Below are 144,179 nucleotides of genomic sequence, written 5' to 3' on the forward strand. Positions count from 1 at the left end.
TGCTCCACCGCAGAACAAAGAGATTCAGCTGCTGGCTGAAAAGATTCGGGCTTTGGAGAGCTATGCCACTCCTGGGGTGGTCAACATGTCAAATATGGGGCTGGTTGAGGGGATTGTGATCCCACAGAAGTTTAAAGCGCCCGCATTTGACCGGTATAATGGGAGTTCCTGTCCTGAGACTCATCTACAGGCATTTGTCCGCAAGATCTCTGCATATACAATGGATCAGAAATTATGGATGTACTTTTTCCAGGACAGCCTGTCCGGAGGCTCACTGGAGTGGTATACCAAGCTGAAATCGGCAGATATTAAGAATTGGCAGGATCTTGGGGACGCTTTCTTTAAACAGTATCAGTTCAATGCTGATATGGCCCCGAGTCGTACCCAGCTGCAGGGTATGTCTTAGAAAAATAATGAGGGGTTTAAAGAATACGCCCAAAGATGGAGGGAGTTGGCTGCCAGAGTGCAACCTCCGCTTGTTGACAGGGAGATGTCTGATCTCTTTATGGGGACCCTGCAGGGGGCATATGCTGAGAGGATGGTTGGTTGTCCGGTGACCAACTTTTCCGATATAGTAGTGGCTGGAGAAAGAATAGAGAGCTGGCTGAAGCTCGGGAAGATTCAAGGAGGTAATGCTTCGTCGTCTGGGTCGAAGAAGCCTTTTGGGAATGGTCAGAGGAAGAAGGAGGGAGATACCAGTGCTGTCTACGCACAGAGGGGACCCAGTAGGGACCGTTACTTCCAGCATACTGCTGCGGTAACTATTCCTGCTGAGCAATCGCAACAGCAACAGCAGCAACCTCAACAACAGAGACAACCGTTTCAGCAAAGGCCTCAGAGGGCTGGTTACCAGGTGAGAGGGAGGATGAATGATAGGCAGTTTGATAGGCCTCCAGTGACTTATTCTTTCCTGCTGAAGAAATTGCAAGATTTGGGGTTAGTACAGTTGAGGACGCTGGCACCTTTGAGACCTGATCAAAGGCCAACTAATTATGATGAAAACGCCAAATGTGAATTCCATTCGGGTGCTCCCGGACACAATGTAGAGAACTGCAAAGCTTTTAAGCACGTAGTTCAAGACCTGGTGGATTCAAAAGCAATCAATTTCGCACCATCTCCCAATGTTAATGCTAATCCCATGCCCGCGCATGGTCAAAGGGGGTGAATGTTGTTTCTGAAGAGAGTAGGGTTGGGCTGTCAAGTGTGGACCAGTTGAAGACTCCTCTGGCTGAGGTCAAGAGACAACTGTTGTTGAATGGGGTCAACCCGGGCTGCGATATGGATTGTGCTGAGTGCCTTGTTGTTCAGAACGGGTGTTCATTGTTAAGGAAGACTGTCCAGGGTCTGATGGACGAGGGAAGTATTCTGGTTGAGAAAGCCGATAAGTGGAAAGGTGAGGTCTCCACCATAACAATATATTTTAATCCGGTGGATTTGTCAAATCTTGCTGAAGCGGCCCCAGTTACCATCACGGTACCTGGACCGATTCCATATGACAAAGATGATGCCGTGCCGTGGCATTATGGTGGGGAGGTCTACTGTAATGGCGAGAAGTTGGAAGACCAGACTGCAAGTGAAACCACTATTTCAAAGGTGGATAATGCCGGTACCAGCGGTTTCACTCGCAGTGGAAGACTGTTTGCACCAGATGCGTTGAGGAGAGAAGAAGGAGAAAAAGACAAAAAAAGAAAAGGCCGAGGCTTTAGCCAGGGCAAAAGGAAAAGCTGTGGTGAATGAGAGTACTCCTGTAGTGACACCGGCGCCGGTTGGGTTGGATGAAAAACTTGATGATGATGCAGAGGAATTCTTGAGGATCATCAAGAAGTCTGAGTACAAGTTGGTGGATCATCTGCAGCAGACTCCTTCCAAAATATCAATTATGTCATTGTTGTTGAGCTCTGAGGGGGACAAGGAGGCTTTGTTGAAAATATTGAAGAAGGCCTATGTTCCTCAAGAGATCACAATCAACCAGTTGGAGACGCTGGTGTCTAATGTTCATGCCAGCCATGGGTTGGGTTTCACAGACATGGACCTAACTGTGGATGGGAGGAATCATAACCGGGCGCTGCACATCACTATGGAGTGTAAAGGAGCCGTGCTTTCGCATGTGCTGGTTGACACTGGCTCCTCTTTGAATGTGTTACCAAAGAAGGCTCTGGCGAAGCTGAATTGTGATGGGCTGATTCTGACTCCGACAGATTTGATTGTGCGGGCGTTTGATGGGTCGAAGCGGGCCGTGTTCGGAGAGGTTGAGCTGCCAGTGAAGATAGGCCCGGAGGTGTTTAAGTCGATTTTTTATGTCATGGATATTCAGCCGGCATACAGTTGCTTGTTGGGTAGGCCATGGATTCATGCTGCTGGGGCAGTAACCTTGACTTTGCACCAGAAATTGAAGTATATCTGGGAGGGGCAAGTCGTCACTGTGTGCGGAGAAGAGGACATCTTTGTCAGCCACCTGTCCTCGTTCAAATATGTGGAAATGGACGACGAAATCTGGAAAACGCCTAGTCAAGCGTTTGAAACCGTTCAGGTGGAGAATGCTCTTTTTGCTAGAGAGGAAGAGAAACCGTCCATTTCTTCATACAAGCAGGCTGCTGAGGTGGTAAAGAATGGAGAGGCTCCTGGTTGGGGCAGAATGATGGATGTCCCTGCAAAGAAGGACCGCTTCGGAGTGGGGTACCAGCCTGGCAGAGGCTCATCAGGACAAGGCGGAGGACGTCGTACGTCAGTCACATTCACAAATGCCGGAATGCTGGATCCGGATCGCATCTGCATGATGGGTGATGACGCTGATAGCGACTGTGACATGGACCGGTGGATAAAGCCGTGCGCGCCAGGGATGGGAATCCAGAACTGGAAGGCTGAAAAGATCATCCGGGTCACTCTGCTGGAAGAGTAATATTTTTCCTGTTTTAGTCTTATTTGCATGAAAGCCATACGTGTTGCCCGACACGTAATGGTTCATTGTAAGGGCCACCTCATGTTTAAATTTGCAAATTCGCATCATTAATAAAAGGATGTTTTTCAGTTAAAAGCGGCGCTCCCTGTTTTTCATTTATTTTTGCAGTTTAAAAATAAAAACAAAATAAAAATGGCAATGTTTTCATTTTTCTTTTTAATTTGTCTCACACCGGTTCTAAAGCAATGCATGAATCAACATTCATGCAGATGCGATTCTTCTCCGGATCTCATTGATAACAATCCTGTTACACCCTCATATGACTTCGACAATCCAATCTATCTTGCTGAAGAAGAAGACGAAGAAGATTGTGAACTGCCAGGGGAATTAGCCAGGTTGTTGAAACAAGAGGAGAAGGTGATTCAGCCGCACGAAGAACAGATTGAGGTTGTGAATCTGGGTACCGACGAGGTCAAGAAAGAAGTGAAAATCGGGGCTGCTTTGGAGGAAAGTGTCAAGAGCAGATTGGTAGTGCTGTTGAAAGAGTATGTCGACATCTTTGCCTGGTCTTATCAAGATATGCCAGGGTTGGATACCGATATTGTTGTGCACAAGCTACCGTTGAGAGAAGATTGTCCTCCAGTGAAGCAGAAGTTGCGCAGAACTCGACCTGACATGGCAATGAAAATTAAAGAAGAAGTGCAGAAGCAGTGGGATGCTGGTTTCCTTGCTGTCACTAATTATCCGCCATGGGTTGCGAACATTGTGCCAGTCCCGAAGAAAGATGGTAAAGTGAGAATGTGTGTGGACTACCGAGATCTGAACAGAGCTAGTCCGAAAGATGATTTCCCATTACCTCACATTGATGTGTTGGTAGATAATACAGCTCAATTCTCGGTGTTTTCCTTCATGGATGGCTTTTCTGGCTATAATCAAATCAAAATGTCGCCAGATGATATGGAGAAAACAACGTTCATCACACCGTGGGGTACTTTTTGTTACAAGGTGATGCCATTCGGTCTCAAGAACGCCGGTGCTACTTATCAGAGAGCCATGGTGACTTTGTTTCATGATATGATTCATCATGAAATCGAATGCTATGTTGATGACATGATAGCAAAGTCCCAAACAGAAGAGGGGCATTTGGTAGATCTGGCCAAGTTGTTCGACCGGCTGAGACAGTTCAGACTGAGGTTGAATCCGAACAAGTGCACGTTCGGAGTGCGGTCCGGTAAATTGCTGGGGTTCATTGTAAGTGAGAAAGGAATCGAGGTTGATCCTGCAAAAGTAAAAGCGATAAGAGAAATGCCTGAACCGAGAACGGAGAAAGAGGTTCGTGGTTTCTTAGGTAGATTGAACTACATTTCACGGTTCATATCTCACCTAACAGCCACGTGTGAACCAATATTCAAGTTGTTGAGAAAAGATCAAACGGTCAGGTGGAATAATGATTGCCAAGCGGCATTTGAGAAAATAAAAGAATATTTGCAGGAGCCTCCGATTCTGATGCCTCCTGTGGAGGGAAGACCGTTAATTCTGTACCTGACAGTTCTCGAGGGGTCTATGGGGTGTGTATTGGGGCAACATGACGAGTCTGGTCGAAAAGAGCATGCCATATACTACCTTAGCAAAAAGTTTACCGACTGTGAAACAAGATATTCACTACTCGAGAAAACTTGCTGTGCTTTGGTCTGGGTTGCTCGCCGACTAAGGCAGTATATGCTGGTTCATACCACTTTATTGATATCCAAGATGGATCCAATCAAGTACATTTTTGAGAAGCCAGCATTGACCGGACGGGTTGCGAGGTGGCAAATGATTTTGACGGAATATGATATTCAGTATACCTCTCAAAAGGCGATAAAGGGGAGTGTATTGTCTGATTACCTCGCTCAACAACCTATTGATGATTATCAACCGATGAAGTTTGAATTCCCTGATGAGGACATCATGTTTCTCAAATCGAAAGATTGCGAGGAACCAATCACGGAGGAGGGGCCTGACCCTGAATCCGAATGGATTCTGATGTTTGATGGGGCCGTTAATGTGAATGGTAGCGGTGTTGGTGCTGTTTTGGTTACGCCGAAAGGATCCCATATTCCTTTTGCTGCCCGGCTAACATTTGAGTGCACCAACAACGTGGCTGAATATGAAGCTTGCATCTTGGGGATTGAAGAGGCGATTGATTTGAGAATCAAGAACCTTGTTATATATGGAGATTCAGCTTTGGTGATAAATCAGGTTAACGGAAAATGGTATACGCATCAATCTCATTTAGTACCATATCGGGATTATACGAGGAGATTGTTGACGTTTTTCACCAAGGTGAAGATGCATCATGTTCCCAGAGAAGAGAATCCTTTGGCAGATGCTTTGGCTACTCTGGCCGCCTTGATTAAGGTGCAGTGGTGGAATCAGTTCCCCAGTGTTGAAGTAGGTCGTCTGGATAGACCGGCTTATGTGTTTGCTGTTGATACAGCGTCTGATGATGAGAAGCCGTGGTATTATTGAAGGTGAGAAAAACAAGAAAGGGGGGTTTGAATTGTTTGGAAAAATAAGCGCTTTTCAAAATGAAAATCACACAAGGATTTTATACTGGTTCGCTTATAACACAAAGCTACTCCAATCCACCCGGCCAAGGTGATTTCGCCTTCAACAAGGACTTAATCCACTAATCTTGAAAGATTACAAACAACGCCTAAGAGAAAAATCTCTTAGTCCTCTCAAGTTTACAGACTACACTAAGTCACTTGAGGAAATCAACAAACAATAAATGAAAGATTTATGTAATCTAGAGTGCTTCTAAGAAAGCAAATATTACAGTATTAAGAACAAGAGTTTTTCACGTTATAAGCAAAAGCTTCGTGAAGATCTTAGAGAGAAGGAGTGTTTTTCTTGACTTGGTGTTTCAGTATAATTTTTCCTTGTATGTGTAGTGTTTGAAATGTTGATTTGCAATCCTTTATATAGATCAGTAAGGTAGTAGTTGAAACTGGTGGATATTGAGATGAAGTTACGCCATCACATAAATAGCTTCTGCAGGATGACTTTTTCTTCTTGAAATGACTACTTACCACAAGTAGTATTTACTTTATTGAGATTGGAGATTAACGTCTCTTTCTCAATTAGGAAATCCATTTGCAAATATTTTCTTGACTTAAACGTTACTCTTTCATGATTAGCAATTCCATGCTCAGAGTATTTGTGTATCTGGAGAATCTTGGAATCTTGCTTCTGATGTTTAATCTCTTGTGAGTTCTGATGGATTCTTCAGATAGTGCCAAGAGCTTCTGAGGTTAGACAAAACTTTGTTCAGAGTCAAAACTTCTAGAGCTTACTACTTGTCCAGATGCTTCTGATACTTTGATGTTTTGCTCAAAGTTAGAACTTCTTGACATTGTTTCCACTTCAGATGCTTCTGATCATTTGATATTTTGTATCTGATCTTGTTTTGTATCTGATGACATCATCAGATTCCTTCCTTCTTTCTTTAGAATCCTGCACACTTAGAAACTTTTCGTTAGGGTGCCATTTTTGGTTTCATCCTTTGTTATCATCAAAATCAAGGAATCTGTTGTAGAACAATTTTTGTTCTTACAATCTCCCCCTTTTTGATGATGACAAAACAACCTTAATTAGCAGATGAAACATGAATAATATTAGATCAGATAGACAGAAGCTCCCCCTGAGATAATGCTAGGGAGTTCAGAAGTTCTTACCAGAGTTTCTTAAGTACAGAGGTTTCTGAAACTTTCTGCAATTTCTTAAGTCCAAGTTAGATAATTTTTGTTTATAAAAAATGTTGCAGAATGCTTAAGGTTTTAGACAATATTTTCATCAGAGCTAATAATTACTTCTCCCCCTTTTTGTCAGAATCAAAAAGACATAGTAGAAAATAAGTAAAGAGAAAATAAATAAAGAGAAAAACTGGAATTCATAGATAGAAGCACAAAGGCAACAAGAAAAACATCAGAGTCAGAGAGATAGCAAAAACAAAGACAACAGGCAAGCAAAAAATAAATCCTAAGTGCCTAAGGGTTCGGAGGCGGAGGCATTCTCTGAAGCAGCATTGCAAGCATATTCTGGATGTTGTCGTTGACAGTATCTTGCTTGTCCATTCTGGCCCGGAGTTCATTCTGATCTTGCTTGAGTTCTTTCAGAGTCTGAAGAACCGTAGGAATCACAGAAGATGACTCCCCCAGAGTCAGAGCTTGCTGAGCTTCAGCTTCAGCAGCAGCTTGGGCTTCTGCATCCGCCAGAGCCTTAGCTTCAGCTTCCTTTTGCCTTAGGATTTCAACTTCCTTAGCAAGTCTTTCTTCTTCTATCCTTCTTGCTTCTTCTGCTTCTCTGGCAATTCTCTCTTCTTCCAGCCTTCTGGCTTCAGCCTCTCTGGCAAGTCTCTCCTGGAGTCTTGCCTCAGCATCTCTGATGTAGCCATTTCTGACTTGTTCAGAGATGCCCTTCAGTCTAAAGGCCTCAGATGTCATCCAGCCAATGACTCTGTTCCAGTGTGTCCTTACAGATTCAGGATCATCACTGATTTCAGAGTTAGAGACCAGAGAGTCGACCTTTTGAACTGAAGCCTCTGCAATCATCAAGATGGCTTCCTTAAGGGTAGGCTTAGAAAGTTCAGGTTCAGGTTCTGGTTCAGAGGTATGAGGTGGAGAGTTTGGAGGGCTGAGATTTAAGGTTTGAGGTGCAGATTCTGACTCAGGTTGAGGTTCAGATTCTGCTTCTGGTTGAAGTTCAGATGTTTGAGGTGAAGCATAAAGAGGGTTTAAATCTAAAGGTTCGGATTCTGGTTCTGGTTCAGCGGAGATGTTTGGTGGGTTGATATCAGAAGTGGGATGGTCAGAGGGTTGGTTTTCAGAAGGTATGGTGGTTGTTTGTTGTGGTGGAGGTGAAGTTGCTTCAGATTGTGGTTGTGTTTGTTGTGAAGCAAGTCTATGAGCATAAATAGTGGCTATGGTTGGGGAATCAGGATCAGAAAATTCTGGGTCAGATGAGAGGGAAACATATGGGGGTGATTCTGGTGCTGAGGATGATGAAGATGAAGTGCTTTGGTGGGTTTGTCTAGGTTCAGAGGGAGGTATGAATGTACGGGATATATTTAGAACTGGTGTAGGTTGGGAGGTTCTGGTGATTGAGGGTGAAATATCAGAGGTGGTATAAATAGGTTGTGAAGAGAGAGGGTTAGAGGAAGCCATTAGAGGATTAGAGGTTATAGGAGGAACAGACTTACCAGTAGAGATATTCAGAGGCGCTGAAGATTTGCTTCCAGAAGTTTCTCCGAGTCTGGCCTTCTTTGCCTGAGATGCTACCTTCTTTTCAGAAAGACCTCTCTTGTATCTGACGAAGTCTTCTTCAGAGTCCAGACAGTCATCGAGGCTGAAATCAGAGACGTCAACACCTTCTTCCAGCAGACGATGAAGATAGATAGCTACAGCGTCTCTGGGTTCATTCTTGAAGAATCTGGCAAGGCCATGAGGCATCTTCCTCTGATCTTTCAAGCTATCCCAGGATGTTTCCAGAGTTGGCCTGACTTGAATTTTCTTGATAATCCCCATACTCTTGAGGTTTCTGGCATTCAGAGGCTTCCCAACATCTATTGCCAGATCATCCATCAGCTTGGTCTTTTCCAGCTCGTCTACCAGTCCATGCTCAATGAAGACGTCAGATAGCAATCTTCCCAGAGGAATGTAGGATCTGGGCTTCATGTTGTTTCTGGTTTCTCTGACTGAATCTCTCAGATATCTGAAGAGGCGAGCAGGGAGACAGATCTTTATACCCTTCTGAATGCAGTACAGAATGCATTTCTGGTCTGCATTGATGTAATCAGAAGAGTTAGAGGCTGGACGATGGTGAATTGTTCCCAGAATAATCTTCAGCCACACTCTGAGGTTCTGGTGTAGCTCTTTGTTTTTAGAAGGGTTTCCTTCAACGTTGGGCTTGAAGATTGTTGGGTTGATGACTTCAGTGATGCACTTTGACCTAGGAGGAATGTTGTAAATCCTTTTTCCTCCACTTTGCTCCATGTTCAACAAGGAAGCAATAAACGCTTCAGTAATAACAATCTTCACCTCAGAACATATGAGACGATGAAGTTGTCATCTGCATCTGCATGTCTCCAGAACTCCTTGACGAGAAGTGGGTAAATGGGACCATAAAGTCTTTGGAAATAGTTTTCCCACCCTTGTTGACGAAGTTCTCCAGTTAGATCAACGCCATTTCTTCTTAGGTTGTCGAAATCAACAAGCGATTCGCACAACACATCCAAACCTTCAAAAGGGGTTGAAAGGTTGATATGGCGTTCACGGTCAAGAACGTGGGGTTCTTTGTAAACAGGAGTGACGGTGACGCCTGTAACCGTTGGAGTTTGAGTGTTTGAGGTTTGAGCGGTAGAACTTGATTCCATTTGTTGTGAAAAGTTAAACACTTCTTGTTGTTGAGCGTCCATGGTGAAAAAGAAGATGAAGATTGAAGAACTTACAGAGAATGCTTGAGAGAAGGGTTTAGGGTTTTAGAGTGAGTGAGAGTGATAAGTGTGAAATGTGAAAAAAGTGTTTATATACTCTAAGTAAAAACATGCAAAACGACACACATTCCAGCGTTAGCACAAAAATCAAAATAGCACGTTTGGGGGGAAAAATGATTACAGCTAATAAATGAATGTCTAATCCCAACAGTACGCACACTGCTCTAGGAGATTTCAACGTTCTGACCTTTGATTTCTTTTGACAGCTGTCTAGAAGTTCTAGGGTTAGACGTTTAGTGCTCCACGTGTTGATGTATCTGATCTTCAGGAATACCAAAGGATTGGTTTCTGAAGATTTCTAACTCAGATATCTTCTTAACTTGGTAGAAGTATCAGAGTCAGAGGCAGAAGTACATTTGTTTACATCAGAGTCACATTTTACATTTTCAGAGCCATACTTCATTCAGGACAATTTTTAATGTTCAGATGTTTTAAGATAAAAAGAAATCTATCTTCAGCTAGAGGCTTAGTAAAGATATCTGCCCATTGATGTTCTGTATCAATGAACTTCAATGTTACTATCCCTTTCTGAACATAGTCTCTGATAAAATGATGTTTTATTTCTATGTGTTTGGCTCTGGAATGTAGAATGGGATTCTTACTTAAACAAATAGCAGCAGTATTATCACAAAAAATAGGAATGTTACTCTAAAAGATTTGTAGATCTTCTAGCTGATGCTTCATCCAGAGCATCTGAGTTGTGCACAGTGATGCTGAGATGTATTCTGCTTCTGCAGTTGATAGAGCAATAGTTGACTGTCTTTTGCTAGCCCAGGAGATTAGATTGTTTCCCAGAAGCTGGCAATTCCCAGATGTGCTTTTTCGTTCTATTCTATCTCCTGCATAATCTGCATCACAATAACCCGAGAGTCTATACTCTGATGTTTTCTCATACATCAGGCCCAGGTTAGGAGTTCCTTTCAGATACTTAAGAATTCTCTTAACTGCTGTTAAATGAGATTCTCTAGGATCTGATTGGAATCTGGCACAAAGACAGACACTAAAGAGAATATCAGGACGAGTAGCAGTCAGATAGAGGAGAGAGCCTATCATACCTCGATAGAGCTTCTGACAAACCTTGTTGCTTACCTCTTCCTTTTCCAGAATGCAAGTTGGGTGCATGGGAGTTTTTGCAGAGTTGCATTCAGTCATGTCAAACTTTTTCAGAACGTCTTTAATATATTTACTTTGATGGACGTACGTGACTTCTGGAGTTTGATTAATTTGAATTCCCAGAAAGAACTTTAGTTCTTGCATTAAACTCATCTCAAATTCTGCCTGCATTAACTTAGAAAATTCTTGGCAAACAGAGATATTAGCAGAACCAAAAATAATATCATCAACATAAATCTGGCATATCATGAGATCATTATTAAGGTTTTTACAGAAGAGTGTAGAATCAACTTTCCCTCTGATAAAATTTTGTTCCAGAAGAAAATTGCTTAATCGTTCATACCAAGCTCTGGGAGCTTGTTTAAGTCCATATAAGGATTTCTTAAGTTTAAAAACATGTTCTGGAAAATTTGAATTTTCAAAACCTGGAGGTTGGTTGACATACACTTCTTCTGATATATAACCATTAAGGAATGCACTCTTGACATCCATTTGATATAATTTAATAGAATGATTAATAGCAAAAGATACAAGAAGACGAATAGATTCTAACCTCGCGACTGGAGCAAAGGTTTCATTATAGTCAATACCTTCTTGTTGACTATAACCTTGAGCTACCAGTCGAGCTTTGTTTCTGACAACTTCTCCTTTCTCGTTCAGCTTGTTTCTGAAAACCCATCTGGTTCCAATGACATGAGTGCCTCTGGGTTTAGGAACGAGATCCCAGACATCATTCTTTGAGAATTGATCCAATTCTTCTTGCATAGCTGCCACCCAGTCGTTATCCTGAAGTGCTTCATCACAAGACGTAGGCTCAATCAGAGACACTAGTCCCAGAGGAATATCTTCAGAGGTTCTGATGGTAGATCTGGTTCTGACAGGTTCGTCCTTGTTTCCCAGAATCAAATCTTCAGATACATTAATACGACTTTTGACTTTCTTTGGGATTTCTGGAGATTTTATTTCTTCAGAGTTCTGAGTGACAGTTGCTTCTGGAGTTTTATCAGACTCTACAAGAGTGATTTCCAAATCTGCAAACTTTTCAACTAGCTTTGACTTTTCAGGGTCAAGCTTATCATCAAATCTGACATGAATTGATTCTTCCACAATTTTGGTTTCTGTGTTGTATACTCTGTAGCCTTTAGAGCGTTCTGAGTATCCTAACATAATACCTTTCTGTGCTTTGGAATCAAACTTGTTCAGATGTTCTTTAGTATTTAATATAAAACAAGAGCATCCAAAAGGATGAAAATATGAGATGTTTAGTTTTCTTCCTTTACACAGTTCATAGGGAGTCTTTTCCAGAATAGGTCTTATAGAGATTCTATTCTGAATGTAACACGCTGTATTTACAGCTTCTGCCCAAAAGTGCTTTGCTACATTAGTTTCATTGATCATGGTTCTGGCCATCTCTTGGAGTGTCCTATTCTTCCTCTTAACAACTCCATTTTGTTGTGGAGTTCTAGGGCAGGAGAAATCATGGGATATTCCATTAGAATCAAATAATTCTTCAAAATCTTTGTTTTCAAATTCTCCACCATGATCACTTCTGACTCTAATAATTTTAGAGTCAAATTCTTTTTGCACTTTGGAACAGAAACTGGTGAATACAGAGTGAGACTCACTCTTGTGCTTTAGGAATTTTACCCATGTCCAGCGACTGTAATCATCAACAATGACTAGTCCATACTTCTTTCCATTAACTGATGCTGTTTTCACAGGACCAAATAAGTCAATGTGAAGAAGTTCCAGAGGCTTAGAGGTAGAAACAACATTTTTCTTTTTAAAAGATGTTTTTGAAAATTTTCCTTTCTGACAAGCTTCACACAGAGCATCTGAAGAAAACTTCAGTTTAGGTAGGCCTCTGACTAACTCGAGTTTAGTTAGCTGAGAAAGTTTCCTCATGCTAATGTGGCCCAAGCGTCTATGCCATACCCATTGCTCTTCGTGAACTGACATTAGACATTTAACATTTTGATCTTTTAAATCAGAAAGATTTATTTTGTAAATGTTGTTTTTCCTCTTGCCTGTGAAAAGGACAGAGCCATCGTTCTGATTAATGGCTTTACATGTTTTTTGATTGAAGATTACATCATAACCGTTATCACTTAATTGACTTATGGATAACAAGTTATGCATTAATCCTTCTACATAAAGAACATCAGATATAGAGGGAAGAGTACCATTACCAATAGTTCCGGAGCCACTGATCCTTCCTTTCTGATCTCCTCTGAAACCTACAAATCCAGCGTCTTTAAGTTCCAGACTTTGGAACATAGACTTTCTTCCCGTCATGTGTCGCGAGCATCCAGAGTCCAGGTACCATGACTGGTGTCTGAACTTTGCTGCATAGGATATCTGCAACATAGATAATCTTATCTTTCGGTACCCAGAATCTCTTGGGTCCTTTTAGATTAGTTTTCCCAGAGTTTCTTATAACTTTGGGTCTTCTAGCATTTTTAAATTTGTGTTCTTGTGTGTGTGTGTAGTGATATGAAAAAGGAGATTTAATTTGATCACTTGTAGAAGTTTTATCTTCCTTAGGATCATACCCAATTCCCCTTTTATTGTTCTGACTTACTCCATAAATCATGGATGCCATAATACTCTTATCTATCCCATTCTTCAGAAATTCTTGAAAGGCTTCTTCATATTTATAAATAATTTTATTTGAAGTTTGTGGTGCTTGAGACAACGCTTCTTCTAATTCTGAGCTTTTTGTTTTTGCTTCATCTCTTTCTAACATTAAAGATTTGATTGTATCTTCTTGTGATAGAATTGTTATCTCAAGTTCACTACACTCTTCAAATTTTGCTTTAAGACAGCCTTTAATATTTTTAAACTTTTGTTTTAATTTCTGGTAAGAGGTAAGAGTTTCTGACAAACATGATTCTAAGTCAGATCGAGAAAGTTCAGAAAATACCTCTTCAGATTCTTCATCTGAGCTGTTGGATGTGGTAGCCATAAGTGCTACGTTGGCCTGTTCATCAGAGTCAGATTCTGATGATCCAGATTCACTATCATCCCAGGTAGCCATCAGTCCTTTCTTTGTTCTGAAGGTGTTTTTCTTGAAGCTTTCTTTTCTAGGGTTGTCTTTCTTCAACTTGGGGCATTCATTTCTGTAATGACCTGTTTCTTTACATTCATAACAGGTAATATCTTTGTTAGCTTTACCTTTTGAAGTTGACTCTGATCGATCCCCTCTGGCTCTTGGTCTTCTGAAGTTGTTGTTCCTCTTTTTCCAGAGTTGCTTAACTCTTCTGGTTAGTAGGGACAACTCTTCTTCATCATCAGAGTCTTCAGGTTCAGAGTCGTCAGTATCTTCAGTTTCTGCCTGGAGAGCTTTGGTTCTGTCAGGTTTCCGTCTTTCAGATCTGGACTTTAGCGCTACGAACTTGTTCTTTTTCTGAGGCTCATCCTCCTCTAGTTCTATCTCATGGCTTATGAGAGAACTAACAAGTTCTTCAAGGCTAATATTGTTCAGATCCTTTGACAGCTTCAGAGCAGTAACCATAGGTCTCCATTTCTTTGGCAGACTTCTGACTATCTTCTTAACATGATCTGCAGTTGTGTATCCTTTGTCTAGCACTTTAAGACCTGCAATAAGAGTTTGAAATCTGGAAAACATAGCTTCTATAGCTTCATCATCTTCCATTTTGAAGGCTTCATATTTCTGGATAAGCGCCAGAGCCTTCGTCTCCTTGACTTGGGAGTTTCCTTCATGGGTCATCTTCAGAGAGTCAAGTATATCTTTGGCTGTCTCTCTGTTGGTGATTTTTTCATATTCGTTGTATGATATAGCATTTAGAAGTATTGTTCTGGCCTTGTGGTGATTTTTGAAGACACGTTTCTGATCTTCTGACATCTTACTTCTGGGAACTTCAGCTCCATTTAAGACTGGAGGTGTGTATCCATCTGTGACAATGTCCCAGAGGTCAGCATCATAACCCAGAAAGAAACTTTCGATTCTATCTTTCCAGTAGTCAAATTTCTCTCCATCAAAAACAGGAGGCTTGGCATTGTAAGAATCTCTTTCATTTGAGTGGGCCATTGTTTTTCTCGTACTGGATCTCTCTACACGGTTAAGTGTTTGATTAGAAAATCAATAACAGAGTCGGAGCTCTGATACCAATTGAAGGTGAGAAAAACAAGAAAGGGGGGTTTGAATTGTTTGGAAAAATAAGCGCTTTTCAAAATGAAAATCACACAAGGATTTTATACTGGTTCGCTTATAACACAAAGCTACTCCAGTCCACCCGGCCAAGGTGATTTCGCCTTCAACAAGGACTTAATCCACTAATCTTGAAAGATTACAAACAACGCCTAAGAGAAAAATCTCTTAGTCCTCTCAAGTTTACAGACTACACTAAGTCACTTGAGGAAATCAACAAACAATAAATGAAAGATTTATGTAATCTAGAGTGCTTCTAAGAAAGCAAATATTACAGTATTAAGAACAAGAGTTTTTCACGTTATAAGCAAAAGCTTCGTGAAGATCTTAGAGAGAAGGAGTGTTTTTCTTGACTTGGTGTTTCAGTATAATTTTTCCTTGTATGTGTAGTGTTTGAAATGTTGATTTGTAATCCTTTATATAGATCAGTAAGGTAGTAGTTGAAACTGGTGGATATTGAGATGAAGTTACGCCATCACATAAATAGCTTCTGCAGGATGACTTTTTCTTCTTGAAATGACTACTTACCACAAGTAGTATTTACTTTATTGAGATTGGAGATTAACGTCTCTTTCTCAATTAGGAAATCCATTTGCAAATCTTTTCTTGACTTAAACGTTACTCTTTCATGATTAGCAATTCCATGCTCAGAGTATTTGTGTATCTGGAGAATCTTGGAATCTTGCTTCTGATGTTTAATCTCTTGTGAGTTCTGATGGATTCTTCAGATAGTGCCAAGAGCTTCTGAGGTTAGACAAAACTTTGTTCAGAGTCAAAACTTCTAGAGCTTACTACTTGTCCAGATGCTTCTGATACTTTGATGTTTTGCTCAGAGTTAGAACTTCTTGACATTGTTTCCACTTCAGATGCTTCTGATCATTTGATATTTTGTATCTGATCTTGTTTTGTATCTGATGACATCATCAGATTCCTTCCTTCTTTCTTTAGAATCCTGCACACTTAGAAACTTTTCGTTAGGGTGCCATTTTTGGTTTCATCCTTTGTTATCATCAAAATCAAGGAATCTGTTGTAGAACAATTTTTGTTCTTACAATTATGATATCAAGCGCTATCTAGAGACTCAAGAGTATCCTGAGGGAGCATCTAAGAAGGACCGAAAGACTCTGCGGAGGTTGGCCATGGTGTTCTACCTGAATAAGGATGGGGTTTTGTACAAGAGGAATTTTGATTGGGTCTTGCTCAGATGTGATGATGATAAAGAAGCAAGCCAATTGATGAAAGAGGTACATGAAGGATCGTTCGGTACCCATGCCAGTGGGAATGCTATGGTAAAGAAGCTGCTGAGGGCAGGTTATTATTGGATGACAATGGAGGCCCAATGTTTCAACTTCGTGCGGAAGTGTCATAAATGCCAGATTTATGCTGATAAAGTGCACGTGCCTCCAAATCCGTTGAGTTTAATGTCGTCTCCATGGCCGTTTGCTATGTGGGGCATTGATATGATCGGAAAGATTGAGCCTACTGCTTCGAATGGGCACAGATTCATATTAGTGGCTATTGATTACTTCACCAAGTGGGTAGAAGCAGCCTCTTATACGAACGTGACGAAGCAGGTCGTCGCCAGGTTTCTCAAGAGAGACATCATTTGCAGATATGGGGTTCCCGAAAGAATCATTACTGATAATGGTTCTAATTTGAACAACAAGATGATGGCAGAGTTGTGCCGGGAATTCAAGATTGAGCATCACAATTCTTCTCCCTATCGTCCGAAGATGAATGGGGCGGTTGAGGCAGCCAACAAGAATATTAAGAAGATTGTGCAGAAAATGGTGGTAACCTATAAAGACTGGCATGAGATGTTGCAGTTTGCATTGCATGGGTATCGAACGTCGGTGCGCACATCTACTGGGGCAACTCCTTTCTCATTGGTATATGGAATGGAGGCAGTATTGCCTGTTGAAGTTCAAATTCCCTCTTTGAGAGTCCTGATGGACGTGAAGCTGCAAGAGGCTGAATGGGTAAGAACCCGGTATGAAGAGTTGAGCCTGATTGAGGAAAAGAGGCTAGCGGCCATTTGTCATGGGAAGTTATATCAGCAAAGGATGAAGCGTGCTTTTGACAAGAAGGTGCGACCTCAGGTATATCATGTGGGTGATATGGTGCTGAAAAGGATCCTTCCTCCTCAAAACGATCGTAGGGGCAAATGGACACCGAATTATGAAGGTCCATTCGTGGTCAAGAAGGTTTTCTCTGGTGGAGCCTTGTTGCTAACGACCATGGATGGCGAGGATTTTCCATCCCCTGTGAATGCGGACGCAGTTAAAAAATACTTCGTATAAATTGACCCGCTGGACGAAAAGAATAAAATAGTCCAGGCAAAAATGGGCATCCCGGCGAACCAAGAAAAAAAAACCGAAAGAAAAAGGTTCGGGCAAAAATTAGGGATAAAATGAAAAAAATGTACACCCGGCAAGTCGAAAACCTGAAAAGGCGACTTGGGCAAAAATGGGTATCCCGGTGGACTGAAAACCCGAAAGGGCGGTCCAGGCAAAAGAGGGATTGAAACGAACAACTGCGTCTAGCATGATCGTTTGCGCTTTGGTTAAAGCATCATGGATAATACCCGGTAGGGATCAATCAGAATCGTCTTGTTCAGAAGTCAGAAAGCACGGAGAGTCTGAGGACATATGGGGTGTAACCGAGTTGGAACTCGATGAGATTACGGGTTTCACATTGCCATTAGGATAGATTTTTCCTTTTGTGCGCAATTACCTCTTTTCAGGAATTGCTTCCTTTGTATTGCTCAATTTGAGCCACACATTTTTCAATCAATAAAATGCATATTCAGTCAAATAATTTTGTTTTTGTTTTTCATTACCGTTTTGATTGCAAAAACATCCAGATATTTTTGATAAAGAATCTTTGCATTTTAAGACATACAGGTCCCTTCCAATGCATGTTTATAGGATTGAAAGCTTGAAATCTTATTCGGAAGGTTGAGTGACCCAAGTGTTGAAATCTTGACACGCCTGGGGCACGGTTTTATCTAACGATCTGTTTTGCAGGTACTGTTAGATATTTTCACTCACTTGCAGGTTGTGGTGTGGAAGCTTCGACAGAAACAAATCCCCATGGAGTTCACTCAGGAACGAATGAATGAAAGAATGACGAGGAGACGTCGAGAAGTACGACGACCTTTGGAATTAATCAAGAAGACTCTTCAAAGTCTGAAAATTGAAAAGTCTGTATAGTCCCCAGGAGTTCGCTCTCCGTTGAGCGCGAAGCGATTGGGAGTACAAGATGATGGAGCAGAAAAGGTCCAGACGAGTCTGGGAATTCTCAAAAGTGGAAAGTCGGTACGAGATTGGGAGGTGGATACCATGGTTCGACAAGTCGACGGGTGTTCTGTACCAACTTTTCTCATTTCCCCAGCGAGGTCCCCAAGCAGAATTAGAGGACCAAATCCCCAGCAGATCCAAGGTCTACGGATCCCTTAGCCGAGTCGAGATGGTTATCCCCGGCAGGTTTAAAACGATGTTTCCGCGGCAGCCAGGCCTGAAGGTTGCTATTCCCCGAGTGGAGCGGGTTTCAATGAAATATATCTCCAGCAGTGTATCCTACATGTGGATTGGATGGGTCTTCCCCAGCGGATCCAAGGTCTGTGGTTCCCCTAGCAGAGTCAGGATGGTTATCCCCAGAAGGTGTCAGATCGATGTTTCCCCAGTCGCCAGGCCTGGAGGTTGCTGTTTCCCTAGCAGAGCTATTTGTGAGCACTTTCCTAGTGAGGTCGCCAGGTATCTGTGAGGGTTTCCCAAGGCAGATTCGGGATTGATATCCCCAGCAAATCGAAGATTGTTGTATCCCCACAGGGTGTTGGTGGTTCTTATCCCCGGCGATTCCCCAAGTGGATTGGGTTCAAAGGAGGCTTGTCCCTGGCAAGGGTTGCCTTTTCTCAGCAGCAGTGCTTATTACCCAGCAGGGTGGAGATCAGAGTATTGACGAGTTCCTCAGCAGAGTGTCTCGAGCTCCTCAGAAGAGTCCCTTGAGGGGGATACTTTTTTATACATTCATCATGTAGAATAAGCATAGCATGTTGCATAGAAAAATGATAAATCGCGTAGCATTTCCATAATTATGGAGCATTGCGCAGAAAAATTAATCATGCATCATTATTGCAAGCACAAGCTAGTCTCGAATCGTGGTTACTGTTTGAGAGGTGGTTTTATCCAAAGGTGAAGGTGTTACTCCGAGGAGTTTAGCCTCATGATTTGATCAAGGTATTCCCCAGTAGTGCGATACTGGAGGAATTTTTTCCGTCGGACAGAGATGGAAAGGTGATGCGATCAGCGCAGTTCAAGCCGTGGTTACCGCTTGAAATTTTTGTTTCGCCGGATGGTGAAGATGTTACTCTGAGGAGTTTAGCATCATGATGTCGGATCAGCAATGTTCTCCAGTAGTGCGATACTGGATGAGTTTTTTCCGTCGAACGGAGATGGAAATGAAATCCAAGGATGTTACGCGATCAGCGCGATTTTTGGGGTTCAACCGGAGAAAAGGAGGTGTTGAGGCATTTTCTGGGGTTCGTATGGAGATTGGAGTTGAAGATTATATCCGGGATGAGGTCCTCAGGATTATCTTTTGTTCATGTGTCACCTTAGACTTTGGCGGATGCCAATGGAAGTCGTTATGGGTGTCTTCGGATGAAGAGATGCACATGCTACCTTCCTTTGTGAAGGTGTACCCTCTGATATGTCTCCCTCAGAGTGGTTTGGTGTTATTTCCGTCGTTGCCAGCGGAATTTTCACAAGAAATGGGAGAACGGGGTTCAAATGGAAAAAGGGAAATGTTGAGGCATTTTCTGGAGATCGGGGTTCAAACGGAGAAAGGGAAGTGTTGAGGCATTTTCTGGAGATCGGGGTTCAAATGGAGAAAAGGAGACACGAGGTGTTTTCTGGAGATGGGGTTCATAATGACGATCACAAGTAATTGTCAGGCGACTGGGGTTCAAACTGGAGAATGGGGTTCATTATTTTGGCAAACAGGAGAACAGGGTTCAAATGCAGTGATCGGGGATCATTGGCGCAGAAGAAATTTCGGGGTTCAAGAAAATAAAAATAAAGAAAATTTCGGGGTTCGAGAAAAGCATAAAAAGAGGAAATAATAATCCCCAGTGGATGTGGCATTCAGGCCAGTTTCCGGTGTTCAGACCGAGGCGGTATTCAGACCGAAGTGGCGTTCAGGCCAGTTTCAATTCCGGTGTTCAGACCGACGTCAATGTTCTCATATTCCGATGCTCAGTATTCAGACTGGCGAGTGGTGTTCAGGCCATGGTTGTCCCTGCGTTACCATTTATTTTGGTATCCAGGTTGGTATTGCTGTTTCGGTATTCAGGTCGACTTTCTCCGTTCCAGACGGATTTTTGTTTTAAGACTGTTTCTTTGCCGATTCTGACAGGCATTGTTAATTATTTTCCCATCAGAGTGCAAATTGTTCGTCTGTTCTTGGTATTCAATCACTATTCACCCTGATCATCTGAAAGTCGAGGCTATTCATATCGACAGGTTCACAGTGGATTGAATAGGGGCAGCTGTAACACCTCAAAATTTGCCCTCCTCTCTTGGGACTAGCATAACATATTACATATCATTTTTAGGTCATTAGGCATTGCATATTGCATATCATGTGGTTACATTGTGCAAGTCATCCTCCTAAGTCTTGATCAGAAGATGAAGAGGTCATGGTGCAAGCTAGGGTTTCATTGGACTGGTCATTAATCATCTGAGGATGTGAAGGTCCAAATTAGGGTTTTTTTGATTCTCAAGGGGATTGGTCTACATCTTGGTTGAAATGATACATCATCATCATCATGGTCTTGATATCATCCAAGAGGTTCAAGGGTTTGATCAGTTGTCTTGAGATTAGGGTTTTGACCACTGGTCAACCCTAATCATCTGCATTGGGCCAATCAGAGCATGGCTAGGAGATGGGGTCTACAGTGAATATGGGGATCATAATATGATTTTATTGAGCTTATGGAGGCTAGGGTTTCATCCTTGAGCCATTTCATCAGAGGATTGGGGCTCAAATTGATCAGTGCATGGACAAATTCATCTATTAGTTGAAAAAGTCAACTGTGGTCAACTGTGCTTGATTTTATGGATTTGGAGGTGGGAGAGAGCTGGATACACTTCATTCATGTTGAAACAAGTTTCATTTGACATTTTAAAGCTCAAGAATGAAGAAAATAAAGTCAGACAAAAAAGTTGCCAAAAATAGAAAGTGACTTGTAATCGAAGTTTCCAAAAATGGAAAGTTTTTCACCATAAAATTACATGGCCAAAAAAGCTTCAAATGAAAATTTGTCCAACATGAAAGTTGTAGATCTTGATCTCACCTTTCCAAAAAGTCCAAGAACTTGAAATTCTCATGTATGGTTGGCAAGTTATGGTCCATTCATTTTCCAAAAATGCCTATAATTAAAGTGGCATAACTTTCACATGGAATGTCCAAATTGAGTGATCTTTTTATGAGAAAACCCCATTTCACATGTACTTTCATGGTGTATGATCAAAATTCATCAAAAATAGTCAAGACAAAAAGTCAATTTTCAAGTGGATTTAAGTGCATTTTTGGTGTGAGATAGTGAAATTGAGATTTACAAGGCCTATGGACATGAAACCAATTCCAACACACTTCAAATGCCAAATAGAAGTTGTGTGAGCTGTCATTTGCTATCATAGTGCATAATTTGGCAAGGTCATTTTTGGACTTTCATTGAAAATGCAATTATGCTAATCACTTGGTTTTGGTAATTGAGATTAAGCATTGGATTAGTGTGGGGTATAAATTGTTAAGCATAACAGAAATTGTTAATGACTTCACATTCACCAAGATCTGTAACCACTTTTCCCTCCATTTTCTCTCAAACTCTCCAAAATTTCATCAAGCATTTTTCAACATTTCATCATCAATTCTTCATCAAATTGAACGATTCTTCTTGGATTCATCTTCCACCAACCTTGAGGACCAACTGTTTTGCTGAATTGGTGCCAAAAACTCCAAGGATCGTGACTGTTCAAAGCAAGGTCATCAATGGCAAAGTGAGATTTCTTCCAATTGGAGCCTCCTTGAGCTAAGATAGCTTCTCCAATCATCTTCCTATACATCAATCTCCATCTGTTTTGGCAAATTACACCTTGAAACATCCAAATCGCGCACTGCCATAATCACAAGGTCAGTTTTCGAATTTCACCTTTGCTCAAATCATGATATGCGTTTTAAAGATCTTTCAATGTAGATTAACATGATGTGTTTAGTTTGTGAATTGGTTAACTATTGAGTGAGAAATCGTGTTTTGAAGTTTGATGTTCATAACTTGTTTTGTTCGATCCGTGCTGTATGTTGAGAGTTAGGAGAAATTATTTGCACATTCATAATCCTTGTTGAAGGACGGTCACAATGATATATGGATTGTCGCGTTTGGTTGATTTTTGTTCATGAGCAAAATCTGGAAAATGTGAAGTGTTCTTGTGAACAACACGATGAAAAAGCATGTTTGATCTTCTGATTGCCTTGCCTTGTTTCAAATGTTGTTTGGCGCCATCTCTGGCCAATCAGAGCGCTCCATGGCGTGTAAATGAAACGCCGTCGTTTTGATCAGGCGCTTTAATATTACAAAAATGCCATTGGCGTATTTAATTAATCATTATTTCTTATTTCTTTTTCTTATTTTATTTCATTTTGATACCTCAACTTGTAAAATTCATAACTCACTCATTTTTATCCAAATTGAGTGAGATTTTTTTCACCATGATCCTTGTGATGTGTAGAATTTAATCATGATTTTTGTGGCATTTTTGCATGTGTAGAAAATTAAAATGCCTAGGGTTGGATTGTATGTGTCACATTTGTGTGTGTTTTGCCATATCCTTCATGAAATGATGATGCTTGCAAATAAATTCATGAGATTTTTTGTGCTTGTTCTGGACATCTTGATGGTGATTTTCATGTAGAGTTTGTGATTTTTGGATACTTGGTGAAGGAGATATGATTTTTTGAATTGAGGTGTGACAATTTGTGTCACACCAAGCTAGGTCAACTTCATGATTTTATTTGAGATGCTTAGGGACCTTGGATTGAGCCAATTTTTTGCATGATTGAGCATTGATATGTCAAGATTACATGTGAATTTTGCTGGATTTATTGGTTGCATTTTCTAATTGATTGAATATTTTCTTCCCTGTGTGCTCGTTTGGTAACTTTGTGTGACACATGTTGGTATTTCATTGGTGAAATTCTCATATTGTATTGGATGAAGATGAAATTTGACATGTTGATTGTAGACACATTATAGGACATCATGGTTTTGATCCCATTCATTTCTTAATTGTTGTCACTGTTTTATGATTTATTGAAGATGATGCTTGTTTTGATGCCTTGTGTTGGCTTGTTTGGAATTGTCTGAACTTCTTGATTTTCATTGACCAACTTCCTTTTGTCCAATTGAGCTGAAAATTGACATGCTATGCCTTGAATGTGTCCTGTTTAGGTGTGAATTTTTGTGGAATTAATTGAATTGTTTTGGTATGCTTTTGATTGAGATAGTTCTGTTTGGACTTTTGGTGTTGCAAATGACCTAGTTTGTGATAAATTGTGCATGAAATGATTATGGTGGATGATATGAGCATGGGACCAATTGCATTTGCTTTTAATTTGTTTGAATGTGAATTTGGTTGATTTTCACTTGCTGTTTAGAATTTTTTATCCCCTTTGGACCCTAGGCTTGGCCTAGTGGTCTAGTTTCTCATGTTTGTTGTGGATTTTCAGGATGAAATGCACAATGCTTAAGGAGATGGCTTCAAGTCAATTTGAGTTGACTTATGAATTGTTTTTGACTAACATTGACTTTGTGTTGTAGGGTTTGATGCTTGAGTTTGAGCTCATGGCTTGCACTTATGTGCATTAACTTGTGTTGTCTGTACAAATTAACTGTTTGACTTTTGCTGTTTACTGTTGATTTGTCTGAGTACTGATGATACTTGATTGATTTCAGGTACATTAAGTTGCTTACAGTTCCTTGAGAACTTGCTTGCTGTTGCTTGGTTTTTAAACCAATTGAGGTAGAATTTCTATTCTCCATGTAGTCTGGAAGACCTGGCCTGTTACTTGGCCAGGCAAATGTCTGAAGTCCTCCTAAAGAGGCGATGTTTGTTCTTGTTTACTTTTTGTGCCAAGCAGGAAAAGTCCTTGATTAAGGCAATTGACGGATAAAAGAGATAAGCAATCTATCTCCCGTTATTCTGTTGAGTCGTCCCTCTGCTCACACCACTGTGTTGATGCATTGGGACACAAACCCAAGATCTTGTACTTTGTACAGTTGTGTCAGAGTCTTTGAGCGTAGAAGGGTTCCATCTTTCTGAACCCACGCTCATTTGTCTGAAGCTCTCCCTGGCCAGGGATAAGAGCTGTGAAGTCTAATCTTCACTCACCTTTCATCTGCTTCACCTTAGCCCCTCAATGGCAAGGTTAAGAGCGAACATTACCCTTGTACAGACGACTTGCTTCGGCAGTCAAACCCATTGTTTGAGCCCACTTGATTGGATATAGTGTGTGCTATGTGAATATTTGCTTGAAATGATTGTTTTGATTTGTTGATGCTTGCATGCTTGTTTTCCTGGATAGGATTAGCTTGTTGTTGTGCAAGTAGGTAGAAACCATAACATAGGGCAATGATGCATGATAACACTAGGCTCGAGTACAGCTCCCTGGTAGTGTGTCTCCCCTTTGTTTCTGGCTAGAATTTCTTTCCCTTTCAGGGGAACTACATCGCCCTGATCCTTGTTCCAGACGAGGTATGTAGGCAGGAGGTCGTGCGAGACCTCTCCGGGCACTTTTTTTTCTTTTTGTGTGTGTTGTTTGACAGTTGCTAGGCTCGAGTTCCCGACTCCTTAGCGACTTGTTGTTTGTTTGTTCTTGTTGTGTGCTTGGAAGCCGGTGTAAGTCCATCAAGTGGCATCTGGGTTCCAGTGTGTGTCTGTTTGGTTCGGAAGCTGACGTAATTCCATCGAGTGGTTGTCGGGTTCCATGTTTGCCATCTTTTGAGTGGGTTTTGTGTTGTTTGGCGTGCATGAGCCGAACTACAGTAGCTCTGATTCTCGTTCCAGACGAGATATGTAGGCATAGGATGCGATGTCCTAGCGAGCCCTCTTCCTCTTAACCCCACCTGCGTTCCTTGTGTGTGTGTGTGTGATGTTTTAGCAACCTTTTCTTTCTTTTAGAACGTGGATCCCGTCGAGTACGACGGACGTGAGGGGTGCTAATACCTTCCCCTTGCGTAACCGACTCCCTTACCCTTTCTCTTTGGTCGCAAGACCATGCTTTTTCCAGGTTTCTCTGAGCGTTTCCTTTCCCTATCTTGGGATAAATAACGTGCAGTGGCGGCTCTGTGTTGTTTTAGTTTTAGCCCGCCGGTTGTTTTTTCGCGGATGCGACACAATGGAACAGTGAAACGCATGCAGAACAAGAATCCCAGCAAGCCAAACACGTTCTGGGTTTTCAAAAATTAGGGTTTGTATGCTACAGTTCATCATCATCAATCGTGATGAACTTTTTTCCCAGAATTTGGAAACAAATACATCATTCAAATCAGCAAACAATGTACATCAACATTCCCACATTAATTTTCACTAAATCATGCTGAAACGAAAGAATCGAGCAAAATATCATCCACATATGAAACTTCATGACAACATAACTCTCAAAATACTTGATGAAATTTCATGATTTAAAGTTCAGTATGACCAGCAAGGCGAGATCTATCCAAAGCATGTCAACATTTTAAGAATAGTGTGATTCGAATTTTAACCTAACTTGAAGAACAGTGATGATTTGGTGGTTCTTTGGCTGCAACAAGCTGAAACAGATGCTTAGTGATGTTCCAGATGATGAATGGAAGAAGAATTTTAGCTCAACAATGCTGGGTTATGCTCAAATCGAAAACTGCCATGTGAGGTGCTTCTTCCAACAGTCCATGAAAACAGCTCTACAGTTGTAGATTGTTGCTTGCAAAAGGCTCAAAAATGATGGTGGATGATGGACCAAAGCTCAGGAACACGGGTCCTTTTGAGATTTTCAGAGAAAGGTTCAAGTGAGGAAAATGAGAGTTTTGGAGAAAATGAAGTTTTGATCTGTTTTGGCAAAGTGTGGCTAGGGTTTTCTATCAGAAAATGAGCAATATATACTCTGTTTAGTATTGCATAACCTTGGTTAGTTGAGTGGTAATCACATTAGCTCAAAATGAATTCTTTTGCCAATTAGTGAAATTCCACTTATGTTGTATGTGCATGTGCTACAGTGCGAAAATTGGGCTTAAACCATCTCCAAATGTCATGTTTAATCATTTGCAATTGGTAAAATATGTGGACAATGGTTAATTTGAAAGTTCATTTTTCACCCCTCTCTTTTAATTCAAACCACTTGAAAAAGGCCATCTTGATTGGTTGATTTTTGGTGAATTGTGATGAAGGATTTGGATAGAGCACATCAAATATGACTTGTAGCAAAAAAACCTCTCTCAATTTGGCAAAATGGTTTGGAAGATATGCCACTTTGAAGTTCAAAACTTTTTGAGAATGATTTGATCATAACTTGCCAACCATACATGAGAAATGAGTGTTCTTGGACTTTTTGGAAATAGGAGAACAAGATCTTCAACTTTCATGTTGGACACAAATTCATTTGAAGCTTGTATGATGATGTAAATTTGAGGAGAAGAACTTTCCATTTTTGGCAAATTCCAATTACAGGTCAACTTACTATTTTTGGAAATTTATTGTCTGACCTCAAATTCTTCAATGATGATGTTTGACATGTTATATGAGGCCTATATGGACATGAATGAGACCTTTCAAACCAATTCCCATCATCAAATCACTGATTAAATGCACAATTGACCACAGTTGACTTTGCTAGGGTTTTGGTTGACTGAACCATGTTCTAATGAATTCCAAACCCTAATCACTTGAGATCTTGATTCAAAATGATGTCACAACTCATATGAACTTTTGATGAATGATCATGGTGCCCAAATTCTTCAAGAATGGCCACCATCCATTGCTCAATGAATGATTTGACTGTTTGACCTAGTTTGCTTCATCTGCAAGTAACAAGGTTAGATGACAATATTTTTGTACTTTTGGTTAGTAAACATATGAAAAGAAATGATATACAAATGCAATACATGCTTGGTGATCAAGAACCACACTCACAAGATACCCACCCACTAGGAGGGAAGCAGAGGTGCACAAAGATCCTTGAGGCCATGATATGATATGATATGGGCCATGAGGGACCTTAGGGACAAAATTGGGGTCTTACAGATGCCCCTATTTAAGGTCATTCTAGCCGGAGAAGTGAAGTTTAGAAATCTTCATCTCGACGCGGTAGAATGGGCTTAAATAACAGTAATGAGACAAATTTTAGTCCCTAAGAGACCTCATGATGCAAATGTATGTATGCAAAAGACAAACTCTGTGGGGATACAGTTCACACAGAAGAAAAAGACGATCCATCGGAGTAATACACTCACCAGGAACAGAGACTCTAACAAGACTCTTGTTGAGGATAGTAAAAGAAAAAGAATGCGTGAGCAGGACACGACTTCAAGTTGGGGAAAGACAATACTGACACAACGTGAACAAGGCACGACTCTGATTAGGGAATAACAGAAATCAGACTGGAGACCCCACTGGGGAGTGAAGGACTCACACTGGGGAATAAAGAATTCCCAAAGGAAAATAAATCCATTGGAGAGACATAAGCTGACTCCTGAGGAGAAGCAAAAGGAAACTCCACTGGGGAAACACCAAAGAAATGAGGTGTTACCGGTATAAAGGTAACAAACTCAGGAAGAATAAATATCTAAGACCGGTATAAGGGTGAGAGATATCAATCAACCAAACATCTGAGAAAGACCGGGAAAAGGTACATAAACTCAGGAAAATCTGACTCCGCAGGGGACCGAGGTCATAATAGGGAGCAGAAAGGAAGGAACACCAGGGATACCGAGGTATATAATAGGTGACCGACCGAAATGTGAATTGGTATATGTGCCCATACACTCATCATCCAAAAGGAGGGCTTGAAGAAGCAAATCGACTTACAGGATGTACATTCGAATCCACAACGGGAGAACGAACCTTAATCAACTGGGGACACAAACCCAAAGAGTGCATGAGATATAATATCCATTACCGGCAGACCGTGGATAAGAATACTCGCATGAGATATATTATCTATTACCGTCAGAACGTAGATAATAAACTCGCATTGTAAGAAACACCAGAGATACCGAGGTATATAATAGGTGACCTACCGAAAACGTGAATTGGTATATATGCCAACACACTCATCATCCAGAACAGAAACTGGTTAAAGGTTGGATACTCGATTCTACAAAGAATACGAATCTTGCTCGACTGGGGAAGATCAACAAAGGACTCCAACCAAAGAGCGCATGAGATATACTATTCATTACCGGCAGACCGTGAATAATATACTCGAAAAGAAAAGACACCAGAGATACCGAAGTATATAATAGGTGACTAACCAAAAAGAGAGACAATCGATACCAAGCATCCGGGTAAACGAAAGACAACTCAAAGGGATAAATTGCAAGCATCCGGCAATTATCCATCAACAAAGAAAATTCGACTCCGCGAAGGGAAATAACGAATCTTACTCGACCAGGGAAACACAGAAGGCTTCGACTGAAGAGTGCATGAGATATATTATTCATTACCGTCAGAACGTGAATAACATACTCGCATGGAAGATTATCCACAACCGGTATAAGGGTTAATAAAGGATAAATCAACCGAAAGGAAAGGCATCGGGATACCAAACTAGGTATATAATGATGACCAATCAAAGGGGACAACAACATTACCAACACAAGGGTAAATGAAAGAAGACCCGCTGGGGATAAATTGCAAGCATCCGGCAATTATCCAACTATACCACAAGGCACAAACTCCAATTGGGGAGAAAGAAATAACATCTGGGATTTATAACTACCGAATACGGGGTAGAAGACCACAAACTCAACTGGGGATAGAAATAACCACAGTGAGACACCAACTCTGTTAGGGATAAAACCACAACAACAGAAATCCTCTTACAATCAGGACGAACCACAAAAGTTACTTCTGATAGGGGAAAAGAGGTAGGACTTACATCTACCGAATACGGGGTAATAGCCATGCTCTGGTGGAGAAAACCATGAATTAGGGTTTACATCTACCGAATACGGGGTAGAAGACCAACAACTCTGCGTGGGGATAGAACAAATCACAAATCCGCACGGGAAACCAAAATAGGGCTAATAACAAACCACAAACTGCTGGAGAGCAGGAAAATAGGGTTTACAACTACCGACTACTAGGTAGAAAACCAAAACTCTTGCCGCGGAATAAAGGTATATAACCACCAATTCCATCAAAAGGGCAAGGAAAATAGGACTTACAACTACCGGTATGAGGGTAGAGGCCCGAAAACTCCGCTGGGGAACAAACCCACTGGGAAGCACAAGACATCTGACAAATAGCCAATTCGGGAATAATCCGAAAAGACGGACTGAATCAAGACACGTCCTAATGAGGATGTAACTCAAATAGGAAAATCCATCCCAATATATATGTTGGGAGGAAACGGAAGAAACCGTCATCCACGAGGATATATCTCAGTGGAGAACTGTAGAAGGAACGACCAACACTTTCTGCTTATGGGGCTGACTCTATATGGAGAGATTTTAACCCCCGACATCTGCTAAGGGAGGATCTATAAAGAGATCTATATCACCCGTTGCAGGAGACACAACAATCAAAAGATATATGGCAAACAATGCAACATGAATATCTGAATGTTTATGAATATGCATGAATGTGCGTGATTTATGTTTGATGAATGCTGACAAAACAGACATATCTAACACAACATGTCCAGGAAACAAACGCCCGGTATTATACTTCCAGGGGAAAACCAACTGGAGAGCCAATCTGCTGGAGATCTCTATGCTATAAAGCAAAGATCTGCGGGTACTGCAAGGAAGCAGGGGATCGGAAATATCAGGAAACATCAAATCTCCGAGTGATGGATCAGCAAAGAACCCAATCAGGGTACAGAAAGTCACAACGGGCAAGACAGCCACCAAGACGAATCCGTCGGGGAACAAGAGAAATCCCAAGGTATTTGCAGAGGATCTCAGCATTAACTGAGAAACAAAGAGCTTTGCAACTCCAAACAAACTCCGTTGGGGAACAACCCACTGAGGGAGAATGATCACACAAGTAGATTCTGGCAACAAACCACTCTACTCGGGGAGAATATACATAGCCAACTGATCACACAAGTAGATTCTGCCACATAAGCCACTCTACTGGGGATCAAGAGAGATTTCAATAGGCGAAACTGCCACAACAACCGCTCTGCAGACTAAGCTGGGAAAGAATGGATGAAAATACTGGGATATCAACCCAATCAACCATTGAGTAGGAAAATAAATCCTGCTCTGCTGAGGAAAACAAACACTCTGATAGAGAGAAAACAGTAATTCTACTGGCAACTTCGTCGGGGAAAAGGGTAGAGTACTGGGTCTCAAACCACTGACTTACCGAGTCTTTCAAAAGGAAAGCGACCGTGCTGAGGAAACAGACAAATCCGCTGACAACTGTACTGGGGAGAGTGACAACAACTCTGCTAGCGACTGTGCTGAGGAGACAAATAAAGTCTGGGGAGGTCGACCCACTGGAGAAAGTGACGGGGCACCAAGATGACAAACCATCAACCGCCGAATCTTCCACAAGAAAAGCATCCATGCTGGGGAAGACTGCTGCTGGAGAAAACGAAGTCTTCAACAACACTCTGCTTGCGACTATACTGGGGAACAACCCCACCAGCAACTCTGTTTGAGGAACAACCCCAACAAAGATCTGAAGAAAGAAGATACAACCAAACCAGGAATATGAACAAATGTCTTACCTGCTGGATATCATGCCACCCTCGGGAGAGCACTAAGATATTCTTAAGTATCCTTTCAACCTTGTGAATGTTCACTTTGTTTAAAATAACATTTTTTGAAAAATTTATTTGTTTAAAACAATGACATTTTATCAATTTAAAACATGCAAAACATTTGTTGAATTGAAACAAATAAGAGTGCAAATAATTGGATAAAAAGCTCGAACTGATTTGATGGAATGGTAGCCTGCAAATGGCAAGACTCCATAGATCTGTACAAATTTGAAATCAGTGATATATATTAGAAGAGGGCTACATTGAACATAATGATCCTTTCTCTACCAATTTGAATCTCGATGTATTCGAAGCTTCAGTTGACGATGAATCGAGGATCTTCTGACGAAATGGCGACTGGTGAAACAGAAAGTCTTGTCAGGATGCAGTTACTTGCCAAATCCCTAATTTTTGCCTAGATTGCCCCAGAGTGAGGTACTCAATCTAGCGGGATGCAAATATTCTCTTTTTTTCAAGTCTCTAATTTTTGCCTGGATTACCCTTGCGGGTTCTCCACCGAGACGCTCATTTTTTACCTAAGCCGCCCTTTCGGGTTTTCAACTTAGCGAGCTATTCTGTTTTTCTTTTGCATATACTTTTTCTAGGCAAAGTATTTCTTGACTGCATCTGAATTCACAGGACGAGTGAAATCCTCCCCATCCATTGTTGTAAGCATCAAAGCTCCGCCTGAAAAGGCTCTCTTAACAACATATGGACCCTCGTAGTTTGGAGTCCACTTGCCTCTGGAATCGGGCGCGAAAGACAAAACTTTCTTGAGCACGAGGTCACCTTCTCGAAACACACGAGGCTTGACCTTCTTATCGAATGCTTTCTTCATCCTCTGCTGATATAACTGACCATGACACATGGCAGTTAAACGCTTCTCTTCAATCAAATTCAATTGGTCATAACGACTCTGAATCCACTCAGCATCAGTCAACTTGGCTTCCATCAAGACTCGCATTGATGGGATCTCCACCTCTATTGGGAGAACAGCTTCCATGCCATAAACAAGAGAGAAAGGGGTTGCCCCTGTTGAAGTGCGTACAGACGTATGATATCCATGCAAAGCAAATGGCAGCATCTCATGCCAATCTTTGTACGTGACAGTCATCTTCTGGATGATCCTCTTGATATTCTTATTAGCAGCTTCAACAGCCCCATTCATCTTAGGTCTGTAGGGAGAGGAATTATGGTGTGCAATCTTGAATTCAGCGCACAGCTCATCCATCATCTTATTATTCAAATTAGATCCATTGACAGTAATGATCCTTTCTGGCACACCATAACGGCAAATCAGCTGATTCTTGATAAACTTCACAACCACCTGTCTGGTTACATTCGCGTACGAAGCGGCTTCAACCCATTTGGTGAAGTAATCAATTGCTACGAGAATAAACCTGTGTCCGTTGGACGCTTTCGGCTCAATCATGCCGATCATGTCAATTCCCCACATAGACAAAGGCCATGGTGATGAAATCACATTCAGAAGTGTCGGAGGAATATGAATCTTGTCCGCATATATTTGACACTTGTGACATTTCTTCACATATTTGCAACAGTCAGACTCCATTGTCAGCCAATAGTAGCCTGCTCTCAACATCTTCTTAGCCATGGCATGTCCATTGGAATGAGTACCAAATGAACCCTCATGGACCTCAGTCATCAACAGGTTTGCTTCGTGTCTATCCACGCATCTGAGCAAAACCATATCAAAATTTCTCTTATATAGCACTTCACCACTGAGGTAGAAACTGCCTGACAACCTTCTCAAAGTTTTCCTATCTTTCACAGATGCCCCAGGCGGGTAGACCTGGTTCTGGAGGAAATTCTTGATATCAAAGTACCAAGGCTTGTCATCTTTTACTTCTTCGATTGCAAATATGTGAGCTGGTTTGTCCAAGCGCATCACAGTAATATTGGGGACATCATTCCACCATCTGACCATAATCATGGAAGCAAGCGTAGCAAGAGCATCCGCCATCCGGTTATCCTCTCGAGAAATATCACTACGCCAAATAAGGGAAAAGAGGGCGCTTATTTTGGCCTATAACAGCGCTTTTAAGCGCCCTCTAATCTGGCGCTGGCATAGGTAAAGACAGCGCTTTATTTTCCTGGAGAAAGCGCTGTCTAAAGTGGCCACATTATAGTGCGCTTTAAGAAAAAAGCGCCCTCTGGAGTGGTCCATAAAGGGACACCTTAGAGGGCGCTTTCTGGAAAAAGCGCCCTCTAAAGTTGTCAATGTAAAGTGTTTAGAGGGCGCTTTCAGGAAAAAGCGCCCTCTAAAGTTGTCAATGTAAAGTGTTTAGAGGGCGCTTTCTGGACAAAGCGCCCTCTAAAGTTGTCAATGTAAAGTGTTTAGAGGGTGCTTTCAGGAAAAAGCGCCCTCTAAAGTTGTCAATGTAAAGTGTTTAGAGGGCGCTTTCTGGACAAAGCGCCCTCTAAAGTGTTAGTTATTTTAAAAAAAGTTGTTTGAAAAACAGTGGATATTTAATTGGTAACCTGTTCGCATGCTGCAAAAGTGTAAAATTCATATTGATTTCATCCTTTAATCCAATGTTATACACCATTAATCCATTGATATATACAACATGAATCCATTTATATACAACATTAATCCTCCATATATACAACATTAATATATGATTCTTTGATCAACAATATACAACAACATATTCATGATTTAGTAAAATTACAACAACAATATACAACATATATACAACAACAGCATACAACAACAACATTCCATACATATATGTACAACAATATACAACCTAGCTATATGATTCTTTGATCAACAATGAATTGACACAATTCATCCTTGATTTCATCCAAATTTGCTCTTGAGTAAGTTTTGTATTCCTCAAAGTACTACAATTAAGAGAATAAAACATATTCATGATTTAGTAACAAATTAGATGAAATATTCGATAATATTAAAATAAACCCTAAGTTATTATTCCATACCATTTTTGGGATGTCTATACGATTCAACGCAATGATGTCTCTCATAAATCTCAATACAAAAAATCCGCAATCGACCGAATTATTTTGCTGAGGACACTACACAGAAAAACAAACAATATATATATAGTTAATTTCTTACAAACACTATTATAAGCAAAAAAACAAACACTATTATAAGCAAAAATAAGATACTTAATATATACCTGAACTCTGATCCAGGTAATGTCCTTCCTATTGCGGTATTTCTTTTTCAATCTAAATTTTATTATTGCCCTAACAAAATAAAAACGTATATTGAGATCAATCTGACAGACATAATTAAATATACAAATACACACGAATATTTAGGGGAATTTCACTTACGCGTCAACCGTCTTCTTCATATTCGGATATTTATTCCAATCACCCGATAAAGAATCGAGATAATACACTATTAGTCTCGAAAGATCCATAGCAACCAACACCCAGTGACCACTGTAAAATAAAACAAAAATTTAGATGAATGAAAATTTTCTACGTAAAAGATATACATAGATTAGAATGAAATTATTAGAAAGAAAATCTAACCCGTGGCCAGAATTAAACGGTAAAAAATACAAACTGGGTGTAGTATTATCGTCGGCCGCCATGAATCTATCGACTAGATCATTCTTTACGGATGTTGGATTATTCGTTATTAACGTTGCATTGATACGGGAAGCAGCAATAAAATTGAAACGGTTACACAATTCAGTTCCCCGCATCAATGTTACATACATATACCTTAAATAGAAACATAATAAACATTAGACTACTCATTGAAATGTGTAAATAAATTGTTCAACTAAGTAAATTATAGATTGATCGGAGTACCATATGTATGTATGAATGACAACGATGCCCAATTCGGTGTGTTCAAAAAGTTGTTGGAAGTCCTCCTTTCCAATTATTTCGAAATGAGCAGCTCCGAAAACACCTTCATCAAAATTTATAGTACGAATGGCCCCATGCATAATATCGGACTCCTCCACCATTTTCTCAAGACGCATCATAATTTGAGATTTTGTCCCGGACGTCGTTGGAATATCCTTAGCAGCGGTTTTCAACTCTCGATCGGGAACCTAAAAATTCATATAAAATAAATCATGACTTTTTGTGATGCAACAGAATCGTTGCGTATATAATTCAATGGGTATATATATTTGTACCTCTTTTTGAGATGCAACCGACTCGATGCGTCTTGAAATCCCTTTACCAACTTTATGTGTGGGTCTTGTAGGAGTCTAACATTACAATATAATTGATTAAATATCATAATTGTAGCTGAATTGAAATGTGAATACTAAATATTCATAATCATTTAGAACATATATACCTCGGCATCAGGGAAAATTAGATCTGACGGCCAACCAACAAAGGATCCGACTGCATCTCGCATCAACGTTGTCTCTGAAACAACGTCAGGTAATGGTAGACGGGCGTCCGTATCTAATACGAGGTCAACCGAAACTTTCATAAATCCCACCGGGAGGGGATTATGGTGAAGTAATTCACCCGAAGTATTGTGCACTTTTCCCTTGCCAACCATGCGATAAGTTGGTGACGATAGATACAGCTGACAAGGTGAAATGCCCTAAACCAATAATAAATGTTATTGTTAACTTGTATATGTGTCAAGTAAAAAAGTGCTATTTTAATTTCATAATAACATATATAATTACCTCGGGAAATTTCGGTTGATAATTGATACTAGCTCGGTCACTAGTATCTTTTGCCTCGGAAGCGCACCTTTCCTCTCTATACCTTGCATTCTCGTTTTGCAGTTGGAGTACTTGTGCCCTTAACTCCGCCAAGGTCTCCATCACCTCTTTGTTGGTAGGATTTTTTGTTTTTGTTTTTTTATAAAATGACGACGGAGTCACACCAAAACCCTTACCCCTCACACGACCGGAATACTCAGGAACATTTAGTACTCGACTAAGTACGCTCCTGCAATCCTGGACCTCGGTTGAAGGTACGGTTTGGGATAAAGTCTCCTGAAATATTATTAGAGGAGATTAAAAATGAATTATATGTCTAACAAAATTTTCGATATAATTAAAGAAATAATGTTACATATACTTACACATTCGTCATAAACATTTTGGACCGCTTCAACGACAGCCCCATCCTTCCCAACCCGAGCAGCCTTCCATAATACGTGCTCCGGAAGAGATGTTGCGTCACTTTTCTCCTCGGCTAGCTACACATTGAATTAGATTATAAGATCATCAATTATAACATATTGTGACAATGTATAAGCTCATAGCATTTGAATATACTCACAATTCTTTGTTGTAACCGTGCATAACCCGTACGCCCTTTTTTGTACGGATACGCGGGTTTTGATGCCCTTTTCCTATTTTTGTCGCTTACTTCCTGGATAAAAAAGTTTAAGGCATATTAGAACCAAGTAACTTAACAATTGTATAATACCATAATTAATAGACATTACATGGAATTTTTCGTTTCTTCGTTTGGCGACAAAGTTATCCCATTCATCGGCTAAAATAATCTCGGCATACTTCATTGGCCGTTCTCCTTCAACAAATTTTCCTTCCTCATCCTTGAGAAATTTGTTGCACAAAAAGGATCGAAATCCTCTGAGTCTTTTTCCGGCCAATTGAATACAATATTTTTGCCGGCTTTCATCGATGTGAAAGGATCTCTAAAAAACATACAAATGGAGTGTGTTATTATAAAGTAATATTATAACAATATATGGTTAACAAATAGTCAACAAAAAAAACATATAACAATATATGGTAAGTACCTGTATCTCCGACCATATTTTTTCCTTGCCAACCTTCAAGTCCGGACTTCTCCAATTATCACATGTAATCGGAATATGTTGGCGAACAAGGAAACCAATGTAACTTGCCAACATTGAACCGTTAGGCTCAATTAGTTGGTCTTCAGCACTCCAATGTACTTCAAATTTTACACCCTTGTCTCTTGCACGAATGATTGACTTCATAACTGTCAATCCTCGTTTGATTTCTTTTTCAACATTATTACGTGATTCATTCGCGGCATGGGTATCGTCTTGGTTAGCCATTTTATCTGTAATATAGAAATGATTCAATAAGACCCAAGTAAGACAATGATTCAATACGTGAACACATTCATATACCTTCCATTTCTCTCATGTTACAACAATCTAAACTCTTTTTTTTTTATCATTATTGAATACAAACTCACACACACCTACTGCATGCAAAAGACCAATGCAAACTTATGGTGTTTGGAACATGAACAAACTTGCATCCATAATCATCAAACTTCCAAGCACAAGCTCAAACATACTTCAAATATATCAGTTTTCAATCAGAAATAAAAAACTCAGTTTGCCCTAAACAACATTAATCAACATAATGCACAAAATGAAAAACTAAGTTTAGAAAATGCCCTAATCAAACACATGAAGAAAGTGAACGGTAACGATGGAGAAGAGAAATACCTTAAAGGTGACGGTAACGATGGAGAAGAAAGTGAACAGTGACGGTGGAAGAGGATAACGCAGTGAACGTGAACGGTGAGGGAGGGAGAACGAACGGCGACGATGACGGTGAGGGAGGGAGAACGAACGGAGGACGAGAGTAATCGCAGTAGAGAGTAATCGTAGTTGAGAGAAAACCCAGTTACGTAAACGAAATAGCTTATAGAGAGGGAAAATAAAGAGACATGCAGTATATGTTATAATTTTAATGTTTACTAAAGGGGACCTTAGAGGGCGCTTTTTTAAAAAAAGCGCCCTCTAAAGGGGGCCTAAGAGGGCGCTTCTGAAAGCGCTCTCTAAGGCTTTCCAAAAGCGCCTTCTAAACTGGAAATGTACATGGACTTAGAGAGCGCTTTTTCAAAAGCGCCCTCTAAGGGTAACCTTAGAGGACGCTTTCACAAAAGCGCCCTCTATTGTTGTCTCTCCATTTTTTTTTGGCTTCTCTTTAGAGGGCGCTTTGTTACAAAAGCGCCCTCTAAAGGGGGCCTATGAGGGCGCTTCTAAAAGCGCTCTCTAAGGCTTTCCAAAAGCGCCTTATAAACTGGAAATGTACATGGACATAGAGAGCGCTTTTTTAGAAGCGCCCTCTAAGGTTACCCTTAGAGGGCGCTTTCAATAAAGCGTCCTCTATTGGTGTCCCTCCATTTCCTCATTATTTTTTCGCTTCACTTTAGAGTGCGCTTTGTTACAAAAGCGCCCTCTAAAGTGCGCTGTCTATTCTAGTAGTATGCTCCTTATTTTTTCTCTTCACTTTAGAGTGCGCTTTTGTAATAAAGCGCCCTCTAAGGGGCGCTGTCTATTCCAGTTTTTGGCGTAGTGTATGATAAAATTCAACTTCTGTGAAGAATGTTGAAATTCTCCTTGCGTAATCTCTGTACGGGATGAGACCTGGCTGATTCGTCTCCCATTCACCCTTGATCTGATTAACAACCAAGGCCGAGTCACCATAGACATAAAGATATTTGATTCTCAAGTCAATGCATTCTTCAAGTCCCATAATACAGGCTTCATACTCCGCCATATTATTCGTGCATTTGAAAGTTAGCCTTGCTGTAAACGGGATGTGTGAACCTTGAGGAGTAATGACCACTGCCCCAACTCCATTCCCATATTGATTAACAGCGCCATCAAACACCATTGTCCATCTGGAACCAGGTTCCGGACCTTCATCAAGTGTAGGCTCATCACAATCTTTCATCTTCAAATACAGAATTTCCTCATCAGGGAAGTCATACTGAACAGACTGATGATCTTCAATCGGCTGGTGCGCTAAATGGTCAGCCAAGATACTACCTTTGATAGCTTTCTGAGCTCGATACTCAATATCATACTCAGACAACAACATCTGCCAACGGGCAATCCTCCCAGTTAAAGCAGGCTTCTCGAAGATATACTTAATCGGATCCATTCTGGATATCAACCAAGTTGTATGATTTATCATGTACTGGCGCAAACGCTTGGCAGCCCAAGCCAAAGCACAACACGTCTTCTCAAGCATAGAGTACCGAGACTCACAATCAGTAAACTTCTTACTGAGGTAGTATATAGCAAACTCCTTCTTCCCTGATTCATCTTGTTGACCGAGTACACAACCCATCGAGTCTTCAAGAACTGTCAAGTACATAATCAGAGGTCTTCCTTCCACAGGCGGAGACAAGATCGGAGGTTCAGACAAATACTCTTTGATACTGTCGAAAGCTTTCTGGCAATCCTCGGTCCAATCATGAGACTGATCTTTCCAAAGGAGCTTGAATATTGGCACACATGTGGCATTCATGTGGGATATAAATCTGGAAATGTAGTTCAAGCGGCCAAGAAAACCTCGGACTTGCTTCTCAGTTTTGGGTGCACGCATCTCTTGTATTGCTTTGACCTTTGCAGGATCAACTTCAATACCTCTTTCACTTACCACAAAACCCAACAACTTGCCGGAACGGACTCCAAATGTACATTTGTTCGGATTCAAACGAAGTTTAAACTTACTCAGACGCTGAAAAAGCTTCAACAAATGCTCAATATGCTCAACTTCCATTCGGGACTTAGCAATCATATCATCAACATAGACCTCTATCTCCTTGTGCATCATATCATGAAACAAGGTAGTCATAGCTCGTTGATACGTGGCTCCGGCGTTCTTCAAACCGAAGGGCATCACTCGATAACAGAATGTTCCCCAAGGTGTGATGAATGTTGTCTTCTCCATATCCTCTGGTGCCATCTTGATTTGATTATATCCGGAAAATCCGTCCATAAAGGAAAAGACTTTGAATTTAGCTGTATTGTCTACCAACATGTCAATGTGTGGTAGGGGAAAATCATCTTTTGGACTAGCTTTATTCAAATCTCTATAATCAACGCACATACGGACTTTTCCGTCCTTCTTAGGAACAGGCACAATATTGGCCACCCATTAAGGATATGTAGAAGTCACCAGAAACCCCGCATCAATTTGCTTCTGAACTTCCTCTTTGATCTTCACTGCCATATCTGGATGAGTTCTTCTGAGCTTCTGCTTCACAGGCACGCACTCAGGCTTCAAAGGCAGGAAATGTTGCACAATATCTGTATCTAAACCCGGCATATCTTCATAGGACCAAGCAAAGATATCTGAATATTCTCGTAGCAAACTGGTCAAATCTTCCTTGACAGACCCTTCAAGAGGTGCCCCAATCTTCACCAGACGAACACAATCCTCAGACCCCAGGTTGACTGTTTCCAAGTCTTCGAGATGCGGCTGAATGATCTTCTCTTCGTGCTCAAGGAGACGGGTAATCTCATCAGGAATCCCTTCAACGTCATCTTCCTCTGCCTCAAATACAGGGAATTCAAAATTGGGAGATGGTGTTGGATCATTATGTTCAATGGGTTATAGGATCAACCTGCATAATGATTTTGGTTAAGGAAAAACTTTAGAATTTAAACAAACAAACCATTATGCAGATGAAAAAAGATTGCTTTTATTCTTGTTTTTATGGGTTTTTTGTGATCACTGATTTCATGCAAAAAGCAAAAAGTGAAAACAAAAGGAAAAACAAATGTTTAACAATGCATTAATTAAATGAAAACATCATTGTATATATGCTTTGCCAACAATGTCATCACTTCTCCTTTTGGCATGGGAGAAGGGTTTAAAACAAAGTGAACAATTACTCTGATCTATGGATGACTGTAGGAACATCTACAGCGACCCAATTGTGGCAGACACCACCAGGAATAACGAAATTGTTCACGTCTTCTGCGTCCTCTTCCAAGATAGCAGCAGCTTCCTCTTCTTCAGGTTGATCAGCATGGATGAATCCTCCACTCGTGAACAAACCTTGCTCATTACATGCCCCCAGAACCGTAGCCAATGCCAGCCCGGGATCTATTGTCTTCAAGTTCAATCACCTTCCCTAAACCAGCAACTGCACCACACTCAATGGCCAGCTTAGCATCACGGTAGGAAGTGAATGAAGGAGACTTCTTCTCGATTGGTTCATCAATAGATAAAGCTTGGAATGGCGTTCCAAATTCATCCTCAGCGTCAATGTACGAGAAAGAAGACAGATGGCTAACCAGGAGAGCCTTTTCTCCCCCTACTACGACCAATTTCTTATTTTTAACAAATTTCAACTTCTGGTGTAGGGTGGATGTCACGGCGCCAGCCTCGTGAATCCATGGTCTGCCTAAGAGACAACTATAAGATGGGTGGATATCCATTACTTGGAAGGTAACCTGGAAATCACTTGGTCCTATTTTGATTGGGAGGTCAACCTCCCCAATCACGGTCTTACGCGACCCATCAAATGCTTTTACAACAACCCCACTCTGCCTCATAGGAGGACCTTGATATGACAAACGAGAGAGTGTGGTCTTTGGCAATACATTTAAAGAAGATCCAGTGTCCACTAGCACATTGGACATTGCATCAGATTTGCAATTCATGGAGATATGTAAAGCCATGTTGTGGTCTCTTCCCTCCTCAGGGAGATCAGCGTCACAAAAGCTCAAAGTGTTGCAAGCGGTAATGTTTGCAACAATACTATCAAACTGCTCAATGGTGACGTCGTGATCCACATATGCCAGATCCAAGACTTTCTGCAGAGCCTCCCTATGGGGTTCTGAATTCAGCAGCAGAGAAAGAATAAAAATCTTGGATGGCGTTTGTAGAAGCTGGTCTACAATGTTGTACTCACTCTTTCTGATGAGCTTAGCATCTCATCAGATTCTTCATCTACAATGCCACTTGGGCCAACCGAAGAAACAAGAGTTTTTTGCACGGAGGAGGATGGTTTGGCGACATCAAGTGCCGGATTCTGAATTTTAACAGTTGTCCCCACAGGACGTTCAGCAGATTCAGAAGCAACAACCTTAGGAGGCGCAGAAAATACACGACCACTTCGGGTCAACCCACTTACATCAGCGACAGTGGTTACGGAAGTGGAAGGTAAAGGCACTTCTACCCCATCTTGCACAGCAACAGGGTTGTATCGGAATGGCACAGCTCGGTCAGAGGAATAGGGCACAGGGCCTGCAGGCTTAATGACCAAGGAAGGGGAAGCCTTCGGCTTGTTGCTATTGTAACGAATAACAACAGGCTCGGGTAACTTGAACACTGGTGAAATCACATTCACTTCAGGCTCGTCTCTATCAACATTGCGATTCTGCAGAATCTCAATGGTACCCTCATCCAACAGATTTTGGAGTTCTCGGCGGACCTGATTGCAACCCAAGCAGTTAACCGAGCAGACGCGACACTTGTCGTGGTTATGCTCCAAGTAGCTGTGCTGACACAGCAAACGATGTAATTCGACCAACGACTGCCTGATGTGGCTTATATATCTGACCTTGTACTTCCCAAGGCATTCCTGAATCATATTGACAGATTTCCCATGCGCAGGCAATGGGTTCTTGGTGACATTCGGACCTGAATCTTCAAAGCTCAAAATTCCACTTCTCATAAGGTCTTGAACCTTAGTCTTGAGTGGGTAGCAGTTCTCAACGTTATGACCCGGAGCACCGGAATGGTAGACACAATGTTGGTCTGGTTTATACCACCATTGTGGATTTGCAGGAATGGCAGGAGGATCCCTGGGAGAAACCAATTTCCTTTCCAACAAGGAAGGATAAAGCTCTGCATATGTCATAGGAATTGGATCGAAGCTGATCTTCTTCCTATCATAATTCAAGTTGGCTTGATTGGTTGTACTTCCACGAGGCTGGTAAGCCTGTTGCTGTGGACGTTGTTGTTGCTGATACTGTGGCTGTTGATATTGTTGCTGATGCTGATATTGATGATGTTGCTGAGCATTGTCTTTAAAGACAGGTGCTATATGAGCCACCTGGTGTTGATGACCGGCACGACGTGCAGGCTTCCTCTGAACAGAGGGTCTTCTATGCTTGGGCTGGGATTGCACAGCATGTGCTTCCCCTTCGTTCCTCTTAAACGCCCCATATCGTTTAGAAGAAGAGCTCTCATCTTTCGCCAATCATCCTTCACGGACACCTTCTTCGAGACGCATCCCCATGTTCACCATCTCGGTGAAATCAGAGGGAGCGCTTGCTACCATCTGCTCATAATAGAATGAGCCAAGAGTCTTCAAGAAAATCTTGGTCATTTCTTTCTCCTTAAGCGGTGGAGTGATCTGAGCTGCCAGCTCTCGCCACCTCTGGGCGTACTCCTTGAACGTTTCCTTGTCCTTCTGCGACATGGACCTGAGTTGATCTCGGTCAGGCGCCATATCGACGTTGTACTTATATTGCTTGACGAAAGCTTCGCCAAGGTCATTGAAGGATCTGATATTGGCACTGTCCAAGCTCATGTACCATCTGAGCGCAGCACCGGACAAGTTGTCCTGGAAATAATGAATCAACATCTGATCATTATTCGTCTGGGTGGACATCTTCCTGGCGTACATGACCAGGTGAGCGAGTGGACAGGTGTTCCCTTTGTATTTTTCAAAGTCAGGTACTTTGAATTTAATCGGTATCTTCACACCGGGAACAAGGCAGAGCTCGGCAGCAGACTTGCCAAACAAATCTTTACCTCGAAGGGTCCTCAACTCCTTTCTCAGCTCAAGGAATTGGTCGTTCATGGCGTCCATCTTTTCATGAACATCCGTGCCCTCAGACGGCTCGGAGTGATAGATGGTGTCGTCTACCCTTGGCATGGTATGCACGACAGGAGGAGCGGCGACAGGGACCGGGCTAGATGCCGGCATGTGAGCAAAGGTTGGAGCGGGGAGATCCGGCATAAAACCTGGAGGCATTCCCCAAGGGAAACCGGGTGGCATAGCATTGGGCGCATGAGCACTGACTGGCACAGTCGAAGTGGAGACCTCTGAAATGACTGTCCTTTGGGCAGGAGTTGCAGGAGGTGGAGTAGGTTGATTTTGAGCAGCGAGGAGTTACTCCATCAAAGCGCCAAGTCTGGCGACCTCTTCTTTCAATTCTCTATTCTCTTGTTCTAGTTGCTCCATGACTCTTGTAGAATTGACTCGCGTATAATACCGGTGAGTCAGCTTGTCTTCAAAATAAATGAAGAACAGAGTTAGGACAAGAAGACCAGAAACAAAGGGTACCTGCTTATGCAAAAATGATGCATCAAATGCTTGTGCAGATGCTTTGTTTATTTTCAAGGAACCCTTAGGGTATTATTTGCAATATTTTGAATAGTTAAAGCATTTTAATTTCTCAAGGAAATATTTCATTCAATATATTGAGACAAAGAAGTACAACATTTTTAAACATTACAAAGAGAAAAGGCAAATAACATCCTATGGATCCCTAGAAGCTCGGGATGCTGGAAGATGAGAAGTACACAACTTCTTGATCTCTCTCTCATAGGACGCTTCCATGTCTGCTTTCTCCTTTGCAAGTTGATCATACTTCCTCTTCCAGAATTTGGAAGACTGAGGAAGCAGAGAAGTCCAAGTGTCGTTCGGATCATCGATCACTCGGTGCTCGAGGAATTCAATCATAGCGTCCTTCTCCTTGAGTTGCTGAAGCAATTCTTCTCTTTCACGGATCCAAGCACGTGAAAGGTCCTCTTCTCTCAACTCCTCTACACGTTGGGTAGGGAGGGTTGAAGGCCCAGCCACATCCAACGGTGTAGGTCTCGGATAATCGTACGGCATCAAGTACACAGCAGCCCTCTGTCTGACCCAAGAGGTGTATGGCTCCAAAGCAATGCAGTTCTTTGGACCCAACTCATTCCTACTCTTTTTGTGAATACTGCGCCAAGCACGGACAAATCTGGCTTTCAGGTCTTGGGGATCTTTACCCTCCTGAAAGAATACACCTTCTAACAGAATGTTATGGGGTTTATCCTTTAGGGGGAACCCAAGCTGACGTCGTGCAAGAATGGGATTGTAGCTGATCCCACCACATGTGCCAAGAAGAGGCACATTAGGGAATTCACCACAATAGTCAATGATCTGGACGGTATCGTACACGCGATCATACCAGGTGATATCATCATTGGTGAGAGACATAAGTCTCTGAGACCACCGTAGACATCCCTTGTTCTCCTTGAAAGCAACTGTCTGCGGCAAGTGCGAAATAAACCACTTGTACAGCAGGGGTAGACAGCAGACAATAGCTCCTCCACCTTTTGCATTCCTCAGATGCAAAGAGACATAGGCATCGCCCAACAAAGTCGGAACGGGATTAAGAACTGAGAAGATCCTAATGGCGTTCATGTCCACGAACTTGTCGAAGTTGGGAAACAGCACTAATCCATAGATGAGCAGCACAAACAGAGCCTCAAAGGCATCCTCACTCATGGCCTTCCCATAAAAGGTAGCTTGGGCAATGAGGAACTCGGAAGGAAAACCCTGAATTCCGCCTTTGGTAGTTAGATTAGCTCTAATCAGATCCTCATCTATGTGCAACAAGCTGGCAATCTCTCGAGCGGTCGGAATACTCTCTAGGCCACTGAACGACACTTGATCCAGAATCGGGATCCCAATGAGATGAGAGTACTCCTCCAAGGTGGGCAACAGCTGGAAGTCCGGAAATAAGAAGCAGTGATACAGCGGATCATAAAACTGGGCTAGAGTACTCATCAACCCTTCATCCACCTGGGTAGTCAGCAGAGGTAGAAGCTTCCCATAGCGAGCTTTGAAACTCAAGGGATCTAATATGTAACACCCTTCTAAAATACCCCAAATATTTAATTAAAACAACAAATATATATCAGAGTAGATATGCAATTAAGGATGTCACACAATCACTTCACACCATTCACCATGATAACTGTCATGCTCTTTATTTAATCAAAATAAACATTGCATAATTCGCAGCGGATAGAAATCAAATCAATCATGCAAAACATGTAACACAGTACATGTAAACTGGTTCAACAACCAACAATAAAACAATTAAAACATCCCGTCCCGATGTTACATCTACCAGAGCATGACCCACTAAGGAACTACACTAGACTCCAAGTACTAGCTCCTACTCAATCACTGCTCGTTACCTGAAAAATAGTTGTAAGGGTGAGTTCCTCAATCGATATAATAAGCATTATAAAATATCATGTAATGCTAAGTAATTTAACACATTCATTTACCCTAATCATATCACACATTCAGTAACGGCAACATCAACTCATACTCATAATCATACTCAACTCATACTCACATTCAACACAACCACAAAACACACGTATAATATTGGAATACATCCATTCATATTATACGCCATACATACATTATGCAATGAGACTCCATGCATGCGGTACCGACTATTCGTGAACATATAGTTCAACCTCACCGATCAAATCCAGATACGGCTACCAAGCTCACTAGTCCCACTCATTTGAGACCTAGTGACTCACTCACTAATTCCTCACCATGGGAATTAGCTACCACCCCAAGGGCTATGCTATGCACGCTAATCACCTAGCATGCAAACATCAACAACCATCAACAATAATTCACTCACTAATTCCTCACCATGGGAATTAGCTACCACCATAAAGGCCACAATATGCAAGCTAAATCACTTAGTCATGCAACATCAACAACCATCCACAATGGACATATGCTCACACTCTAAGCCATAAACAGTCCATTCACCATTGCATACATAATAGATACATTCATAGCATTATGCATACAATCATACATCATTAACATATTCATCACATAATCATATCATGTCATGTCACATAATCAATCACAGTATTAGCACACTCTACTAATACCCCTACTGCTCAAAACAACGGGAAATGATCCCTATTACATCATACGCCAATATAGGCCAAACATCAATTAGGTACACATTATTCAAATATTAATTTTTCACTTTTCCAACAGTGTTAACCGGTTAACGCCCTGGGTTAACCGGTTAACGCAGACAGAACACGCTTTCTGGCAAAACTCAACAGTGTTAACCGGTTAACGCAAGCAAAACAGCAATATTTCATAATTCATAACAGTGTTAACCGGTTAACACCCTGGGTTAACCGGTTAACGCAAGACAGAAAGTTGTTCCTGCGCTAACACAAAGCAGAATGCAGAATTCTCCGCATTTTCCGCCGTTGGAGGACTTCCGGACCTCCGATTCCAATTCCGTAAAAAGCTACGCTTTCGGAAAATCACTACCCATCCAATTACAGATTCAATTTCAGTTTTAACACAACTTATCCATCACAATTTTCAACATTCATCATCCCAATTAGGGTCAAATCAATGGCTTATTACTACCCATCACATGTTAACCCATAATACCCATTAAACGACGATAAACCCCCCTTAACTGAGTTAATTCGGCGATCCTTTAGCTTCAAGCTCTTCTCTTCTTCTACCTTCTTCCTCTTGCTCTGCCTCTTTCTCCACTTTTCAGCCGCTTCTCTGTTTTCACGTGAAAACCTTCTTTACCAAAAATGAGACTCTTTTTACTTATTTCCAACTTATATACCAACTCCAAATTATATTATTCCAATAATAATAATAATCCAATAATTCCAATTATTTAATTAAATTAATAAATATAATATTAACTTAAATTAAATAATTATCTTATTTTTATCGGGGTGTTACAACTCTCCCCCACTAAAAGAGTTTTCGTCCTCGAAAACATACCTCAAGCGAATAACTCCGGATAAGACTCCTTCATCTGACTCTCAAGTTCCCAAGTCACATTGCCACCTGCTGGTCCTCCCCAAGCTACCTTTACCAAAGCAATCTCTTTACCCCGCAACTGCTTCAACTCTCGATCCTCGATCCTCATAGGTGATGTTTCAACAGTCAGGTTATCTCTCACCTGTACATCATCTACTTGGACTACATGCGACGGATCAGGAATGTATCTCCTCAACTGAGACACATGAAAAACCTCATGCAAATTCGTAAGTGACGGCGGTAAAGCGATACGATAGGCTACCTCCCCTATCCTCTCCAAAATCTGATAAGGACCAATAAATCGAGGTGTCAACTTCTTCGACTTCAAAGCTCGACCAACACCAGTTATCGGAGTAACACGAAGAAACACATGATCTCCCTCTTGAAACTCAAGTGACTTCCTCTTCTTGTCGTGATAACTCTTCTGACGACTCTGAGCAATCCTCATCTTCTCCTGAATCATCTTAATCTTTTCCGTAGTTTGTTGAACGATCTCCGGTCCAACCACAGCACTCTCACCGGACTCATACCAACATAAAGGTGTCCGACATCTCCTACCATACAAAGCTTCAAACGGTGCCATACCAATGCTCGAATGAAAACTATTGTTGTAGGTAAACTCAATCAAAGGTAAATAACAATCCCAAGCACCTTCCTTTTCCAAAACACAAGCCCTCAAAAGATCCTCCAGTGACTGAGTCGTCCTCTCAGTCTGACCATCAGTCTGCGGATGATATGCAGAACTCAATCTCAGCTTAGTTCCCAAAGCCCTCTGCAAACCTTCCCAGAACTTCGATGTAAATCTAGGATCTCTGTCCGAAACAATACTCGACGGAATACCATGCAAACTTACAATTTTCTCAATATACAATTCAGCTAATTTCTCTAATGGATAATCCATTCTGATCGGAATGAAATGAGCCGATTTTGTCAATCTGTCAACAATCACCCAAATAGCTTCAAAATTCTTAATCGTCCTTGGTAAACCAGAAACAAAATCCATACTGATACTATCCCACTTCCACTCTGGAATAGCCAACGGTTGCATTAGCCCAGACGGCTTCTGATGCTCAATCTTTGACTTCTGACAAGTCAAACAAGAATAAACAAAACTAGCAATTTCTCTTTTCATTCCCGGCCACCAAAATAACTTTTTCAAATCATGATACATCTTCGTAGCTCCAGGATGAATACTCAGGCCACTACGATGTCCTTCCTCAAGAATACTCTTCTTAAGTTCGGTAACATCCGGAATACACACCCGATTACCAAATTTCAAAACACCATACTCATCAACTCTGAATTCACCACCTTGACCTTGATTCACTAGAGTCAACTTATCAACCAAAAGCACATCGGATTTCTGACCCTCTCTAATCTCATCCAGAATACCACTCGTTAACTTCAACATTCCCAATTTAACACTATTGTGAGTACTCTCACACACCAAACTCAAGTCTCTAAACTGCTCAATTAAATCCAATTCCCTAACCATTAACATAGACATATGCAATGATTTCCGACTCAATGCATCAGCCACTACGTTTGCTTTACCCGGATGGTAATTCAAACCAAAGTCATAATCCTTCAGAAACTCTAACCATCTCCTCTGTCTCATATTCAGCTCTTTCTGATCAAACAAATACTTTAAACTTTTATGGTCACTGAAAACTTCAAATCTTGACCCGTACAAGTAATGCCTCCATAACTTCAGAACAAATACCACAGCTGCCAACTCTAAATGGTGTGTCGGGTAGTTCCTCTCATGAACCTTCAGTTGTCTCGAAGCATAAGCTACAACCTGCTTATTCTGCATCAACACACCACCCAAACCCAACAATGAAGCATCACAGAAAACCTCAAATGGTTCCATCGGACTCGGTAATATCAGAATAGGAGCAGTAGTTAACCTCCTCTTTAACTCTTGGAAACCTTCTTCACATTTCGAGTCCCAAACAAACGCTTGCCCCTTTCTAGTCAACATCGTCAACGGTAACGCCAACTTAGAAAATCCCTCAATAAACTTCCTATAGTAACCAGCCAAACCAAGGAAACTTCGAATCTCAACAACAGACTTCGGAGCTTCCCACTTAGATACCGCTTCTATCTTAGAAGGATCAACAGCAACACCACCTCTTGAAATCGCATGACCAAGAAAACTAACCTCTTCTAACCAAAATTCACATTTAGAGAGTTTAGCAAATAACTTCTTTTCTCGTAGAACTCCTAAAACCACTCTCAAATGTTCAGCATGCTCTTCTTCAGATTTCGAATACACCAAAATATCGTCAATAAATACCACAACAAACTTGTCTAGGTACGGATGGAAAATCCTATTCATATACTCCATAAATACTCCAGGCGCATTAGTCACACCAAAAGGCATTACAGAATACTCATAATGTCCATACCTTGTTCTGAAAGCAGTCTTCTGAATATCCTCAGTTTTCACACGTATCTGATGATACCCAGATCTCAAATCTATTTTGCTGAACACACTCGCACCAACCAACTGATCCATCAAATCATCAATCCTCGGCAAAGGATACCGATTCTTGATCGTCACTTTATTCAGTTGTCTGTAGTCCACGCACAACCTCATAGTACCTTCTTTCTTCTTAACCAATAACACTGGTGCACCCCACGGTGACACACTCGGACGAATAAATTTCTTATCCAATAGATCTTCCAGCTGACTCTTCAATTCAGTTAACTCAACAGCAGACATACGGTACGGAGCCATCGATAACGGCCTAGTACCAGGTACCAAATCAATCGAGAACTCAACTTCACGCTCTGGCGGTAATTCATTCACTTCTTCCGGAAACACATCAGGAAAATCACACACCACGGCTAGATCGCAAATCACCAGTTTATCTTTAGCCTCCAAAGTCGCTAACAGCATAAACAACTCTGCCCCATCTGCTACTTCCTCATTCACCTGCCTTGCTGATAGAAACAAATCCTTTCCTTCCTCAATCTCAGGAAAGATCACAGTCTTATCAAAACAGTTGATATAAACTCGGTTAGACACCAACCAGTTCATACCCAGAATAACATCAATCTGCACTAGTGGAAGACACACTAGGTCCATCCCAAAGTCTCTACCAAAAATACTCAAAGGACAATTTAAACAAACTGAAGTAGTAGTCACTGAACCCTTCGCAGGAGTATCAATCACCATACTACCATGCATCTCAGATATCTCTAACTTAAGTTTCATAGCACAATCCAAAGATATAAAGGAATGAGTAGCACCGGTGTCAATAATAGCTACAAGAGGAAAGCCATTAATATAACACGTACCTCGGATCAAACGATCATCTGCAGAAGTCTCAGAACCCGATAAAGCAAAGACCTTGCCTCCCGACTGGTTCTCTTTCTTCGGCTTAGTACACTGTGGACTGATATGACCCACCTCTCCACAGTTAAAACAAGTCACAGTCTTCAACCGGCACTCTGCAGCCAAGTGACCACCTTTTCCACACTTGAAACACTTCTTCTCATTACTGGTACATTCATGGATACGATGTCCAGCCTGACCACATCTGAAACACTTAGCAGGGGCACTGGAGTCTCCCCCACTAGGTCTCTTCATCCCACTCTGTCTCTGGAAACCTTTGCCAGCTGCATACGGTTTTCCACGATCATTCTGATTCTTGCCTTTCCTATCAACCCTCTGTTGATAGCTCTCCGCTCTGGCCTTGGTATCCTGTTCAAAAATCCTGCAACAGTCAACCAAGTCAGAAAACACTCTGATCCGCTGATATCCAATAGCCTGCTTGATCTCGGGGCGTAACCCGTTCTCAAACTTCACACATTTTGAAAATTCTCCAGCAGCCTCATTATAGGGAGTGTAATACTTTGACAACTCTGTGAACTTAGCAGCATACTCAGTAACAGACTGGTTACCCTGCTTCAATTCTAAGAATTCTATCTCTTTCTTTCCTCTGACATCCTCTGGAAAGTACTTCCTCAGGAATCTCTCTCTGAACACAGCCCAAGTGATCTCAGTACTCCCAGCAGCTTCCAATTCAGTGCGGGTAGCAACCCACCAATCATCTGCTTCCTCTGACAGCATATGCGTACCGAACCTGACCTTCTGGTTATCGGCACACTCAGTCACTCGGAAGATCCTCTCGATCTCCTTCAACCACTTCTGAGCGCCATCTGGATTGTATGCTCCTTTGAACATTGGAGGATTGTTCTTCTGGAACTCACTCAGTTGACGAGCAGCTCCCATTCCCACAACATTCGGGTTCCCTCCAAGTACTCCAGCTAGCATACCCAGAGCCTCAACAATCGCAGCATCGTCTCTACCTCTTCCAGCCATCTCAATTCTGAAAACCCAACAAGCTAAAACAATAAGTACTGATAGGGTTACACAACACCTATCCCGTACAGGGGAAACAGAATAATTACGACTCGACTCGACCGACTATGCTCTGATACCACTAATGTAACACCCTTCTAAAATACCCCAAATATTTAATTAAAACAACAAATATATATCAGAGTAGATATGCAATTAAGGGTGTCACACAATCACTTCACACCATTCACCATGATAACTGTCATGCTCTTTATTTAATCAAAATAAACATTGCATAATTCGCAGCGGATAGAAATCAAATCAATCATGCAAAACATGTAACACATTACATGTAAACTGGTTCAACAACCAACAATAAAACAATTAAAACATCCCGTCCCGATGTTACATCTACCAGAGCATGACCCACTAAGGAACTACACTAGACTCCAAGTACTAGCTCCTACTCAATCACTGCTCGTTACATGAAAAATAGTTGTAAGGGTGAGTTCCTCAATCGATATAATAAGCATTATAAAATATCATGTAATGCTAAGTAATTTAACACATTCATTTACCCTAATCATATCACACATTCAGTAACGGCAACATCAACTCATACTCATAATCATACTCAACTCATACTCATATACAACACAACCACAAAACACACGTATAATATTGGAATACATCCATTCATATTATACGCCATACATACATTATGCAATGAGACTCCATGCATGCGGTACCGACTATTCGTGAACATATAGTTCAACCTCACCGATCAAATCCAGATACGGCTACCAAGCTCACTAGTCCCACTCATTTGAGACCTAGTGACTCACTCACTAATTCCTCACCATGGGAATTAGCTACCACCCCAAGGGCTATGCTATGCACGCTAATCACCTAGCATGCAAACATCAACAACCATCAACAATAATTCACTCACTAATTCCTCACCATGGGAATTAGCTACCACCATAAAGGCCACAATATGCAAGCTAAATCACTTAGTCATGCAACATCAACAACCATCCACAATGGACATATGCTCACACTCTAAGCCATAAACAGTCCATTCACCATTGCATACATAATAGATACATTCACAGCATTATGCATACAATCATACATCATTAACATATTCATCACATAATCATATCATGTCATGTCACATAATCAATCACAGTATTAGCACACTCTACTAGTACCCCTACTGCTCAAAACAACGGGAAATGATCCCTATTACATCATACGCCAATATAGGCCAAACATCAATTAGGTACACATTATTCAAATATTAATTTTTCACTTTTCCAACAGTGTTAACCGGTTAACGCCCTGGGTTAACCGGTTAACGCAGACAGAACACGCTTTCTGGAAAAACTCAACAGTGTTAACCGGTTAACGCCCTGGGTTAACCGGTTAACGCAAGCAAAACAGCAATATTTCATAATTCATAACAGTGTTAACCGGTTAACACCCTGGGTTAACCGGTTAACGCAAGACAGAAAGTTGTTCCTGCGCTAACACAAAGCAGAATGCAGAATTCTCCGCATTTTCCGCCGTTGGAGGACTTCCGGACCTCCGATTCCAATTCCGTAAAAAGCTACGCTTTCGGAAAATCACTACCCATCCAATTACAGATTCAATTTCAGTTTTAACACAACTTATCCATCACAATTTTCAACATTCATCATCCCAATTAGGGTCAAATCAATGGCTTATTACTACCCATCACATGTTAACCCATAATACCCATTAAACGACGATAAACCCCCCTTAACTGAGTTAATTCGGCGATCCTTTAGCTTCAAGCTCTTCTCTTCTTCTACCTTCTTCCTCTTGCTCTGCCTCTTTCTCCACTTTTCAGCCGCTTCTCTGTTTTCACGTGAAAACCTTCTTTACCAAAAATGAGACTCTTTTTACTTATTTCCAACTTATATACCAACTCCAAATTATATTATTCCAATAATAATAATAATCCAATAATTCCAATTATTTAATTAAATTAATAAATATAATATTAACTTAAATTAAATAATTATCTTATTTTTATCGGGGTGTTACATAATACATACGATGTCAGATTCCTTAACTCTTTTACATCGGGCTGTCTAAAGCTGTACTTCTTTGTATGCCTTTTTGGTCTTTCCATGTCTGAAAATTTTGCAAACAAACCCTTTTAAGTTCCTTGAAAATTTTCTTTTTCTGATGACATGAATGCGGATGAATGCGTGAATGCATGAATGCAACAATCACACTCAAGGATCAAGCAAGTCACACCAAACAAAGGTCATGGGAAAGCTCTATGTATCCCTAATATCAATCATCCATTTTGGTGGATTTAGGTTTTCACCTTATCAACACCCAAGTTCCATTGATATTAACGGTACATGAACCGGCTCGAACATCCTTAATATCAACCATCCGTTTTGGTGGATTTAGGTTTTACACCTGATCAACATCCAGGTTCCATTGATATTAAGGTTGTCTGAACGACTCAACCACGAATCACGGGTTTGTTGAGAGTCACGAGCATGGAGTCTTGGTTAAGAACCACCCAAAGGGAGTGTACTAGGGTTTAAACCTGCCAGACATGTTCTACCAGAGGTTCCCATAATCATCGTTCCATCTTTCGAATATTATTGGAGGAACGAATACTCGTATTCCAAAAATATTCTCAAGAGAAACTCTTATGAGTGTAGTATCGCGTAACAATCGCATCAGAACTTACATCTGAACGACCTCCGCACTACGTCCTAAAAATAGGCCAAGATGGGTTTGGTAAACTAAGGTCCTTGGCTTCTGCGGCACATGATTGGAGGAATAATGCCTAACCACAAATAACTTGTGTGACATTATTAGTCCAACATGACCTCCACCAAGTGAATGGACTCGCAAGTCAACTGGCTAAGGAATACTCCACACCAGTCAACAAGACTATGCCATTCTCCTATCCTAGAGTGCACTCAAGTTCGGGTATAGAACTCATCTCACAGATCACCAAAGCAAACAGCAATTGTATATCAAGCAATTCAAACATTACAATCAATACAGTTATCCCAAATTGTACAAAAATGTGTCATATAACAAATAACAATATATCACAACAAGGGTGAAAAGTAGGCAATACCACCAAGGAAATCTTTCCCCGGCAGAGTCGCCACTTTTCTGTAGCGGTGTATTCGCCGCTATATGATCTATTGATTAAATCATAAGCAAAGCATACAATGAATCGAGTCGCCACCGCACTTTTATTTATCCAAAGGACTGGCTAAAAAGCGAACAAAAGCCTAAGAAGTTTTACGCGTAGAAAACTAATAAAAAGATCAGAGAGTCTGGGTAAGGGGTAAATTACGCAATGGGAAGGTGTTAGGCACCCACTACGTCCTAGGTACTCCTAGGGAGCCCTTTTCACACTTGTTGTATAAAAATTATTATTTGTTATGACATAAGTATTGTGCAAACATGATTGGGATGATGAGAAAAGAATATACAGTTTTTATTGTTTTTGTGTTCGAACGGATGAACCCGTTGCCTACGTACCTTCCATCAAAGGTAAGGATCAAAACGCCGTAGTTCGGCTAAAAGATTTCCAAAAGTTAGTGTATTCAATTTTAAACACAAGCCTTAAGGTCTTACGTTATCCACGGGAGAAAACTCAACCTTATACAAACAACAAGTCCACCATGTGAGAATAACTTCAACTTGCTAGTGAGGGGTTAACCCTATAATAAGCAAGGAAGACTTACAATTCAATCAACTAAGGACAATTAGGTGAGATTAACATCAACCAACTAGGATAAATCAAACCTATGGCTAATGTATGAAAACTTAACAAGAGTGGACAAAGCCACAAAACCATTGAATGGGTGAAGTTAATTGATTTGGAGTATTCATGAAAGTAGTGTCAAAGTAAGATTAAGATTGATTCAAAAGAAGTATTATGAAATGGAGTTTGAAAAAGTCAAGGACTTGGGTCCAGGTTTTTAATTTGAAAGTATGAAGATGTTTGCACAATATTTATCTCAAGTTTTGAAAGCAATGTGTGAAAAGGTTTAGGACAAGATGGGATGAATGGATGAAGATGGATTGTAAAACTTCCTAGAAGGTTCACCTCTTGAAATCATATAGAAGATGACTCAAGTGTGTCCTTTGGAATAGGCAATGAGTAATAACACAAAAGCAAACAAAAGAAGAAAGTCAACAAAAGCGGATACCGGATGCCAATCACTGGACTTATACCAATCTCCTAAAACAAAACTGGATATCAGAGGCCACTCTATGGACGTATACCAATCTCCTCAACAAAGAAATAAAAAGTGGATATCGGATGCCAATCTATCTGGGCTTATACCAATCTCCAACAAACAAAGCAACACTTGGATGTCATATGCCAATTTATCTGGGCTTACTCTAACCACCAACATATGATCATAGGAAAACAAATGCCAAATTACACGGACTTATAATTGCATCCTCACATACAACAAACAAATGCATCAAGCAAAGAGAGGATGAGTGGCCAATGAGATGGTCTTATACTCACTTTCATATCATAGGAACAATGGCCAATGAATGGTCTTACAATTGTCCTCAATGGGCAAACAACAAAGATATGTCACAAAGACAAATGAAATGATCATGCACTAATGAGCAATTAATGATGATAAATGCATCAAGCATACAAGCAAACATGTGTATATGAAATAATCAAATCAATCAAAGTCATTCAGCACACACTATAACCAAACAATTAGGCTCATACAAAAGGGTTAGGCATTGAAGCCAACTGGAATAGGGTTAATGGTGCTCTTAACCTTGACATTGAGAGCCAAGGTGAAGAAGATGAGAGGATATGAGGGGTGTGCCTCATTGCTCTTATCCCTGGTCAGGGAGAGCATTTGAATATCAGAAGGTGTGGGAGTTCAGAAAGTAGGAACTCTCTCCACAGATTATTGACTCGATAGATCTTGGGCTTTTACTCACTATGCATCAACACAAGTAGTGTGAGCAAGGTGAGTGACTCACAGAATAGTATGAGATAGGTTACATATCTCTTGGGTTCTACCAATTGCCTTATTAAAAGGACTTTTCCTGCTTGGGACAAAAGTAAACAAGCAAAAACATCGCCTCTTAAGGAGGACTTCAGACAGTTGCCTGGCCAAGTAACAGGCCAGGTCTTCCAGACTACATGAAGATAAGAGATTCTACCTCAATGCAAATGCTATCAAGCAAAGCAAAGCAAGTTCTTAAAAGAACTGAGCAACTAATGGTACCTGAAACCAGTCAAACAAGATCAGTATACAATTCAAATTCAAAACCAATATAAGATAAGGATCAACAGTCAACACAATCACTCAATTGTGCAATGCACAAAGCTCAAAGCATGTGAGCTAAGCGTCCTACAAAACAAACAAGTTATTTCATGATAATCAAATAAACTCAAACAACTTGCATAACTTTCCTTAAGGCATTTGCTTCTTAACCTGAAAAGGCAAACTTAAACATAAGCAACAAGACCACTAGGACAAGCCTAGGGTCAAAAAGAGATAAGAAAACCAAAACAGCAAGTGAAAGCCAACCAAAATCAAGTTCAAACAATTAAGAAACAAACCCAAGTGGTTTCATGTTCATATCATTCATCATTATCATTTCACAAGCAAATTAGGTCAAAGCATGTCATATAGAACCTCAAAGAAGTCAACAGCATGATTCAACTCAAATCCAATCACAAACATTTCAATAAATTCTCAAATAAATCATGATCAAACATCAACTATAACATGATAAGCATACCAAATTTCAGCTCATTTGGATCAAAGGAAGTAGGTCAATGAAAACCAGAAAGTCAAAGCAAGTTCAAGCAAGCTCAAAGAAGTCAACCAAACAATGCACCAACTTGAATTAATCATAAAACAGTGACAACATATGAGAAATGAATGGGATCAAAACCATGACAAACTTTAAGATGTCTACAAATCACATGTCAAATTTCAAGTTCATCCAATTAAGCATGAGGATTTCACAAATCAAATGAGAACATGTGTCACAACAGTCAACAATTTGGCCAAACAGGGGAGAAATTACCAATCAAATAGGAAATGCCATCAATAATTCCAGAAAAATTCACATGTAAACTAGACATCCACAAGTATCTTCATGCAAAAATCCAGACCATTTTGAGTTCAATAAGCATGGTAATTAAAATCATGAAGTTGGACATGCATGGTGTGACACAAATTGTCACACCCCTATTCAAAAAATCATATCTCCACAACCAGCAAGGATAAAATTACAAACTCTACACCAAAATCACCATGAACATGTCTAGTTTAAGCACAAAAAATTTGAGAAGCATTGGATAAAGTATCATCATTTCACAAGCAATTTGGCGAGACATACACAAAATGGACAACATGAACAAACCCTAGCACATTTTTAAATCCACACAAGCAAAAAATCTGTAAAAATCATCATAAAAAACTAGAGATCAAGAGGAGCATTTTGCAAAAAATCCTATCAAATTTGGATAAATATTGAAGCACTTGTGAATTTTTGAAGATTGCCATACAAAAATGAAATAAATATGCAAAATGAAATGATTTAATAAAATAAATAAAACCGGCAGTGGCAAAACCGTAATAAACTGGTCCCTTAAGTGAAACGATGCGTTTCACTTAGGGATGTGTCACGTGATGATTGGCGCATGGCAATGGAACAGTGAAACGCATGCAGAACAAGAATCCCAACAAGCCAAACACGTTCTGGGTTTTCAAAAATTAGGGTTTGTATGCTACAGTTCATCATCATCAATCGTGATGAACTTTTTTCCCAGAATTTGGAAACAAATACATCATTCAAATCAGCAAACAATGTACATCAACATTCCCACATTAATTTTCACTAAATCATGCTGAAACGAAAGAATCGAGCAAAATATCATCCACATATGAAACTTCATGACAACATAACTCTCAAAATACTTGATGAAATTTCATGATTTAAAGTTCAGTATGACCAGCAAGGCGAGATCTATCCAAAGCGTGTCAACATTTTAAGAATAGTGTGATTCGAATTTTTACCTAGCTTGAAGAATAGTGATGATTTGGTGGTTCTTTGGCTGCAACAAGCTGAAACAGATGCTTAGTGATGTTCCAGATGATGAATGGAAGAAGAATTTTAGCTCAACAATGCTGGGTTATGCTCAAATCGAAAACTGCCATGTGAGGTGCTTCTTCCAACAGTCCATGAAAACAGCTCTACACTTGTAGATTGTTGCTTGCAAAAGGCTCAAAAATGATGGTGGATGATGGACCAAAGCTCAGGAACACGGGTCCTTTTGAGATTTTCAGAGAAAGGTTCAAGTGAGGAAAATGAGAGTTTTGGAGAAAATGAAGTTTTGATCTGTTTTGGCAAAGTGTGGCTAGGGTTTTCTATCAGAAAATGAGCAATATATACTCTGTTTAGTATTGCATAACCTTGGTTAGTTGAGTGGTAATCACATTAGCTCAAAATGAATTCTTTTGCCAATTAGTGAAATTCCACTTATGTTGCATGTGCATGTGCTACAGTGCGAAAATTGGGCTTAAACCATCTCCAAATGCCATTTTTAATCATTTGCAATTGGTAAAATATGTGGACAATGGTTAATTTGAAAGTTCATTTTTCACCCCTCTCTTTTAATTCAAACCACTTGAAAAAGGCCATTTTGATTGGTTGATTTTTGGTGAATTGTGATGAAGGATTTGGATAGAGCACATCAAATATGACTTGTAGCAAAAAACCTCTCTCAATTTGGCCAAATGGTTTGGAAGATATGCCACTTTGAAGTTCAAAACTTTTTGAGAATGATTTGATCATAACTTGCCAACCATACATGAGAAATGAGTGTTCTTGGACTTTTTGGAAATGGGAGAACAAGATCTTCAACTTTCATGTTGGACAAAAATTCATTTGAAGCTTGTATGATGATGTAAATTTGAGGAGAAGAACTTTCCATTTTTGGCAAATTCCAATTACAGGTCAACTTACTATTTTTGGAAATTTATTGTCTGACCTCAAATTCTTCAATGATGATGTTTGACATGTTATATGAGGCCTATATGGACATGAATGAGACCTCTCAAACCAATTCCCATCATCAAATCACTGATTAAATGCACAATTGACCACAGTTGACTTTGCTAGGGTTTTGGTTGACTGAACCATGTTCTGATGAATTCCAAACCCTAATCACTTGAGATCTTGATTCAAAATGATGTCACAACTCATATGAACTTTTGATGAATGATCATGGTGCCCAAATTCTTCAAGAATGGCCACCATCCATTGCTCAATGAATGATTTGACTGTTTGACCTACTTTGCTTCATCTGCAAGTAACAAGGTTAGATGACAATATTTTTGTACTTTTGGTTAGTAAAAATATGAAAAGCAATGATATACAAATGCAATACATGCTTGGTGATCAAGAACCACACTCACAAGATACCCATCCACTAGGAGGGAAGCAGAGGTGCACAAAGATCCTTGAGGCCATGATATGATATGATATGGGCCATGAGGGACCTTAGGGCCAAAATTGGGGTCTTACAGATGCCCCTATTTAAGGTCATTCTAGCCGGTACCCGAAGGAATCAACGAAGAAGATGGGGATAGTGATTGCGGCATTTGACAACTGGGTGCGTCCAAGGGTCCCGGGTGAAGTTCTCCGCAACTGGTCTTCTGAAGAGATTATCCAAGTCACTCTTCTTAAAGAGTAATTTTCTTTGTTTATTCATGCATATCCAAGTCTTACGTTCCGCCCAGGGCGTGATGACTCATTGTAGGGCTCATCTATGCGGATACCTGCATTTTTTATCATAAATAAAGGACGTCTTTTTGCATTCAAATATTTTGTTCACTGTCTTTCTATTTTTGCAATTTTCAAAAATAAAAAATAAATAAAAAATAAATAATATATATATATATATATATATATATATATATATATATAGACATTTGGCAATGTTTTGTTTAGTTTCCACTTCTTGTTCACACTCATAAGCACATACCATCACTCATGCAGATGCACGTCACCGGATCCTATTGATAACAGTTCTGCTATGGCTCGCTTCGACTTTGGAAATCCAATCTTTCAAGTTGAAGAAGAGGGTGATGAAGACTGTGAACTCCCTGAAGAACTTGCCAGGTTATTAAAACAGGAGGAAAGGGTGATTCAACCGCATCAAGAGTCTATTGAAGTGATTAATCTCGGCACCGAGGACGTCAAGAGAGAAATCAAGATAGGGGTTGGTTTGGAAGATAATGTGAAGAAGGGGCTGATTGAATTGCTGCGAGAGTATGTTGACATCTTCGCTTGGTCTTATCAGGACTTGCCAGGGCTTGACACAGACATTGTGGTACACCGTTTGCCTCTCAAAGAGGATTGTCCTCCGGTCAAGCAGAAGCTCGGAAGAACAAGACCAGAGATGGCTGTCAAGATAAAGGAAGAAGTGCAAAAACAGTTGGATGTAGGGTTTCTAGCGGTTACAAATTTTCCGCCATGGGTTGCAAATATCGTTCCAGTACGTAAGAAGGATGGAAAGGTACGGATGTGTGTTGACTACCGGGATCTGAACAGAGCTAGCCCTAAAGATGATTTCCCATTGCCTCACATCGACGTTTTGGTGGATAACATGGCTCAGTTCTCGGTATTCTCCTTCATGGATGGCTTTTCTGGCTATAATCAAATTAAGATGGCACCAGAAGACATGGAGAAGACAACTTTCATAACCCCATGGGGCACTTTCTGCTACAAGGTGATGCCGTTTGGTCTGAAAAATGTTGGGGCAACATATCAACGAGCTATGGTAACTCTTTTCCATGATATGATTCATCATGAAATCGAGGTTTATGTTGATGATATGATTGCCAAATCTCAGACAGAAGAAGAACATTTGGTGAATTTGCAGAAACTGTTTAAACGTTTGAGGAAATTCAAGCTGAGGCTTAATCCGAACAAGTGTACTTTCGAGGTGAGATCTGGAAAACTGTTGGGTTTCATTGTTAGTGAAAAAGGGATTGAGGTGGATCCGGCCAAAGTGAAAGCGATACAAGAAATGCCTGAGCCAAGAACAGAAAAACAAGTTCGTGGTTTCTTAGGGAGGTTGAACTACATTGCAAGGTTCATCTCTCACCTAACAGCCACGTGTGAGCAAATATTCAAATTGTTGAGAAAAGATCAGGCTATCAGGTGGAATGATGATTGCCAAAGGGCTTTTGAAAAGATAAAAGAGTATTTACAGAATCCTCCTATCCTTATGCCTCCGGTCTCAGGGAGACCGCTGGTTATATATTTGACAGTACTTGATAATTCCATGGGTTGTGTTCTCGTTCAACACGACGAGACAGGTAGGAAAGAGCATGTCATCTGCTACCTAAGTAAAAAATTCACAGACTGCGAGTCGAGATACTCAATGCTTGAAAATACATGTTGTGCACTTGCATGGGCTGCTAAGCGATTGAGACAATACATGCTGACTCACACAACCTTACTGATCTCCAAGATGGATCTAGTCAAATATATATTTGAGAAGCCAGCTCTCACCGAAAGGGTTGCTCATTGGAAAATGGTACTGACAGAGTACGACATCCAGTATACATCCCACAAAGCCATCAAAGGGAGTATTCTGTCAGACTATCTTGCTCAACATCCGATTGATGATTATGAGCCGATGAAGTTTGATTTTCCGGATGAAGACATCATGTTCCTCAAGATGAAAGACTGTAAAGAGCCAGTTGTTGAGGATGGACCTGATCCAGATGAAAAGTGGACTTTAATGTTTGATGGGGCCGTCAATGCCAAAGGAATTGGAATTGGTGTTGTCATTACCACTCCGAAAGGTGCCCACATGCCTTTCACCGCTCGTCTGACTTTTGAGTGCACCAATAATGAAGTTGAGTATGAAGCCTGTATCTTGGGTATCGAACAAGCCATTGATTTGAGAATCAAGACTCTGGACATCTTTGGAGATTCAGCTCTGGTGATCAATCAAGTGAATGGTGATTGGAATACTCTCCAGCCTAATCTGGTCCCCTACAGAGACTACACGAGAAGACTGTTGACTTTCTTCACAACAGTAAAGTTGTATCATATACCTCGTGATGAGAACCAGATGGCAGACACTCTTGCTACTCTATCCTCCATGATCAAGGTGATTCGGTGGAACTATGCTCCCAGGATCGATGTTATGCGCCTTGATAGGGCCGCGTATGTGTTTGCTGCTGAACTGGTAGTTGATGACAAGCCCTGGTACCACGACATCAAGTGCTTTCTGAAGAATCAAGAGTACCCTGCGGGGGCATCCAACAATGATAGAAAGACTTTGAGAAGATTGGCAAGAAGTTTCTTCTTGAACAAAGACGATGTGCTGTATAAGAGGAACTTCGACATGGTTTTGCTCAGATGCGTGGATAGACACAAAGCAAACATGTTAATGCAAGAAATTCATGAAGGCTCCTTCGGTACTCATGCCGGCGGACATGCAATGGCTAAGAAATTGTTGAGAGCGGGTTATTACTGGATGACCATGGAATCTGATTGTTTCAAATATGCTCGGAAGGGTCATAAATGCCAAATTTATGCTAATAAGGTGCATGTGCCGCCAAATCCTCTGAATGTGATGTCTTCGCCGTGGCCATTTGCTATGTGGGGCATTGATATGATTGGAAAGATTGAGCCGACTGCTTCCAATGGGCATCGTTTCATCCTTGTTGCCATCGACTATTTCACTAAGTGGGTCGAAGCAGCGTCATTTGCGAAGGTCACCAAACATGTGGTTGCCCGATTCATTAAGAAAGAAATCATTTGGCGTTATGGGATTCCCGAAAGAATCATTACTGATAATGGTTCTAACCTCAATAACAAAATGATGAAGGAGTTGTGCAAGAACTTCAACATTCAACATCACAACTTTTCCCCTTATCGTCCGAACGGTGATGTTGAGGCAGCAAATAAGAACATAAAGAAGATTGTGCAGAAGATGGTCGTTACATACAAAGATTGGCATGAGATGCTACCCTTCGCCTTGCATGGGTACCGTACTTCAGTACGTACATCGACCAGGCCAACCCCTTACTCCCTTGTGTATGGTATGGAAGCAGTCCTACCTGTTGAAGTGGAGATTCCTTCTCTAAGAGTCCTGCTGGATGTCAAGTTACACAAAGCTGAATGGATTCGGACAAGGTTCAATGAGTTGAGTCTTATCGAAGAGAAGCGAATGGCAACCATTTTCCATGGGCAGTTGTATCAAAGTCGGATGAAGAGAGCCTTTGATCAGAAAGTACATCCTCGATGCTTCCAAGTCGGAGATTTGGTGTTGAAAAGGATCCTTCCTCCTCAGACAGATCACAGGGGCAAGTGGACTCCTAAATATGATGGACCGTATATTGTCACCAAGGTTTTTGATGGCGGAGCCTTAATGCTTGCAACTATGGATGGTGAAAACTTCACTTCCCATGTGAACTCAGACGCAATTAAAAAATACTTCGCATAAAATAGACCCACTGGACGATAAAAAGAATAGTCCAGGCAAAAAAAATGGGCATCCCAGCGAACCAAGAAAATGAAAAAGGTTCGGGCAAAAGTTAGGGATTAAAAAATGAAAAAAGTGTACACCCGGTAAGTTGAAAACCTGAAAAGCCAGCTTAAGCAAAAATGGGTATCCCGGTGGATCGAAAACCCGAAAGGGAGATCCAGGCAAAAGTTAGGGATTAAGCGAATGGCTGCGTTCTGAGTAGTTCTGAATATCATCTCGTGTCGATAACCGGAAACTTCCGAAGGATAGGAAACAATCCAATCACCTTTTTCGGAAAGCTGATCATCTGGAGGATCTTGAAGACGAGTGAATCATAGCAGAATTGGAACCCGATGGAAATCCATTTCACATTGCCATTAGATTAATTTCTGTTTTTATCTATTGTGCAATTACCTCTTTCCAGGGATTGCTTCCTGATGTAAATACCTATTCAGAGGCCACTCAATCAATAAAATCATGTTATTCAGTACATCTCTGTGTTCATTTTCATTTTACTGTTTTGTTTGCAAAAATGACGTCCGGATTTTTGATAAACATTGCATCAAGAAACATAAGAGCTTTACAGGTACATGCTTGATAAACATTTAAAATTGCTGTAAATTTTAAGTGCTTTGGATAATCTATTCAGAACAGGTACACTCGGGGCATTTCCTTAAGGTCCCCATCAAATGATCGCGGATGTTTTTCCTCAACAGTTGGAATTTGGTATCTTATCCCTGCAGAGCTGGTCCGAGCGTTGGATTCTTCAATCCCCAGCAGGCTCTCACTGTTGTACTTCCCCAAGCATTTGTTTCAGATTATACATTCACCAGTAGAGTCGACAGTGTCAGACTGTATATCCCCAGCGGAGTTGACAGTGCCAGACTGTATCTTCCCAGCAGAAGCGGATGCTCCTCAGAGTTCGATGCCAGATCGATGATCTCGACGCTAAACCCATGGTCTCTTTCCTTGAAGAAGAATCTCGGTATTGTATCGGTGTTTGCTTCCCCTGCTGAGTCATCTCTCTCGCGGATTATGGTTGCCAGAACCACTGTCGCTTTCCTCAGTAGCAAGCTCTCAATGCTATTCTCTCCCCAGTCAGACTCTTGGTATTTTGTTATTGCCAGAACACCGCGTGGCCGGTCATTTCCCCACGGAGTTCATGGTGCTGTGTATCTCCAACAGTTTTTCTAGGGTCCAAAAGATTGTGATCACTTCCCCAGCAGAGTTCCTTGCCTCGGCTTGGCATTCTCTCTAACCTAGCATTTCGCATCCCTGCATGTAGAATCATATCGCATTGCATCCTCCCAAATCGCGTAGCATTTCCATGTTCATAGAGCATTACGCCATTGAAAAATTCAAACATACGCATGTAAAGCATAAGACATTCTCGGTATCCCAAGTGATAAGCCAAAAGTTGTTTCCAGTACTCAGACTGAAGATTGTTCATGACTTATCCTTATTATTCCCAGCAGGGGTCGTTGGCCCACGCGCCGCCTCAATTATCATTTTCCCTATTTCTGCCGATGCTGACAGACATGAAAGTTTCCGGTATTCAGACCGATGTGGCATTCAGGCCAGTTTTCCGATGTTCAGATCGAAGAAGTTTCCGACGTTCAGGTCGACGCAACTTGTGGCATTCCGGCCAAGTTTCCGGTATTCAGACCGAAGTGGCACTCAGGCCAATTTTTCCGATGTTCAGATCGAAGAAGTTTCCGACGTTCAGGTCGATGCAACTTGTGGCATTCTGGCCAGTTTTCCGGTATCCAGACCGAAGTGGCGCTCAGGCCAGTTTCCCGGTGTTCAGACCGATGATTTATAATCTAATATCTTCCGATGTTCAGATCGAAGAAGTTTCCGACATACAGGTCGATGTAACTTGTGGCATTCAGGCCAGTTTTCCGGTATTCAGACTGAAGTGGCATTCGGGCCAGTTCCCCGGTGTTCAGACCGATGTTTGATAATCTAATATCTTCCGATGTTCAGATCGAAGAAGTTTCCGACATTCAGGTCGATGCAACTTGTGGCATTCAGGCCAATTTTCCGATATTCAGACCGAAGTGGCATTCAGGCCAGTTTCCCGGTGTTCAGACCGATGTTTGATAATCAAGTATCGTCTGATGCTCAGATCGAAGTCATTTCCAGTATTCAGATTGATAAGCGACATTCAGGCCATGGTTATTTCTGTGTTACCATTTATTTTGGTATTCAGGCTAACATTCCTTGTTTCGGTGTTCATACCGACTCTCATCGTACCAAACGGATTCTTTTTCAAGACCACCTCTTGGCCGATTCTGACAGGCATTGTTACTTCATTTTTTCACTTCAGTGTAAATTTTCGGGCTTTTATCGTATTCAATCACTTGATACCTCGAAAGTGTGAAAGCCGTTGTTATCTTCCTTTCGGGTCTCTAGTTGATTGAATAGGGGCAGCTGTAATACCCCAAAATTTACCCTTCATTTTTCCTGGAAGCATGAGATTATGTTTTACACTTCATTAGCATCATATTAGGTCATACTCATTGCATACTGCATTAGTGACATGGAGATTAGGTTTCGATCGATCACTCCTTAATAGAAGGAGCCCCCACAAAGCAATATTGAGAATTGGACTTCATTTACTAACTATACAAGTCTCAAGGGTTTCAGGGGGGTCCAAGTATCTTATTATGGTCCTCAGTTCATCAGTGAAGGATTCAAAGCTATCAGAGTGTTCATCTGGATTTAATCAGAAATTAGGGTTTCATGGCTACCTGCAACAGGCAATGTTTGGTTGGAAGTAGAGGATCTCATCCATGTCATGATTAGAGAGGCATCTTGGCCTAGGAAGATTCACAATTATCTCAGAAAGATCCATTGGCAATTAGTGCAATCAGTTCCTGATCATTTTGCCCTAAAACTAGGGTTTGGTATAAAATCAATTTATTTCTGATTCTTTGGGTGAAACTATTTTCCATGGCCCTCCATATGTCCACAAGGGTCTACATACAAAAAAACATCACTTTATTTGAGCTAGAAGTGCTTCAATTGATCAATGGAATCGGGAATCAGACTGTTTGGGAAAAGTCAATTGTGGGGCCAGAAAAGTCAACTCCTGACATTTTGAGAGTGGAATCTCAAAATACATACGTAGAGGATCCTACATGTGAAATTTTATCAAGTTTGGATCATGGATTCATCATTTAATCAGGAATTGGAAAAAGTTACTTAATTAGGAAATGGTTGACTTTCCATTTAGGGCAAGTTTTCATGATCGTTGCACTCACTTTAAGCCCATTTTGCATCAAGATAAAAGATCCATTTGAAAATTTATCCAACATGAAAGTTGTTCCTATTGTTCCAAGATTTCTAGATATATAAAGTTTTCTCCATTTGGATTAGAATTAAAATAGTTATGCTTAGTCAAAGTGAGACATTTTTTTAGGACACTTAGAAAATTTTCTAAGTCCAAAATCTTCAAAATTTGTCAAGACTTCTCGGCCAGTTTTCTTGCACTTCAAGGAATTATTTGAAAATACTTTCTTCACAACAATTGTACCTTGCCATGTCCTCTTTCACATCCTTTTGGAATCATCTCATTTGGATCCATGGTTTGAGAGATACATTCATTTAAAGTGGGCACCATGACTTGATTTTCTAGGCAGATTTTGGGCCTGGCTGGCCCAATCAGATTTTCTAAGCATGCTGCACAAACCAGTCACGTTTTTTTTTTACCTATTTTGGTCATGCATTGCACATCCATTCAATTAAGTTTGACCCAAAATAACAACATTTTACACCTCAGTTCACACTTTTATTCTTATGGATAAATCACTTATTAAAAAGCCCATGAGAACACCAAATCCACCCTATTTAAGAAGCTGAAACCCTAACCCTGAAGGGGCATTAGAATTTCGTGGCAAGGAGGCAAAGCTTCATCACATATCAGATTCCATTCCACTTCTATTTTCCATTAGGTAATCATCTCTTCCATGGCCATGTTTTGATATATCTATGCTTGCTTACCATGTTCATCACCATTAATCCTTCCATTTTCGTATTTCTTTTTCTTATTTAAAATAATTTCTTCATCCATAAAATTACCCAAAAATATTTTTCACTTTTCTTAACGTTTTATTTAATTTTATATAATTTTTATTTTCGTATTTTTTTAATATTAATATTTTATTTTAATTATTTATTCTAAATGGTCCATTTTAACACATTTTTTTTATTGATTTTATTTTTATGACTTAAAATTACTGTTAGCATTTTATTTTTGGGATGAAGGTTGACCACTGTCTCATTATCAACCTGACCTTTTCTTGGAATTTTATTTCACATTTTCAATTTATTTTGGATTTATTTTTGACCTAGTTTGGTTGGTTGACTTTTAATTTGACTTCTGTTTTATTTTAATTAATTCACGTGCCAATTTTCATTATTTTTAAAATATTTTTGGGGGATGATGATGTCCTGACCCCAACTTATTTATTTTAATTTTTTATAATTTTCATGATTAATTTACTATTTATTCTTGATTTATTTCTAACCTAGTCTTATTAATTGACTTTTGGTTTAACCTATGTTTTGTTTTAATTAATTCACATATCAATTTTCATTATTTTTAAAATCTTTTTGGGGGATGATGATTTCCTGACCCCAACTTATTTAGTTTAATTTTTAATAATTTTCTTGATTAATTTACTATTTATTCTTGATTTATTTCTAACCTAGTCTTATTAATTGACTTTTGGTTTGACCTATGTTTTGTTTAATTAATTCACGTGCCAATTTTCATTATTTTTAAAATCGTTTTGAGGGATGATGATGTACTGACCCCACCTCTATTTAGTTTAATTTTTCATAATTTTCTTGATTAATTTTCTATTTATTTGTTATTTTTTATGTTGACTTGAATTTTCAGTTGACTTCTTTATGATCGATGTTTGACTTAGGGATTGCTTATGGCAATTGAAGAGATCTTTTGATCCTCCCTTGTTCATCTCATATGCCATGTATTAGAGGCCTTTTACCTTGATTTTATTTGGTCCTTACCTCATTTCCTGATTAAATTTTTCAGTGGACCCTTCGTGTGTATATTTTCATCTGTTTGATTCATCTGTTATCTTTTATACTTGTTTCTCTCATGCATGCTTTCTATTGTTTGATTATTTAACATGTTCATACCCTCATGCGTTGTTTAAATGCTCCATTATTTGATTCTTTGGTTTGATTATATATTGTTTATTTATCCGATCTGATTGATAACTGTTTCCTACTTGTATGATGTATGAGACATATATTCTTATTGTTTGTTTGCCATGAACAATCCCTATTCATAACAAATGTACCCCTCTCTCATAAAGTGTATAATATTTATTTCTTTATTTCTTTATTCACCTGTTAATATAAGAATTAAAACGAACATCCGATAACCATTTCAAAATAAGATCAAAAGCTCAATCCAACATCGAGTAATCAGTTTCAAAACTTAACAGAACCAGCACGCATTCATCCATCCTCTTGTAAGTCGATTGCCTCAGGCATCGCCATCTACCTGTAAGTCGATTGCCTCCGGCATCGCCATCTACCCTTATCCGTAATTCCTCTCCGCGCTCCATCCGTCGACTCTTGTTCCGTTTAGGTAGCACCCATTAGGTAGAACCCTTTGTATGATAACATAGGTAGAATTCCCCTATTCTTTGCATGCTTACATTAGGTAGATGTTCCCCTTTGTAAATCCTAACACATAGGTCCATATTGCATGACAACTCTAAAGTAGAGCTTCCCCACTTTTAGACCTTCCGTGCGTGTCCGATCTTGTGGCATGTCACTCTGTTCTATTGCAAAGAGGTAACTGCCTAAGACTCGATTCAGCTAGTTGCGACACCTACTGCTAGGACGTTGAACACACTTCGCATCCTCCTTTGACACAGCTGGTGTCCTCTTTTGTAAGTCCATGTTCAGATGGAAATCCTTAACCCCTAGTTAGCCGAACTACGACAACTCTGATTCTCATGTTCAGATGAGATACGTAAGCACGAGACGCGATGTCTTGCCGAGTTTGACTGACGACTAACAACTAATCCTTGCTTGCTTTCGCCCTTGCTGCGATTCTTTTCTCTCGCCCTCGTTGCGATCGAGACCGTCCCTTTCCCTTGCCCTAGTTGCAATCGAGACCCTTGTTCCCGTAGTTAGCCGAACTACGTTTTGCTCTGATTCTCATTCCAGATGAGATACGTAGGCATAAGACGCGACGTCTTACCGAGCACACTTCTCTTTAACCCATAGGTAGCCGAGCTACGAAGACTCTGATTCTCATACTCATATGAGATACGTAGGCAGTGGATGCGACATCCTTGCGAGTCATTTTCTTTTAACTTTCCTTATAGTAAATAGTACTTTAGATATACCTACACCCTTTAGACTAGAACAACACTTATGAAAAGGGCTCCCTAGGAGTACCTAGGATGTTTTGGGTGCTTAAAACCTTCCCATTGCATAACCAACCCTTTTACCTAGATCTCTGACATTTTTACTAGTTTTTTATTTGATAAAACTTTTAGGTTTTTGTTCGCTTTCTAACCATTCCTTTGGATAAATAGAAGTGCGGTGGCGACTCAACTTGTATGGTTTACCTTAGATTTAGTCAATATCTCTAATGGTAACGAATACCCCGCTACAGCGGTAAATTCATGGTCATCAAGCTATGGATAAGCTAGAGATCAATAAAACAAGAGTCGCCACCGCGCTTTTATTATTTCCAAGGGAAAAGGGAAAAGTACGAACAAAACCAAAAAGTAAGAAGTTTTCAAATCAAAACTAATAAAATTTCAGAGATTACAGGTAAGGGGATTGGTTACATAGAGGGAAGGTGTTAACACCCAAAGTGTCCTAGGTACTCCTAGGGAGCCCTTTTTGTGTGCATATGTATTTTGTACAAAGTGATGTTTACAAACAAATAGAATGGGGGGATGAGAAAAGAATTCATTAATTATATTTTGTGTTTGACAAGACCTTCGGACTTGTGTCTACGTACCAACATAAAAATGAGGGATCAAAACCTCGTAGTTCGTGATACAAATTTCAAAGTGAATGCATTGCTTTTAATAAAGTTTAAGTTTGAAAGGCACAAAGGCCTAAAAATGATTTGAATGAGTTAGTTCTTTTTGGCTTTTTGAAAGTTCAGGTCAAGTATAATTAAGTTTACTTACAAGTTTGATTAAGAAAAGAAGTTTGAAAATACAATGACATAAGGCCAAAGTTTTTAGTTTGCAAAGTGGTCAAAGTTTAGAACAAAACTAGTTCAATCAAAGAAGATTTAAAAAAAAGGAGGGAGAGATTTTGAAATTAAAGAAATGGGGAGGAGATGAAAAGACTAATCCTATGCACAAAATTAAAAGTTAAGGGTTGAAAAGATCTGACTGATAGGTAACAATCCAATAGACAAGTATGTCATACAGAAACCCAAATTCCCTTGGACATTTAGAATTAAGCAACACACAAATGCGCAATTATATTATATTGAAGAGCAGGGCATCAAATAAAGATAGCCACATCCAAGCTTAACCACTCCATGATCTTCTTCAAATTAGCCCATGTAATAGATGAATTCCACAAGTCACATGTTCAAAATAACAGCTTCACAATGATCATGTTGCAGATGAACTCAAAGGGATCTTGAATGATGTATCAGATGAAGTTTCAAATTGCAAACACTTGGTTTCACAAAAGTTGGCATTGACCAAGTCCTTTAGCATAGGGAGGTTGCCTAGATTCTAAGTCCAATTTGTCCAAGATCAAGTCAACAGTCCATACAAAAGTTTTTTTAGGGTTTTTGTTGTTATTATGTACATTAATGGTTAAAGACCACACAAACAAACAAAATATACACAAGAATATATCACAAATATGGTCCAAATGGACAAAGTGAAAATTGCATTAACATAAATAATTAGAATGGTATGAATAATGGCAAATGAATAAAGACTAAAATTAAATTGCATTAAAGTAAATAGCTTGAAATTAAATGTTAGTTGTTAATGAGTTAGAAGTTAGTATTGTTTTGCTTTTGATTTTCATTTTTTAAGTCATTCTTTGGAGAATACTCAACCCACTTATCACAAGCATGGATCCTTGAACCAAGACATCTTCCAAAGGAAGGAAAAAAGGCCAAGTTTCCACACAATACCATGAAAGAGGGGAGACTTACAATCTCACTAACTAGAATGTTATTCCTTTTGTGTCAAAATGTAGCACTATGTTAAGCAATCATAATTGGACTTATGTAGAAGTCACAACTATTTGAGGCCGAGCAATAGAATTTTGGTGTTAATGCATGTTAGAGACATAATATGATGAACTATGCTCATGAAACATACCACACACAAAAAAGAATATGCAAAAGAGGTGGCCTAATCTCATCCATACTTATGTTGATTTTGCAATCAACTAGCCTTAGGATTTAGAGACATCATAGGCCAAATGAGATGAATGCATAAATAAGGGGAAATAGATGAAGAGGGAGGGGAATGGATCAAAACTCAAATTGGTCAAAGGAGGACATTTACCAAATTAATATCATTCTTTCATTTTGGGAGATGGAATGTACATTCCATCAATCCCCTAAATCCAATGATATTAACTCAACAAAGTTAAATCAACCTTGACCAAGGCCCAACAACAAGAGTCAAACTTATACAAGTCATCACAAGAGGTCAACACAATTATTTGGCATTTATTCAAATTAAAAATACTAAAATAAAGCATTTAAATTAAATATGGTTTGTCAAATTCCTAAAACCTCATCAAAACACCAAAAAAATGACCATGAGATTTATCATAAGTCAAACAAGGTCAAAGGACCTTGGAGAAAAAATTTCAGAATTTTTAAAGACTTAAAAGTATTTTTAAACAATTAAAAATATTCACAAAATCAATTAAATCATGAAAAATATTAATAATGATCCAAAAAATAATTTTAATTCAAAATATGAAAGAGCAAATTATTTGAATTTTTTTTGTAAAACTCTCATATTTTTTGGATCAATATTAAAATTAATATGAATTAATGAAAATTAAAGGAATAAAAATTAAAATCAAAAAATCAAAAAAATGTTGACCACTTGATCTCCCTCATTAATTGAGGTGGCAGGTCAAGTGGCCATCGATGCGCTTTCCACCATAGTCACGAGTTAATGCGTAACACAAATGGTAATTACAAGCAATGCGTGAGATTAAAACATTTTGAAAGGATCTTGTGGTTGGGAGACGTGTCAACACACCGCCGGAGCTAGAGCTCCGGTCTTCTTCTCCGGTGGACCTCACCGGACTGGTCCATCCTTAACCATTACCAAAATAAAAAAGAAGGACATGATCTGAAAGAAAAAATGGCGTAGAGCACGAATCTGACCTCAATTTTAACTAACTCCACAGATATAGAAAGATATGAGGAGTTGAATTTTGAGGTGTGTCAACTTAGTTGCTTCGATTTGACCTCTAAGCAACTCAATCTTCTTGCCTACTGTAAGACCCCAATTTTGGCCCTAAGATCCCTCATGGCACCATAACATTGCATTTGCAAAGCCTTAAGGATCATGAACATTTTGGTTCCCTTTGCCTTTGGGTGGGACCTCTTGTGAGTGGTTTGAGATCACCAAGCATGTTTGAATTGTATATCATTGCTTTTCTCATTTTATTTACTAACCAAACGCATAAAAATATGTCACAAACATTTCTTGTTTGTAGCTTGAGCAATCACAGGGTCTAAAGGCTTCTAGGAGATCCTTTGTGCAATGAAAAGGTCAAGAGGAGATGAAAGCAAGCATGGTAATGGTTCCCAAATCTCTCATCCATCAAACATGCCTCCCAAGTATCTCAATTCATCATGTTTATCAAAGCAAGTCAAAGGGTTTGAGGTGTTTCTCAAGGAAAACCTAATTCATCTCTTCATCAAACAATGCCTTGCTTATGAAGCAACCTCAGCCCATGGTCAAATACAATCAAGGGAAGTTCTTTAATCCATCATTCCATGCATATTTGAACTTATCTGAATGCCCTCAAGCATCAATTCACCAAGGTATGAGTTGTGGACTTGAGAAGTTGATCAGTCAATTCATATGGCTATCTTGAAATACTTTGAGACCTAACTTTTTATGTGTTGGTCAAATAGATATGACCCCAAGAGAAAACATGTTCTTAAGGACAATAGGAACAACTTTAATGTTCATAAAAATTTCATTTGAAGCTTGGAAAGTCATCATCCATTCCAAGACATTATAGGTCATTTTGACTGAAACCCTAATTTTGGGTCAACTTCCCAAGAACATAACTCATTCATTTTTAATGATATTGAGGTGGGACCAAATGCATTGGAAAGCTTATTGTGTCTACTTAAAATTATATGTTGAGAAAAAATTCAAAATCTCAAAAGAAATACATGTGATAATGCAAGACATTATAGGTCACTTTGGGCCAAATGCATTGAAATGTAAAAAAGTCCAACTTCAAGTGCCCATAACTTCTTCATTAAAAATCCAAATGATGCAAAATTTAAGTCCAAATTGATTGTCTTGCAAAAGGAACCAAGGAGAGTGACTCAATTCTTCATTATCCAAAGGTTTTGATCAACTTATTTTTGCTTCGAATCTCCTTATACTTTGCTCCATTTGCCTTGATATTGTGTTGTCTGAAGTCCTCTCTATAGAGGCATCATTATTGTGTGCTTAATTGTTGAAATCGAGCAAGTTCAGTTGAACACCACCAAACTTCCATCTCTGATTTCTCTCTCAATAGGAATCTAGAGTGGAATTGAGTGGCATAGGAGTGATGTACATCACTTCACCTTTCGAATGGTGTCTGGATCGTGCATTTTGATGCACGTTTGAATCTCTGCAATTTTGGATCTCCACCGGAGCTCACCGGAGAAGACGGTGGCGCTGGCCACCGTCTCATTGCCAGATCAATTGTGAGTCGTTGGATGCATTTTCCAGTTTATATCACAACCATCAGATGACTAAGGCATTTGGTAGGCGCGCGCTCATAGCCCTTGGGTGTTCCAACTCAATTAATGAGACTGGATCCAACGCCTTTCCTTTTTTCATATTTTCTTAGTTCTGATTTTATTTCCTTTTATTTCTTTTAATTCCATTTTATTTCTAAAATCCATATCTCTTTTATTATTGGTCCAAAAAATATGGGACCAATTGCATTATTTCTCTTTTAATTTCTAGTTTCTAAAAATGATTTTTAATATTTTTTATTTTATCATTTGCTATTTTTTAATAATTTTCTCTTTTCTGGTTATTTTTAATTCATTTTAAATAGTTTTTGATATTCAAAAAATACAAAAATATTTTTCTAACTTCTTTGAATGATGATGGATTTATGAAAAATATTCTCATCAATTTATTAATTAATTTGAGATTTATTTGAGATTTTAGTTCAATTAGGTTATTTTTCTTCATTTTTAATTGATTAAAAATAGTTTCTGACCTTTAAAAATGCTGAAATTTTTTGTCAAACTTTGTTTGACCTTGTTGAACTTAGGATAATTCACTTGGACTTTTCAAAGTTGATTTGAAGTGAATTTGAAGTTTGACCTTTCCTTAATATTTTAATTCAAGTTTATTTTCAAATATTAAAAATGCCAAAAATATTTTGTTTATTTCTTGACCTCCAATCTTCAACTCACTTCTTTCTTTATGGTTTGACCTTGATCTTCCCTATATTTGGTCAACATTTGTGGATTGGTACATTCCATTTTCACTTAATGCATTTTATTTTCTTCATTTCCATTATCCATTCTTCTTCTTCTTCTTTTCTTCTTTTTGATCAATGAGTTAAAGGTTGATAAGTTAGCATTGATTAGGGAGGTTTAATCTTCCTTGATTCAAATCTAATTCATCTTGATCAAATGATCAAGTGAATGGCTTTGCATTAAGGATAGATTGCTTTCTAAATCATGCAAAGGACTTAAACCAATACAAGATCATTTTTTCATATTCTTTTTGGCATGGCAAGTTGTTAGAACTTGGTTCACTAATCAAGACTTCTAACTTGTGTTGTTGCCTACATTATTATTAACCGGCCTCAGATAGTTGTAACTTCTACATAAGTCCAATTACGATTTCTTAACATAGCGCTAAATTTGCCTTATGGCACACTAACCATTAACTATTAACATTTACTTTTTGCTCTTTACATTTATGCAATTTACTATTCTTGCACATATTATTCATTTGCTTTTTTCCTTTGCTCACTTGAGCACATGTTTATGTTAATGCAATTTGCCTTTTGCTCACTTGAGCACATGTTTATGTTAATGCAATTTACCTTTTGCTCACTTGAGCACATAATTGTGTATATATCATTGTGTTTGTGTTTTGTTTGATTATTGTGGACCAAATGCAAAGAAATGGACAAATGGACTTAGACTCTAGGACTTCCCTATGCAAATTTGGAGTCAAAGAGCCACTAAGCATTGGGCCTTTAGAGTGCTATAAAAGTCAAAGAGCAACTAGGCATTGAGCCTTTAGAATGCTATAAATGCTAAAGAGAACTTTGGAAGGATCAATTTCTAAACTCTTGCTTGTTCATTCTTTTGTTTGTTGATAGAACTTTTTGATGTGTGTGATCTTGTGCTAGGGATTCCAACATTGAGCCTAAGTGAGGAACCATTGCCATGAGCTTCTAAGAGAGAGAGAGATCTAAGAGCCATTAAGGAACTCTCCAAGAGCTTGTTTGATTATGATTGAATGCTTGAGCTTACTATTATTTTTCTTGCATATTCCAAAGGATGGGAGCTACTTGGATCATCAATATGATCTCAAGAGAGGAACTCCATTTGTGGTCTTGTTTCTTATCCCTTATCTCTTGTATGATTAGGACTTTAGCCATTCTTCTTCTTCCCTCCACTCTAACCCAAGCCAAAACTTTTGTGCAAACATTTAACATTCTTTTCAAACATTAGAAACCTAAGCCTTAGGCTTTTGATTTTCAAACTTTCTTTTCATAATACTTATTTTGAATTGAACTTCTAAGTCAACTTTGACCATATTTTGTACATACTTTTCATTGGTAAATATAACCCATTCAAATGCCTTTTTGTGGTTTCAATGGCCTCTCTCTTAATTAATATTTTTCATAACCTTTAGCTATTCGATTTGAGTTATCCTTGAGGTAGATGTAATACTCACCTATATCCTTAGTGATGGACAATGAGTCTTCCATGCTTATTATAGGGTTAACCCCTCACTAGCATGTTGAAGCTATCCTCACATGGTGGATTTGTGGTTTTTTAGATTGACTTTTCTCCCTTGGATAACAAAAGACTTTAAGGCTTTTGGACCAATCAATTCACCAACTCATTTTTGAGATTTTTACCCCGAACTACGAGGTTTTGATCCTAATCTTTTTAAGATGGTACGTAGGCAATGGGTTTATCCATTCAAACACAAAATGTAAATAACTTGTACATTCTCTTCTCATCTCTTCAATCATGTTTGCACAAATAAATTTTCACAAAATACCAACCTTACAACAAATATGAAAAGGGATCCCTAGGAGTACCTAGGATGTTTTGGGTGCTTAAAACCTTCCCATTGCATAACCAACCCCCTTTCCCCGATCTCTAACATTTTTACTAGTTTTTTATTTGATAAAACTTTTAGGTTTTTGTTCGCTTTCTAACCATTCCTTTGGATAAATAGAAGTGCGGTGGCGACTCGACTTGCATGGTTTACCTTAGATTTAATCAATATCTCTAATGGTAACGTATACCCCGCTATAGAAAAGTAGCGACTCTGTTAGGGATCATTTGCCTAGTGGGTTTTGCCTACTTTTCATATTTGTTGTATTGTATTGTATATTGTTTTGTGACATATTTTTGTGCAATTTGGGATTACTGTATTGTATGTAATGATTTAATTGCTTGAATATTAAATCCTTGTATGCTTGGTGATCTTTGTGATATGAGTTCTATACCCGAACTCGAGTGGACTTAGGATAGGAGAATGGTATAGTCTTGTTGACTTGTGTGGAGTTATTCCTTAGCAAGTTAACTTGCAAGTCCATTCACTTGGTGGAGGCCATGTTGGGATCAATAATGTCACACAAGTAGTTGTGGTTAGACATTACTCTTTCCAATATAGACCTTAGAAGCCAAGGACCTTAGTTTACCAAGCCCATCTTGGCCTATTCTTAGGATGTAGTGCGAAAGTCGTTCAAGTGTAAGATTTGACACGATTGTTACGTGATACTACACTCATAAGAGTCTCTCTTGAGAATACTTTTGGAATACGAGTAGTCTTTCTCCAATAATATCCGAAAGATGGGATGATGACTATGGGAACCTCTTGTAGAACATGTTTGGCAGGTTAAAGCCTAGTACACTCCCTTTGGGTGGTTCTTAACCGAGATCCCATGCTTGTGACTTGCAAAAAAAACCCTTGATTCATGGTTGATTCATTCATGTATCCTTAATATCAATGGAACTTGGGTGTTGATAGGGTGTAAACCTTAATCCACCAAAATGGATGATTGATATTAAAGATGACATGATCCATCCCATGACCTTTGTTTGGTGTGATTTGCTTGATCCTTGAGTGTGTTTGTTGCATTCATGCATTCATGCACTCATTTGCATCAATATCATCAACAATGAGAAAATTTTCAAGGAACTTAAGAGGTCTATTTGCAAATTTTCAGACATGGAAAGACAAAGAAGGAATACGAAGAAGTACAGTTTCAGACAACCAGACCTGAAAGAGTTAAGGAATTTGACATCCTATGTATTAGATCCTTTGGGTTTCAAATCTCGTTTTGGGAAGCTTCTTTCTCTTCTCACTACTCAAGTGGACGAAGGATTGATGAGTGTATTGGTGCAGTTTTATGATCCCTTGTACCGTTGCTTCACATTTCCGGATTTCCAACTTTTGCCCAAGCTTGAGGAGTATGCCTACCTTGTGGGTATACCTATTCTAGACCAGTTGTCGTTCAGTGGCTTAGAGAGTGTTCCTACTTCTCAAGAGATAGCGGATATGTTACATATAGATGAATCTCTAGTTGGTGCTCATATGACTACCAAAGGTGGAATTCAAGGTCTTCCTTCTGAGTTCCTCATTGCTCAAGCTACCATGTATGGGAAGGCCATGAGTGAGGACGCCTTTGAGGCCATATTTGTACTTCTCATCTATGGGCTAGTGTTATTCCCTAACATCGACAAGTTTGTGGATGTGAACGCCATTAGGATTTTCTCTACTCTTAATCTCGTTCCTACTCTGTTGGGTGACACTTACTTTTCTTTGCATATGAGGAATGCAAAGAGTGGTGGTACCATTGTGTGTTGTTTGCCTCTATTGTACAAGTGGTTTATTTCTCACTTGTCGCAGACGGTCGCCTTCAAGGAGAACAAAGGATGTCTACGGTGGTCTATGAGACTTATGTCTCTCACCAATGACGATATCTTTTGGTACAACCATGTGTATGATGGGGTGCAAATTATCGACTCTTGTGGTGAATTCTCCAATGTGCCTCTTCTTGGTACATGTGGTGGGATTAATTACAGCCCTATTTTGGCACGTCGTCAGCTTGTGTTCCCCCTAAAGGATAAACCCAATAACATTATGTTAGAGGGTGTGTTTTTTCAGGAGGGTAAAGATCCCCAAGGCTTGAAGGGTAGGATGGTCCGCGCTTGGCGCAGGATCCATAGGAAAGGAAGGAAGGAGCTAGGTCCGAAGAATTGTATCGCTTTGGAACCTTATACTTCTTGGGTTAGGAGGAGAGCTTCTGAGTACCTCATGCCTTACGAGTATCCGAGACCTACACCTTTGATTGTGGCTGGGCCTTCAACCCTCCCTGACCAAGGAGTAGAGGAGTTAAGAGATGAAGACCGTTCACGTGCTTGGATCCGTGAACGAGAGGAGTTGCTTCAGCAGATCAAGGAGAAGGACGCTTTGATAGAGTTCATTGAGCATCAGGTTATTGATGATCCTGATGATGCATGGACTTCTCTGCTTCCTCAGTCTTCCAAGTTTTGGAAGAGGAAGTACGATCGGCTCGCCAAGGAGAAGGCAGATATGGAGGCAGCCTATGAGAAGGAGGTGAAGAGGCTTCGTGCATCTTATCTTCCAGTCTCCCAAGCCTTAGATGATTGTTTCTAGGGATCCATAGGATGATCATTTTCCTTCTCTCGTATTATATTTGGTTACCAAGACTGTACTTCTTTGGTGTAATAATTTTTCGAGATATTATTGATGAGATATTTCCATATGTGATAAATGTTTAATATTTCCAAAATTTGCAAATAGAACTCTAAAGTTCCTTTGATATAAAAACAAATCATATGCACAAGCATTGCATGCATCATGTGCATAAGAAGGTTTTGCTCCAGGCTTCTTGTTCTATGGTCTAACTCTGTGTTCTTCATTTATTTTGAAGACAAGCTCACTCACCGGTACTACACCAGAGACAATATTTCAAAACTGATGGATCATTTGGAACAAGAGAACCACAAGCTGAAGGAGGAAGTAACCAGATTGACTGCCCTGATGGAGTCATTCATGGCTACCCATAGCCAGTCTTCTCCGACACCCTTAACTCCTCCCCAGAGGACGGTCATTTTTGAGATCGTGACTTCTACTGTGCCTGCTGCCACAAACCACTTTGCACCATCTATGCCGGCCGGGTTCGCGTGGGGAATGCCCGCCAATTTTGTGCCAGAGGGTTTTGCTCATACTCTTGCTTCTTTGCCGGCATATAGCCCGGTCCTTTCAGTGCCACCTCCCGTTGTGCACACATTACCAAGAGTGGAAGATACCATCTACCATTCTGAACCATCCAAAGGTCCATATTGTAGCGGGGTATTCGTTACCATTAGAGATATTGACTAAATCCAAGGTAAATCATACAAGTCGAGTTGCCATCGCACTTCTATTTATCCAAAGGAATGGTTAGAAAGCGAACAAAAACCTAAAAGTTTTATCGAATCAAAAACTAGTAAAAATGTCAGAGATCTGGGTAAGGGGGTTCGTTATGCAATGGGAAGGTGTTAGGCACCCAAAACATCCTAGGTACTCCTAGGGAGCCCTTTTCACATTTGTTGCAAAGGTTGTTGTTTTTTTTTTGAAAATTTATTTGTGAAAACATGATTGAAGGGATGAGAAAAGCGTGTATGTTTATCTAATGTACTACTTACTAAAAGAAGGGTCAAAAGAAAATGACTCGCACGGACGTCGCATCCACTGCATATGTATCTCATCTGAATCTGAGAATCAGAGTCTTCGTAGCTCGGCTACCTATGGGTTAAAGAGGAGAGTGCTCGCTAAGACATCGCGTCTTATGCCTACGTATCTCATTTGGGATGAAAATTAGAGCAAAACGTAGTTCGACTAACTACGGGGTTAAGGGTTTGGATTTGGGGCGAACGACGTTACTACGCAATCTACCGGATGCTCGACCTTTGGAGACTTACTCGCCTGTAGTAGAAGGAGTAAACGTGTTCTATGGAGAAGAAAAACCAATGAATTTGTTTGCGTTTTAGGAACGCTCAGGCAAAAGGGAAGTCCTAGACGAAGGAACCTGCATAAAGTAAACACACAAAATATTGCCTCCTATCGAGGTCTTCCAGCTAAGAAAGCGGTAAAAATACGGGAAAATGTAAAAGTACCACACGGATAAAGATCCAAAGTAACATTAATTAACAGAACAAGGAACCCAGAGATCTCTCAAGCTGGCACCATCAAAGAAAGTGAGTCAGTACAAGTAATCGGAATAAACCTCCAGGTGGTATCCCACAAATAAAGTGGAACACCAGGAAAACCATCTCTGCAAGAGTCATATGAGCCCTCACAAAAAAAACTCAACAAACAGGTTAGAGAAAAAAGATAGGGTAATCAAGGGTTGCCCCCAAATCAAAATGTAACCACATGAATCATGCCATTAAAATTCACAAAAAGCAACCAAGGGTAGGAGGCCTAAACCTCTTGTCAAACACATGCATCAAAAGGGTATCAAATTCACCCATAATACCTCATACATTCAGAGCATTCAAATTAAAAGCATAAAGTAATGGGAATAAGGCAAACCTGACTGGAGAGATCAATGAAATTGAATTGCCCGGTTGGGTTTGCAAAGCAATCTGAGGGTTTATATGAGAGGGAATTGGTTCTTTGCCGATGAGTTCCCTTCGGTCTCTGGAGGTTGCTATGAACTCTGTTAGCTCTTCTCTCACTATCTTTTTCCCTTCCAGGGTAATAGGAATAGAATGAAATTTTGTTTCACTAAAACTCTGAATTTATAACCTGATTTTGTGGACCTGTGGGCTCAAATGAGAGAGGCCCAAGTCCAAAAATTTTCTGTTATATTTTATTTATTTTATTTTATTTTTTTTGTTTTTCGTTTTTTTTAAACACATGGGCTTCGCCTAGCGAGCATGACAGTTCGTGAACAAACTTTTTCTCCTTCAAGATTAATGTTTTAACTGACGAATAAACCCCATTTGAACCTGTTGGAAGTATCTCAAGCCATTCCCTTGTGTTGACTGATCATCTAAATAGAACCCACAAAGTGTCTTGGATGATACTCAAGCTTCAAACAAAAGATGTTAGTGACACATTTTTATGCTTTTGGTTAGTAAACAAAAATAAGAGAAACAATGATGTATAATTCAAGCATGCTTGGTGATCTCAAACCAATCACAAGGAGTCCCACCCAAAGGCAAAGGGAACCAAGATGCTAAAGATCCTTGAGGCAATGCAAATGCAATGTTATGATGCCATGAGGGATCTTAGGGTCAAAATTGGGGTCTTACACATATGTTTATGAAAATATGGATGACAAGAAAGACCAATTCCTTGAGCTTCGCAAGGAACTGAAGACTTTGAGGGGGAAGGACCTCTTTGGTAAAAGTGCTGCTGAGTTGTGCCTTGTGCCCAATGTCAAGATCCCTATTAAATTCAAAGTACCTGACTTTGAGAAGTATAATGGAAACACATGCCCTCTCATCCATCTTGTGATGTATGCCCGCAAGATGTTGATGCAAACTGATAATGACCAATTGCTCATCCACTATTTCCAGGACAGTCTGTCCGGTGCCGCTCTCCGGTGGTACATGGGTCTGGAAAGTTGAACATCCGCTCTTTCAACAATCTTGGCGAGGCCTTCATCAAGCAATATAAATATAATATGGATATGGCTCCTGATAGGGACCAGTTGAGGGCAATGTCCCAGAAAGAGAAAGAGACCTTCAAAGAATACGCCAAGAGATGGCGCGAGTTAGCAGCTCAAATAGTACCATCCCTTGAGGAGAAAGAGATGACTAAGATCTTTTTGAAGACCTTGAGTTCATTCTGAAGGAGAATTTTGTTAGGGACCAATTAGTACTACGTTTTATACCATTTTATTGGTCCCTTTTACCAAGTTTTGATGTAATTACACACTTTTATTCTCACTATTTTGTATAAATGCAATTAGGTTTAATTTATTTTGTTTTGAATAGTTATTTCACATATTTGTTAGTTTTGTAGAATTTTTGGATGAGAAAGCTTTGGATTGCAGCATCATAATATGGAAGATTTTGGATGAAGCTTGCAAAACAAGGAAACTGAGGCAGCTTCAGTTCGCCCCGCGAACAAAGTTCGCCCCGCGAACTGCATGACAGGACCAGTTCGCCCCGCGAACAAAGTTCGCCCCGCGAACCCTGCGAATCCAGCAAACTGATTTTTGGGTCAAAAGTGCTGTTTTGAAGGCCAGCTGTTTTTGCCATTTTGGGTCTGCCTTGGAATTGCTTTTCTGCATTGGATGAGAATGACCAATTAAGGAAATGTCAACTCTTTTAGGAGAGAAAATACATTATTCTAGGGATTAATTCATTCATTATCATTCATACATTGTTCTTGAGAGCTTTTGTAAGAGAGAAAAACAGAGTTTTTCTGCTTGAACTTTCTGCTTTGTAACAATGATGATGAGGAGCTAAACTCCATTTTTGTCAAGATTGGAGGTAGTAGCTATTCTCATCTGTTTATGTATTCACTTTGATTTATATATGAGATAAAGATTGTTGATGTATTGAATGCTGTTTTTGCTTTAAGTTGAAAACCAGATTTGAGTAGTTGTCGAGAGAGATTACTCGAGTTTAGACATAAAACAGATTTTCAAGTAGTGAATAAGTTGTAGAGATAGATTTATTCATTACTATTCTTTGATATTGAACATTAAAGATTGCTATATTGATAGTTAGGTGGAGAGATCGTCTAAGGATCAATATAGTGATTATCACGATATCATTTAGACATAAATGACTTTGAGAGGATATTTGAACATCATCAATAATCTTGAATCTATTTATTTATCATAGGGAATCATAGACATTTGAAATAGTGAACTCCAATCTTGCCAAGCCTTTATATTTGACTAAAACCATTTCATAGTTTTTGTTAACATTTATTAACAAGATATTTTTCCAAACAAAACAACCCTGTTACTTTCTAAACTTATAACATTTGAATTATAGAACGGCGGTAATATTACCCAATCTCTGTGGATACGATACAAAAATATTTGCCGAAGAAATATACTTTTCAACAAATTGGCGCCGTTGCCGGGGATTGGTGTCGATATTACAAGCATTGCAATAATTCTTTGTTTTAAGTTGTGTTACGTTTATTACTATCCCTCTTTTGTTTCACTTGGTTTGTTAGTTTTGTAGATTCTAGTGCATGCGAGGAAAAGCAACTGAGGAGCAACTTCAATTCGATCCTGAAATTGAAAGAACACTTCGGAAGCTCAATAGCAAAACACGAAGAAGAAGGAAACTAGCCGAAGAGAGGAACCGGAGAGAAGAAGCATCTACTTCCGCACTTGTTCCAATCGAAGAAGTGGTTGTAGAGGCTTGTGAAGGAAACATGGCGGAGGATAATCGTACCGAAATGTCCGCTAATAGTCCAAGAAGGAATGCTCAATTTGCCCGTGGAGGAAGGAATACGGAGATGAAGACCGGAATCCTCCAACTTCTCTATGCAACTCCATTCACCGGAATGCATCACGAAGATCCGTATACCCATCTCATCAAATTCTATGAGATTGCGGGTTCTACGGGAATAGACGAAGCGGGTGAAGAAACGTTATTCAAAAGGATGTTCCCACACTCCTTAGTGGGAAAGGCAAAGGAGTGGTACCTTGATCAAGAATCAAGAGTGATGACGGATTGGAACTTGTTAGAAGAAAAGTTCTTAGAAAGATACTTCCCTCAATCCCGATTCATGGAAGCCAAGACGGCTATAGCGGTATTCACTCAAGGAGGAAACGAATCTCTAAATGAAGCTTGGGAGAGATTCAAATCAATGTTGAGGAAGTGTAAGGGACATGGTTTTGATGAGCTTACTCAAATCCATATCTTTTTGAATGGTCTCCAATCAACCCATAAGACACTTCTGGACGCCACCGCGGGTGGTTCGCTTATATCAAAAACTGCGGAAGAAGCTAAAGTCATTATTGAACGGATGGCCCGTAATGATCATCAAGGTCAACATGATCGAAGCCCTTCACAATGTAAGCCTGGAGTTTTAGAGTTGAATACCAATGATGCCATCCTTGCACAAAACAATCTACTCTCTCAACAAGTGGAGCTTCTTACTCAACAAATGGCCAAGCTTCCACAGCAAATAAAAGAGATTCAGGGGTTTCAAGTTCAGCATCAAGTAGCATGTTGCGAGTTATGCCAAGGAGATCATCCTACTGGTTTTTGTCCTCCACCTCAAGAAGAAGTCAGTTATGTGAACAACCAAAACCAGGGATATCAAAGACAACAGCCTAACAATCAAGGCTATCAACCAAGAAACAACCAAGGCTACCAACCGTCAAGGTTCAACAATCAGAATTATCAACAGCAAAGCCCTTACCAACAACCAAACTCTCAAGGTCAGCAGTCGCAAGGAGGAAATTCCAAGCTAGAAGACACTCTTCAACAATTCATGCAAGCTTCTATGGCAAATCAGAAGAGTAACGAGGCGGCAATTAAAAATCTGGAAAATCAAGTAGGCCAACTCGCGAAGCAGCTGTCGGAACAAACTGCAGGATCCTCTTTCTCCGCTAACACTCAAACTAATCCAAAGGAGCATTGTAAAGCAATTTTTACTAGAAGCGGTAGAGAGTTGACAAGTAAAAAAGGTGAGGAAATTACAGTTGAGAATGATATGGATGCTGTGCTGGAAAAGAAGGATGTGGCTTGTGGGAAGGAGAAAGTGGCAGAAACTGTTCAGTTCGCGCCGCGATCGCCCTTCGCGCCGCGAAGACAGCAGAACCAGCAATTGATGGAGGAACAACAGTGTGAAGCGGAAATGAATAAGGAAATCGAACCAAGGAAGAAGAAAAAAGGAGACAAAGGAGTGAATGTCATTCCAGTTCAACATCTACCATATCCGCACGCACCGTCAAAGAAGGACAATGCTAGGCATTATGCACGGTTCATGGACATCTTCAAGCAACTCCAAATCAACATTCCATTTGCTGATGCATTAGAACAAATGCCACGGTATGCTAAGTTCATGAAGGACATTCTTACAAAGAAAAGGAGACACGTGGAAGACGAAACCATACTGCTTGATGCACGGTGTAGTGCTATCATCCAAAAGACTCTCCCAAGGAAGGAGTCCGATCCGGGCCGGGTTGTTCTACCGGTGACCATTGGAAGCACATACACTGGAAATGGTTTGATTGACTTGGGCTCTAGTATAAATTTAATCCCTCTCTCCATTGTTAAAAGATTAGGGAATGTTGAGATTAAATCGACGAGAATGACTTTACAACTAGCCGACAAGTCTACCACTTTACCATACGGAATTGCTAAAGACATGTTAGTGAAGGTGGACAAATTCTTGTTTCCGGTAGATTTCGTAATAGTGGAGATGGATGAGGACCGTGATGTGCCCCTAATTCTTGGAAGACCTTTTATGAAAACAGCTCGGATGATGATTGACGTAGATGATGGACTAATGAAGGTGAGAGTGCAAGACGAAGAGGTGACCTTTAATCTTTTTAAAGCTATGAAGCATCCACATGACAAACATGATTCATTCCGAAATGATGCAATTGAAGAAAAATACCATGATGGAAAGGCCCGTCGCAAGGAGTTTCATGTCGGACAAATGGTACTGCTTTTCAAATCAAGGTTCAAGTTATTACCGGGTAAGCTGAAGCCAAAAGGGTCAGGACCGTTCATTGTCAAGGAAGTACGGAATTATGGAGCCATTGTAATCGAGGATCCAAAGTCACAAGAGAGTTGGACCGTAAATGGTCAAAGACTCAAAGTTTACCATGGTGGCGACATAAATCGTGATGTGGATGTCGTGTCTCTATTTAAACCGGGCTAATCAGTGGACCGTCGAGCTCAAACGACGTTAAACAAAGCGCTTGTTGGGAGGCAACCCAACGTTGTAAGTCTGTATTTTAATTTTTTTCTGCTGTGTGAGTTTTTGTTGTGTTAAATTTTGAAAAAAATTGGGTTCTGGTTTTTACAGTTCGCCCCGCGAACTGAATTCACAGCTTCAGTTCGCGCCGCGAACAAAGTTCGCCCCGCGAACAGTAAATAACAGAACTAATTTTTTTGAAATTTCCTTCAGTTCGCCCCGCGAACAAAGTTCGCCCCGCGAACTGAAAAAAAAAAAAAAAAAAAACTTTTGTTTTATGTCATTTTCGTTTCATTCCTATTTTCACGAACTTAGGAGATTCCTTCAACAACCTCGCTACTCCACATCCAAACCTCCAAATTTCAAAACTTCCCCTCTCCATTCCTTTCTTAAGAGGATTTTGTTGATTATGCTAAGTGGCCTGAGGGCAGGCCGAATTTTTTTAGGGGGTGCAGGAGGTGGTGTAAACCATGGCGATGAGTTGAAGGAAGATTGAGGAGTTTGTTGAATTGTAGAGTGTGTCTTGATAATTGCATGAATACTTTTTGAAATTTAAGTGTGTTTTAATCAAATATTGATTTGCCAACATTTTTGTTTAATTGTTCTTACTCATAAGTCAAGCTTTAAGCAACCGAGAAATGATCGCAAAGAAAGAAGCATAGGACACTTCGAGTGGTGATGATAAGAATTAGTGTCGGCATTTCAAGGTACACTTTATCGCTTTCTAGACTTAACATGAGTAGTTTGATGGTGTGTGCAAATTCCATGTCATAAATTCATTGAAGTATATGTCATTTTTGAATCAAAATAGGACTTAGCCAGTTGTGAGGAGACTTTCCATTGTACACTAAAAAGCGGGAAACCGAGCATTGTTTTAACTCATTCTTATCATGCTAAATCATGCATCAATCCATTTTTGTGTGAAATTTTTGAAAATGATAGAGGCATTGTTTGTGAGAAAAACCACTTGACCAAAAAGTTTGAATCAACTAACCTTGTGAGGAATAATCCTTAGTTAACCCCCTTTGAGCTTAATTTAGGATTCATTTGATTGATCATTGTAAAATCAATTGAAAATTGTGGAATAAATGAATCCTAATTTCTTTCGTATCAGTTGAAACCTCAAACCGAGTTGTTTGCAAAATTTTGCCTTTTGCTTATGTCTAAGTAGGGAGCATTATTGAATAAATTTGGTTTTGGAATCTAAAGTTGGGGAGAGTAAAGTGAAAAGTTGATTAGAAACTTGGAAAAGTGAGTTTCTATGAAAGGTTAAAAATATGAAAAGAAACAAGAAAAAGAAATCACCCTTTAAACCATAGAGCATAGAAAAAAATTAGAAAAAGAAAAGCAAAGGAAATGCTCATGGTTGTGTGGATTTGAAAAGAAAAAGAAAAAGAAAAAGATAGGGATCAAAGAAAGGGAAATTGTGTAGAGTGAATCTTTGGGAATGCTCCCTTAGGATAGGCAATTTGGTTGAATTGTCTTAATCATATCCTTTCTTGTAACCTAAGCCACATTACAACCTTTGAAAGACCTCTTGATTCTCATTTTTCACATGATTTGGTACTTGTTGTGATAACCGCATGATTTGAGTTGTTGTTGATTTAATTGCTTGGATGAGTGAAAGTAACCCTTCATGTTATTCATCATTATTATGATGTGTGTGTAAGCTTGATTCAATTTTGACATATATGGCTTTGAATTCCTTGGAATGATTTTTGCACTTTACCATTTCCCTTATTCATATTTTGTCTAGAATTGAGATAGGTGAATTGAGAAAATGCCAAACACTTTTGAACCATTTGAATGTTCTTGGTAAATCCTTGTTTCAATCTTTTGTGTCATTGCTTTGATTGTAAGGATGGAAACTTTTGTTTAGGGACAAACAAAATGCTAAGTTGGGGAGAGTTGTTAGGAACCAATTAGTACTACGTTTTATACCATTTTATTGGTCCCTTTTACCAAGTTTTGATGTAATTACACACTTTTATTCTCACTATTTTGTATAAATGCAATTAGGTTTAATTTATTTTGTTTTGAATAGTTATTTCACATATTTGTTAGTTTTGTAGAATTTTTGGATGAGAAAGCTTTGGATTGCAGCATCATAATATGGAAGATTTTGGATGAAGCTTGCAAAACAAGGAAACTGAGGCAGCTTCAGTTCGCCCCGCGAACAAAGTTCGCCCCGCGAACTGCATGACAGGACCAGTTCGCCCCGCGAACAAAGTTTGCCCCGCGAACCCTGCGAATCCAGCAAACTGATTTTTGGGTCAAAAGTGCTGTTTTGAAGGCCAGCTGTTTTTGCCATTTTGGGTCTGCCTTGGAATTGCTTTTCTGCATTGGATGAGAATGACCAATTAAGGAAATGTCAACTCTTTTAGGAGAGAAAATACATTATTCTAGGGATTAATTCATTCATTATCATTCATACATTGTTCTTGAGAGCTTTTGTAAGGGAGAAAAACAGAGTTTTTCTGCTTGAACTTTCTGCTTTGTAACAATGATGATGAGGAGCTAAACTCCATTTTTGTCAAGATTGGAGGTAGTAGCTATTCTCATCTGTTTATGTATTCACTTTGATTTATATATGAGATAAAGATTGTTGATGTATTGAATGCTGTTTTTGCTTTAAGTTGAAAACCAGATTTGAGTAGTTGTCGAGAGAGATTACTCGAGTTTAGACATAAAACAGATTTTCAAGTAGTGAATAAGTTGTAGAGATAGATTTATTCATTACTATTCTTTGATATTGAACATTAAAGATTGCTATATTGATAGTTAGGTGGAGAGATCGTCTAAGGATCAATATAGTGATTATCACGATATCATTTAGACATAAATGACTTTGAGAGGATATTTGAACATCATCAATAATCTTGAATCTATTTATTTATCATAGGGAATCATAGACATTTGAAATAGTGAACTCCAATCTTGCCAAGCCTTTATATTTGACTAAAACCATTTCATAGTTTTTGTTAACATTTATTAACAAGATATTTTTCCAAACAAAACAACCCTGTTACTTTCTAAACTTATAACATTTGAATTATAGAACGGCGGTAATATTACCCAATCTCTGTGGATACGATACAAAAATATTTGCCGAAGAAATATACTTTTCAACAAATTTCCATCCAAGGCGCAGCGGAATTTAAAAAATTTCTCCTTTAATGATCCTTACGAATGGGCATGATCAGTGATAGAATCGTTACCTCTTGTGGTGATTCAAACCTTTGGTGCAGATCTCTGATAATGATCAAAACCTTTGATACAGATCCACGGGGAGATCACGAACGTTGAACGATGACAACGTCTCTACTCAGTCCACACGAACGGATTCCTTCAATCGCAGTGCTAGCTGTTGTGAATGAAGGTTTTGAGTGAGAGAAAGAGAGATACGAAATTCCAACTCTTCAGTTGTGTTGTATTCCTATACAAAGCTTCTGCACAAGAGCTCTATTTATAGAACCACTTGTGTGGGCTTCAAGCCAAAAAGCCCACTTAAATGTATTTTGGCCCATATCTCATAATATGCCAAAATCACTTAAGTATTTGGTACCTTACCATACTTCGTATTCTTCTTAAGTACACCGTACCTTACGATGTTCTTTAATTATTCTATCTCTCATCAATCCGTCCTTTGTGTGTGACCCTATAGGTTTTCGCGACGTTGGCAATTATATTAAATCACGCATTTAACATAATAAACAGTGAGCGGTATCTAGCAACACATCACTGTTACCCAAGTCATGAAAATGTCATGTGATCTGACAAAACCTCCTGTGATAATAATTATGTGTATAATTACCCCTTTGCCCTTATGTCTATATTGAACACAAGGTATAGACCGTGTCACCCTTGTCCTGTTCAATATTGGGCCCATAGACATTTATCCTGTTACGCAGGATTGGCAAATTCCATCTAGGACACTCATGTCCCTCAGCATGCTTCGTGGAGTACCCATCAACTGTCTTTATGGTTATCCAGTTACGGACAACGTTGGATCAGCAATAAAGCACTTGACTCTACATCTAGAATCCATAGTGGTTTCAGGTCGAAGAGTGGTATACACTATTATCACCATAAGAATAACTTATGACACTTTGCATAACTTTCTATATAGTATTCTCATAGCGAGTCAATCCGGTATAAATATTACTCCTAATATTCATACCTATGTTTAAGACTTGATAACTCCTTATCCATGATCCATGAGATGTGATCATCAGTCTACAAACATAATAGTCTTAATGCTTTAATGTTATCCAACTTCACACTAAAGCGCGACTACGGATACTTTAAGAACAGTACCCTTATGTTTAATGTGTTCTCATGATTAAGTCACACTTAATACATTAAACGGACTATCTATTCTAGGGACTTTATTAATCAACCATAATAAAGAAAATGCCTTTTATTATCAATAAATAATTCGATACAAGTACCAAACGTATTGGCCTCTAGGGCTTACACCAACAATCTCCCACTAGCACTAGAGCCAATCAGGCATACCCCGTATGCCCATTGATCTAGTATGGCCATCATGCTTCTGCTGTGCAAGAGGCTTTGTCAGTGGGTCAGCTATATTGTCAAGTGTAGGTACTTTACATATTTCCACATCTCCTCTATCTATTATCTCTCAAATGAGATGATAACGCCTAAGTATGTGTTTGGATCGTTGGTGAGATCTAGGCTCCTTAGCTTGTGCGATAGCACCATTGTTATCACAATAGAGACCAATGGGATCCACAACGCTAGGGACTATGCCAAGTTCACTAATGAACTTCCTGATCCAAACAGCTTCCTTTGTTGCACTTGAGGCAGCAATATACTCGGCCTCGGTTGTAGAATCAGCAACTGTATCTTGCTTCGAACTTTTCCAGCTCACAACGCCACCGTTCAAGCAAAACACATAACCAGATTGCGATCTAAAGTCATCCTTATTTGTTTGGAAGCTAGCATCAGTGTAACCAATTACAGCCAACTCTTCCTGACCTCCATATATCAAGAATGATTCCTTAGTCCTTCTCAAGTACTTGAGGATATTCTTAATAGCTACCCAATGGGCATCACCAGGATCAGATTGGTACCTACTCGTTGCACTTAGAGCATACGGGACATCTGGCCGAGTACATAACATGGCATACATGATAGATCCTATTGCAGATGCATATGGAATCTTATTCATGCGTTCCCTTTCTTCCTTAGTTGAAGGGGATTGTGTTTTTGATAGACACAGACCATGTTGCATAGGTATGAATCCTTTCTTGGAATCATGCATATTAAAGCGTCTCAGCACTTTGTCTATGTATGTACCCTGACTTAGGCAAAGCAGTTTTTGTGATCTATCTCTATAGATTCTGATTCCTAATATATAGGCTGCTTCACCTAGGTCCTTCATAGAAAAGCATTTCCCCAACCAAGTCTTTACTTGTTGCAGGGTAGGGACATCGTTTCCAATGAGTAATATGTCATCTACATATAACACCAGGAACACGATCATGCTCCCACTAACCTTCTTGTAGACACAAGGCTCATCTTCGTTCTTGATGAATCCATATTGTTTTACCGTTTCATCAAAACGAAGATTCCAGCTTCTGGAAGCTTGCTTCAATCCATAGATTGATCTTTGTAGCTTACATATCTTATGGGCTTCTTCTGGTATGTCAAATCCTTCAGGCTGTGTCATGTACACATCCTCAAGAAGATTCCCATTAAGGAAAGCAGTTTTGACATCCATCTGCCATATTTTATAATCATGATATGCAGCGATAGCAAGTATAATCCGAACAGATTGCAACTGGTGAAAAGGTTTCATCATAGTCAACCCCATGAATTTGTTTATATCCTTTTGCAACCAGTCTTACTTTATAGGTATGTACCTTACCATCCATGTCAGTCTTCCTTTTGAAGACCCACTTGCATCCTATAGGATTAACTCCTACAGGAGGCTCTACCAAGTTCCAAACTTGGTTCGTGTACATGGAATCTATTTCGGATTTCATGGCCTCTAGCCACTTCTAAGACTCGGGACCAGTTATGGCCTCTTGGTAGGTCACAGGCTCATCTTGATCCATGAGTAATACATCACCTTGATCTGTTATGAGATATCCATATCTCTCAGGTAGGTGACGTATCCTGCCTGACCTATGTTGGTCTTGTTCTACTTGAGCAGGTTGCTCTTCCACAACCATTTGTGTTTCCCGCTCTAATTCCTCCATAGGTGTATCGATGCTTTGTGATTCTTGAATTTCTTCAAGCTCTACTTTCCTCCCACTGGTTCCTTTGGAAATAAAATCCGTTTCTAGGAAAACCCCAGTTCGAGCGACAAACACTTTGCCCTCAGAAGGATTGTAGAAGTAATACCCTCTTGTTTCTTTAGGATACCCCACAAATAAGCATTTGTCAGATTTGGGCTCAAGCTTAGTTGAAATTTGTCGTTTCACATAAACTTCGCAACCCCAAATCTTCATGTAAGACATATGTGGTTTCTCACAACTCCATATCTCATATGGTGTATTCTCAACCTTTTTGGATGGAACACGGTTAAGTGTGTAAGCTGCTGTCAACAGCGCATGGCCCCAAAAGGAGTTTGGAAGATCGGAGTGACTCATCATGGATCGGACCATGTCCAACAGGGTTCGATTTCTTCTCTCAGATACACCATTCCATTGGGGTGTTCCAGGAGGAGTGAGTTGGGATAGGATCCCACACTCTTTTAGATGGTCATCAAACTCTAGGCTTAAATACTCACCACCTCGATCTGATCGAAGAGTTTTAATATTCTTACCCAGTTGGTTTTGTACTTCATTCTTGAATTCCTTGAACTTTTCAAAGGATTCTGATATGTGTTTCATTAAATACACATAACCATATCTACTGAAATCATCAGTGAATGTAATGAAGTACTGAAAACCTCCTCTGGCTGGTATGTTCAGTGGTCCACATACATCAGTATGTATGAGGGCCAAAAGATCATTAGCTCTTTCAACTTTTCCTGTGAATGGAGACTTTGTCATCTTTCCAATTAAACAAGATCTGCATGTCTCATATGATTCATAATCAAAAGAGTCCAACAGTCCATCTTTATGGAGTTTGGAAATGCGTTTCTCATTTATGTGGCCTAATCGACAATGCCAAAGGTAAGTTGGATTTAACTCATTAGGTTTCATCCTTTTAGTATTAATGTTATAAATTGGCACTTCAAGATCAAGGACATATAATCCATTGTTCATTTGAGCAGTAGCATAGAATATATCATTCAAATAAATTGAACAACAATTGTTCTTTATTATGAATGAAAAACCGAACTTGTCCAAACAAGAAACGGAAATAATATTCCTGCTAATTGCTGGTACATAATAACAGTTCTCTAACTGAATTATTAAACCACTAGGTAAAGTCAACTCATAAGTTCCTACGGTTAAGGCAGCAACCTTTGCTCCATTGCCAACTCGTAGGTCGACTTCACCTTTTGCCAAATCTCTACTCCTTTTCAGTCCATGCACATATGTACAAATGTGAGAACCGCATCCAGTATCTAATACCCATGATGCAGAAGTAGATAAATTAATTTCAATAAAAAATACCTGAAGTTGGAGTCTCTACTCCATTCTTCCTATCTTCCAGGTACTTTGGGAAGTTCCTCTTCCAGTGTGCGGTCTTACCGCAATGGAAGCAGGTGCCTTCCTTTTCTATGCTTCCACTAGGCTTCAAAGCAGCACTAGTGGGTTTGGGTTTGGCAACTTCCTTGCCTTTCCCTTTATCATGTTTGAGGACATTCCTCATGTCTCGGTACCAATCCAGAAAATTTGTCCCAGACAATTTTTCTTTCTTAGGGTTTGATCGTAATATGTTGTTAGAGGTGTTTGTTGTCATGGTAATCTACACAAGGCTTAATGAAAATATAAGTATCATTGACATATTTAATTAGGCCTTTAATTAAACATGCTCCCACTATTTTATTCAAAACAAATGACCCTCATCATTTGATTCGGAAAATCCCGTTGGAAGATTTTCTAGTGGGTCGAGATCCATATTTCACTTTGTTCTAAGTTGGCGTAGGCGGATTACACAAAACTAGGTTATTTAGGTAGGAACTCCTTCCAATTGTATCTCATACAACTCTCGAAAATTTTAGTTGGGTGAATAACTCCTTATTCCAATCCATCATATGGATCATTCCCAACTCTTGCTTCTAAACATATATAATCTTATTATAATTTGTTTAGTTAAGTTTGACCCATTGTTTTAACAGTTGGATATTACAATTATCCCATCGCACCTTACTAATATAGAACATGCACCTCGCGTAGGCGAAACCTACATTATTCGATACTAGTCTTGATGAGTGTTAAAACTTGGAAAGCTTAAACTTAATATTTATTTTGAGGGAATTTCAATTTTTTTTCTGATCTCACCGGCTTGTTTATCATATAAACCGTCTCTCACATGCATCAACATACATTCACATGCATCAACATACATACAAACATAATGAAACAGTTATGGCCCCTAGCGCAATTGTTCTCCCAAGCCAATGAGAGAACCTAAGCTAACCTACAACGATCTAAGCTTCTCCAAGCAAGATCTTCAAGGTTGTCCTCCTTTGGCACTGACTTCTTTGCTTTCTTCATATCATTACATTATATAAAAGAAACTCGTTTTACATACGAGGGAGTGAGATGAGAAAAGAAGTTACATTTGGGAGATTAAGAGAGAGGCACGACACGCAGGTCATATTTTAAAAACCCAAAACAAAACAAAGGAAAACTAAGGACATAACCGATCACCACAAGACAATAATAAACACTTTATTATTATTAATTCCTTTAATTAATTAAAATCAAATTAAATTTCGACGACCCATCACACTACGCAGAGTTAGCCGGGGGTCCGAAAATTTTAATGAACAATTCATTTAAAATTGACGTCGTTTTTCGTACCAACACTTGATACTTCAAAGCACTTTTTCTAGCCGAACGGGTGAATTTTTCATTGTGTTAACCGGTTAACCATATGCGTTAACCGGTTAACACTATTTGAAAACTTTTAGAAAATTCTTTTCTGCCTTGCGTTAACCGGTTAACCATATGCGTTAACCGGTTAACACTGTTTGAAAATGTCTTGGAAAACTGTTTTCCGCCTTGCGTTAACCGGTTAACCAAATGCGTTAACCGGTTAACACTGTTTGAAAATCTCAAAAAATTTATTTCGCATTGCGTTAACCGGTTAACCATACGCGTTAACTGGTTAACACTATTCGAAAAAGTGTTTAGAACGCACAACTCTTGTGCAGTCAAACCCCAATCGCATAACTCTCTGACAACACAACCCTTGTGTCGTTACTAACCCTGATGCACCAATTTCAGACCGTCAAACACACCTCGATTGTTAATTCAGTATGATTGATCAACACGTCATTGCTTCACCATACTAATGTCGGATCAAGAAGCAAATGTCCATTGATCGCTCAAAGGAAAACAATCATTTAGGGTTTGAATGAACGAAACGAGAACACTATATCATATATAATGTATTTTGCATCAGGATTACATATATCACATATATGTAACTTGATCGATCTCAATTTAACCTTTGATTCATTCTGTCTTTAATCATATTTTTACAGAACAAAAACAAATATCAGATTCATGGTTTCGTAAGTGGCTCTGATACCACTGAAGGAGAATTGCCATCCAAGGCGCAGCGGAATTTAAAAAATTTCTCCTTTAATGATCCTTACGAATGGGCATGATCAGTGATAGAATCGTTACCTCTTGTGGCGATTCAAACCTTTGGTGCAGATCTTTGATAATGATCAAAACCTTTGATACAGATCCACGGGGAGATCACGAACATTGAACGATGACAACGTCTCTACTCAGTCCACACGAACGGATTCCTTCAATCGCAGTGCTAGTTATTGTGAATGAAGGCTTTGAGTGAGAGAAAGAGAGATACGAAATTCCAACTCTTCAGTTGTGTTGTATTCCCATACAAAGCTTCTGCACAAGAGCTCTATTTATAGAACCACTTGTGTGGGCTTCAAGCCAAAAAGCCCACTTAAATGTATTTTGGCCCATATCTCATAATATGCCAAAATCACTTAAGTATTTGGTACCTTACCATACTTCGTATTCTTCTTAAGTACACCGTACCTTACGATGTTCCTTAATTATTCTATCTCTCATCAATCCGTCCTTTGTGTGTGACCCTATAGGTTTTCGCGACGTTGGCAATTATATTAAATCACGCATTTAACATAATAAACAGTGAGCGGTATCTAGCAACACATCACTGCTACCCAAGTCATGAAAATGTCATGTGATCTGACAAAACCTCCTGTGATAATAATTATGTGTATAATTACCCCTTTGCCCTTATGTCTATATTGAACACAAGGTATAGACCGTGTCACCCTTGTCCAGTTCAATATTGGGCCCATAGACATTTATCCTGTTACGCAGGATTGGCAAATTCCATCTAGGACACTCATGTCCCATAGCATGCTTCGTGGAGTACCCATCAACTGTCTTTATGGTTATCCAGTTACGGACAACGTTGGATCAGCAATAAAGCACTTGACTCTATATCTAGGATCCATAGTGGTTTCAGGTCGAAGAGTGGTATACACTATTATCACCATGAGAATAACTTATGACACTTTGTATAACTTTCTATATAGTATAGTCATAGCGGGTCAATCTGGTATAAATATTACTCCTAATATTCATACCTATGTTTAAGACTTGATAACTCCTTATCCAGGACCCATGAGATGTGATCATCAGTCTACAAACATAATAGTCTTAATGCTTTAATGTTATCCTACTTCACACTAAAGCTCGACTACGGATACTGTAAGAACAGTGCCCTTATGTTTAATATGTTCTCATGATTAAGTCACACTTAATACATTAAACGGACTATCTATTCTAGGGACTTTATTAATCAACCATAATAAAGAAAATGCCTTTTATTATTAATAAATAATTCGATACAAGTACCAAAAGTATTGGCCTCTAGGGCTTACACCAACACATTCTACTATGAGAAAATGATAGCCATTGCTCCCCCAGACTTCACCGAGATGGTGAATATGGGAATGAGACTGGAAGAGGGGGTCCGTGAAGGACGTTTGACTCGAGACAAAGGCTCTTCATCAAAGAGATATGGAAGCTTCGCGAAGAAGAAGGAGGAGGCACATGTTGTGTCTTCCCATGTCAAGAGAAGACCCTCTATGAAGAGGAAGATTGCTCGCCCCATTAACAACCAGCATCAGGTGGCTCATATATCACCTTTTTTCAGGGAAGCCCAACATTATCAACCACAACAATCTCCGCAATATCAGCAACAACAACAGCGTCCACAACAACAGGCCTACCAGCCTCGAAACAACAACAATAATGCCAGCACCAACTACGAGAGAAAGAGGGTCACCTTTGATCCAATTCCGATGACTTATGCTGGACTCTATCCATATTTAATTGATAGAAAGTTAATTACTCCACGAGACCCTCCCGCTGTACCTACCAACCCCCAGTGGTGGTATAAGCCTGAGCTTCACTGTGTATATCATTCCGGTGCTCCCGGACATGACGTGGAGAATTGTTATCCCTTGAAGACCAAGGTGCAAGACCTTATGAGAAGCGGGATTTTGTTTTTCGAGGACGTAGGTCCGAATGTGAAGAAGAACCCATTGCCCGAGCATGGGAAATTTGTCAATATGGTTCAGGGCTGCCCTGGCAAGTACAAAGTCAAATACGTCAGTCATATTCGACAATCTCTGGTTGAGATGCATCGTTTGCTGTGTGATTATAGCCATTATGAGCATGAACACGATAGATGACGAGTCTGTTCTGTTAATCAGAAAGGTTGTCGCCAGGCGCGCAAGGATGTTCAGGAAATGCTGGATGAGGGAGTCATTGAGATCCTTTAAAATAGAAAAGTTGATGAAGATGTTGTTGAAGTCAACGTAATTTCTCCGATATTTCGGATACCTGAGCCTGTTGTCATCAAGTATGATGGTAGCAAGCAGAAGGTTTCTCCTGCTCTGACTATTAAGCCAGTCGGCTCTGTACCGTACTCTTTTGAGAAGGCGGTCCCCTATCGCTACAATGATGTAGCATTGGAGAATGGGAAAGAAGTGCCCCTGCCCTCTTCGTCTGTCGTTAATATTGCTGACGTCAGCGGCCTAACCCGCAGCGGTCGTGTTTTCTCGGCTCCGCCAAAGCCGCAAGTTGACGCTCGAAGGAACGACAATGCTGATTATGCTGAAAGCCCGATTGGGAACAATGTGAATGCTCCGAATCTGGCACCTGTTGCTAAACCTGCCTCCATGTTGAGAACTCATGCTTCTGCTAGCCCGAGTGGCAATGTGAAAGAAGATTGTGATGAGATGTTGAGGCTTATCAAGAGAAGTGAGTACAACATGGTAGATCAGCTTTTACAAACACCATCCAAAATCTCTGTATTATCCTTGCTGATGAATTCAGAACCATACCGAGAAGCTCTGTAGAAGGTGTTGGACGTGGGGTATGTGGATCACGATGTCACAATTGAAAAATTTGACAGTATTGTTGCAAACATCACCGCTTGTAACAATTTAAGTTTTTGTGATGCTGATCTCCCCGAGGAGGGAAAAGACCACAACCTGGCATTACACATATCTATGAGCTGCAAAGATGACGCCATGTCCAATGTGCTGGTGGACACTGGGTCGTCATTGAATGTATTGCCAAAGACCACTCTTGTGAAGCTATCGTATCAGGGGCCTCCCATGAGGCAGAGTGGAGTGGTTGTGAAGGCTTTCGATGGGTCTCGCAAAACTGTGATTGGTGAGGTTGATCTCCCAGTCAAAATCAGACCAAGTGATTTCTAAATTACCTTCCAGGTTATGGATATTCACCCATCGTATAGCTGTCTCTTAGGCAGACCATGGATTCACGAGGCAGGCGCCGTGACATCCACCCTACACCAGAAACTGAAGTTTGTGAAAAATAAGAAGCTGGTGGTGGTAGGGGGAGAGAAGGCTCTCTTGGTTAGCCATTTGCCTTCCTTCTCTTATATAGATGCTGAGGATGAAGTTGGAACCCCATTCCAAGATTTATCTATCGTTGAACCTATTAAGAAGGGAACTCCTTCATTTGCTTCCTATAAAGATGCGAAGTTGGCTATTGAGCATGGTGCAACTGTTGGATTGGGGCAAATGATTGAGTTAGAGGACAACAAATCCCGGGCTGGCATAGGCTATTCTTCTGGTGTCTTCAACAAGCAAGGGTTGTTCAAGAGTGGTGGATTCATCCACACCGGTCAAGACGAAGAGGCTGCGGCCATTCTGGATGAGGATGAAGGGGATTCTAGCAATTTCATCATCCCTGGAGGGATCTGCAATAATTAGGTCGCTGTGGATATTCTGACAATTATCCATAAGTCAAAGTAATGTTCATTGTGTTTGAAAACCCTTCTCCCATGCCAAAAGGAGAAGTGATGACATTGTTGGCACATAAATACAATGATATTTTCATTCAATAAATTCATGTTAAATGTTTGTTTTTCCAAAAAAAAAATCCCTTTTCGCTTTTGCATGAAATTGGTGATCACATAAAACCCTAAAAATAAGAATAAAATCAATCTTTTCATCTGCATAATGATTTGCCTTGTTTGAATTCTAAAATCTTTTATATCCAAAATCATTATGCAGGTTAATCGAACCCATTGAAAATAATGATCCAACACCATCTCCCAACTTTGAATTCCCTGTATTTGAGGCGGAAGAAGATGATGTTGAAGAGATTCCTGACGAGATTACCCGTCTACTTGAGCATGAAGAAAAGATCATTCAACCGCATCTTGAGAATCTGGAAACAGTCAACTTGGGGTCTGAAGATTGTGTGCGAGAAGTGAAGATTGGAGCACTCCTGGAAGAATCTGTTAAGAAGGGGTTGGTTGAGTTGCTACGAGAATATGTTGACGTCTTTGCCTGGTCGTATGAAGACATGCCTGGTCTGGATACAGACATCGTGCAACATTTCCTACCTTTGAATCCTGAGTGCGTGCCTGTGAAGCAGAAGCTTAGAAGAACTCATCCCGACATGGCAGTGAAGATTAAAGAGGAAGTTCAGAAGCAGATTGATGCGGGGTTTCTGGTGACTTCTACGTATCCTCAATGGGTGGCCAATATTGTGCCCGTGCCTAAGAAATATGGAAAAGTCCGAATGTGTGTGGACTATAGAGACTTGAATAAAGCCAGTCCGAAAGATGATTTTCCTCTACCACATATTGATATGTTGGTAGACAATACAGCTAAATTCAATGTCTTCTCATTTATGGACGGATTTTCCGGATATAATCAGATCAAAATGGCACCCGAGGATATGGAGAAGACAACGTTCATCACACCTTGGGGAACATTCTGTTATCGAGTGATGCCCTTTGGTTTGAAGAACGCCGGTGCCACGTATCAACGAGCTATGACTACCCTATTTCATGATATGATGCACAAGGAGATCGAGGTATATGTTGATGATATGATTGCGAAGTCAAGAACGGAAGTTGAACATGTAGAACACTTGTTGAAGCTTTTTCAGCGTTTGAGGAAGTATAAGATTCGTTTGAACCCTAACAAGTGTACATTTGGAGTCCGTTCGGCAAGTTATTGGGTTTCGTTGCCAGCGAAAGAGGTATTGAGGTTGATCCTGCAAAGGTCAAAGCAATACAAGAGATGTCTGCACCCAAAACTGAGAAGCAAGTCCGAGGGTTTCTTAGTCGCTTGAATTATATTTCCAGATTCATATCCCACATGACTGCCACATGTGCACCAATATTCAAGCTCCTCCGGAAAGATCAGTCTCATGATTGGACCGAGGATTGCCAAAAAAGCCTTTGATAGCATTAAAGAGTATTTGTCTGAGCCTCCGATCTTGTCTCCGCCTGTGGAAGGGAGACCATTGATTATGTATTTGACAGTTCTTGAAGACTCAATGGGTTGTGTCCTTGGTCAGCAAGATGAATCGGGAAAGAAAGAATATGTTATCTACTACCTGAGTAAGAAGTTCACTGATTGTGAGTCTCAATACTCAATGCTTGAGAAAACATGTTGTGCTTTGGCTTGGGCTGCTAAGCGCTTACGCCAGTATATGTTGAATCATACGACTTGGTTGATATACAAAATGGATCCAATCAAGTATATCTTTGAGAAACCTGCTTTAACTGGGAGGATTTCCCGTTGGCAGATGTTGTTATCTGAGTATGATATTGAGTATCGAGCTCAGAAAGTTATTAAAGGTAGTATCTTGGCTGACCACTTGGCACATCAACCAATTGAGGATTATCAGTCAGTTCAGTATGACTTCCCAGATGAGGAGATTTTGTATTTGAAAATAAAAGATTGCGATGAGCCTACGCTCGATGAAGGGCCAGAGCCTGGTTCCCGATGGAGCATTGTGTTTGATGACGCTGTAAATCAATATGGAAATGGTATTGGGGCAGTGATTATTACTCCTCAAGGCACACACTTTCCTTTTACAGCAAGGCTAACTTTCAAATGTACGAATAATATGGCTGAGTATGAGGCCTGTATCATGGGATCGGAAGAGTGCATTGATCTAAGGATCAAGCATCTTGATGTTTATGGTGATTCGGCCCTTGTTGTCAATCAACATAAGGGTGAATGGGAGACGAATCAGCCTAGTCTCATCCCATACAGAGATTATGCGAGGAGGATTTCAACGTTCTTTACTGAGGTTAACTTCCCCCATATTCCTCGAGATGAGAATCGGATGGTAGATGCGCTTTCTACGCTTGCTTCGATGATTTTGGTTAGACTTTGGAATGAAGCTCCCAATATCACAGTGACGCGTTTGGACAGACCAGCTCACGTATTTGCAGTAGAAGAGGTGCAAGATGATAAGCTGTGGTATCATGATATCAAGTGTTTTCTTCAGAGCCAGATTTACCCGTATGGGGCATCTGTGAAAGATAGAAAGACTTTGAGAAGGTTATCAGGCAGTTTCTATCTCAATGGCGATGTGCTTTATAAGAGAAATTTTGACATGGTTCTGCTCAGATGCGTGGATAGACACGAAGCAGGCCTGTTAATGACTGAAGTCCACGAAGGTTCATTTGGTACTCATTCCAATGGACATGCCATGGCTAGAAAGATGTTGAGAGCAGGCTACTATTGGCTGACAATGGAGTCTGGCTGCTGCAAATATGTGAAGAAATGCCATAAATGTCAGATTTATGCGGATAAGATTCAGATTCCTCCAACACTTCTGAATGTGATCTCATCACCATGGCCTTTCTCTATGTGGGGTATCGACATGATTGGCATGATAGAGCCGAAAGCGTCCAACGGTCACATATTTATTCTCGTAGCAATTGATTACTTCACCAAGTGGGTTGAAGCGGCATCATATGCAAATGTGACCAGGCAGATAGTCGTGAAGTTTATCAAGAATCAACTTATATGCCATTATGGTGTGCCAGATAAGATCATTACTGATAATGGATCTAACTTGAACAACAAGATGATGAAAGAGTTGTGTAGTGAGTTCAAGATAGCACATCATAATTCTTCCCCCTATAGACCCAAGAAGAATGGGGCTATTGAAGCTGCTAATAAGAATATCAAGAAGATTATCCAGAAGATGGTTGTCATGTACAAAGATTGGCATGAGATGTTGCCATTTGCTTTGCATGGATATCGTACGTTTGTCCGCACTTCAACAGGGGCAACCCCTTTCTCTCTTGTTTATGGCATGTAGGTTGCGTTCCTAGTAGAGGTGGAGATCCCATCATTGAGAGTTTTGATGGAAGCCAAGTTGACTGATGCTGAATGGGTTCAGAGTCGTTATGACCAACTGAATTTGATTGAAGAGAAGAGGTTAACTGCCATGTGCCATGGTCAATTATATCAACAAAGGATGAAGAAAGCCTTTGATAAGAAGGTCAAGCCTCGTGTGTTCCGAGAGGGTGACCTTGTGCTCAAGAAAGTTTTGTCTTTCGCGCCCGATTCCAGGGGTAAGTGGACTCCAAACTATGAAGGTCCATATGTTGTCAAGAGAGCCTTTTCAGGCGGTGCATTGATACTTACAACTATGGATGGGGAGGATTTCACTCGTCCTGTGAATTCAGATGCAGTCAAGAAATACTTCGCCTAAAAATAAAAACAGAATAGCTCGCTAAGTTGAAAACCCGAAAGGGCGACTTAGGCAAAAATGAGCGTCTCGATGGATTGAAAACCCGAAAGGGCGATCCAGGCAAAAGTTAGAGACATAAAAAAATGAATATGTATCCCGCTAGATCGAGTACCTCATCCTGGGGCAATCTAGGCAAAAATTAGGGATTTGGCAAGTAACTGCATCCTAACAAGACTTTGTTCTACAAACTGTCATCCGTCAGAGATTCTCGCTCAGTCATCGTCAACCAAAGCTTCAAATACATCGGATTCAGAATTGGTGGAGAAATGGTCATTATGTTCAATGTAGCCCTTTTCCAATATATATCACCAATTTCAAATTTGTAAAAATCTATGGAGTCTTGCCCTTTGCAGACTACCATTCAATCAAATAAATTTGAGCCTTTATCCAATTATTTACACTCTTATTTGTTCCTATTCAACAAATGTTTTGCATGTTTTAATTGAGGAATATCATTGTTTTTAAATAATCAAACTTTTCATAACTTGTTTTTAAACAAAGTGAACATTCACAATGATAAAAGGATATTGGGGATGTCTTCAGTGCTCTCCCAAAGATGGTATGATTCTCAACAGGGCAAGACATTTGTTCATATTCTTGGTATGTTTGTATCCTCTTCCTCCAGAGCCTTTTGTGGTTTTCCCTCCCGGGCAGAGTGTGTGGTAAAGGTATTCAGCCTCCTTCCTCCTCAGCAGGTGTGAGCTCTTGGTTTGGTGACCTTGGAAGCTTCTGATTGGTGATTATTCCCCACAAAGATCCATCATCCCCTTTGGTAATTTCCCCGATAGAGTGGCTTCCCCAACGGAACTTATTTGTGCCATGATCCTATTCCCAATTGGATTGGTTGTTGTTCATTCCCTTGCAGAGGTCTTTGTTTCCTTGTATCTCTGATCCCCAGCAGATAGGATGTTCCCCACTGAGCCTGGCTTTCTCTCTTGAGATGTAGTACCGGATGTTTATTCAATCGATCAGTGGACTTGTTTGTGTTAGATATGTCTATTCTGTCAGCATTCATCATACATAAACCACGCATATATGCATAATTTTAACATTCAAATGTTCATGTTGCATCCTTTGCCATATATCTTTGTTTGTTATCTCCTGCTAGTAGGTAATATATTCCCCAAGTAGATTGTTTGTGTTTGATCTCCCATGAAGAGTCAGCCCCATAAGCAGAAATGTTTATCCTTTCTTCCATATTCCCCACCGAGTTATGTCCTCGTGGATGATGGTTGTTTCTGTTTCCTCCAACACATATATTGGGATGGAATCCCCCATTGAGTTATATCCTCATAGGGATGAGTCTTGTTTCTTTGTGCGTCTCTAGTTTGTTCCTAGATTTGGCTTCTGGAGATTATCCTTGCATTTCCCCGTAGTTCGGATGAATGATTGCTCAGTAACCAGTAATCGTCCATCTTTTCCCCGGAGAATTCTGTGGTTTTCTACCTTTATACCGGTAGTTGTAAACCCTTTTTTTTATCCCCTTGCAGAGTTAACCGATGACGGTTACTTTTCCGTGGTTTTCTATCCAGTATCTGGTAGATGTAATCCCCTCCTTGATGGTTATCATTATTCAATATTCGGTATTGATAATCCTTCACCCTTTTGAGTATATCTCTCGGATCATTGCCTTTGTCAATGTATCCCCAGCGAGTCATCTTTCTTTTTCCGTTTGTCGGTAATGATCGTTTCTCCCTTTGATTGGTCATTATTTTATACCTGGTTTTCGGTATCCCCAATGTCCTTTCTTTTCAGTCGATTTATCCTTTTTAACCCAGTAATCGCTTGTGGATAATCTTCCTTGCGAGTATGTTATCTACGTTCTGACGGTAATAGATAATATATATCATGCACTCTTTGGTCGAAGTCTTTTTTCTTCCCCAGTCGAGTAAGATTCGTTTTCCCTTTGTGGAAACGAATGTCCTGTCGCATCCGCGAAAAACAACCGGCGGGCTAAAACAAAACAACACAGAGCCGCCACCGTGCGTTATTTATCCCAAAGAGGGAAAGGAAACGCTCGAAGTAAACCTGGAAAGGAAATGGTCTTACGACCGGAGATTACAGGGTACGAGAGTCTGTTACGCAAGGGGAAGGTATTAGCACCCCTCACGTCCGTCGTACTCGACGGGATCCACGCTCAAAAAGATAGGATAAGGTTGCTAAAAGAAACTGCTCAAAGAATGCACACACACACACTGACATAAGACACAGATGGAAGACGGAGGAAGGTAACTCGGCAGGATATCGCATCCTGGTCCTACGTAGTTTGTCAGAAACAAACATCAGAGTCAACGTAGTTCGGGACAAGGGGAAACGTGCTCGATAGTATATCGCATCCTATGCCTACGTATCTCATCTGGAATGAGAATCAGAGCTACCGTAGTTCGGCTCACGCACGCCAAACAAAACAAAACACACACAGGAAACTAACTGCCAATCGCTGGACTTATGTCAGACTCCACACAAAAATGGGCAAACATGGAACCCGAATGCCAATCACTGGACTTATATCAGCTTCCGAACCAACAAACTCACACTGGAAACCAAATGCCAATTGTTGGACTTATATCGGACTCCAAGCACACAACAACCAAACAAGTTAATAGGGAGTCTGGAACTCGAGCCAAATAACTGCCAGGCAAACACACATAAAAAGAAAAAAAGGTGCCCGGAGAGATCTCGTACGACCTCCTGCCTACGTACCTCATCTGGTATGAGGATCAGGGCAACGTAGTTCCCCTTAACAGGGGAGAAACTTTCTCCTAACCAGAGACTGGGAAATGACAAACTAAAAGGGAGACTGACTCGAGCCTAATCGTTATCATGCAATCCACAATGGTCCTAGGTTGAGTTTTCTATCTAACTTGCACAGGCAGCAAGCTAATCCTAAACAGGCACAAAGCAAAGCAAACAATCACACAAAACAAAGCAAACATCCACAATTAGCACACACTATATACAGACAAAGTGGGCTCACACAAGGGTTAGGCTGCAAAAGCAAGCCAACTGTATCAGGGTGATGTTAGCTCTTAACCCTAACATTGAGAGTTAGGGTGAAGCAGATGAAGTGGTAGTGAGGATAAGACCTCACAGCTCTTATCCCTGGCCAGGGAGAGCTTTAGACAAAGGAAGTGTGGGTTCATAATGTTGGAACCCTTCTACACTTATGACTGACTCAACTGTACAAGGATCTTGGGTTAATATCCACAATGCATCAACACCAGTTGTGTGAGCAGAGGGATGACTCAACTGAATAGCAGGAGATGGATTGCACATCTCTTGTATCTGCCAATTGCCTTATCAAAGGTCTTTTCCTGGTTGGCACAAACATAAACAATCACAAGCATTGCCTCTTAAGGAGGGCTTCAGACAGGTGCCTGACCAAATAACAAGCCAGGTCTTCCAGACTACATGAAGTCAAAGAAGTTATACCTAGATGGTTAAGCAACCGAGCAAAGTTCAAATAACTATAGCAACTAAGGTACCTGAAAACAATCCAACACAGTCAGTGTACAATTCAAACAAAAGTCAACAGTCAGACAAGTCAACAGTTAACTGTACAAAGTCAAACAGACAAGCATCAACAAGTGCCAATGTGCTCAACACAAATGACTTAAAAGCTACCTACAAAACAAACTCAACATTAGTTCAACATTGACCAGTTGGTCAACTCAAGCAAGTGAATCAACTCCTCAATGCCATGTGCTTTTTGTCCTGAAAACACAACTCAAACATAAGCACCAACCACTAGGACAAGGCCTAGGGTCCAAGAGGGAGAAATAATTCAAAACAGAACATGAAATCTGGCACAAATCAAGTTCAATCAAATTAAAACAATGTCCAAGTGGTCTCACATTCATATCATACACCAATTTCATTTCCCAAGGAAAAGAAAGCAAAGCATGCAAATTGAAACCTCATTGGAGCAAACAGAAAGATCCAATTCACATCAACTCAAAAACAATTCAATAAATCCCAAGAAAAATCATGACTAACCAGCACTCATCACATGTTCATCATACCAAAATTCAAGTCATTTGGATAAGTGGAAGCATGTCAAATAAATTCCCTAAGGCAAAGTATGCCCAAGCAAGCTCAATTAGGGCACAAATTCATGCATCAACTTCACACAAGCCTAAAACAGAGTAGGAATATGATAAATGCACCAAACCAAATCCAAGATAAACTTCAATGAGTCTAGAATCAATCCACAAAATTTCAATTCCATAGGATAATCATCCATCATTTCACAAATCTTTAAAGCTCATGACCTCTCAAAAGGTCCACAAATGACAAGCCAGAAGAGAAAATCTCAAACAAATTGGAAATGCATCCAAAAATTCCAAAAAAATTCACAAGCAATCCTAACATCCAGAGGAATCAACAAATAGAATATTCACATCAATTGGAATTGAAATGGCATGGAAAATAAAATCCACAAGTTGGACAAGCAATGGTGTGACACACATTGTCACACCTATATTTATCAGCTCATATCTCACAAACCAGAAATGCAAAAATTGCAAACTCAAAGCCAAAATGTCAATTAGGATGTCTAGATTACACATGTAAATTTTCAGAATCATTGGAGCAAAACTCATCATTTCATGAAGCAAATGGCAAGGTAGGTCAAGAATACACACACATGAACAATCCCTAAGCCAAAACAAATTCCATCCGTGCACAAATCATAGAAAAATAGCCAAAAAATTTTAGACATCATGAAGAAAATAATGCAAAAATCCCCATGCCATTTGGATCATCCATCATTTATTTATGAATTTTTGAAGTTTGGAAAACAACATTAAAATAAAATGGACAATGCATATGGAAATTGGAGGGAAGGATTAAATGGATTTAAGTTTGAAAATATGTTGCAGGTGATACGTGTATGGTGCACAGTGAAGTTATGCCAAATTGGAGTTCCATGTTCACTTTTGCCAAGTTTGATCCCTATCTCCTTAACCACACATGAGAAATTGATGATCTTGGACTTTTTGGAAATGGGAGAGAAAGATCTACAACTTTCATGTTCAACAAAATTTCATTTGAAGCATTTTTGGTCTTGTAATATTGAGAAGAAAACCTTTCCATTTTTGACAGTTTTCAATTACAGGTCACTTTCTATTTTTGGAAAGTTTTCATCTGACCTCAAATTCTTCAACCTTGATGTTTGAAATGTCAAATGAAACTTGTTTGGACATGAATGAAGTATTTCCAACCCTCCCCCACATCCAAATCAACAGTTGACCTTTGGTTGACTTTTTCAATTGATAGATGAATTGGCCATGCACAGATGAACTTGAGCCTCAATCTCCTGATGAAATGGCTCCAAGATGAAACCCTAGCATTCACAAGCTCAATAAAACCATAGAATGATCCCCATCTCCATTGAAACCCTCATCTCCTTGCAAACCCTGATTGGCTCAATACAGATGATTAGGGTTGACCAGGGGTCAAAACCCTAATCCCAAGGAATTTTGTCATGCATAATGAAACTCTTGGTGAAGATAAGACCATGATGATGATGATGTACCATTTCAACCAAGATAATATCCAAACTCCTTGAAGCATCAAGAAACCCTAATTTGAAGCACCAACCCTCAGATGAATAGTGATCAACTCATTGAGACCCTCAGGCTTGAATCTTTTGGACCTCTTCATCTTCTGATCAAGACTTAGGAGGATGACTTGTCTATGTTGCCACATGATATGTAATATGCAATGACTAATGCCCTAAAAATGCAATGCAATATGCTAAGCTAGTCCCAAGAGAGGAGGGCAAATTTTGAGGTGTTACAACTGCCCCTATTCAATCCACTATGAACCTGTCGATATGAACAACCTCGGCTTTCAGATGATCAGGGTGAAGAGTGATTGACTACCAAGAACAAACGAACAATTTGCACTCTGATGGGAAATAATTAACAACGCCTGTCAGAATTGGCGAAGAAGCAATCTCGAAAGAAGAACCCGTCTGGTACGGAGAAAGTCGGCCTGAACACCGAAACAGGACGTCAACCTGTATACCAAAATAAATGGTAACACAGGGATAACCATGGCCTGAACACCACATATCCGCTGGGGATTATTATCTCTTTTTTATGCTTTTCTTGAACCCCGAAATTTTCTGATGACTTTCTCTTTTTCACTTTTCTTGAACCCCGAACAAATTTTCTTTCGCACAAATGATCCCGGATCACCGCAGTTGAACCCCGACAACTTCATAGTAGTCTTGTTTGCCAAATAATGAACCCCGCTCTCCATTTTGAACCCCAGTCTCCTGACGATAACTTGTGATCGTCATTGTGAACCCCGTTCTCCAGAAAATGCCGCAACATTTCCCTTTCTCCATTTGGACCCCGTTCTCCATTTTGAATCCCAGTCGCCTGACGATAACTTGTGATCGCCATTGTGAACCCCGCTCTCCAGAAAATGCCGCAACATTTCCCTTTCTCCATTTGGACCCCGTTCTCCACTCTCTCGTGATAATTCCGCTGGCAACGTCGGAAATAACACCAAAACACCACTCTGATGGAGACATATCAGAGGGTATACCTTCACAAAAGGAAGGTAACATGCGCAATTCTTCCTCAGAAGACACCTATAACGACCTCTGTTGGCCTCAGCCAGAGTCTAAGGTGACACATGAACAGAAGATAATCCTGAGGACCTCATCCTGGATATAATCTTCAACTCCAATCTCCATTTGAACCCCGTTCTCCAGAAAATGTCTCAACATTTCCTTTTCTCCGATTGAACCCCGTTCTCCAGAAAATGCCGCAACATTTCCTTTTCTCCGATTGATCGGTATTTTCGCGCTGATCGTGTAACGTCCTTTGATTTTATTTCCATCTCCGTCCGACGGAAAAATTTCCTCCAGTATCGCCCTACTGAGGAACATTGTTGAACTGACGTCATGATGCTAAACTCCTCAGAGTAACATCTTCACCATCCAGCGAAACCAAACCTCAAGCGGTAACCACGGCTCGAGTAACTGATACTTGCAATGCTGCTGATTTTCCAACTAGCAAAACCACTCCTCAAACGGTAACCACGGTTTGAGTAGCATCTTCACCCACTGGCAAAACCAAATCTCAAACGGTAACCACGGCTTGAGACTAGCTTATGCTTGCAATGATGATGCATGACCTTTTTTCAGCGTAATGCTCCATAATCATGGAAATGCTACGCGATTTATTATGCAATATGCTATGCTTATCTAAAAGATGAATGCATAAAAAGTATCCCCCTCAAGGGACTCGTCTGGGGAGCTCCAGACACTCCGCTGAAGAACTCGCCATTGCTCCAACTCCACCCTGCTGGGGAATTGCACTGCTGCTGGGAGATAGGCAAACCTTTGCTGGGGAAAGCCTCCTTTGCACCCGACCCGCTTGGGGACATTGCTGGGGAATAAACCACCAACATACTCTGTGGGGATAATCAACGGCCTCTGACATGTTGGGGATATAGCAATCCCGACTCTGCCAGGGGAAACCCCCACTCACAGATACCTCCGCTGGGGAATAGCAACCTTCAGGCCTGGCTGCTGAGGGAACACCGATCTACAACCTGCCGGGGATAACCATCCTGACCCTGCTAGGGAAGACACAGACCTTGAATCTGCTGGGGAATTAGAATCCCAACTCTGCTTAGGGAAACAAGGAAAGTCTGGTACTGAACACCCGTCGACTCGTCGAACCGGGACATTCTCGACTACTCCGTACTCTACGGAGAGCGAACTCCTGGGATTTATACAAACTTTTTAATCTTCAGACTTTGAAGAGTCTTCTTGATTAATTCTCAAGGGTCGTCATACGTCCTTCGTCATCTTTTCACCATTCTTCTATTCATTCGTCCCTGATTGGACTCTGCGGGGATTTCTTTTGTCAAAAGCTTCCACATCACAACCTGCAAGTGAGTGAAAATATCTAACAGCACCTGCAAAATAGATCGTTAGATAAAACCGTGCCCCAGGCGTGTCAAGATTTCAACACTTGGGTCACTCAATCTTTCGAATAAGATTTCAGGCTTTCAATCTTGTAAGCATGCATTGGAAGGGACCTGTATGTCTTAAAATGCACAGATTCTTTATCAAAAATATCCGGATGTTTTTGCAATCAAAGCGATAATGAAAAACAAAAACAAAATTATTTGACTGAATATGCATTTTATTGATTGAAAAAGTGTGGCTCAAACTGAGCAATACAAAAGAAGCAATTCCTGAAAAGAGGTAATTGCACAAAAGGAAAATCTATCCTAATGGCAATGCGGAACCCAGGATCTCATCGAGTTCCAACTCGGTTACATTCCATATGTCCTTAGACTCTCTGTGCTTTCTGCCTTCTGAACAAGACGCTTCCAACCGATCCCTACCGGGTATTATCCATGTCATATCCAACGTACAAACGGTCATGCTAGACGCAGTTGTTCGTTCCAATCCCTCTTTTGCCTGGACCGCCCTTTCAGGTTTTCAGTCCACCGGGATACCCTTTTTTGCCCAAGCCGCCTTTCCAGGTTTTCGACTTTCCGGGTGTACATTTTTCATTTTATCCCTAATTTTTGCCCGAACCTTTCTTTCTGTTTTTGGTTCGCCGGGATGCAAGAATCTAGTTGGGGAGAGTTGTTAGATGCCCAAAAGTGCTTATTTGAGCTATCATATGTGGGCATCTTTCACTCTTTTGCCTTGCTAAAATTGTCAAAATCACATTTATTTTACATGGAATGCGTTACATTGATAAACAAGCTTGGTGCCTTTGATGTGTTTGTTATTGTGCAGGAAAGGCATGAATTAATTGATAATAAAGACACAAGAGAATTGGCAAAGGAACCAAAGCAAAGGAGCATTTCATCTGCCTGCTCGCTAGGCGAGTCTGTGGCGAAGAATGGGTTCGCTAGGCGAGCTCCTGGCGAACAGCTCCAGTAAATTAGCAAATTAATTCGCTAGGCGAGCTCATGGCGAAGTCTGCAGCGAATTCATTCTGTTTTGGTGAAAAAGTGCAGCCAGCACTCACTCGCTAGGCGAGGCTCTAGCGAGTCCCCAGCGAGCATTCCAGTAGCAAAACCTCTCAACCTCGCTGGGGGCGAGCTTGAAGCGTTTCCTTCGCTAGGCGAAGGTATGTTCGCTAGGCGAACATGACAGTTTAGCAGGCCCTGTTTGCTCTGGGCGCAGGGGCTTTTTGTGCCCATTTTAGGACCTCGCTAGGCGAGCTATTATGCTCGCCTAGCGAACATGACAGTTCTGCACTTGTCTATAAGTAGCAGGTGCCACTTTTGGGCACCACACCTCATTTTTTACCAACTTTTCCATTTTTTGTACTTTCTCCTAGATATTTTACAGCATTGCTTTGTGGGAGATTTTATGCCCTAATTTCATTTCTCTTCATCTAGCAACCATCTTCCACAAAAAGAAGGTGGATTCCCATCCAACTTCGATTATTCGACTTGGATGTTGATCATCCCTCTTTCCTTACTTGCCGACCAAGCTACCATGAAAATGAGTAGCTAAGTCTTCCATTTGTCAAGGTTAGATGTAGGTGATTGCTAGCTTTGTGTGTAAATGTAAGGATCCTCATATGTAAACTCTTTAACGGTAAATATATGATGAAAACTTTGTTTCTATTTAAAACTCTTTGTGTTGGTATTTGATCGAGAGATGTTTACCGATTCTTGACCTAGGTTTTCATCCAAACTTGTTTGTTAGCTAGAGATAGTAACGAATGATTTTGTTCACCATAAGGTTGAACCAAAACGTTATCTTTTTGATAGATTGTGTTCGAGAGAAACAATGGATCAAAATGACAAAACTCACAATGGGTGTTCGAGAGAAACACATTGAGAGGACTTTGTGAAATTATTTATCATCTAAAGGAGTTTATAAGATTGTTGACCGAGCAAATACATGCAAAGCAAATGTAATCATTGAAACCTAACTTTGACAATATTTCTCATATTAATCAAAACGTAACTTTTACCGCAATTAATTACTTTGTATGCAAGATAACTTGATTAAAACCAAAACCCTAGTGTTACATTAAGTTAAGATTAATTCAACCATTGAACGGCAGTGATATCTTACAATCTCTGTGGATACGATAACAAAAACCCGACACTTAAAAACTGTCTCAACAAAATGGCGCCGTTGCCGGGGATTGTAAATTGATATTGCGAGCATCGCATTGGTTGTTTAAGTTTTAGCTTGTGAATTTTTGACTTGTGCTTGTAATTTGTTTGGTTTAGTGTGCAGCTTACGTTTTATGCGAGGGAAAATCCCTGTGGACGAACTTCTTTTTGATCCTGAGATCGAGAGAACCGCAAGGAGGCTCAATAGCAAAACAAGACGTAGGAGGCAACAGGCTAGGCAACGCCAAGAGCAAGGAGAAAGTTCTTCAACCACAAATCCACACCCATTCGTACCAAACATGGAGCCACAACCACCACCACCGATTTCTACTCCATGTATCAACAGTCCAAGGAACACCGCTCAGTTTGCCAACCAAACTGGAAGGCAAGCTGAGATGAAGACGGGAACTCTAAATTTATTGTATGGGAGTCCATTCACCGGAATGGACCATGAAGACCCATTTGCTTTTCTCACAAAATTCTATGAGATAGCATTGGCTGCCGGAGTGGATCAGGCTCAGGAGCTTCCGTTGTTCAGACGTTTATTTCCTCACGCTTTGCTCGGTAAAGCAAAGGATTGGTATCTCGATCAAACACCTGCCGTAATGACAGATTGGAATGTGTTAGAGGAGAAATTCATTGAAAGATTTTTCTCTCATAACCGATTCATGGAATCAAAGACGGCCATCTCGGTGTTTTCTCAAGGAACCAGTGAATCGTTGAATGAAGCGTGGGAGAGATTCAAGTCCATGCTAAGGAAATGCAAAGGGCATGGATTTGATGAATTAACTCAAATCCATATCTTCAGAAATGGACTTCAACCAAACTGTAAGACGTTGTTGGATGCCACCTCGGGTGGCTCGTTGATGTCAAAGAATGCCGAAGAAGCCACAAACATTATCAATCGCATGGCTTTGAATGATCTTCAGAGTCAAAGTCGTGGAAATTCTTTGAAGAAGGCGGGAGTGCTTGAGTTAGGGACGAATGATGCCATACTTGCCCAAAACAAGCTCATCTCACAACAAGTGGAACTCTTAACGCAACAAATCAAAGAGTTAAGAGAACCGTCAAAAGCTAAACAAATAGCTTGTTGTGAACTTTGTAAAGGTGAACATGACACCGGATTTTGTCCACCTCCCGGTTTTGACGAAGTAAATTACATGGCCAATCAACAGGACTATCAACCAAGATAACAACAACCTTATCAACCGCACCCTCAACAACAACAACAACAACAATTCCAAGGGAACCAAGGGTTCCAACCTAGAAGCAACTATTATCATAACCAAGGTTATGGAGGTGGTTCTTCTAGCCGTCAAAATCCTCCCCAAAATCCGTATCAATCTCAACAACCGCCGGTAGTCAATTCTAAATTGGAAGAGACATTGACGCAATTCATGCAAATGTCAATGGCCAATCAAAAGAGTAATGACGCGGCCATAAAAAATCTTGAAACTCAAGTTGGGCAACTTGCCAAGCAACTTGCTGAACAACAAACCGGTCCTTCTTTCTCGGCCAATACGCAAACAAATCCTAAGGAGCATTGTAAGGCGATTATGACGAGAAGTGGAAGGGAGTTGGGTAGTGAAAATGAAAAAAGAATGGAGAGTGAAAAAAGAGAGAAAGAGAAGGAGATTGAGGAGAAAATAGTGGATGAAAATGTTGACGGTGAAGTAGGAGTGTGGAGTGATGAGGAAGTAGTTGAAAATAATAAAAATAATGGTGAAGTTGAACAAGAAAAAGGTGTGGAGATTGAGGAAAATAATAATGATGAGGTGCTAAGGGAGGTAGTGAAGAAGCCTAGATGGAAAAGTGCTAGAATTGCAAAGGGAAAGGAGGTAGTGAGCGCTACTCCGGTCCAAAATCTTCCTTACCCTCATGCCCCTTCCAAAAGGGAAAATGAACGGCATTACGCCCGGTTCATGGATATTTTTAAGCAATTACAAATGAACATTCCGTTTGCTGAAGCTTTGGAACAAATGCCAAAGTATGCCAAGTTCATGAAGGACATACTAACCAAAAAGCGGAGGTATACGGAACCGGAGACCATCGTCCTTGATGCAAGCTGTAGTGCCATCATTCAAAGGACGCTTCCTAAGAAAGAGGTTGATCCGGGAAGAGTTACATTGCCGGTTAAAATTGGTGATGTTTATGTCGGGAAGGGACTTATTGACTTGGGGTCGAGCATAAATCTAATACCTTTGTCAATTATCAAGAGGCTAGGCAACATCGAGATTAAGTCCATCCGAATGACATTACAATTGGCGGATAAGTCGACGACCCATCCTCATGGCGTAGCCCAAGATGTGTTGGTGAAGGTCGACAAATTCTTTTTCCCGGTGGATTTTATTGTAATTGATATGGAGGAAGATGATGATGCTCCGCTCATATTGGGCCGACCATTCATGAAGACCGCAAGAATGATGATTGATGTTGATGACGGTTTAATGAAGGTGCGTGTTCAAAATGAGGAGGTCACCTTTGATCTATTCGAGGCGATGAAGCATTCCAAGGATAGAAATGATAGCTTTCGCATCGATGTGATCGAAGACGCTATTATGGAAGTTTCAAAGCATATCCACGAGATATCTCCTATGGAGTTAGCTCTCGACGACTCATTAGAGGTTTTCACTGTTGAAGAGGAGCTAGCTCTTGAGGAATGTTTGAAGGAACTTGATAGCTTGGAAGACCTACAACCGTGGGAAGTAGAGGAAGAAAATTTGAAGAAGGAGGTAATTGACGAGAAAGCGCCAATTGAATTAAAAGAGTTACCTTCGACTTTGAAATATGTGTTCCTAGATGAGACCGAGGCAAAGCCGGTCATCATAAGCAACCTTTTGACAAAAGAAGAAGAAGCCCGTCTAATCATTGTGCTAAAAACCAATCAAGAAGCTATGGGTTGGACTCTTTCCGATCTTAAAGGAATTAGTCCATCCTATTGTATGCACAAGATTTTGATGGAGGAGGATTTCAAGCCGGTGGCTCAACCACAACGCCGCTTAAATCCTACAATGAAAGAGGTTGTAAGAAAGGAAGTGGTGAAGCTTTTGGATGCGGGAATGATTTACCCGATCTCGGATAGTCCGTGGGTTAGTCCCGTGCACGTGGTTCCGAAGAAGGGTGGAATGACCGTAATCCGTAATGACAAAGACGAATTGATCCAGACTAAAGTTGCAACGGGGTGGAGAATGTGTATAGATTATAGACGGTTGAATACCGCGACTCGTAAGGACCATTTTCCACTCCCATTTATGGATCAAATGCTTGAAAGACTATCGGGCCAACAATACTACTGTTTTTTAGACGGCTACTCCGGGTACAACCAAATTGCGGTTGACCCGGTTGATCATGAGAAGACGGCTTTCACGTGTCCGTTTGGAGTGTTCGCATACAGAAAAATGCCTTTTGGGCTTTGCAATGCGCCGGCGACATTCCAACGATGTGTCCAAGCTATTTTTGCCGATCTAATAGAGAAAACAATGGAAGTCTTCATGGATGACTTCTCGGTGTTTGGTGGGACGTTTAGTCTATGCTTGGCAAATTTGAAGACGGTGTTGGAAAGGTGTGTGAAGACTAATTTGGTGCTAAATTGGGAAAAGTGTCACTTTATGGTGACCGAGGGGATTGTGCTAGGCCACAAAGTCTCTAAAAGGGGGCTTGAAGTGGATAGAGCTAAGGTTGACGTAATTGAAAAATTACCCCCTCCGGTCAATGTGAAGGGCATCCGTAGTTTTTTGGGGCACACGGGGTTCTACCGGCGCTTCATCAAGGACTTCTCAAAGGTGGCTAAACCTTTGAGCAATTTACTCGCCAAAGATCAGGTATTTCTCTTCACCGACGATTGTTTGCAAGCTTTCGAGGTTTTAAAAGAAAAATTGGTTACCGCTCCAATAATAGTCGCTCCCGATTGGAAGGAAAATTTTGAACTAATGTGTGACGCGAGTGACTATGCCGTTGGAGCGGTACTTGGCCAAAGAAAGGACAAAACTTTTCATGCTATACATTATGCGAGTAAGGTTCTTAACGAGGCTCAAATAAATTATGCCACAACGGAAAAAGAACTACTCGCAATAGTGTATGCGCTAGAAAAGTTTAGGTCCTATCTTATAGGGTCTAAAGTCGTGGTGTACACCGACCACGCGGCGATTAAATATCTGCTGACCAAGCCGGATTCGAAGCAAAGGCTCATCCGTTGGATCCTCTTGTTACAAGAATTCGATGTCGAAATTAAAGACAAGAAGGGGTCGGAAAACTTGGTAGCGGATCATTTATCCCGCTTGGTGAATGTCGAGGTCACCGCATCTGAAAAGGAAATCCGGGAAGAATTTCCTGATGAAAAATTGTTTAAGGTTCAAGTTAGGCCGTGGTTTGCAGACTTTGCAAACCACAAGGCTAGTGGTTGTGTGCCGGCCGATCTAACTTCGAACCAAAAGAGGAAGTTTCTTTCGGATGCGAAGTATTATGTTTGGGATGACCCATACTTGTTTAAGTTGGGTAGCGATAACCTGTTAAGGAGATGCGTAACTGGTGATGAAGCCCAGAGCATCATTTGGCATTGTCACAACTCGCCTTATGGCGGACATTATAATGGGGTTAGAACGGCCACAAAAATTCTTCAATCGGGATTTTATTGGCCAACTATTTTCAAAGACGCACATACCCATGCGCAAAGTTGTGACAGTTGCCAAAGAAGTGGTGGGATAGGTAAGAGAGATGAGATGCCTCTCCAAAATATCCAAGAAGTGGAAGTGTTCGATTGTTGGGGCATAGATTTTGTTGGACCTTTCCCACCCTCTTACGGGAATGAGTACATGCTTGTAGCTGTTGATTATGTCTCTAAGTGGGTTGAGGCGATTGCCTCACCTCGGGCGGATGCCAAAACGGTGATAAAAATTTTAAAGAAAAACATCTTTTCCCGTTTTGGAACCCCCCGAGTGTTGATAAGTGACGGAGGGTCACACTTTTGCAATGCACCTTTGGAAACAATTCTAAAACATTATGGTGTGTCGCATAGGGTGACAACTCCGTACCACCCTCAGGCTAACGGGCAAGCGGAGGTCTCTAATCGAGAGATTAAGAGAATCCTAGAAAAAACCGTGTCTAATTCTAAAAAAGAGTGGTCCCAAAAATTGGACGAAGCATTATGGGCCTACCGTACGGCCTTTAAAGCTCCAATTGGCCTAACTCCGTTTCAATTGGTATTTGGTAAAACTTGCCATTTGCCGGTTGAATTGGAGCACAAGGCTTTGTGGGCCCTAAAATTTCTAAATTTTGAACCTGAGTTGGCCGGTAACAAAAGGAAAGTACAACTACTTGAGTTGGAGGAGATGCGCAATGCCGCATACCACTCAAGTTGGTTGTACAAGGAAAAAGCAAAGAAGTATCATGACAAGAAGATCCGTACCAAAGAATTTGTGCCCGGACAATTGGTCCTATTGTTCAACTCCCGGTTGAAGTTGTTTCCCGGGAAGTTGAAATCGAAATGGTCCGGGCCATTTCGGGTGAAAGAAGTAAAAGAGTACGGGGCCATTATCATTGAAGACATGGACGAGAAAGACAGTTGGACCGTGAATGGCCAACGATTGAAAGTGTATCTCGGCGGTCATGTGGATCGCGAGAGTTGTGCTCAGCCGCTCGATGCTCCCCTGTGAGCATCGCACCGTCGAGCTTAGCCGACGTTAACCAAGCGCTAGTTGGGAGGCACCCCAACATTGTAAGTATTTATTGTTTTATGTATCATGTTGAATTCTGTTACAGTGTGCGAAACATGGCTGGATGACTTGCAAGTGCTGCATTTTCAAATGCATTTGCTGTCATGCTCGCTTGCAGCTCGCTAGGCGAGGCAGAAGCGAGCATGCTCGCAAGCTGCTCGCTAGGCGAGGCAGCAGCGAGCGCTGCAGCACTGTTTTATATTTAAACACTTCAGCAGAGCCATTTTGCCCTACCTTCAAAAATTTGTCTGAACGGCTCTGCTGAGGATTTCGTGCGTGGTTTCTCAAACTCCCTCTGTTGCATCTTTATCACCGACACGTGCTTCTTTCGCCAATTGCAAACTCTCCCCACTTCTCTTTTCCAAATCCGTTTACCAAAGGTTTGCCCCACTTCTTTTTTCTTTTTGTTTACTCTTAAATTCCAAATATGCATAGCAAATAGGATAAATTTGGTATGGGAAACATGGAGGTTGCATGAGATATTGTGGAGTTTGCAATGTTGTACATTTAGGTTTTCAAATTAGGGATTTAATTTTACTTTAGGTTTTCCATGAAATTAGGCATCCCCAATAGCATAGAACAATTCATTATCATGAGAAATCATTGGGTTTTGCTGTGGGAACCTTGTGTGTACGGGTATTGGGGGAAACATCTTTGAAAATGCAGAAAATCCCAAAACCTGTAAGGTTCGCTAGCAGCTCGCTAGGCGACCTGGGGCGAACGTTCGCTGCAACTTCGCTAGGCGAAGCAGCAGCGAACATGACAGTAATTTGAATTTTGTTTTAATGGCTAATCTATTTGTTGGTGTGTATTGTTTCTTTGTATATTTTGCAGAATGGAGTCTAGATCTGGAGCTGGTAAGAAGAGAAAAGGAGATGCAACTACTTCCAGGACCGTGCCGATTCAATTCGACAACGACAAGTTCGTAGGCCCGAAACAAGCGGCACGTTACATCGCTTTGGAGAAGCGAAAAATCCTTCCTGAGAGGCGTTTTCTGATCAACCCGCAGGGCACTTACCGAACTTTCGCCGGGTTGATAGACGCCAAGAAGTGGGATAGGCTGATAAGTCCCTTGGAGCATTATGACATTGGTACAGTGCGGGAGTTCTATGCTAACGCACTGCCCGACGACGACGAGCCCTTCACTTGGGTTTCTAGAGTTGCCGGGCGTACTATTCCTTTTGACCGGGATGCGATCAACAGAATCCTAGGGGAACCGCTCCAGCTGGGAGCTGATCAGAGAGACCAGTACCACACCGACCTCAGACTTCATCGAGACGTCGCTGCCATTACCACCGACCTGCTTTTGGCTGGGAGATCGGTTGAGCCGAACCCATCTGGGGTTCCTGTGAGATATCACCGGGAGGACATGACTCCCATGGCTCAGCTGATTCTACTTCTGGTTTTAACCAACATCCAACCCAAATCACACACCTCTACTGTGCCGATCCCAGTGGCACATTTAGCCCATTCCATCCTGACTAATGTTGAGATTGATGTGGCGAGGATAATCGCCAATGAGCTGAAGACTGTGGTTGAGAGTGGGCTGAAATCGGGGGCTCGTGTGAATTGCCCACTGGCCTTCCCGTGTTTGATTATGAGCTTATGTATTCAGGCTAGGGTGAGACTTCCGTCTCGTGGACAGGTTAGGATCCCGGCTCCAATTGATGATCGGTATGTAGCTAAGTATTGTAGAGCTAAGGCTACCGCTGGCAGTGCGGCCTCGGGAAGTACTCGGGCTGCTGATGGTCCTAGTGCTTCTTCTCCCGGACTTGATCCGTACCTGAGGGCTGTTTGTGACTACAGTTTTGAGTGGATGGCAGCATCCCAAAGAGCTATGATTGACATGCACAACAGTATGCAGAGGTTGGAGCTGCAAGGTAATGACCCCTCCGGTGCTCGAGCATTGTTAGCGCGTGAGCAGTTTATGCTCAACGCTAATTGGCCTGTGGACAGGCCAGTCTATGGTGAGGGGGAGGGAGCTGAAGCTGATGATGAGGATATTGATGATGAGGCTACCGGTTCTTAAGCCGGTAGTGAAGAGGAGTCTTGAGCCCTTTGTGGGTTAAGTTTTTGAGTATTTGTATTTCAGTTTTTATTATGTCATTTTTATTTGTACTTTCGAATTTTGTATTTTGACCATGGGTTGTACTATTGGGGTGTTTTGTCCCCCACGAACAAAATTTTATTTTTCAGTTAATGTTATTTATGTTTGTTGTTAATTTTGTGTGTTTAATAAATTTTTGGTTGAATGAGTGGCAAACCCTTCTAGATTGGTTGCTCCTCAAGAAGTACCCAATGAAGGTGCATCCGAGCTTGGATGGCAATGATAAGAATAACAAGTGAATGAAGCTAAGGTACATGGTTACCGTCGGCTAGAATTTTAGAATGCATTAGGAACTTTACTCTTTTTGGTAAATTGAATATTGTCTTTGTGCAACATAATTGAATGAATGTTTCATCTAGAACCTAAAACCACAAAGTGTGAGGAAACCTCCATTGTTCACTTAAATGCTGGATTCTAATAAGTTTTGTTGATTCATGTGATTCATTATTTGTCTGTTATTATTGTGAAATTGTGGAAGCAATTAGAAATGATCAAGGCACTTGTTTTCTTTCGAGCACAACTACATCCAAAAACAACTTACCTGTGAGCAGAGAGAGTATTTGTTAACCCCTTTGAGCCTAAACAGTTGAATCTCGGCTTGAAATAAAGCGAGATCTCAAAAATCTTTTTTTTTACAACCCGGAAAATATTGATTATTGTTCTTTTGCCGTAAAAAGGTAAGAGCATTCACTTAGGGTGTGGAAGAAATAAGTTGGGGAGAACGAAAAAGAATTGGTAAGCACCACAACTCTGGAAAAAGAAAAGAAAAACCGAGCAAGCATAGAAAAATATATGTATAGAAAATATAGAAAAGAAACATCTGTTTTGTACATTTGATGTGAAAGAAAAGAACAAAAATATAAAGAATGAAAATGAATGCTTGCTTGGAAGAAAAATAGTGAAAAATAAGAGTTGAGTTGTGGAATATGTGTTGTGAAGGTTACAAATAAGAAACAGATGAAACAAGTCGAGTAGTGTGAATAATACTGTGAATGTCTCTTTTGCATCGGCACTTTCGTTTCAATGGCCTTAGAAATGACCCTTGTTTGTTAACCTGACCAAGCTTCAACCGAAAAGCCCTTAGTGATCTTTATGCTTCCACAGTACCATTTTTAATTGATTAGACATTGTATGAATCTGTTTGATTTCTTCATTATTTGTTAGAGAGCGAGATTAGTCCCGCGGTTGCAAACGCGCAAAATCTTCATTCCTGATTCAAAGAGGAGAGATAGGATGATTCATTCAGAAGAGTATTGTTGTAGATAGATAAATATTTTGCATTGCTATTTAAGTTTAAGTTCCTAGGTATTATTTTATTCAAACCGTTGGGAACTTGTATATGCGAATTTCGCTTGTGTTTGAGCCGTTTATCCAACTTCGGAGAAACCGTTTCTTTATGCAAATCCTCTTGTCTTTCAAGAGGCATACTTTGCTTGAGGACAAGCAAGAATCTAGTTGGGGAGAGTTGTTAGATGCCCAAAAGTGCTTATTTGAGCTATCATATGTGGGCATCTTTCACTCTTTTGCCTTGCTAAAATTGTCAAAATCACATTTATTTTACATGGAATGTGTTACATTGATAAACAAGCTTGGTGCCTTTGATGTGTTTGTTATTGTGCAGGAAAGGCATGAATTAATTGATAATAAAGACACAAGAGAATTGGCAAAGGAACCAAAGCAAAGGAGCATTTCATCTGCCTGCTCGCTAGGCGAGTCTGTGGCGAAGAATGGGTTCGCTAGGCGAGCTCCTGGCGAACAGCTCCAGTAAATTAGCAAATTAATTCGCTAGGCGAGCTCATGGCGAAGTCTGCAGCGAATTCATTCTGTTTTGGTGAAAAAGTGCAGCCAGCACTCACTCGCTAGGCGAGGCTCTAGCGAGTCCCCAGCGAGCATTCCAGTAGCAAAACCTCTCAACCTCGCTGGGGGCGAGCTTGAAGCGTTTCCTTCGCTAGGCGAAGGTATGTTCGCTAGGCGAACATGACAGTTTAGCAGGCCCTGTTTGCTCTGGGCGCAGGGGCTTTTTGTGCCCATTTTAGGACCTCGCTAGGCGAGCTATTATGCTCGCCTAGCGAACATGACAGTTCTGCACTTGTCTATAAGTAGCAGGTGCCACTTTTGGGCACCACACCTCATTTTTTACCAACTTTTCCATTTTTTGTACTTTCTCCTAGATATTTTACAGCATTGCTTTGTGGGAGATTTTATGCCCTAATTTCATTTCTCTTCATCTAGCAACCATCTTCCACAAAAAGAAGGTGGATTCCCATCCAACTTCGATTATTCGACTTGGATGTTGATCATCCCTCTTTCCTTACTTGCCGACCAAGCTACCATGAAAATGAGTAGCTAAGTCTTCCATTTGTCAAGGTTAGATGTAGGTGATTGCTAGCTTTGTGTGTAAATGTAAGGATCCTCATATGTAAACTCTTTAACGGTAAATATATGATGAAAACTTTGTTTCTATTTAAAACTCTTTGTGTTGGTATTTGATCGAGAGATGTTTACCGATTCTTGACCTAGGTTTTCATCCAAACTTGTTTGTTAGCTAGAGATAGTAACGAATGATTTTGTTCACCATAAGGTTGAACCAAAACGTTGTCTTTTTGATAGATTGTGTTCGAGAGAAACAATGGATCAAAATGACAAAACTCACAATGGGTGTTCGAGAGAAACGCATTGAGAGGACTTTGTGAAATTATTTATCATCTAAAGGAGTTTATAAGATTGTTGACCGAGCAAATACATGCAAAGCAAATGTAATCATTGAAACCTAACTTTGACAATATTTCTCATATTAATCAAAACGTAACTTTTACCGCAATTAATTACTTTGTATGCAAGATAACTTGATTAAAACCAAAACCCTAGTGTTACATTAAGTTAAGATTAATTCAACCATTGAACGGCAGTGATATCTTACAATCTCTGTGGATACGATAACAAAAACCCGACACTTAAAAACTGTCTCAACAACAGCACCTGCAAAATAGATCGTTAGATAAAACCGTGCCCCAGGCGTGTCAAGATTTCAACACTTGGGTCACTCAATCTTTCGAATAAGATTTCAGGCTTTCAATCTTGTAAGCATGCATTGGAAGGGACCTGTATGTCTTAAAATGCACAGATTCTTTATCAAAAATATCCGGATGTTTTTGCAATCAAAGCGATAATGAAAAACAAAAACAAAATTATTTGACTGAATATGCATTTTATTGATTGAAAAAGTGTGGCTCAAACTGAGCAATACAAAAGAAGCAATTCCTGAAAAGAGGTAATTGCACAAAAGGAAAATCTATCCTAATGGCAATGCGGAACCCAGGATCTCATCGAGTTCCAACTCGGTTACATTCCATATGTCCTTAGACTCTCCGTGCTTTCTGCCTTCTGAACAAGACGCTTCCAACCGATCCCTACCGGGTATTATCCATGTCATATCCAACGTACAAACGGTCATGCTAGACGCAGTTGTTCGTTCCAATCCCTCTTTTGCCTGGACCGCCCTTTCAGGTTTTCAGTCCACCGGGATACCCTTTTTTGCCCAAGCCGCCTTTCCAGGTTTTCGACTTTCCGGGTGTACATTTTTCATTTTATCCCTAATTTTTGCCCGAACCTTTCTTTCTGTTTTTGGTTCGCCGGGATGCCCATTTTTTCCTGGACTATTTTATTCTTTACGTCCAGCGGGTCTCTTTATACGAAGTATTTTTTAACTGCGTCCGCATTCACAAGGGATGGAAAATCCTCGCCATCCATGGTCGTTAGCAACAAGGCTCCGCCAGAGAAAACCTTCTTGACCACGAATGGACCTTCATAATTGGGTGTCCATTTGCCCCTACGATCGTTTTGAGGAGGAAGGATCCTTTTCAGCACCAGATCTCCCACATGATATACCTGAGGCCGTACCTTTCGGTCAAAAGCACGCTTCATCCGTTGCTGGTACAACTGCCCATGACAGATGACTGCCAGCCTCTTCTCCTCGATCAGGCTCAACTCTTCGTACCGGGTCCTTACCCATTCCGCCTCTTGCAATTTCACGTCCATCAGGACTCTCAAAGAGGGAATTTGGACCTCAACAGGTAGCACCGCTTCCATTCCATATACCAACGAGAAAGGCGTTGCCCCAGTAGATGTGCGCATCGAAGTTCGATACCCATGCAATGCAAACGGCAACATCTCATGCCAATCTTTATAGGTCACAACCATCTTTTGCACAATCTTCTTTATATTCTTATTGGCTGCCTCAACCGCCCCATTCATCTTCGGACGATAAGGAGAAGAATTGTGATGCTCAATCTTGAATTCCCGGCACAATTCTGCCATCATCTTATTGTTCAAATTAGAACCATTATCAGTAATGATTCTCTCGGGAACCCCATATCTACAAATGATGTCTCTCTTCAAGAATCGGGCAACGACCTGCTTAGTCACGTTCGTATAAGAGGCTGCTTCCACCCACTTGGTGAAGTAATCAATAGCCACTAATATGAACCGGTGCCCATTCGAAGCTGTAGGCTCAATCTTCCCAATCATATCAATGCCCCACATAACAAACGGCCACGGAGACGACATCAAACTCAACGGATTTGGAGGCACGTGCACCTTGTCAGCATAAATCTGGCATTTATGACACTTCCGCACGAAATTGAAACATTGGGCCTCCATTGTCATCCAATAATAACCAGCTCTTAACAGCTTTTTCACCATTGCATTTCCACTGGCATGGGTACCGAACGACCCCTCGTGAACCTCTTTCATCAATTGGCTTGCTTCTTTATCATCAACACATCTGAGCAAAACCCAGTCAAAATTCCGCTTGTACAAAACCCCATCCTTATTCAGGTAGAACACCATGGCCAACCTCCGCAGAGTCTTTCGGCCCTTCTTGGATGCTCCCTCAGGATACTCTTGGGTTTCTAGATAGCGCTTGATATCGTAATACCACGGCTTCTCATCATCAAGCACTGCATCAACAGCAAACACATAAGCCGGTCTATCCATACGTCCCACCTCAACACTGGGGAACTGATTCCACCGTTGTACCTTAATCAAGGCGGCCAGAGTAGCCAAAGCATCTGCCAAAAGATTCTCTTCTCTAGGCACATGTGTCGCATCCTGCGAAAAATCAACCGGCGAGACTCAAAAATAAAACACACAGAGCCGCCACTAAACGTTATTTATCCCAAGATAGGGAAAGGAAACGCTCAGAAAAACCTGGAAAGACATGGTCTCGCGACCAAGACAATGGGTTCGGGAGTCGGTTACGCAAGGGGAAGGTATTAGCACCCCTCACGTCCTAGGTACTCCTAGGGATCCACGTTCTAAAATAAAGAAAAGGTTGCTATAAACATACATCACACACACACACGGGGAACGCAGGTGGGGTTAAGAAGAAAGGGCTCGATAAGGTATCGCACCTTATGCCTACATATCTTGTCTGGAACAAGAATCAGAGCCTCTGTAGTTCGGCTTACGCACGCCAAACAACACAAAACAAACCAACACACAAGGGTGGCAAACATGGAGCCCGACAACCACTGGATGGAATTACGTCGGCATCCGAACCAAAACGCACTCAAAAGGGCAAACGTGGAGCCCGGCAGCCAATCACTGGGCTTACGTCGGCATCCGAACCAAAACGCACTCAAAAGGGCAAACGTGGAGCCCGACAGCCAATCACTGGGCTTACGTCGGCATCCGAACCCAAACATACTCAAAAGGGCAAACGTGGAGCCCGACAGCCAATCACTGGGCTTACGTCGGCATCCGAACCCAAACATACTCAAAAGGGCAAACGTGGAGCCCGACAGCCAATCACTGGGCTTACGTCGGCATCCGAACCCAAACATACAGTCAGATAACAAGTAAACGCACGCAAAAAAGAAAAAGGTTGCCCGGAGTGGTCTCGCACGACCACCTGCCTACATACCTCGTCTGGCACGAGGATCAGGGCGATGTAGTTCCCCTGAAAGGGACTAAATTGCTAACCAGAAACCGGGGAAAGACACACAACTAGGGAGCTGAGACTCGAGCCTAATGTTGTCATGCATCGTTAACCCTAAGTTCGGTTTTCTATCCTACTTGCATAAGCAAACTAACCTAACCAGGAAAGAAGCTAGCACACAAGCATACAATCATACATCAAATGAGAACAGGTATCTCAAACAAGCATGTCAATCAGATATCCACATAACACGCACTATAGCCAAACAAGGGGCTCAATCAATCAGGTTTGACTGCCTAAGCAATCGTCTGTACAGGCTGTGTTTGCTCTTAACCTTGCCATTACGAGGCTAAGGTGAAGCAGATGATGGGATGAAGTGAGGATCAGACCTCACAGCTCTTATCCCTAACCAGGGAGAGCTGACAAATGAGCATGGGTCCAGAATAGGGGAACCCTTCTATACTCAGTGACTCAGACTCGATTGTGCACTGCACAGATCTTGGGCTTTTGATCTCAATGCTACAACCATGTAATGGGAGCAAGGAGAAGACTCACTGAATAGTGGGGGACAGGTTGCTTGTCCCTACCTTCCACCAATTGCCTTACTTGAAGGGCTTTTCCTGCTTGGCTTAAAAATAAACATACACAAGCATTGCCTCTTAAGGAGGACTTCAGACAATTTGCCCGGCCCGGTAACAGCCGGGTCTCCAGACTACATGAAGTCAAGAGGACTTACCTCAATGCAAGTTGCTTAAGCAACGCAAAGCAAAAGTTCACAAGGAACTGAGCAACTAAAGTACCTGGAAACAATCCAACACAGTCAGTATTCAATCAGACAAATTGTACAGCAAACAATCAAACAGTTTAAACAATACAACACAAAGCAAGCTCAAGGCTTAAGCCCAAGCTCCAACACCTACAAAACAATGTTATGTTAGTGTACAAACATCCACAACATCAATTAAAATCAACTTGTATCATTCTCCATGTACATTATGCTTTTGATCCTGAAAAACCAAGCAAATATTAGTAACTAGACCACTAGGCCAAGCCTAGGGTCCAAAAGCAAGAAAAAAGTTAAAACAGCAAGGTATCCACCATCCAACATCAAATTAACATCAAACAAGAGCAAACATCCTTGGTCTCATGTTTATGTCATCCATCAAGTTCAATTCATGCACAAAACAATCCATATTGGTTCAAATGAAGCACCAAATATACAAACAGAAGTATTTCATTCAAAGCCATGCCAAAACACATCAAAAAAATCTCAAATTAAATACACCTAAACAGGGGTCAATCAAGGTCTACCATGTCAAATTTGAGCTCAATTGGGCAAATGGAACCATGTCAATGAAAATCAACAAAAACAGACACAATTACATGCTTCAATTCACACCATCAATGCATACATCCACTTCAAAAATTCATATCTCATTGGAAACTAAAAAGAAATGGATGAGACCAAAACAGGGAGGTCCTAACATGTGTCTAGTTCATGCATATCAAACTTCATGGCCATACAATACAATATGAGGATTTCCCAATCAATCTACCAACATGTATCACATGAGCTTGCAATTTCAACAACCAGAAATGAAAAATCAAGATTAAATTGAAAATACAGTGAAAAATCCTACAAAAATTCATCAAGCATCCTAACATATCAAAAATTCACCATGCAAAATTTCAGCCAATTCCAACATGCATAGGTCATCCAATTAAATTCAACAAGTTGACATCAAGAGGTGTGACACAAATTGTCACACCTAAGTTCCAGAATTTGCTGCTCTCTAACCAGGTATCAAAAATTCATGAAATTTACATATAAATAATCCTCAATGAGTCAAGAACCACCACAAAAATTTTCAAGAATTTATTTAACACTATGTGCATTTCATGAATCAAATGGTACAAGGTGTCAAAAATGGATACATGTGAAACAAGCCTAAGCCAAATAATATTATTACCAAGCACAACTTTGACCAATAGGTCAAAAAAATCCTACACTCATCAACAAAGTCATAGAAAAAATTTCCATATTTTTGTGATTTTTCTACTATTTTTTATGAATTATTTAAGGTCATATGAATTTTTAACAATTAAACAAATTAATTAAAAAAACACAGTGGCAGTTTTGTAATTTTTTTGGCGCGGGCGGGAAACGCCATTTTCAAATTTTCAAACGGAAACACGGATTAAACAAGCGAAATTCCCAGGAACGCATCTTCTTCAATCCAGAAACGCTATGAACACTCGATCCATGAAACTCAACCAAAACGAGCAAACGAATACTCGTTAGAACCGTATGAACATGAGGAATACGAATATCAACTTATTGTAACCTAACAATTCCTAAATCATGCGAATCGAAGAGGTTAGGGTTTGGACACGAAACTTCAATTCAAGATTTCTTCTCCTATGGTTCATCATTTGCAATTCTAAAACTATCACCGTAATCTACGAAGCATGATCTACACAAAGCATATAGTAATTAGACAAATCGTGCCATTCGAATTTTACTCACTTGGATATGGCAGTGTGGAATCCGCGGTTCTTGAAGCTTAATTCCTCCAAACAGTTGTAGTGCAAGCTAGTGGAAGGTGAATGATGTGTTTAGATTTGCTGGATTCCGCTCCTAGTGCTCATAATCGCGATTTGCCATTGTCGAAGCTTCTTGGAACAGTCATGAACCAGTGCTTGATTGATGATAAAGAGCAAAAACAGATCAAGCATGTGATGATACAAGATGAATGCAAAAGGAATTTCAAGGTTTGGTTGAAGAATGATGAAGTTTGGTGAAATTGAAGTTCTTGAGTTCTTGAGAAAATGTGAGAGAATTTGATGAGTTTTAGATCCAATCTTGGTAAATGTAATTTTCTGTTATGATTAGGAGGTGATTTGGTTTATATATGTATGCTTAATTATTTCTTAATCAAGTTTAATCATCCAAATGCAATGTTAAGTGAAAGTGTCATTTTCAAAGGAGGGGTAAAATTGGAATTTCACCATGACAGCTAGTGCCACCTGTTTTGACAGCACATACACCTTCCAATTAACATATGTGACCTGTAGAAACTTGTTTCATGCTCATTGGTTGCTCCATTCTCAAATTCACCATGTGTATGCATTTGGTCCATTTTTGACCATTTCATTTTTCAACCCAAAACTCAAACCATGTGCATTAACCATGAAGTGAATATTCAAACACACTTAAAATGCCATTCCTGAGGTGTTGGAAAAATCCCCATTCAAAAATTCCAATTATTTTGACATTTGGACGATTTTGCCCCTGGTCCAATTCAGCTGTCCAGTTGAAAAGTGACTTTTTGCCTTGGCCATTTTTGAACAAATCCAATGATGCACCCTCAAAGTACATGTCAAATGGAGTTTGTGCATATAAAGAACTTGCAATTTGGACAAACCATGTGGAAGTTATGGCCTCCTGATTACGGTCTTTTCTGAAATTCAATGAGCCATATCTTGCAAACCACACATTGGATTTTCAAGTTCTTGGACTTTTTGGAAAGGTGAGAGCAAGATCTACATCTGTCATGTTGAACAATTTTTCATTTGAAGCTTCCTTGGACTTCTGTTTTTGAGGTCAAAAACTTTCCATTTTTGGAAACTTCAGCTACAAGTCACTTTCTATTTTTGGCAGTTTTTGTCCTGACTTGATTTTCTTCCTTCTTAAGCTTTGCAATGTCATTTAACACTTATTCCAACATGAATGAAGTGTGTCTAACTCATTTCCACCTCCAAATCCACCAGATCATGTACAGTTGACCACAGTTGACTTTTCATCTGATAGATGAATCTGGCAATGCATAGATCAAACTGAGCCCCAATCTTCAACTGAAATGGCTCAAGGGTGATACCCTAGCCTCCATAAGCACCATATAGTCACAAAATGATCCTCATCTCTTTCATAAACCCCATCTCCTGATCCAGCCCTGATTGGCCCAATACAACTGATTAGGGTTGACTAGTGGTCAAAACCCTAATCTCAAGGAATCTTCTCCAATCTCCTGATGACATCCAACCATGATGATGATGATGTATCAATTCAAACAAGATGAAGACCAATATCCTTGGAAATCATGAAACCCTAATTCACAGTCCAATCCTCAGATGGCCCATGATCAGTCATTAAACCCTAGCTTGCACCTTTGAACTTCCTCATCTCCTGATCAAGACTTGGGAAGATGGCTTGCACTATGTAACCACATGCTATGCAATATGAGATGCCTAATGTCCTAAAATGATATGTAAATATGTTAATGCTAGTCCCAAGAGAGGAGGGCAAATTTTGAGGTGTTACAGCTGCCCCTATTCAATCCACTGTGAACCTGTCGATACGAAATAGCCTCGGATTTCGGATGATCAGGATGAAGAGTGATTGAATACCAAGAACAGGCGAACAATTTGCACTCTGATGGGATAATAATTAACAACGCTTGTCAGCATCGGCGAAGAAAAACTCGAAAAACCGACGACCTGGATGCCAAAATAAATGGTAACGCAAGGATAACCATGGTCTGATCACCACACATCCACGCGGGATTATCATCTCTTCTTTTCTCTATTCTTTTCTTGAACCCCGAAATTTTCTTTTGCGTAAACGATCCTCAGATCTCTGCATTTGAACCCCGGAAAATGCCTCAACATCTCTTTTTGCCAACATAATGAACCCCGATCTCCAATTTGAACCCCAGTCGCCTGACGATAACTCGCGATCGCCAATATGAACCCCGTTCTCCAGAAAATGTCGCAACATCTCCTTTTCTCCATTTGAACCCCGTCTCCAGAAAATGTATCCACATTTCCTTTTCTCCATTTGAACCCCAGAAAATGCCTCAGCATCTCCTTTTCTCCAATCTCTCGTGATAATTCCGCTGGCAACGTCGGAAATAACACCAAACCACTCTGAGGGCGACATGTCAGAGGGTAAACCTTCATAAAGAAGGTAGCATGTGTATCTCTTCCTCAGAAGACACCTATAACGACCCCCATTGGCCTCAGCCCGAGTCTACGGTGACACATGAACAGAAGATAATCCTGAGGACCTCATCCCGGATATAATCTTCAACTCCATCTCCATTTGAACCCCAGAAGATACCTCAGTATCTCCTTTTCTCCATTTGAACCCCGAAAATGCCTCAACATATACTCTTCTCTTGATTGAACCCCGAAAATCGCGTTGATCGCGCAACGTCTTCTGATTTTATCTCCATCTCTGTCCGACGGAAACATCTCCTCCAATATCGCACTACTGGGGAACATTGTTGATCTGACGTCGTGATGCTAAACTCCTCAGAGTAACATCTTCACCATCCAGCGAAACCAAAACTCCAAGCGGTAACCACGGCTTGAATTGCGCTGATCGCATAACCTTTCCATCTCTGTTCGACGGAAAACAATTACTCCAGTATCGCACCACTGGGGAAATACCTTTGATTCAATCACGATGCTGAACTCCTCGGAGTAACACCTCTTCACCTTTGGGCAAAACCACCTCTCAAACGGTAACCACGGCTTGAGACTAGCTTATGCTTGCCATGATAAATGATTGATTTTTTCAGCGTAATGCTCCACAATTATGGAAATGCTACGCGATTATTTATTTTTCTGTGCAATATGCTATGCTTATTTTTTCATGATGAATGCATAAAGAAAGTATCCCCCTCAAGGGACTCTTCTGGGGAATACGAGACACTCTGCTGAGGGACTCGTCAACGCTCCGATTTCCACCATGCTGGGGAATCACTGCTGCTAGGGATAAGGCACCCTTGCTGGGGAATACCTCCTTTGCACCCAACCCTCTCGAGGACCTACTGGGGAAGAAGAACCATCATCGCGCTCTGTGGGGATACCACAATCTCTTTGACTCGCTGGGGATACACGCCCCAACTCCACTTCGGGAAAACTCACAGATACTCCCGCTGGGGAAATGAGCAATCTTCAACCTGCTGGGGGAATACCATCCAGACCCTGCTAGGGGAACGACAACTACTCCGCTGGGGAGGACCCAATCAATCCACATGTAGGATACCCTCGGCTGGGGATGCAGATATTCGTCTGCTACGGAAACTCGTTCAATCCACTGGTAGAATGAACACTGTTGGAGAGATATGTCATTGAAAAAACCCGCTCCACTCGGGGAACTGCAACCTTCTGGCCTGGCTGCTGAGGAAACAACGTTGTAACCTGTCCGGGATAACCATCCCGACTCGGCTGGAGAAGTTCACAGACCTTGAATCTGCTGGGGAGCTAATCCTATAACTCTGCTTGGGGACTTAGCTGGGAAATGAGAAAAGTTGGTATAAAAACACCCGTCAACTCGTCGAACCATGGTGTCTACCTCCAATACTCATATCGGCTTTCCACTTTTGAGAGTTCCCAGACTCGTCTGGACCTTTTCTGCTCCCTCATCTTGTATTCCAAATCGCCCCGCGCTCGACGAGAAACGTACTCCTGGGATTTATACAGAAATTTCAATTTTCCGACTTTGAAGAGTCTTCTTGGTTAATTTCAAGGGTCGTCGGACGTCTCTCGTCGCCTCTTCGTCGCCCTCCTTTGTGCACTCGTCCCTGATCGAACTCTGCGGGGAATTACAAACTTTCAAGTCTTCCGACTTTGAAGAGTCTTCTTGATTACCATCAAGGATCGTCGTACGCCGCAACGTCTTCGTCATTCTTCATTCGTTTATCCCTGAGCGAACTCTCTGGGGATCTATTACAAAGCTTCCACATCACAACCTGCAAGTGAGTGAAGAATATCTAACAGTACCTGCAAAACAGATCGTCAGATAAAACCGTGCCCCAGCCGTGTCAAGATTTCAACACTTGGGTCACTCAACCTTCCAAATAAGATTTCCAGCATTCAATCTTATAAACATGCATTGGAAGGAACCTGTATGTCTTAAAATGCAAAGATTCTTTATCAAAATAATCGGATGTTTTGGCAATCAAAGCGGTAATGAAAAACAAAAACAAAATTATTTGACTGAATATGCATTTTATTGATTGGAAAAGTGTGGCTCAAATGAGCAATACAAAGGGAAGCAATTCCTGAAAAGAGGTAATTGCGCTCAAAAGGAAAAATCTATCCTAATGGCAATGTGAAACCCGTGATCTCATCGAGTTCCAACTCGGTTACACCCCATATGTCCTCAGACTCTCCGTGCTTTCTGCCTTCTGAACAAGACGATTCTGATTGATCCCTACCGGGTATTATCCATGATGCTTTAACCAAAGCGCAAACGATCATGCTAGACGCAGTTGTTCGTTTCAATCCCTCTTTTGCCTGGACCGCCCTTTCAGGTTTTCAGTCCACCGGGATACCCTTTTTTGCCCAAGTCGCCTTTTCAGGTTTTCGACTTGCCGGGTGTACAATTTTTCATTTATATCCCTAATTTTTGCCCGAACCTTTCTTTCTGTTTTTTGGTTCGCCGGGATGCCCATTTTTGCCTGGACTATTTTATTCTTTTCGTCCAGCGGGTCAATTATACGAAGTATTTTTTAACTGCGTCCGCATTCACAGGGGATGGAAAATCCTCGCCATCCATGGTCGTTAACAACAAGGCTCCACCAGAGAAAACCTTCTTGACCACGAATGGACCTTCATAATTCGGTGTCCATTTGCCCCTTCGATCGTTTTGAGGAGGAAGGATCCTTTTCAGCACCATATCACCCACATGATACACCCGAGGTCTCACCTTCTTGTCAAAAGCACGCTTCATCCTTTGCTGGTATAACTGCCCATGACAAATGGCTGCTAGCCTCTTTTCCTCTATCAGGCTCAACTCTTCGTACCGGGTCCTTACCCATTCAGCCTCTTGCAATTTCACGTCCATCAGGACTCTCAAAGAAGGAATCTGAACCTCCACAGGTAATACCGCTTCCATCCCATATACCAATGAGAAAGGAGTTGCCCCAGTAGATGTGCGCACCGACGTTCGATACCCATGCAATGCAAACGGCAACATCTCATGCCAATCCTTGTAGGTCACCACCATTTTCTGCACAATCTTCTTTATATTCTTGTTGGCTGCCTCAACCGCCCCATTCATCTTCGGACGATAGGGAGAAGAATTGTGATGCTCAATCTTGAATTCCCGGCACAGCTCTGCCATCATCTTATTGTTCAAATTAGAACCATTATCAGTAATGATTCTCTCGGGAACTCCATATCGGCAAATGATGTCTCTCTTGAGAAATCTAGCAACAACCTGCTTCGTCACATTCGTATAAGAGGCTGCTTCTACCCACTTGGTGAAGTAATCAATAGCCACTAATATGAATCTGTGCCCATTCGAAGCCGTAGGCTCTATCTTCCCGATCATATCAATGCCCCACATAGCAAACGGCCACGGAGACGACATCAAGCTCAACGGATTTGGAGGCACGTGCACCTTATCAGCATAAATCTGGCATTTATGGCACTTCCGCACGAAATTAAAACATTGGGCCTCCATTGTCATCCAGTAATAACCTGCTCTCAGCAGCTTCTTCACCATCGCATTCCCACTGGCATGGGTACCGAACGATCCCTCATGAACCTCTTTCATCAATTGGCTTGCTTCTGCATCATCCACACATCTGAGCAAGACCCAATCGAAATTCCTCTTATACAAAACCCCATCCTTATTCAGGTAGAATACCATGGCTAACCTCCGCAGAGTCTTTCGATCTTTCTTTGATGCTCCCTCAGGATACTCTTGGGTCTCAAGATAGCGTTTGATATCATAATACCACGGCTTCTCATCATCAGGCGCTGCATCAACAGCAAACACATAAGCCGGTCTATCCAGACGACCCACTTCCACACTGGGGAACTGATTCCACCTCTGCACCTTAATCAAGGCAGCCAGAGTAGCCAAAGCATCTGCCAAAGGGTTCTCCTCTCTGGGCACGTGATGCATCTTCACCTTGGTGAAAAACGTCAACAATCTTCTCGTATAATCTCGGTACGGAACCAAATGAGATTGATGCGTATACCATTTTCCGTTAACCTGATTTATCACCAGAGCTGAATCTCCATATATGACAAGGTTCTTGATTCTCAAATCAATCGCCTCCTCAATCCCCAATATACAAGCTTCATATTCAGCTACGTTGTTGGTACACTCAAATGTTAGCCGGGCAGCAAAAGGAATATGAGATCCTTTCGGCGTAACCAAAACAGCACCAACACCGCTTCCATTCACGTTAACGGCCCCATCAAACATCAGAATCCATTCGGATTCAGGGTCAGGCCCCTCCTCCGGGATTGGTTCCTCGCAATCTTTCGATTTGAGAAACATGATGTCCTCATCAGGGAATTCAAACTTCATTGGTTGATAATCATCAATGGGTTGCTGGGCGAGGTAATCAGACAATACACTCCCCTTAATCGCTTTCTGAGAGGTATACTGTATATCATATTCAGTCAAAATCATTTGCCACCTCGCAACCCTTCCGGTCAATGCTGGCTTTTCAAAAATGTACTTGATCGGATCCATCTTGGAAATCAACAAAGTGGTATGAACCAACATGTACTGCCTTAGTCGGCGAGCAGCCCAGACCAAAGCACAGCAAGTTTTCTCGAGCAGTGAATATCTGGTTTCACAGTCGGTAAACTTTTTGCTTAAGTAGTATATGGCATGCTCTTTTCGACCAGACTCGTCATGCTGCCCCAATACACACCCCATAGACCCCTCGAGGACTGTCATGTACAGAATTAACGGTCTTCCCTCCACAGGAGGCATCAGAATCGGAGGCTCCTGCAAATACTCTTTGATCTTTTCAAATGCCGCTTGGCAATCATCATTCCACCTGACCGTTTGGTCTTTTCTCAACAATTTAAAGATTGGTTCACACGTGGCTGTTAAGTGAGATATGAACCGTGAAATGTAGTTCAATCTACCTAAGAAACCACGAACCTCCTTCTCTGTTCTCGGTTCAGGCATTTCTTTTATTGCTTTTACTTTTGCAGGATCAACCTCAATTCCTTTCTCACTTACAATGAACCCCAGCAATTTACCGGACCGCACTCCGAACGTGCATTTGTTCGGATTCAACCTCAGTCTGAACTGTCTCAACCGGTCAAACAGCTTGGCCAGATCTACCAAATGCCCCTCTTCTGTTTGGGACTTTGCTATCATGTCATCAACATAGCATTCAATTTCATGATGAATCATATCATGAAACAAAGTCACCATGGCTCTCTGATAAGTAGCACCGGCGTTTTTGAGACCGAATGGCATCACCTTGTAACAAAAGGTGCCCCACGGTGTAATGAACGTTGTTTTCTCCATATCATCTGGCGACATTTTGATTTGATTATAGCCAGAAAAGCCATCCATGAAGGAAAACACCGAGAATTGAGCAGTATTATCTACCAACACGTCAATGTGTGGTAGTGGAAAATCATCCTTCGGACTAGCTCTGTTCAGATCTCGGTAATCCACACACATTCTTACCTTCCCATCCTTCTTCGGGACTGGCACAATGTTCGCAACCCATGGCGGATAATTAGTGACAGCAAGGAAACCAGCATCCCACTGCTTCTGCACTTCTTCCTTAATCTTCATCGCCATATCAGGTCGAGTTCTGCGCAACTTCTGCTTCACTGGAGGACAATCTGTTCTCAACGGTAGCTTGTGCACAACAATATCGGTATCCAACCCTGGCATATCTTGATAAGACCAGGCAAAGATGTCGACATACTCTTTCAGCAACGCCACCATTCGGCTCTTGACACTCTCCTCCAAAGCAGCCCCGATTTTCACTTCTTTCTTGACATCATCAGTACCCAGGTTCACGACCTCAATCTGTTCCTCATGCGGCTGAATGACCTTCTCCTCTTGTTTTAACAACCTGGCCAATTCCCCTGGTAGTTCACAATCTTCTTCGTCTTCTTCTTCAGCAAGATAGATCGGATTGTCGAAGTCATACAAGGGTGTAACAGGATTGTTATCAATGAGATCCGGAGAGGAATCGCATCTGCATGAATGTTGATTCATGCATTGCTTTAGAACCGGTGTGAAAAATTGAAAAGGAAAAATGAAAACATTGCCATTTTTATTTGTTTTTAATTTTTAAACTGCAAAAATAAATGAAAAACATGGAACACCGTTTTTGACTGAAAAACATCCATTTATTAATGATGCAGAAAATGCAAATTTATGAACATGAGGTGGCCCTTACAATGGACCATTACGTGTCAGGCAACACGTATGGTTTGCATGCAAATAAGAAAGAAAACAAGAAAAATATTACTCTTCGAGGAGAGTGACCCGGATGATTTCTTCGGCCTTCCAGTTGTGGATTTCCATCCCTGGTTCGCACGGCGTTATCCACCGGTCCATGTCACAGTCGCTGTCAGTATCTTCACCCATCATGCAGATGTGGTCCGGATCCAGCATTCCGGCACTCGTGAAAGTTACAGACGTACGACCCCCTCTTCCTCGTCCCAAGCCTCGGCCCGGTTGATATCCAACCCCAAAACGGTCTTTTTTCTCAGGGACCTCCATTATTCTGCCCCAGCCTGGAGCCTCTCCGCTTTTGACTACCTCAGCAGCCTGCTTATAAGAAGCGATGGACGGTTTCTCTTCCTCTTGCTTGGCGAACAGGGCATTCTCCACCTTAACAGTTTCAAATGACTGGCTAGGCGTCTCCCATATTTCGCCGTCCATCTCAACATATTTGAAAGAAGACAGGTGGCTGACAAAGATGTCCTCCTCTCCGCAAACAGTAACGACTTGGCTTCCCCAGACATATTTCAGTTTCTGGTGCAAAGTCGATGTAACTGCTCCCGCAGCATGGATCCATGGGCGACCCAACAAGCAACTGTAAGCTGGCTGGATGTCCATAACATAGAAGGTCGACTTAAACACTTCTGGGCCAATCTTCACTGGCAATTCCACCTCCCCAAATACGGCTCGCTTTGACCCATCAAAAGCCCGCACAATTAAATCAGTCGGGGTCAAAATTAGCCCATCACAATTAAGCTTTGCCAGGGCCTTCTTAGGCAACACATTCAAAGAGGAACCGGTATCAACCAGCACATGCGAAAGCACGGCTCCTTTACATTCCATTGCGATGTGCAAAGCCCGGTTATGATTCCTGCCGTCCACTGTCAGATCCATATCCGTGAAACCCAGCCCATGGCTGGCATGAACATTAGATACCACGGTCTCCAATTGGTTGATTGTGATCTCCTGAGGAACATAAGCTTTCTTCAATATTTTCAACAAAGCCTCCCTATGACCCTCAGAACTCAACAGCAGTGACAGAATTGAGATTTTTGAAGGAGTCTGCTGCAAGTGATCAACCAACTTGTACTCTGACTTCTTGATGATCCTCAGAAATTCCTCAGCTTCATCATCAAATTTATTATCCGACCCCGCAGGCGCCGGTGTCATCACAGGAGTACTACCATTATCCACCACAGCCTTTCCCTTTGCCCTGGCTAAAGCCTCGGCCTTTTCTTTTTTCTCTTTTTCTTCCTCCCCCCTCCTCAATGCGTCGGGAGCAAACAACCTACCGCTGCGAGTGAAACCGCTGGGACCGGCATTATCCACCTTTAGCACGGTGGTTTCACTAGCGGATTGTTCCTCCAACCTCTCACCATTACAATATACCTCCCCACCATAATGCCAAGGTACGACATCATCTTTGTCATATGGAATTGGCCCAGGTACCGTGATGGTAACTGGGGCCTCCTCCACCAGATTTGACAAATCCACCGGATCATAGTATATAATTATGGTGGAGACCTCTTCACTCTTTCCTTCAGCCTTCTCAATCACAATATTCCCTGCGTCCATCAGACCCTGGACATGCTTCCTCAGAAGCTCACAACCATTTGCAGAAATAGTGCACTCAGCACAATCAGATCCGCAGCCCGGATAGACCCCATTCCTCAACAACTGCCTTTTGACCTCAATCAAAGGCGTCTTCAGCTGACCAACCTCAAACAGCCCCACTCTGCTCTCCTCAAAGATGGCATTCACCCCCCTCTGACCATGCGCAGGCATGGGATTTGCATTGACATTGGGGGATGGAGCAAAATTAATAGCCTTGTAATCCACTAAATCCTGAACTGTGTGCTTAAAAGCTTTACAGTTCTCAATATTATGCCCAGGCGCACCTGAGTGGAATTCACATTTCGCAGTCTCATCATAACTGGCTGGCCTCTGATCAGGTCTCAAAGGTGCCAGAGTTCTAGTTTGCACAAGGCCCAAATCCATCAACTTTTTGAACAAAAAGGCATAGGTCACCGGAGGCCTATCGAATTGTCTGTCCTGCGCTCTGCCCCGGACTTGATAACCAGCCCTTTGTGGTCTCTGTTGAAAGGGTTGTTGTCTCTGTTGCTGTTGCTGTTGCGGTTGTGCTGAATGAGACTCAGCAGGAATTGTTACCGCAGCGGTATGCTGGAAGTAACGTTCCCTACCGGGTCCGCGCTGCGTGTACACTGCGCTGGTGTCTCCTTCCTTCTTTCTCTGCCCACCATTATTGCCGAATGGTTTCTTCGTACCAGAAGAAGAAGAAGACGCACCCTGAATTTTGCCCAGCTTTAACCAACTCTCTATCCTTTCCCCCGCCACCACAATGTCGGAGAAGTTGGTGACAGGACAACCTACCATCCTCTCAGCAAATGGCCCCTGCAGGGTCCCCATAAACAAATCAGACATCTCCCGATCTACCAACGGAGGTTGAACTCTGGCAGCCAACTCTCTCCACCTTTGCGCATACTCTTTAAAGCCCTCATTATGTTTCTGAGACATACCTTGCAGCTGGGTACGACTCGGAGCCATATCTGCATTAAACTGGTACTGCTTAAAGAAAGCATCTCCCAAATCTTGCCAGCTTTTGATATCGGACGATCTCAACTTGGTGTACCATTCCAAGGAGCCTCCAGACAGGCTGTCCTGGAAAAAGTACATCCACAGTTTTTGATCCGTGGTGTATGCTGAGATTTTGCGGACAAATGCCTGGAGATGAGTTTCCGGGCAAGAACTGCCATTGTATTTGTCGAATGCGGGCGCCTTGAATTTCTGAGGGATTACAATCCCCTCCACCAGCCCCATGTTGGACATATTTACCACCCCAGGCGTGGCATAGCTCTCCAGCACTTTGATTTTCTCAGCCAGCAGCTGGATTTCCTTATTCTGAGGAGGAATGTCGTAAGGCACAAAAGGCTCATTTCGCATAGAGAACTGGTCAGCCTCTCTATCTTCCTCCTGATCTTCGTCAAACCCATAAAACGGAGGCACAAAGTTGTCTTTCATATTCTGACTAGGCCCAGGTTGACCAGCAGCACCAGCATTATTCACCAGACCAACTGTTGTCCTCTTTCCACCATCACGAGATCCCTGCCCCTGGTTGGAGACTCCATCCAGGTTGACCCCACTGTTCTGAGCAGAAACCCGCTCGAGTTTCTCAACTTTATCTGCGAGAGCCTTCTGACCAATGGCAAAACCTTGCATTATATTGATCAGTTCGGTCATTTTCTCCTTCAATTCCAGCATATCAGCACTGGGAAGCTCCATGAGTCTGGGAGTGTTTCTTCTTGTGTAATATCGGTGAGGGCGAGTTGAGTGCAGGGGTACTACTCTTCGAGCGCGAGCAATGATTCCTGGTTACAAACAAACACGTTAGTAATAGTCACCTGCAAAATAAAACACAAGTTATCATGATTATGCATGTATGCAGTGCCTATCCATATGAAGGACACTCTGTCTCTCGACCCTGGCATCATCGAGACAAATAATAATCCGGCATTAACATTCTGATTAGCAGTGTTTGATTTTGTTGTGCAGATCGGAGATATGTGATTTAGCAAGAATACCCCCAACCATGTGTGTGCTTGTGTAAGTGCATACAGCAAAGCAAATAAAGCTTGAAAACCAATCACTGAATGAAAAATCACCATCACATAGCAAAAGTGCACAATCAGTGCAATAGTCATACATCAACCCGATAAGGTCAGATACAATCCTCCAGAATAGGAAAGAAATACAGACAAGTGAATTCCGTCAACAAGCCTGACGGTAATTCACAACAAAAGAAAGATCTAACTGGATGAGGGTCCCGCAGATGGCCCTATCTCGCCTTCCATCCTTGCGAACTCTGCGGCGAACCTGAGCTCTATGTTCTCCTGCTGTAGTCTTCCAACTTCCTTCTGATGAATCTTCATCTGTCTGAAGTAGTGGTCTCTCTCAGCAACATAATGATCTCTCTCGGCCCTGATCTTTGCTTTCTCCGCCTCCCACTCTGCAGCGAGGACTCTGGCTCTCTCATCCCTCTGATCCCTGACTAGGATTTGCCTCCTCTTCTCATCTTCTATCACCTTTGATGCTCTGAACAGCTTCTCCTTAGTGATATCATGCTCCTTTGCTGAAGATGCCAAAGCCTGACTAACCTTCCCATAGTAGGCGGTATCCATCTCGAAGCGCTTTGCATTCAGGGCATGCCGCTTGTCTTGATCTTCCATCTTTGCTTTG

Source organism: Lathyrus oleraceus, chromosome 4 (assembly GCF_024323335.1).
Source record: "Lathyrus oleraceus cultivar Zhongwan6 chromosome 4, CAAS_Psat_ZW6_1.0, whole genome shotgun sequence".
Lineage (NCBI taxonomy): Eukaryota > Viridiplantae > Streptophyta > Magnoliopsida > Fabales > Fabaceae > Lathyrus > Lathyrus oleraceus.